A 144,179-nucleotide genomic window follows, 5' to 3' on the forward strand; every position below is an offset into this window, starting at 1 on the left:
ATAATATTCCACCACCAATAATGACTTTTTTTGTAATATAAAACACACAAAATGTACTATCTTGGAAGGTATTCTAAGGGACCAGATATATAAGTAGTTGGATAAACATGGATTGATTAAGGATAGTCTGCATGCCTTCGTGCAAATAGGTCATGTCTAACCAATATTATGAAGTTTTACAAGGAAGTTACCAGGAAAGTCGATGAAGGCAAGGCCGTGGATATTGTCTACATGGACCTTAATAAGGCATGGGAGGCTGGCCAAGAAGATTCAGCCGCTTGGCATTCAGGACAAGGTAGTAAATTGTATTAGACATTGGCTTTGTGGGAGAAACCAGAAAGCGGAAATTGAGGACTGCATCTCTGACAGGAGGCCTGTGACTAGTGGTGTACCGCAGGGATCGGTGTTGGTTCCTTTGTTGTTTGTCATCAATATCAATGATCTGGGTGATAATGTGATTGACTGGATCAGCAAAGTTGTGGATGACATCCAGACTGGGGATGCAATGGACAGTGAGGAAGGTTACCATGGCTGGCAGAGAAATCTGGATCAGCTGGAAAAATTATCTGGAAAATGGCAGATGGAGTTTAATGCAGACAAGCGCGAGGTTTTGCACTTCGGTCGGTCCAACCAGGGTAGGTCTTACACAGTAAATGGTAGGGTACTGAGTGTGGTAGAACAAAGGGAACTGGGAATACAGGTCCATAATTCTTTGAAAGTGGGGTCACAGGTAGATAAGATCGTAAAGAAAGCTTTTGCACATTGGCCTTCATAAAGCAATGTATCGAGTGCAGAACAAGGAATGTTATGTTGAAATTGTTCAAGACGTTGGGGAGGCCTAATTTGGAGTATTGTGTGCAGTTTTGGTCACCTACCTACAGGAAAGATGTAAACAAGATTGAAAGAGTGCAGAGAAAATTGACAAGGATGTTGCTGGGTCTGGAGGACCTGAGTTATAAGGAAAGATTGAATAGGTTAGGACTGTATTCTTTAGAATGTAGAAGATTGAGAGGACTTTTGATAGAGGTATACAAAATTATGAGGGATACAGATAGGGTAAATGCAAATCAAATAAAATAAAATCAAACCAAGTTTAATTATCATTCAAACCATACATAGATACAACTGAACAAGACAATATTCTTCTGGGGCCAAGGTGCAAAACATTCAAAATAGTGAGCAATCATTCAAAAATAGTGAATAACATAATTCAAAATAGCAAGCAAAGAAGCATATTCACTCAAAAAAAAATCATATATAGTCCAAGACTCTGAGCCACAATGTCCAGCAATTGATGGTACAGTCTCCTAGCAGTGTGCAGATGCACACTATCCAGCCTGTCACTGCACCACTCAAACGCAGGCAAGCACAAGGCTTGAGGCCTAGTTCTCCCTACAACTGAGACTACACAGCTCCCATGTTGACTGCCCCTCCACCAGACAAGGGTAACAGGCTAACAGCAACTTACATTGTCGCTGGCCAATAGAGTCTTTCAATCGCAAGTGAAATGTCTGAGACAATCTCCCACGTTTATACTGCACCAACTCCAGTGCTTCCAAGCAGCGAGTATCAACACAGTCTACAGCCAGATCAGCTCCTCCGTATCTAAACCAGCTCCTCCAACATCCCTACGGGCCCCTCCGATAACCCTACCAGCTCTTTCGTCACCTCGGCTGGCTCTGCCGCCGACATCAGCCCAGCTACTCCGATCAACGAGCCACTCACTGATGGAGTAGCCCTGCAGTACCCAATGTTCTTGGAGTAGAATGTCTTTGGGTTGTAAAATTTTACCAAGGAAAAAGGCACCTTTGGTTGGCCCCCAAGAGCAGACTTTTTCCACTGAGGTTAGATGGGACTACAACTAGAGTGTGGAATGAGCTGCCAGCACAAGTCGTGCATACAAGCTCGACTTCAACATTTCAGGAAAGTTTGGATCAGTACATGAATAGTAGGGGTACAGAGGACTATGTTGCCAATGCATGTCGATGTTTTCAGCATGGACTAGATGGACTGAAGGGTTGTTTCTGTGCTGTACTTCTCTATGACTCTATGGATCTGTGTAATGAGACACAAATCTAATGTGGCCCAATCCATTTTATACCCTCTTGGTGCCTTTGTGATGGATAGTCACTGTGCGGGGCCAGGGACCTTTCTATTTTGTCAAGCTCTGCTTTCTAATGTAGTAATTAAACTTCTAAAGATCAAAGGGTTGTTTTTGAGTAAAATAAACATCCAACCAATATTCTTTGTTCAGCATTTTTGTCATAAACAGGTGTCAGTCTTCAGTTCTTAATGTAAATGGCAAGTAATAATCAGTGTGAATTTAAAAGAACAGCTTGCAAACAAACATAAGACCACAAGATATAGGAGTAGAATTAGGCCATTCAGCCCATCGAGACTGCTCTGCCATTTTATCATGGCTGATCCAATTTTCCTCTCAACTCCAATTTCCTACCTTCTCCCTGCATCCCTTCATGACCAATCAAGAATCTATTAGTTTCTGCCTTAAATATAAAGACTTGGTCTCCACAGCTGCCTATGGTAAAGAATTCCACAGATTCACCACTTTCTGGCTCAGGAGATTCCTCCTCATCACCATTCTAAAAGGATATCCCTCTATTCTGAAGCTGTGGGAAGTGAACAACCTTTTGAAGTGTAGGTAGTTACAATATAACCTCCCTTTAGTGAGTGTCCCCATAGCTATCTATATCAGATAGGGGTTAAAGTCTTTGAGTTTAGAAATTGGCAGTCAGCAAACACCTCCTTATAGAGATGCTTAAAGTTTCATTTATGTTAAATCCAAAAGATCACAGATAATCATTGACATCATTATATCAAAAGACCAAGTAAATTCCATTTCATAGGAACACAAAATGCTGGGTTAATAAAAAGGCACTGTACCATTAAGTTCACATGTTCTCATCCTGTTAAAAGGGAGAATGTGTTGAAAATGAAGTTGTTGACAAATGATAGCCATCTATTCCTATCAATTAGTCTACAACTGGCAAAACTAATAAGCAAGGGTGTACCTTGTCAATGACTCAATTAACAAGTTCCATTCTTAACTAATGAGCAAGCATACATCTTCCCACAGTTCAGCTAACAAGATGATACCATCTTATTGCTATTATTTAATTACACAGGACTTTCTTCCTGCAGTTAACTGCTGCTCAACCAACAACATCTCTTGATTCTGCATTCTTGATTCTTAAATCTGCATTTCAGTAAACTAGCCGATTAGGTTACTCAATCATGACCCAATTAAGAACCCCAAAAACTACATTATTAAAGTGTTTGTCAATCAGATGGTTAACTCAGTGAGGCAATCATGAATTAAAGTGGCCAACACTGTAAGGGTTAATTTCAGATCAAACGTTTATTAGATTGCATTTACTGTATTGGATTGAGTGCTCATTTGGTGGAAGACAAACTGGATTGTGTACGTGTTTACAGATCGCTGAGAACTGCTTGTTCTTGCCTTCAACACACATGCACTAGCAACTTACAGGACATGTCACTCAGGGACTTGGACTGTATATATTATTTTTGTGTGATTGTATGTTTACTGCTGTCTTATATGTGCCTGTGCTGTGTGTGACTGCTGGTACTGTGCTTTAAGCCTTGGCCCTGGAGGAACTCTCTTTCATTTGGCTGTATTCATGGGTGTTCATGTATGCTTGAGTGACAATTGAACGAGAACTTGAACTTTAAATTCAGTACAAAACAATCCTGACTAGAAGCATAACTAGTCAGCAATTACTTTTCAAAAGCAAAATATTGCAGATGCTGATGAAAAGACATAAATGCTGCCTGACATGCTGAGTATTTCCAGCACATTATACTTTTATATGTAACTGTTTTTGATTTTATATTAAAACATCATCTGCTTAAATACAACATGTAAGGAGATAAACAATGTGCAGTAATTATTCCAACATTTTCCAAGCATATTCTACAAAAGATGACCCGCTTCTTTTCATTATTTAAATAGAAAAGAGAGAGATAGTTTAGATGTTTTTTATGGTACCTCACAAAAGATCTTGGAATGAGCATTTTTGTTTTTAAGTGCAGTTGTGATGCGATTATTGTAACACCAAGTGCAAGAGTAAGAATTTACCTGCACTACTGCTTCTCTTATCCATATTTGTAGACATTTAAATCTTTATTCATTTTCTGTCCATGCAGCTTGCGTCTCTGACTTCTTTGTTGAAGACCTGCGGTGAAGCATTGACATCATTTAAGAAGCGTCTAGGTCAAGTCCTGGAAGATGGGAGTAATATAAATGAGTACCATTGGTCGGTGTGGGTGTGGAGACGGAATAACCTGTTTCAATTCAGTGTGACTATGTCTCTGTGATTCTGCGCCTCAGAAACAACCTCCTGAAAATTCATCTTGCAATGGCCCTTCATCCCTTTTTGGTTTCAATCAAAATGCCTTTGCTGAATTTACTATGATTCTCTCCTATTTAGAAGTCGATTAAGAATTTCTACCTCAACAAATCTCTAATCACAGACAACCATGATTCCAGTCCAGATCCTATTGTCTGTATTCCTGTAATTGGCGACACTTTGGAAGCCCAGCAAAGGAGCTGCTTCCACACTCCTGGCACAAGTCCATCTATACTGTAAGAGGGCATTTCTTGAAATTACTTGCATAGCAATTTCAGGACTGCAGTTATCTTAAGTGTGTATATTACTCTTTGGTAATTAGCATAGCAAATTAATCTTGCATATGAAAAGATTAAATCTAATGGTTCATAATGATTTATGAACTCTCTGTAGCAGTTTCTTAATGCCTGCTCTTTCGCAAAATCAATAAAAAAAGTTTCATACTTACATTTGTCCGGAGCTGCAGTCAATAGTATGGTCTCAGACAATGCTTGAACTTAATCTAAAATAGAAACAAAGATTATGACACTGCCTTACCACTGTTAATTTTTTCTTAAAGAAGTAATTAGCCACAGACATCCAAATATGGGGACTGGGAAACGGGTGAAGAGCCAACTCCAAAAAAAGGGGAGAGATTAATAAAAAATTGAGGTTTAGAACAGGAGCTAAACCTGGTAATAAAGAATGCATAGATATTATTAAAATACTCATATTAGGTGGCATGGACCATAGCAGTTAATGTAAATCTACTGCAGAGCCAGCCATCACAGGTTCAATTCCCTCTGCGGTCTGCAAGAGGTTCATTATGTTCTTCCTGCGACTGTGTGGGTTTCCTCTGGGTGAATCAGCTCCCTCCCATATTCCAAAGAAGTGCACATTAGATTTAAGGAGTTGTGTCTTTATTGATGCTTTGCTGCACGCTTCAGTGCTTGGTGGTTGGTGTCGATGCTTTTATTTGCTGGTGGGGGAGGGGGGAGCTGGGAGGGGGCTTTGCGGTTCTAACATTTAACTGTCATTCATTCTCTGGGGCACTTCCTCTGTTTTTGTGGATGGTTGCGAAGAAAAAGAATTTCAGGATGTATATTGTATACATTTCTCTGACATTAAATGTACCTTTGAACCTTTGAACCCTTGTAGGTGTGTTATGTTGGAGCCAGAAGTGTAGTGGTACATGTCGGCTGCCCAGCGCAACCCTCACTGATTTGCTGTGACGAAAACAACACATTTCATTGTATGTTTCAGTGTTTTAATGTACATGTTACAAATAAAGCTCATCTTTAAGATTGTTATCTTGACTGAAACTGTATATTATAATTTGTTTTGAGTACCTCAGATCACTTCAAGCTTTTCTCTTTAAAGGTTATCTTTTTGCTTGTACTGGAGCCTTCAGGCAAGAACATGGGATTCAGGAGTAATGCAGGTGCTGTAGTACTTGCAGTATGTGATTGCTGGAGCTGACAAATGCTTTGGCATTATGATATATGGTGTTCAGCAAGCTATTCAATTGTATTGTTACTACAGCAGTGCAAGTAAGAAAGTGTCCTTCCAACACCTTCTCAAGGGCAATTAGGACAGGCAATAAATGGGCTTTCCTTCAGTGCCCATCTCCTGAACAATGAATACAAAGTTTAAAAAAAAGCATTAGAATGCATGTGAAATGATTGGCAATTCTGCTGAGATTAAAACCTGCTCAGGACGATCTGCATGTTCCCATCTTCCTGGCATCCTCCTGCAGCATTGACAATTCTGTCTGCCTCACCCAGCTCGACTTCTTCCATTCCTGTTTATTCTGGTGCCCTACAAACTCCCCACCCCACCCACATCATGCCACACTTCTGTGCTTCCAGTGCTGTTGCTGACATATTCTACAACATTAGGACCCATATGGAGAATTTTGTATTGCTGTCCTAATGTTGTCAATACCCTCACGCATACAAAAGTAGCATCTTTCACAACACAGCAGCTGGTTAGCAGAACCTTGAATGTGATTTTTACTCTATGTTTGAAAACATTGAACAGTACTTATAAAAAATAATAATGTGGATGAATGAAGTCTGTCCATGATGGCTTTCAAAGTTCAAAGTAAATTTGTTATCAAGGTACATATATGTCACCACTTACACATTGAGATTAATTTCTTGCGGACGATCAGTAAATACAAGAAACATGACAGAATCAATGAAAGACCACACCCAGTGTGCAAAACAAAGCAACAAACTGGCAATTACAGAAAGAAAGAGAAAGAAAATAAAGAATTAAGCAATAAAGATCGAGAACATGAAATAAAGAGTTCTTGAAAGTGAGTCCAGTTCAGTAGGAACTGTTCAGTGATGGAGCGAGTGAAGTTAAGCGAAGTTATCCCCTCTGGACTGGATATTATGCTCTTACTTCCTGCAGGGGTTCCCCAGCTGAGATCCACAAACCCTTTGCTTAATGGTATTGGTCCATAGCATAAAAAAGGTTGGGAACCCCTGCAAAGTCATGGAGTCATAGAAAAGTTCAGCACAGAAACAGGGCCTTCGACCCATCAGGTCAGTGCCAAACCATTTAATCTGCCTACTCCCATCAGCCTGCACCGGGAACAAAGCACTCCATATCCCTACTATCCATGTACCTATCCAAACTTCTCTTAAATATTGAAATTGAATTTGCATGCACCACATGTGCTGGCAGCTCGTTCCACACTCTCACGACAGTCTGACTGAAATTCTCCCTCATGTTTCTCTTAAATATTTCACCTTTCACTCTTACCCCATGATCTTTAGTTGTAGTTCCACATAACTTCATTGGAAAAAGCTTACTTGCATTTAACCTATCTATACTCCTCATTTTCTTGTATATCTCTATCAAATCTCCTCTCGGTCTTCTATGTTCTAACGAATACAGTCGTAACCTGATCAATCTTTCCTTATAACTCAGGTCCTCCAGACCCAGCAACATCCTTGTAAAATTTCTCTGTACTCTTTGAACCTCGTTTACAACTTTCCTGCAGGTGGATGAACAAAACTGCATACAGTACTCCAAATTAGGCCTCACAAATGTCTTATACAACTTCAACATAACATTTCATCTCCTGTATTTTGATTTATGAAGGCCAAGGTACTAAAAGCTTTCTTTACAACCCTATCTACTTGTGACGCCATGTTCAATGAACTATGGACCTGTATTCCCAGATCCCTTTGTCCTATCACACTCCTCAGGGCCCTACCACTCACTGTATAAGTTCTACCCTGGCTGGGTCTCCTAAAGTGCAGAACCTCGCACTTGTCTGCATTAAATTCCATCTGTCATTTTTCAGCCCATTTTTCCAGGGTCCGGATCCCTCTGCAAGGCATGATGGTCTTCCTCACTGTCCACTACACCCCCAATCTTGATGTTGGCTGCAAATTTGCTGATGCAGTTAACCATATTATCATCTAGATCATTGATATTGATGACAAACAACAAGGGACCAGCAATGATCCCTATGGTACTCCACTAGTCATAGGCATGCAGTCAGGCAGGCAACCATCTACTACCACTCTCTGACTACTCCCACAAAGCCAATGTTCAATCCAATTTTCTACATCTATGCCAAGTGACTGAACCTCCTGACCAACCTCCCATGTGGAATTTTGTCAAATGTCTTGATAAAGTCCATCTACTGCCCTGCCTTCATCAATTTTCCTGGTAACATCTTCAAAAAGCTTTATAAGGTTGGTTGGACATGACTTGCCATGCACAAAGCCATGCTGACTATCCCTAATCAATCCCTGTCTATCCAAATACTCATATACCTGATTCCTTAGAATACCTTCCAATAACTTTCCCACTATTGATATCAGACTCACTGGCTATAATTTTCTGGTTTATTTTTAGAGCTTTTCTTAAACAACTGAACAACATTAGTTTTCCTCCAATCCTTTAGTGCCTCAATTGTTGCTAGGGATGATTTAAATATTTTTGCTAGGGCCCCTCCAATTTCTGCGCGCCTCCCACAGGGTCAGACAGAATATCTTGTCATGCTCTGGAGACTTATCCACCCTAATTTGCCTCAAGACAGTTAACAATTCCTCCTCTGTAATCTGTGTAGGGTCCATGACCTCACTGCTGTTTTGCCTCACTTCTATAGACTCTGAGTCCATCTCCTGAGTAAATACCAATGCAAAAGTTCCATTTAAGATCTCCCCCATCTCTTTTAGCTCCATGCATAAGTTACTGTTCTGATCTAACAGAGGACCAATTTTGTCCCTTGCAATCCTTTTGCTCTTAACATATCCATAGAATCCCAAAGGAGCCTTCTTCACTTTGTCTGCTAGGTTAACCTTGTGCCTTCTTTTGGACTTCCTGATTTCTTTCTTAAGTGTTCTCTTACATTCTTGTATTCCATAAGCACCTCATTTGTTCCTACCTACCTATAACTGCTATGCAGCTCTTTTTTTTTCCAGAAGGAAGGCCTCAATATCTCCTGAAAACCAAGGTTCCCTTAACCTGTTATCTTTAACTTCTATTCTGACAGGCACATATAAGCTTTGCACTCTCAAAATTCCAGTTTTGAAGGCCTCCCAATTGCCAAGTACAGTACACGCTTGGCAGAAAACAGCCCATCCCAATCCACACTTGCCAGATCCCTTCTGATACCATCAATACTAGCCTTTCTCCAATTCAGAATCTCATTCCAAGGACCATGCCTATCTACTTCCACATGTACTTTGAAACTAATGGCATTATGATCACTAGATGCAAAGTGTCCCCTACACAAACTTCTGTCACCTGCTCTGTCTCACTCCCTAATGGGAGACCAAGTATCACACACTATCTCATTGTGACCTTTATGTACTGATTAAGGAAACTCTCCTGAACACATTGGACAAACTCTATCCTATCTAGTCCTTTTACAGTATGGAAGTCCCAATCAAAATGTGGAAAGTTAAAATCACCTACTATAACAACATTACATTTCTTGTAACAGTCTGCATTCTCTCTACAAATTTGTTCATCTAAATCCTGCGGACTGTTGGTTCTATATAATATAAACCCACTAATGGCATACCCTTCTTATTCTTATTCCTGGGTTCCACCCATAACTGGACAGCCCCAACTCTTACATCAGAAGGCTGTTCATTGACTTCAGTTCGGCATTCAATACTGTGATCCCCTCCAAGCTGATCGCCAATCTTTGCCAGCTTGGTATCAGCTCATCCCTCTGCGATTGGACCTTGGACTTTCTGACTAACAGACCCCAATCAGTTAAGTTAGACAACCTCTCCTCCTCTATTCTCACCCTGAACACCGGCGTACCTGAAGGCTGTGTGCTGAGCCCTCTTCTGTACTCCCTTTTCACCTATGACTGCTGTCCGGTACATGAGTCTAACTCCATAATCAAGTTCGTAGACGACACCACGGTGGTTGGCCTGATCGGAGGGGATGACAAGACGGTCTACAGGGATGAGGTCCAGCACCTGGCCGCGTGGTGTGCCAACAACAACCTGGCCCTTAACATCCAAAAGACCAAGGAGATCATTGTGGACTTCAGGCTTGCTAGGATCCACACTCACGTCCCCAACTACATCAACGGAGCTGTAGTGGAGCGTGTATCAAGCTTCAAATTCCTTGGTGCCCACATTTCTGAGGATCTCACCTGGTCCCTGAACAACTCCATTCTGGTCAAAAAGGCGCAACAGCACCTTTATTTCCTGCGGAGCATCAAGAAAGCTCACCTCTGTCCCAGGATACTGACGGACTTTTACCGCTGTACCATTGAGAGCATACTCACCAACTGCATCTCAGTGTGGTATGGCAATTGTCCTGTATCGGACTGCAATGCACTCCAGCAGGTAGTGAAAACTGCCCAGCGGATTATCGGCACCCAATTGCCCACCATTGAAAACATCTACCGTAAACACTGCCTGGGCAGGGCGAGAAGCATTATCAAAGATGCATCTCACCTTAACCATGGACTTTTTACTCTCCTCCCATCCGGTAGGCGCTACAGGAGCCTCCGCTCCCGCACCAGTAGGCGCAGGAACAGCTTCTTCCCTGAGGCTGTGACCCTGCCGAACCTCACATCACAGCGCTAAGCAGTATTGCACCCATATTGTACTGTCTCAGTACTTTTATATTGTGTGCTGTAGTACTTACTTTTTTTTGCAGTTATTTTGTAAATAACACTATTCTTCGCATTTCTGGTCAGATGTTAACTGCATTTCATTGGCTTTGTATCTGTACTCGGCACAATGACAATAAAGTTGAATCAAACCTAATCTAATCTAATAAAGCCTCCCTAGATGAGCTCTCCAGTCTGTCCTGGCTGAGCTTTGCCATAACATTTTCCATGACTAGTAACACCAGCACTCCCATTTTAATCACTGCTGCTCTGACATGTCTAAAACAACGGAGCCCTGGAGCTGCTGTTCTCTATCTATTTAAGAACTGTTTCTGCCTGTCATTCTATATGCTTTTCCTCTCTGCAAATAGGCTGGTCTGCTGGGTACATCCAAGTATGCCATAAACACGTCAGAAACAAATAACAGCTTCATCTAATTTCACCTGCCATATTCCCTCACCCTATTGTAGAAATTCCCTTTGTTTCACGCACATTTCACTGAAACCTAGATTAATTTATTTTTCTCTTTCCGCAGGTCTGATGAAGGGGCTCTCATCTGAAATGTTAATGGTTTCTCTTTCCAAGAAGCTGCATGACTTGCTTAATTTTTCCAGTACGTTCCACTTTTCTAATATTGTATTTACTCAGTTATTCTAATCTTACTGGGTAAGTCCCACCAACTTACCATTAAGAGCTCCAGACATTACCTGTCCATGAACCTGCCGAGCTGTCTTTCAAATGTTGTAATTGTACCCACATCCACCACTTTCTCTGACAGCTCATCCATATATGCACTGTGGTCTGTGTGAAAAAAAATGCCAGTCTGGTCCCCTTTAAACCTTTTCCTTCTCATCTTAAACCTATGCTCTCCAGCTGTGGAACCCCTATGCTGGGGAAAAGGCTGTGGCCATCCACCTTTACTATGTCCTCTCATGATATAAACCTCTGTATGGTCATCCCACAGCCTCCTTCAGAGTTGCATGCTTTGTCACAAATTTGAGTCATATCACTGAATAATGTAAATGTGGTCCAGGGTTGGTGTCAACTTCATATAGCCTGTGGAGTCAAAGGCAAAGCATTCTCAAAGAAGGGTGCTCAGTGGGAAGAAACTGAATTCCTTGCAGGCATTTAGTGTGGCTTTGGTAATAGATACACCAGCAGAGACACAGGCACAAAATTTGCAGAGTCTCGCAAGAAAGGCTCAGAGTGTCAACAGATTGACACCAGGTTCTACAACATCTGTGGGAAAAGGAAGAACTTCCTGTTGAGAAAAAGCTATTGCATTGAACTTTGAACTTACTTTGAACTTTGAATTTCGTAGTAGCAGCATGGGATGTCGAGCTAACGAGTGCAGTTGCAGGGAGTTTGTTTCCCATAATTGTGATATTAAGGGATATCCGTCATCAATTTCCTTGAAAGCAAAACAAAACCATGAAATCTGATGCAATCAACCAGTATGAAGCTGACTGGGAAGAATTTTGAAGAACTTTGTATACAGTATATGAAAACAGTATAATGACCTGTAAAGATCATGAAGACTGTTTACACTAAGTCAAATTCTAATGAATCTCTCCATTTATTAGTTTAGAAGGAAATCCAGACCAAAAAAAAGTACAATTGTCCTCTCAATGTCTCCAGAAACCATTTCACCCTGGGATCACCCTATCATAGATATTCCTTTTGTCCTTTCCTTGCATGTTGCCACTTTCTCAGCAACTGAAAATTGCGTTTGTTATCTCTCTATTGTAGTTGTGATGAAGGGCCTTTGATCTGAAACATTAACCCTGTTTCTTTGTCCGTAGACCCCAGTGTATACAATATTTTCTGTTTTATACCAGCCTTACAGCATCTTTTTTGTTTCATCTTCCTTTTGTAAATAAGCACATCATGAAATCCTTCAACTGCCTTTTACCATCTAACACTGCTATCTCCACAAGCTCTGTCTCAACTTAAACCATCCATTCCGCTATTTCTGGCCTCCTGTGGATACATTCGCTTTATATTCCACAGGCTTTATTGGAACTTCAGAATTCTTACTGTAGTATTGTACAAATCTATACTTTTGTTCTAGATGGTATGTGACTTCCACAATTTGACAATGAATGATCACGTAAGTATGAACGGGTTGAGAGATTATATTGGCAATTCTGTCACATTAAATGTATTGATTAATGACTGAAGAGCCCTGAGAAAAGTTTTACTATTTTGCCTCTGGATATGGCCATTAATTGAGTTTTTGTTCAATTGAAGGGAGTCCATAGTCACATTGTTCATAGTTCATTTTTGTGCATCACTAGAACACATTTGCTTGTGTTTGTCTCAGTGACTGGTCTTGTTTGCATATTATGCTTAATTTTATCATAGAGTATAAATATAAACAGTTGTGTGATAAGATAAGGTCTTCCTAAGCTCTGATAGACAAACTTACGTTCACGTTTGCTGAACGGTGAAACAACAAACTTGGGTATTCCTAGCAATCCTATTGTATGCAGCTGGATTTCCATAAAAGTTAACCATAAAGAATCAATGCTAATTAACTTAAAAATGCTTTTCAACTTAAATCTTTGGAGAAGGAAGAAGACTCAGGATTAATATATGAACTGATTGTGCAACTTTTTTTTCCAGGAGAGAACTTTGAGATCAAATAGAATAAAATAAATCTTCTGACTTCGACTTCTTGGAGAGAAATCGCAAGTGAAATGGGTTCAATTTTCAGGAGTGAGGAAATGTGCTTGATTCAACTCTTTTTTCAGACTGAAACAGCATACTGTTCGGTTAATGAATTGGGAGAACTAGGACTTGTACAATTCAGAGATGTAAGTACCATTTCATGCAAAACAAAATCTGCTGACAATGCTGTTTTCTTCCTGTTTGCAAAAAATTGACAGTGTAATAAATGTTTTCAAGCTTATCTTTATATCCCTTGAAAACAAAAGGAGCTCTTAGATATTTCGCTACTGAAACCACGTAACAGATGTGACGTTTCCTGTATTCCTTTAGCAAATTTTGAGTAAATGATTAATAATTTCTTTTTTTTGTAATTTATCTTTCATTGAAGTTCATCATCAAACAAATATTGGACACAATACTGTCTATCAATAAGCCTTTCACATTGTTAATAACATCTCATCTGATTCTTCCCTTACGCTTGGAGCTGAATCCAGGGATTGTTGCATTCCAGAGAAAATTTGTGAATGAAGTCAAGCGATGTGAAGAAATGGAAAGAATTCTACGTAGGTTTTCAGAGAAAGATTGTACCCCAGTTGCATAATTACAATTTTACTTATATAATTTATTTAGAAAAATTATCACCATTGTTAAAAACTAATGTGCTTCAAGCTGTGTGTTATTTACTTCCCTTCTGCAGGCTTTTTAGAAAAAGAAATTACAAAAGCTAATATCCCAATCATTGAAAGTGCAGAAAATGATAAAGCCCCTTGCCCCAGAGATGTCATTGAACTGGAGGTAAGCCTTGATTTCTGCAAATACTGATGTTATTGGTTATGCAGGATATTGTTACCTTCTTCTTCTGTGATTCCTTTATAATATGGATAACATTTTAAGAAATATTGAGTCATGTTTAGATTTTTAAAATCCCATAAGTTTAATGTTATAGTATTACATAGTATGATTAGGTTTGCTCTGTGGAAACCTTCCATGATGTAAACAGAATTGTTCTTGGTAAATAAGATTCAAAATTTAATTTAGATTTGATTTAATATTTATCACTTTCTTCTCATATATTTATGAGGAATATGCAAATTAATTACTGTATTGTGCACATTGTTGTCCGCCGGTTGTTATATTTGCCTTGCTGTATTTCCACACACAGATCTCATTTCCCAGTGACTTTCATCTTTCACATTAATGTGCTATTCATTGACTTATGGGAAGACAAGATGACTATTCCTTCAACTCCTTTTTGTTCTGTACCAATTTTCTTGCTAGAAATTGGTGAGCCATATTCAGTTAAGGAGTCAATCAAAAAATATAAAAAATTAATGTATGACCTCTGATTGAGAGTCTAATGATTTAAGAATGGCCAATCACTATTCACCATTATAGATATTTTCTTTTTATTTAGATTCTAACCTCTTCCAACATTACTCCTTTGGTAACTATTTGGGGCATTTTGATTATCATGCATGTGACAATAATCATTCTGGACAATACAACGATCTAGAAATCATAGACCATAAGACATACAGTAGGAGCATAATTAGGCTATTTGGCCCAGCAAGTCTGCTCTCCCAGTCCATCATGGCTGATTTATTATCCTTCTCAACCCCATTCTCCTCTCTTCACCTTTCACACCCTTACTAATCAATCTCTGCTTTAAATATACCCAGTGAATTGGTTCCACAGTCATATGTAGCAATGAATTCCGCAGATTCACCACCCTCTGGCTAAAGAAATTCCTCCTCATTTCTGTTCTAAAAGGGCATCCTTCTATTCTGAGGCTGGTCCTCTGGCCCTAGACTCCCCCACTACAGAAAAAATTCTCTCAACATCCACTCCATCTATGCCTTTCAATTTTCAATAGGTTTCAATGAGGTCCCCTGTCATTCTTCTTAGCTCCAGTGAGTATAGGCCCAGAGCCATCAAACACTCATCACATGTTAATCCTTTCATTCCTATGAACCTCCTCTGGACTCTCTCCAATGCCAGCACATCTTTTCTTAGATAAGGGCCTCAAAATTGCTCACAATACCCTCAGGATTAAATACCACATTTATATTTGCGTGTCCTCGAAATGAATGCTAATTTTGCATTTGGTTTCCTTAACACCAATTCAACCTGCAAGTTAACCTTTAGGGAATTCTGCATGGGGACTCCTAAATCTCTTTGCACCCCCAATTTTGGAATGTTTTCCCCATATAGAAATTAGTCAACACTTTTATTCCTTCTACCAAATTGCATGACCATATAGTTCCCTTCTCTATATTCCATCAGCCTCTTCTTTGCCCATTCTCCTAATCTGTCCTTCTGAAGGCTCCCTGCTTCCTCAATTCTACCTGCCCCTTCACCTATCTTCTTATTGTGTGCAAATTTGGACAAATAATTTGGTCATCCAAATCATTTACTTATCTTCCTGCTGCCTTAACAGGGACGGTCCCCTGCGGAAAACCATGGATTTTATCTTGTTTAGGAGCCTCATGTGCAGTACCTTATCAAAGGTCTTCTAAAAATCCAAGTAAACAATATCCACTGACTCTCTTTTCTCTATCCACCTTTTATTTCCTCAAGCAATTCCAACAGATTTATCAAACAATATTTCCCCTTAAGAAAACTATGCTGACCTTGGGTTATTTTATCATGTGCCTCCAAGTACTCCGAGTTCTGACTCCTCATCTTTTTTCTCCAGTCCTGCTGAAGTGTCTTAGAAGCATCAACTGTACTCTTTTCCATAGATGCTGCCTGGCCTGCTGAGCTCCTCCAGCATTTTGAGGGTCTTTTTACCTCAAGGATTCTACATATTCTGATCCTATCACCTCTTTCTAAGGATTTAATTTCATTTTTTACCTATCGAACCACTCCACCCGACCCCTTCTGCCTACCTGCATGTCCTTTCAATACAAGGTGTATCCCAGAATATTAAGCTCTCAGCTATGATCTTCTTTCAGCCAAGACACAACCATGCCAATAACATCATACCTGCCAATTTCTAACTGCGCTAAAAAGATCATCTACCTTATTCCCTAGACTGTGTGCATTCAAATATAACACCTTCACTCTTGTTTTCATCAGCTTTTTTGATTTTGCCCCAGTCAATTCATCCCACTGACTGCAACTTTGTACTATTATTTGCCTGTCCTTCCTGACACTGCACCTGCTTGTATACCGACTACCCATCCTCAACCATATCATTCTGGTTCCTTTCCCCTGCCAAATTAGTTTAAACCATCCCAGACAGCTCTAGTAAACCCACCCACAAGAATATTGGTTCCCCCTTAATTTCAGGGTAACCCATCCTTTATTGTACAGGTCAGACATTCCCAGTAAGAGATCATAATGATCCAGAAATCTGAAACTATCTGGGCTTCTAGGATAAACTTAAAACAACATTTCTGAAATAATAAATGACTACTAATTTCACTGTTTAATACAATCACAATAGCAGAATCAGTTGGGCATAGATTTTTCATCACTTTTTTTTTCATCAGAGTGCAATAAGATCAACCACAATTTTATTGAAGGGGGAAGATGGCTGTAAGGACATTTTGCCTATTGTTTGTGTGTACCTTACACTTGTACTGGACTTTATAATGCTATTCTCGAAGGACTATGTAGTTCTCCTCTGATTTCTAGAAATTGTTTTTACCAATATTTTCTTCCCCAAATGGTTGTCCTCACATTCTGAGCAATGAGTGCCACAGACCTTAATGAAGTATATGTTCCTATGTTCCACATAACCAAACCTTGTCACAATGGTTCAGAATAATTACAGTTAAAATTAATCCTGGAAACTATTTCCATTGAAATGTAACAAACGTTCTAAGTATTAACTGTATCTTATCTCCATAATTTCTATCTTTAACGAATATTTATACTGATAGATTCATAGCAATCTGTCTGCGATTTAAAGCAACTAAAAGGCAAAGTGCCAAACAATTTATACTTTGCTTATAATTTCAATCAAAAGATATTTTAATCCTTTTTATAAAATGATATTTTATCCATCAACATTTCAATCCATTGTCTTCTCCGTATGTTAATTTTAATTGTGCTTATCTGCTCCCTATAAAGGTTTTTAGCAGAGCAATAAGTAATTGAAATAGTAACATCCTCATGGTTTCTCATTTAGACTGCTTTTGAAAGGCTGGAAAAGGAGCTGAAAGAGATCAACACAAACCAAGAAGCTTTGAAAAATAATTGCCTGGAGCTGACAGAGCTAAAATTTCTTCTTCAGATAACTGAAGACTTCTTTGAAGAGGTATGTCAGTTATTATCACAGAGAGAAGTTATTACAGATGATGTTATAGCAGCGTCATCAAGTAACAAGTGCCATCAAGAGAAATATTAAAGTGTTCTCTACTTAGGATAGTTCTACTAATATGTCTAATTTAGTATTTATTTTGTATTTCATTCTTATAACTGCTTAATAGGTAGTACTGGGATTTAACGATTATTTTGTTTGGAAAAACATTTTTGCCAACTGTGACATTATCCTTCATCTTCCATACTAGTCCCAACACACATATACAAACAAACACATAACCCACATCGAGATAGTAAATAATGCAGATATTGTAAGTCTGAAATAAAAACAGAAAATGCTGGAAATACTTAGCAGGAAAGGCAGCATATGTAGAGAGAGAGACAGAGTTAGTGTTTCAGGTCAGGAACTTTTTATTCCATTGCTTTTATCCATCATTACATTACTCTTCCATACTGTTAGGATTGGAAGACTCTTGGCTGTTAGTCAGGCAGTCATTTTACCCTTGCCCAAATTATTATATAGCTGATAACCAAAACTGTTAAAAGATAACAAAATAAATAAGGCCACTGCACAATTTTTTCCTAGGCTGCTTAGAGAAAAACTCCGAAACATTCCTGGATGGATAACAACCTCCAGGTCACTGTCTCTTTGGTGGAGACTCCTGCTTACTAGAAGTTCAAGAACAAAGCAGAATCTTGCCTGCATTTGGCATAGATGTAGTCCTGATAAATTAATCAGATTCAATGAAAAAGTCAATTCTCAGAAATTAACTGTAGTAGACATAATGGTGGCATCTGTTAGTCTCGCGAGACCATGGATCTGCGCCTGGAAAGTCTTGCTTCAGTCTGTGTTAGTGCAGCATCTGTTGTGGCTGTAGAGTCCCACACGGGAGTGACAGTGTCGGCTGCAGCGACTGCACTTGAAGGCGCTGTCCTCCAGTGTTGTCTTGGTGCTGTTTTTCCGACGAGTGCGCTTTTCTTCAGCAGCAAGCCTCAGCTTCTCTTCTCCTCTTTTTAGACCTCTGCATAGTTCCAGCCTCCAGTGAGAGCGATCGCTTGCGATGTCCTCCCTCCTCCCGACGTTCATGTTCAGTGACTTCATATCTCTCTTGCAGACATCTTTGAAACAAAGATGGGGCCGCCCTTGTGCTCTCTTGCCAGAGGCCAGTTCCCCATACAGCAGGTCTTTTGGGATCCTCCCATCTGACATGAGGTGTACGTGGCCCAGCCAGCGGAGACGGCATTGTTGGAGCCGGGTTAGAGGCTAGGTATCTGGGCGCGAGCCAGGACCTCATTGTTGGTGACTCAGTCGGTCCACGTGATGTCCAGGATGCGTCTCAGGCTGCGAAGGTGGAAGGCGTTGAGACGCAGCTCTTGTCTGGAGTAGAGGCTCCAGGTCTCGCTGCCGTAAAGCAGTGTGCTGAGGACGCAGGCCCTGTAAACTGTGGTGTGCGTTGTCAGCTTTCTGTTCTCCCAGACTCTCTTTGTCAGCCTGGCGAACGTTGAAGCTGCTCATCTGATCCGTCTATTGATCTCGGGGTCTAGGGAGAGACTGTCGGTGGTGGTGGAGCCAAGGTATGCAAACTCGTGAACTACCTCCAGCTCGTAGTTGTTGATGGTAATGGCAGGGGGGTGCTCAATGCCTTGGCCCAACACGTTGGTCTTCTTCAGGCTGATGGTCAAGCTGAAGTCCTGGCAAGCTCTTGAGAAGCTGTCCATGAGGCGTTGCAGTTGCTCTTCAGAGTGTGTTGCCAGTGCCGCATCGTCTGCAAACAACATGTCCCTGATGAGTACTTCGCGAACCTTGGTTTTTGTCCTCAGCCGGGACAGACTGAACAGCCTCCCGTCCGATCTGGTGTGGAGATAGACACCATCAGTTGATGTTCCAAAGGCGTGCTTCAGCATGACTGCGAAGAAGATGTCAAACAGGGTGGGGGCAAGCACACAGCCCTGCTTCACACCGCTGCGGATGTTGAAGGCCCCTGAAGAAGAGCTGTCGAACTGAACGACGCCCTTCATGTCTGTGTGGAATGACTGAACCATCCTGAGGAGCCTCGGGGGGACAACCAATCCTGGTGAGGATTTTGAACAGGCCATTTCTGCTCACAAGGTCGAAGGCCTTCGTAAGGTCAATGAAAGCGACGTAGAGTGGTTGCCTTTGTTCTCTGCATTTCTCTTGTAGCTGTCGAAGGGAGAAGGTCATGTCGATTGTGGAGCGTTCCGACCTGAAACCGCACTGAGACTCGGGATATACCCTTTCGGCTATTTTCTGCAGTCTGTTCAGGACCACGTGGGCGAAGACCTCCCCAAAGATGCTCAGCAAGGAGATTCCCCTGTAGCTGCTACAGTCACTTCTGTCCCCTTTGTTCTTATATATGGTGACAATGTTGCAGTCTCTCATGTCTTGCGGCACTGCTCCCTCTGTCCAGCACTGGCACAGTAGTTCATGCAGGTGGTTTAGCAGGATGTCCTTTGCACATTTGATGGCCTCTGGTGGAATGCCATCCAATCCTGGTGCCTTCCCAGTGGGCAAGCTGTCGATGGCTTTACTCAGCTCTTCAGCAGTCGGCAATGTAGACATAGGTCCTTACAAAAAGGTGGAAATATAGAAGTGGATCTGCATATACAGGAATTTGAAGCAACAAACAATTTGCTGGAGAAACTCAACATTTTGCGTCAAACCCTTGCATCAGGCTTTAGGGTACTACTCATAAAATATTGGGACAGCATGAGGCAAGGCCAGGAGAGCCACCCTGTACTTCTGTACACAATGCAGATGGGAATGTAAAGTAGCCAAAAAATATAGGGATGTGTGTGTATTTTGTTGGAGAGGTTGGACAACCAGAATTTCGAGAACAATGGAACAGATTTGATGCTAACTAATACTACAAATGCATGAACAGTGAGCAAGTTGCATGTACTTGAGCAGGGACTTTATCTCTGATCTGCATTGCCAAGGAGCAGAACCCAGAAATGGGACCCTATAGAATTAAAAACAGACCATTGCAATTAGTTTCTATGCTTCTGGATGTTTTAACATACCGTACCTGTAGTACATATCAATTGTACGCCTCTGGCATTTAGGGCAGCAGTGAAGGTCTTCCATCTCTAGCGGTGTCCAGGGCATCCAAGAGGATCACAACCTTGTTGCATTTGGAGGCTTGCGTGCTTCAATGAGTCAGAGAGTTATGTTGGCTGAAATCAGGGTTTTATGCTTTGGCTCTTGTTAGGGTCACCCATGCCAAACAGGTCAGAAGGTAGAGAACAGACTAAGAGTGGTCCACTGGTCCTCCAGGTTCAAGGGCTCAGCTCAGGACTAACAGCTCTGCCTAGTAAACACAATTGTAACTGGAACAGCAATGAAAAATCCTTCTATATCATCACATCTTCCTTCGGTAAAACAATAAGTTTAGTAATGACCTGTGAAAGAGACAGGAGTGATTTTTCCAACCAACTGTGATGGGTTTCCTATTGACAAAATGTTTCATTATCTTTATTTTGCCTTCTATACAATTATTGTCTTCCCTTGATCAACTGGAAGAATTACAGTGACCATAAGAATTCGCATGCTAATAAAAACTTCACTTATTCCAAGATACCACTTTGAAATTTAAACTAAAAATATGAACTAGAAACTAATGACTATATTGGATGTGTTCCTGAGGCACACATTTTGAAAGTTTTAAATGTATTCAAGGAGAGGAGAGGATGGAATTTTGGTACCTATACCAAAAGAATGCCTGACTCTTCTTCTTTGAGGGTCTTATTCCCTCAACCTCAAAGTTAGTCAGTGAGAATCAAAATTATAGAAAGTATTAAAATTGGCTCTAATGATTCCTATTCAATCATATAATCCAAACTTGATTGTATGTAAATTTTGTCTTTTGATTATTAAATTCTGACTTAGGGGACTAAATATTGGAACATGTCACCTTAAGGAAAAGTTACATCCATTTTTTAAATCCATCTGCCATTCTTGCTGCCTATCCTATGTGGACATTAGATAATACCTAATGTCATAATTAGGCATCATCTAATGTCCACATAATTCTTTTGGGCACCATCAGGCTTTATAACCTTTACATCCCCCTAATGCACAATGTCTCAGTCTTTCCTCCCATCATCTTCAAAACCTCACACTGCCCAATGACCTACCACATCAGGTCTGGGATTTCAGACCAGGGTGTGTCTGGTTTGAGTGATATGACTGATGAGACAGTGGAGAGAGCAAAGCAGTTCTGCAGTAATCATATCCAACTCTGAGCCAATGCTGAATGAGCACAGGAGAATTTTCAGTAGTTCCTGTGAAAGAACAAGGAATAGTTCACAAATGAGCACATACTTTAGACTATTTGATGATAGCGTGAATTCTATTCAGAATAAATATTGTCACCCTCTCATTACTCTGAGTTCCAAATGATGATGTCTATGATTCTATTCCTAAAGCAGAGAAGTTTGTTTACTTACTGTCTCCCCAATGATCAACAGCTTGTCGGGCATCACATGCAAATTTGTTGGTGATTTGAATAGCAGATTGGAAGAAGAAATAACAACGGAACTACAAACAAAAATTGAGAATGTTGTAAACACTCAGCAGGTCTGCCAGCATCTGTAGAAAGAAAAACAGAGCTACTGATTTAAGCAAAGACTTTTTCACTGATCAATACCTTTGTTTCTTATTTACTTTTGAACTTTATTACAAGGAGATTGAGAAAATAAAATAACATACCAGTCATGTTCACTTACTGCCAGATATCTACCTATTTCCATTCTCTAATGGACCTTGATCCTGCCAAAAGCACCTTAGATCCTAACTTAAGTTTAAAATGAAATTGTTTTGTAATACCACAGTCAAGTAATGTCCATTCTAAACAATATTTAAAGTGATTTTAATTACATCCTCCTGAGCAACGTACAATAGCTGCTGTTTCAGAGGAGCATTGTGTGAGAGAAACTTTGCTTTACCAGACTGGTTATGTCATTCCTGCAACATGAAATGAAACTGACAGATGGCAAAGTATTATTTAGAGAAGTCGAATGGATTACAGTCTTGTTCTTTGCAAATGGCACCTTCCAAGCTGTTACAAGAGGTAGCAGCAGAGCCAGCCTGTTTGCTGTTCATACTTACATTACAAAATGATAAATCTCTTGTTTGCTAGACATTCATTCACCAAGGGTTACTGGAACCAGCAACTAGAAATCGGAGTTTCACCAGTCCAGGGCATCACTGTACGAAACTATGGCTTTATTCAGATGATTTAACCTCAGGAAAGTACAGTAATGTCCTATTACTGGATGTTCATCATGGTTTCTACTACTCACAAGGTGCTTTAATATTGCACCAATCCACCAAATACCAAATCCCTACTCCGTGTCCCATGACGGGAAGTATGAGGCTGGCAACTGAAGGACAGGAGGTACCATCAGTATGTCTGTCTTGCAACAAAAAAAGCTGCAATTCTGTTTTTATATTCTGTGTTCAATGTAATTAAAATAGGTGTTACAATATGGTTCTGATAGCCTTGAAAACCCTAAAAAAAACTTCATAAATTACCAAACTATTTCTTGTACCTTCAGCCAAATTACATTACAGAAATGAGAAACCTAGTGTTGTATCAGCAAATCAATTGCATTTCAGCAAACCCTAGAGAATATAAACAGAAAGTGCTGGAAATAATAGGTAAGAACTCCATAGCTACCATTTCAGGCCAATAACCTTTCATCAAAATCTGATAGTTCCCTTATCCACCTTCTTCACATACAACATTGACGATTAAAAGTATCAACCCCCTGAAAGCTAGTACATTTAAAATTACTGCATAGTAAACAAGACTGTAGGAGGCATAACGTACAGTGCCTTGAAAAAGCATTCGGCCTCCACAATTATTTTCACATTTTACTGTCTCATTTTCTAAATTTAAAACATATTGAAGCAGGATATTTTGAGCTATTCTACAAAATATTTTGCATCATGTCAAATTAAAAGAAAAATTCCAAAATTCAAAAACCTATCAACAATTTACTTAAAATTAAAAACCAAAATTGTGAGGCTGGAAAAGTTTCCATCCCTTTTATAATTACTACTCTAATTTCCCTCCGGCGAGATACTATTCCCTTAGCAACTTACCCAATTTGTTGATAAATATGTAGGAAATCAGAGGATCACCTGAATAAATACCCCCTCTTTCTGTAAGGTCCAACAGTATGGTAGATGTTCATCAGACCAAACCAAAATGAAACAAAAAACAGCATTCAAGACAAGTCGGGGAAATGATAATGGAGAATCTCAAATCTGGGGAACAGTACAAGGCCATATCAAAGGCACTGAACACACCTTGGAGCTCAGTGCAGTCCATCATAAAAAAGTGGAAAAGATATGAAACCACAGCCACACTGCCTAGGTCAGGTTTTCCCTCTAAACTTCGTCACTGGAGACGAATGGCACATGTACGAGAGGTTACTGTGATGTCAACAGTCACTTTAAGGGAACTGCAATAGTCAGTGACTGCAACAGGATCCACAATCTCTAAGGCCTTGCATAAAAAGGGTATTTATGGAAGAATGGCAAGGAAGAAGCCCTGGCTAAAAAAAAAAATATCCTTGCCCATAAAGACTTTGCAAGCCATCACTTATAAAATACTATAAAGATGTGGAAAAAGGTCTTGTGGTTAGGCGAGGCTGAAATGGAACATTTTAGCCTTAAGAGTAAGCGGTATGTGTGGTGTAAATCTTATACTATGCATTAGCTAGGTAACACCATTCCCACTGTAAAGTATGGTGGAGGTAGCATCATGCTGTGGGCATGCTTTTTAGCAGCAGGGACTGGAAATATGGTCAGAATTGATGGGAAGATGAATACTGCTAAATACAGAGAGGTCCTGGATAAAAACTTGCCGGAAAGCTTAAAACGGGGAGGAAGTTCATCTTCAGCAGGGCAAAAACCCAGAGCACACTGACAGAACAACCACAGAGTGGCTTAAAATGAAGAAAAGTGATGCCTTTGAGTGTTCCGGTCAGTACCCTGACCTTAACCTGATTGAACATCACTGGCAAGACCTCAAGATTGCTGTCCACCACCGCTCCTCAACCAAAATGTACAGTTTGATCAGTTTTGCTGGAAGAAATGGGCAAATCTTGCTCTATCATGGTGGTCAAAGCAAATAGAGACTTACCTGTATCCAAAAAGACTCTAATAGCTGTGAGAGGTCGTTTAACTAAGTACTGAACAAAGGGGGATGAATACTTTTGAATTGCTGACATTTCAGTTTTTGAATCTTTAGCTTTTCATGCTTTACAATTTTTTTCTGTTTATTTGGGGGCTCTACTGTGATAAAAGAGCATATAGTTCACAGATAAAAATTCTCAGTTGAAGTGATCATAATCCCTGGTTGTAATACCCATTTATGTGAACAAAGGGTTGGGAGATGAATACTTTCAGAAAGCATTGTATCATTCATTATACTTGCTGGGAAATGTGTTTCCTCATTCTCTTCTATCCTGCATGAGAAAGGAATAATTCAAAGTTAAAATTCAACTTATTGTCATTTGCACAAGTACAGGAATGCACAGATACAATGGAAAAAATACTTGTAGCAGCAGCACAGACACATAGCATCAAATACACAACATTCAAAAGAAATAAAAACATAAATTATGTACAACTTTTGCGAGAAAGAACACAATTACAACATAAAGCAAAGTTATTGTACTACAAAATGATCTAAACAGCCATACAGTTGCTGTACTGGGGTAATGATTAAAGCTGCACAGGTTGGTTCAAGAACCAAATGGTTGAAGAGAAACTGTCCTTGAATCTGGTGGTGTGGGACTTTAGGTTTCGGTACCTCCTTACCAATGGAATTTTACACATTTCCCTGTATAGTTATGAAGGAATTAGTGTTAAAATGGAAGCAGACAAGATATTAAATTTCCAGTTGGCGCAAGTTGTATGAAGGTTTATGAGATGTACAAATTGGTGTCAAGAGGCAATATTCCCATTGTTATTCAAATAATAGAGTTAAATAATGATCTTCAAAAAGCCATTTGATTAATTGTTATACGTTCACCATGAAGTGCAAAATTCAAACATCAGCCCAAATACTTTAGTTTAGTTTGCATATGAAATCATACTCAATCAGCATAAGAACTACATTATTTATGTATGATTTCTCAAAAGTCTACAAAGGACTTTCAGCTCAAATATATTAAAGATTAAACAGGATTATGTAAGAAACAGGTTCTGATCAGAATACTTAAACATTAGTGGTCAGATTTGATTTGTTGTCTTCATCTTTTCATCTTGACATATTGCTTAGCTTATGAATAAATGTTTCGCATCACACACAAAATGCTGGAGGAACTCAGCAGGCCAGGCAGCATCTATGGAAAAAAGCACAGCCGACGTTTCGGGCTGAGACTCTTCGGCAAGACTAAACGTTTAGTTTTGGTTTACTAACAAATGTGATACTACTTTTTAAGAGGACAGGATATGTGGTCTGGTGCATTATAGCATGACATGTTTAAAACTTCTGGAGATGATGCAAGTTATTTATGAACACTCTCAATTTGTTAGGAGGGAACAACATTGTAGCAGCTGTAGAACTGCCTCGCCCCTACGCATCTGGATCGGGGTACTGCTTCAAAATCTGTCTTAACTCCTTATTAAACCTCCCAAAATTAAAATATTTTATCCCCATTAGTAATGAAATTTGCAAGGAACATATCCCCAAAGCAAGCCACAATTTCTGGGATCAACACCTTGGAGATGTGGGGGGGGGGGTGGGCAGAGAGAAGAGAAGGAACAGAGGGGGGAAGGCATCAAATATACAGCCCAAATTATCTGGATATACATTGCCAATACTTAATTTACATGATTTCCAGCTGAGCTGACAAACTCTTGACAGGGTCAGTACTGACATCAGCACTGAGCTCATTCAACACCTCAAACAGGATGGGCATCTGTGAGTTTTCAGTCCCTGTTACTGTAAGATAAATTGCTTTTTATCAATTTGTTCTATTCTCATTTGTAGGAATAAATTAGATTCTTTTACAATAGTCCTGCAAATGGGTCTTCTGCATGGGTGTCCTATATTTACATAATTGATAAACAATCTTCACTTCATGGAAAACAAGCTTTTAGTCTGTAGTAATCGAAGAATAAAAGCACTTTGCAGCCGTTAAAGTGCATTGGGCTTTGTCTTCCCCAGGCGGAATCCCAGCTGTCAGGCTCCGAGCTGCCCTCTGAAGAGTCCGTCTACGTAACAGGGTTTTCAAGGAGACATAGCAGTACTAGCGCAGGAGGTCGTCTGAAACTGGGGTAAATATGGTCCTTTAAATGGCAGTCTACAACAGGCTTTACTAGCACAAAATACTCAAAAATACAATTGGCAGAAACAGCTCAAAGGGACGAAACACACAGCACATGAAATATGCAGCTTACATTTCTCTCCTTCCCAAGGGTTGTTGCTCTGACAGACTCTTCCATCCTTTTCCAGATAATTTGTCTTTCTACATTTAAGTTTTATTTTCATTTAGAATTCAGCTAGCTATGGTTGTTACAAGTTAAATTATGCAGTGTGGCTTCCTCTAGAAGTGCTGAAAATGTGTAAAGATAGTCTGCAATACATAACCTGTAGTCCTTGGGTTTGCATTTCTTCACATTTCGGAAATCTTTAATTATAAAAATATAATATTTATGCCTGTGTACTGGCTGCATTGGCTTTTTTTTTCATAATGCTGGAAGGATATCAGCAACAAGGTATACCCTATTAACCAAGTCAATTTGCCTCAGCTGAACAAACAAAAATCAGTTACACTGCCTCGCTCCAGAACGTACAAAATAGCTTGTTAGAGCAGCATATGATTGAGCCCACTAGAAGAAAGGCAATTCTGGATTGGGTGTTGGGTGTTGATTAGGGAGCCCTTGGGAGACAGTGATCAGAATTTAACTACAGTTTGAGAGGGAGAAGATAAAGTCAGATGTATCAGTATTACAGTGGAGTAAAGGGAATAACAAAAGACATGAGAGAGGAGCTGGCCAAATTCGATTGGAAGGGGACACTAGCAGGGGTGATGGCAGATCAACAAAGGCTGAAGTTTTCGGGGGGAATTCAAAGGACACAGGATAGATACATTCCAAAGATAAAGATAGATAGACAAAATAGATACTTTATTGATGTCACGGTAGCATTACAAATGCTCAGATATACAAATATATAAATATTAGAAGAAAAGTAAGAATGAATAAAAAATAGGTTACCTCAACCAGTCTAACAGGAGGGGATCATCACTTTCCTAGCTATAGGTTGGCTGGGGTTAAGAATGATCTTATATATTGCCCTTTGGAGCAGCACAGTTTCAAAATGTTTCAAAGGTTTCACAGGTACTTTTAATGTCAGAGAAATGTATACAAAATACACTGTGAAATTCTTCTACTTCACAACCATCCACGAAAACAGAGGAGTGCCCCAAAGAATGAATGACAGTTAAATGTTAGAACTCCAAAGCCCCCCCAGCTTCCCCTCCCACACGTAAGCAGCAGCAAAGCAACCATCACCCCCCCACCAGCAAAAAAAGCATCGGTACCCCCCCCACTGAGCAGTCAAGTGTGCAGCAAGGCATCAATAAAGACACAGAGTTGCAGTACCCCAAAGACTACTCGTTCACCCAGTAATTCGACATAGCACAGGCTCTCTCGCTCTCCCTAATAAGGGAAAAAGAGCTGTCTCCGTTTCACAGCAAGAGGGGAGACATAACAAACAACTCACTGATTTATGATGTTAAAAGTCTGTTTTTTCACTTTTTCCAAGCTCTGTGCCCAAAGAACTCGGGTCTCTGGGCACACAGCCAGCAGCCAACTTGCTGCTTTCGATCTTCCATCTCCCACGACATACTGATTTCCTGCAGAGGCACCGAACTCGAGTCTGCCTGTCTCCAGAGCCATGAAATCCCAAAACCCTGAAGGCATGCTAGTCTTCTAGGATGCATCCTTGGTATATTGAATAACAATCAGTCGCGAGACCCCGAGAGCGGGTCTCATTTCCATAGTCAGCATGTAACTCCAGGTCAGGGTCTTCAAAAGGACCCTGAAAGGAAAAAATAGAGATACTAAGGATAGAAATAGAGCTGCTTCCAAAGATGCAAGCAAAGGAGTTGCCATTAGGTGCCATCATCCCTAAGCTCCACCTACTGAAGTTGTCTTAGTCTATTCTAAAAGTGCCCCTCTATTCAGAGGGTGAGAAATATTGTCCAGAATTGCCAGGATTTTCTGTAGGGTCCTTTGTTCTACCACAGTCTCCAGTGTGTCCAGTATGACTCCTATAACAGAGCCAGTCTTTCTAATCAGTTTATTGAGCCTCTTGGCATCACCCGTGTTGATGCCATTGCCGCAGCAAACCACCACATAGAAGATTGTACTGGCAACAACAGACTGACAGAAAATGTGAAGGAGAGGCCTGCATACTCTGAAAGACCTCAGTCTCCTCAGGAAGTAGAGGTGACTCTGGCCCTACTTGTACACAGCCTCTGTGTTGGTGCTCCACTCAAGCCTGTCATCCTGGTTGCCTTCAGTGGTTGAGAAGATGTTGGAGTCCATTATTACGAACGATGTTTCAGGGTACTGAGAGGTACATGATAAAATAGGCCATAATCAGCGTGGCTTTCTTAAGGAGGAATCTTGCCTGACAAATCTGTTGAAATTTTTTGAAAAAGTAACAGGCAGGTAGACAAAGGAGATGTTGTTTACTTGGATATTCAGAAAGCCTTTAACATGGCACCATACATGAGGCTGCTTAACAAGATAAATGTTCATGATTTTACAAGAATGATACTAGCATGCATAGAAGATTGGCTTACTGGCAGGAGACAAACAGTGAGAATAAAGGGGGCCCCTTCTGCTTGGCTGCCAGTGGCAAATGGTGTTCCGCAGAGGTTGGTATAGAGTCTCTATTTCACATTGTATCTCAACGATTTGGATGATGGAATTGATGGCTTTGTTGTCAAGTTTGCAGATGATACACAGACACATGGAGGGGCAGGTAGTGCTGAGGAAGCAGGGAGTTTGCAGAAGGGCTTGGACAGATTTGGGAGAACAGGCAAAGAAGAGGCAGATGGAATATAGTGTAGGGATGTTCAAAGTTCAAAGTAAATTTACTATCATAGAAGAAATAGAGTCATAAAATACTTTCTAAACAGGGAGAAAATTCAAAAATCAGAGGTACAAAGGGTCTTGGGAGTCCTTGTGCCAGGTTCCCTAAAGGTGAACATGTACGGTGAGTCAGTGGTAAGGAAAGCAAATGCAAAGGTACCATTCAGTTTGCGAGGACTAGAATATAAGAGCAAGGATGTGTCGCTGAGGGTTTACAAGGCATTGGTCAGGCTGCACTTGGAATATTGGGCCCCTGATCTATGAAAAGATATGCTACCATTGGAGGAGGTCCAGAGGAGATTCACAAGAATGATTCCCAGAATGAAAGGGTTATTGTATGAGGTGTGTTTGATGGCTCTGGGCCCTTTACATACTGGAGTTTAGAAGAATGATGGGGGGATCCCATTGAAACCTATCGAGTATTGAAAGGCCTAGATGGAGTGGATGTGGAGACGATGTATCCTATATTGGGGGGGATCTAGGACCAGAGGGCACAGCCTCAGATTAGAAGGGTGCCCATTTAGAAAAGAGTTGAGAAACAATTTCTTTAGTCAGAACATAATGAAACTGTGGAATTATTTGCCGTGAACAGCTGTAGAGTCAAGTCGTTGAGTATACTTAAAGCGGAGGTTGATAGGTTCTTAGTTTGTTAGGTTGTCAAAGGTTATGGGGAGAATGCAGGAGAATGGGGTTGAGAGGGATAATAAATCAGCCATGATGGAACATTGGAACAGACTCGATAGCCTGACTGGTCTAAATGTGCTCCTAAGCCTTATTGTCTGTGGTCTTATTCAGTATTACGATTTAATTCCTAGGTTGTGCTGATCTATTACTTACATCCTATGGTTTTGAGATCTACTTTGATTAACAAAGATTAGATGGGCAGTTTCTTTTTCATTTGCCTTCTTTACATATTTTACCTTAAAGGACACAAAAGCCACAATTTCATTTCTTGATGTTAAACAAACCAGGAGCTGATAGGATGATCCATAATAATTCCATCACATTGAATGCTTTTTATAACAATAATTAAAGAGAATTGCTGTAACATTGTTTTACTTCAGGGTACTTGAAGAATGAGTAAGGAACATTTGCTGAAGGTAGGAGTGTTTGTGCTCTTACCTCTGTTTAAAATTGCCATTAAGTAATTTACATCAATTGCTTGTACCATAGTTATTTAATCATGATGTTTGGAGAGATCCAAAGAGCATGCTGATATTTTTATTTCTTCTAGCATAAGTTTCTATATCAAATTGCCTGTTGTTCACTCACTCTGAACTTTCTGAGATATAATACACTTATTATTAAGTTTTGGTTTATAAGATGCATACTATTTGCTTCCTATTGCATTAGACTCAACTAGAAAGTATCTTGGGAGACTTCAAATTGACACTGGTTAACAGTTGTCTGTTACCACCTAAAATGTCTATTTTTAAAGCTTATTAATATTAGAATAAACTTATGAACAAACAGCATTACACTTTACCTTATATTTTTCAAGTCTGAGGCTAGGAAGTTCATTTTCCCAGACTACACAAATGTAAGTTATCTAAGTCATCAATTGCATTAAACTCAGCTTCCAGCAGAAATCATCCAATGTTATTGATGTGTCTGATTTTTCAATACCGTGCAGCCCAATGACATTGACCCAGTTGCAGCAGTGCAACATCTGGCCTGGCTGAAACCAATATCCTTATCAGCAGGTGGAAATGATTTCTTGTTTGTATGTCTCAGGACAACATCATACAGTCAAATTATGTACAAAGCTACCAGAGAAATTAAAGATAATCCACTCTCACAGATTTCTTTTTCTCTTTATGCAGTTTTGTCACTGGGGTGATCAAGCGCGAACGATTTCCAGCTTTTGAGAGGTTATTATGGCGGGTGTGTCATGGCAATATTGTCTTACGTCATGTACAAATCAATGTCCCACCGGAGGATCCAGTGGCTGTAAGAAAAACATTTATGCTCACAATATTGGCTAATTCGGGGTGATTTCCCAAACTTGTGATATTCTGGTGGCATTTTACGCAATTTGAGTCACTCCATTGCAGGAAGGATGTATAGGGTTTGGAAAGGGTTCAGAAAGGGTTTATCAGGATGCTGCCTGGATTAGAGGTTATGAGCTAAAATGAGAGGATTCAACAAACTGGAGTTGTATTTTCTAGATCATTGGAGGCGGAGGGGAGACCTGATGGATTTTATAAAATTATGAAGTATTGTAATAAAATATTCCAAGTAATTAAATAGGATGGACACTTAGAATCTTTATCACAGATAGAAATGTCATGTAGTAGAGGACATGAATTTGAGAAGGACAAAGTTTTTTACAGAATGCCGAGTGCCTGGAACAGGCAGCTGGGATAGTGGTGGAAACAAATGAGCTAGTGGCATTTAAGAGGCGTTTAGATGAATACATAAAAATGCAGAGAATGGAGGTTATATGGATCATGTGCAAGCAGAAGAGAATTAGGTTAATTTGGCATCGTGTTTGGCACAGACATCATGAGCTGAAAGGCCTTTTCCTACTGAGTGCTGTATTGATCTGTGTTCTATTGACACCTTGCACTTGGCTGCTCTTTGTTGCTTCGAGTGAGAATTTATGAGGATCCTATAGGTGGGATGGATGCTGAAGGTAGCCGGAACTTTGAAGCAATAATAGTCCAACCTATACCTCTGTGGCCCTAAAGTTTTCTTCTGGATGCCTGCAAGTTTTACTGTGAAGACTGTGCCATGGCCATGTTCCACTCTGTAAAACATCAAGATAACTTTGGGTTTCTATACTTAGATAGGAACTAATCGGCACGTACTTACATTGCACTGAGGTGAGTCAGATGGGCAGCTCAATCAGCCAGGGAAAGACTGATATTAAAGTAAAGCAGAATCTGAAAGCACAGTGAGCGTACTGGTTGTGTTATAATTCTCCTTGAGTATAGGGGAGAGCAATTTGACCTTTTCCTAAGGGGATTGTTGGAGTTCAAAATATTTTATTACAAATGACTCCAAGGAAGATACCGCACATGGAATCACCGAAGTCTGTTGTGCAGAAACAGGCCCTGCAGCTCACCAGATCCACACTGCCCATTGTATTTCTCTACACTAATTCCATTTGCCCGTATTTGGCCTGTAGGCTTCTAAGTCTTGGTAAGTTATGCTTGTCTGGATGTTTCTACCATCTCCTCATGCTACATGTTTCACGGTCCAGCTTCATTCTGTGTGAGAAGTTTCCATAAAACACAGGAGCAGAATTAGTCCACTTGGCCCTTTGAGTCTGCTCCGTTATTAAATCATGGCTAATATATTTTCCCTCTCAACCCCATTCTCTTGTCTTCTTCCCATAACCATTGATGCCCTCAAGAACCTATCAACCTCCACTTTAATTATACCCAATTTCTTGGCCTCAACTGCCATCTGTAGCAATGAATTCCAGGGAATCACAGTCCTCTGGCGAAATAAATGTCTCTTCTCTGTTTTGAGGGGATATTCTTCTATTCTGAAGCTGTGCCTATTCTCATCCTACACTTCCCCTCTATGAAAAGCATTCTCTTCATAGCCACTCTATCTTGGCCTTTCAATATTTAACAGATTTCAATGAGATCCCATCTCATTCTTCTAAACTCCAGTGAGTACAGGCCCAGAGTCATCAAACACTCCTCACATGTTAACGCTGTCTGGAGTTTAGCCATCTGATACTTGGCTCCTGGTAGGGTCACCCATGGTGGTAAGGTCAAAGGGAAGGTTCCAGACAAAGACCTATCCAGCCAATGGATGCCACTGTACCCTGACCCCAATTTATCAATGACCATGTGGTGGCTGCCCATGCATCAGATTCCCACGCTAAGCAAAGTCACACATAGGTGTTCTCCATTAAACAAGATCGCCTAACATCCTATGTGAAGCCTGGATCAGCCACTAAAGCCATCTGAAGACCCACCATAGACAACCACTTAGGAGAACATCATCCTCAAGTTGAGTAATTACACAACTCACACTACTCTTAGACATGGGGCCCGAAACTACTCACAAAATTCTGAATGTATTCTGACCAAATGTGATCTGTCCAGTCCTCTGGAAATGAGGATTAGAATACAAATGCAGATCTAGACATGAAGTTTGCTCCTCAAATTCCCTCTGAGCCTCCTACCTCTTACCTCATACCTCATACCCATGGCCACCCACCCCCACCAAGGAAGAAGGTTATTATCAACTACCCTACCTAGACCCCTCATAATTTTATACACCTCTATCAGGATCACACTTCAGCCTCTTCCGTTCCAAGGAAAAGAAACCCAGCCTAACCAATCAATACTTTTCTTATCCAGACAACGTCCTGCTGAAGTTCCACTGTGCTCTCTCCAGTACACGCCAATTTTCCATAGTGTGGTTACCTGAAGTACACACGGTATCATACAGGTGTGACCTAATGAAGGTCTGAACATTAAGTTGTAACATGGTGTCCCTGCTCTTGTGCTACTGAGAACAAAATTCAAAATTATCCAAAGAAAATCCTGAGAAAAGGAATTATAACAGGCAATTTCATTTAAGAATAGTATTGCACAGAAACAAGAACCTCTGTCTGTAATGTGAATTTAGTGACCACTTCTAGTGAAAACAGAGATAGGAGTTTAGTTTCACAATTCTATTAAACATATTTTCTCTGAGAACAGCATCCACATTAAGCAAGCGATCTGTGATCTTTTGGTGGTGTCGTAGACTGTCATACCCCTGAAGCTTGTGATACATGAACCTGTCAAGTTCACCAATGAACTTGAGCAAAACATTGTTTCTGGTGCACGACCTAAGACTCAGAAATTTCAAGACAATATTGGCAGAACTATTTTTGAAAGATGGTTGAATGTTCATGCTGGGCTCCGAAATAATTACATATCCTTCAGCAATAGCCTTAGGTATTTTTCATGCTTTACTGATTATTCTGTACAGGAAATGAAAACTGGCATTGACTTAGCCTTTATAAGTGCCCTTTTGAATATATTATGTACATACGTAACATGAAATACTAAGAAACGGTGAGGATAACTTTAGAAAATAATCCTCTGTCAGGAAATAAACACAATTGGATTTATGCCCTGAATGATTTTGCCCTTCACTGAAGTTCATGAAGAATAACATTAGTTACTGAGAAATAACTGTGTTTGACTCAGTATTGTTTCCCATAGAACAAATTAGCTTGTAATCAACCACAATGTCATCCAAATATATTCAGATGAATAGTTATATTTTTCCCTTTCTTTATTCACAGGACGATTTCATCGGTAAAGATGTGTTCATAGTCTTCTTCCAAGGCGAACAGTTTAAAAACAAAGTGAAAAAAATATGTGATGGGTGAGCACAGTAATGAGTAAATCTCCTTCACAGAAGAATGATTTAAGGCAGAGTTTAAACTGCTCATTTTCTTTCTTATTATAGGTTCCATGCCACAGTGTATCCTTGCCCGGAAACCCTGCATGAAAGAATGGAAATGAGTGTTGATGTAAATATGCGAATTGAGGACATTAACATGGTATGTTCAAAAACAAATCCAAGAAACACAGGATAAGATGTTAATGTCCCTCATGCCAATGGGTTGTGAGCACTTGCTCGAGACTGCCTTGATGTTGGAAGTGGCACAGGGTTGGCACGCTGGGGTTTTTAAGTGGGCACCCTCCTTCACCGATTAGCCCACTACATCTCCAGAGGGCTCAGTGATAACTTCTGGCATCCCATTGTGTCTTCCCACTCTCTTGATGCTATCTTGGAGCCCAGGAGAGGTCGTTTTGCTTAAACCTAAGCCAGTGGCATATTCTTTCCACTTCCTTCTGATGTGGCTCCTATGGCTTGCCATAGAGTCTGATCATGAATCCCAATTTTCTTCAGGAATTTGATGGCGGATGTGGCTATAAACCCCCTACAACCCACTTCCACAGGACAAACTTTGGTTTTCCAGCCCCGTCGCTGAGCTTCAGCTGCTAGGTCTACATAGTGTAACCTCTAGCACTCATATGCTTCAGCCACTGAATCCTCTCACGGGACTGTGAGTTTCACAATGTAGGTGATCTGTAATGAACTGGACCAGAAGAATGCTGTGTAGAAGTGGACAGGTAGTCAAAGTCAAAGTCAAGTTTATTGTCATCTGCACAAGTACGTGTCTGCTCAGGTGCAATGAAAAAGCTACGAGCACAGTATTATTGAATTTCTCATACAAATGGAGGGTGCAATAGTTCAATCTAACACCAGTGTATTATGCCTAAATAATAGAGACTACAATGGAATGAGGGAGGATTTGGCTAGTGCAGTCTGGGAACACAGGCTATATGGTGGGAAGTTGAGGAACAGTGGAAGACTTTCAAAGAGATTTTTCACGGTGCCCAACAAAAATATATTCCAGTTAAAAGCAAAGACAGTAAGGGCGGGGAGAGCCAGCCTTGGATATCTAAGGAAATAAAAGAAGACATCAAACTAAAAGTTCGTGTATACAAGGTCGCCCAGAGTAGTGGGAAACCGGAAGACTGGGAAATTATATAAAGTGGAAAAGGGTAGCTAAAGTGATTGGGTTTCATCTCCTAAATTACAGAGAAAGGTTGAACAAGTTAGGTCTTTATTCTTTGAAGCGTAGAAGGTTGAGGGGGGACTTGATAGAGGTGATTAAAATTATGAAGGGGTTTGATAGGGTTGACATGGATAGGCTTTTTCCATTGAGAGTGGGGAAGATTCAAACAAGAGGACATGAGTTGAGAGTTAAAGGATAAAAGTTTAGGGGTAACATGAGGGGGAACTTTTTTACTCAGAGAGTGGTAGCTGTGTGGAACGAGCTTCCCGCAGAAGTGGTTGAGGCAGGTTTGATGTTGTCATTTAAAGTTAAATTGGATAGATATATGGACAGGAGAGGAATGGAGGCTTATGGACTGAGTGCAAGTCAGTGGGATTAGGTGAGAGTAAGAGTTCGGCACGGACTAGAAGGGCCGAGATGGCTTGTTTCCGTGCTGTAATTGTTATATGGTTATATGGTTATTGTAGGTCCCTTGGAAGATGAGAAGGGGTAATTGATAATGGGTAATGAGGAAATGGCAGAGGTTTTGAATGACTAACCTGTGTCCTTCATGGTGGAGGACACATCTAACATGCCAAAGAGAGATGTTATTGATGCGATGTGAGGTGAGGACCTCGATACAATAGCTATCACTAAAGAGATAGTGCTGAGCAAACTTGTGGGCCTGAAGATAGATAAGTCCACCCGGTCCTGATGGAATGCATCCTAGGGTACTGAAAGAAATGGCAGATGTTATTGTAGAGGCTTTGGTGATGATTTACTAAAATTTACTGGACTCTGGGCCAGTCCCAGCAGATTGGAAGATGGCAAATGTCACACCACAGTTCAAAAAAGGATGTAGGCAAAAGGCAGGTAACTATAGGCCAGTTAGTTTAACATCCGTAGTGGGGAAAATACTTGAAGCTATCACTAAAGAAGAAATAGTGAGGCATCTGGAAAAAATGGATCCGTCAGGCAGATACGGAATGAATTCAGCAAAGGCAAGTCCTGTTTGACAAACGTACTGGAGTTCTTTGAGGATATAATGAGCACAGTGGAAAGAGAGGAACAAATGATGTTAGTTACTTGGATTTCCAGAAGGTGTTCATTAAGGTGCCACATAAAAAACTTATCCTTAAGATAAGGATGCATAAGGTTGGGGGTGATGTATTAGCATGGATAGAGGATTCGTAAATTAATAGAAAACAGAGAGTTGGGATATATGGTTTTACTCTGGTTGGCAATCAGTGCTGGGCCCGCAACTGTTCACAACATACTTTTATGTTCTGGAAGAGGGGACCCAGTGTAGTGTATCTAAGTTTGCTGATGATACTGAATTGAGTGGAAAAGCAAATTTTGCAGAAGATACGGAGAATCTGCAGAGAGATATAGATAGGTTAAGTGAGTGGGCAAGGGTCTGGCAAATGGAGTACAATGTTGGTAAATGCAAGGTCATCCACTTTGGAAGGAGTAGATTGTTATTTAAATGTAAAAAATTGCAGCATACTGCCAAATGAGGCAGTGGAGGCTACCTGAGGAAATATATTTAAGACAAGGTTGGATAGATGTTTGCATAGTAGGGAATTAAGGGTTTTGGGGAAAAGGCAGATAGGTGGGGATGAGTCCATGGCCAGATCAGCACCCGAAACATCAAACGTTCATAAGAAAAACATAAATTATACACAGTTTTTATCAGAAAAAGCACAATTAGAACAAAAAAAAATCATTGTAGTGCAAAGCGCTAGGGTTTACGCGGGTAGATTCGCTCCTTGGGCCTCCATTATAGGGGCACTACCACAGTATAGTGATTGACATGACACTATTACAGCTCAGGGTTTCAGAGTTTCAAGTTCAGTGGTGGCACCATCTGTAAGGAGTTTGTACGTTATCCCCGTGACTACTCAGGTTTCCTCCAGGTGCTCCAGTTTCCTCACACAGGCCAGAGCAGTAGGTTAATTGGTCAGTGTAAACTGCCCTGTAAATAGGCAGGTTGTCGGGTGCTGCAGCTTGTTGAGCAGTGAAGGGCCTGTTCCACACTGTATCTCTAAATAAAATAAATAAATTACTGAGTTCCACAGGTTTATCTCATTGCATCTGTCATTGGAAAAAATTTTGCAGCTTGCCTGCTTCAAGGCAACTTGAATGTTTCAGACGCATGCCAGAGGCACACACTATGTAACCAGTGAGGTTCAAACTCCAAGCACACATGAGGAAGTTGCCATTGAAGAACAATAGACAAAGACGGAATCAGCACCCACTTCCATCTCCACCATTCCCTGCACGATTCCTCAACAGTCCCAGTCTCACTAAAGATGAGAGTGTGAGAATTGCACTGCATGGCATCGGGCATCATTCATATGATTGTGATTGCCTGTCCATTACTTCACATTTTACGTATCTGCCCACATTAAGTGAATGAAGAGAATACCAATCTGAACAAGGCTATGTCCTGCCCTAAACTCCACCCAGCCACCATGAATTATAGTGACAAATCATGAGAGAATATCTCAACCTATATTTTTGAGTAAACGCCCCCTATGCTTTAGGTATAACCTTATGAGAAAATTTGTAACTTTGTTCTCAATTTCCAGTATACACACAGAGTTTAACTTATTCACCACTTTCCTACTTAGCCACAGCCTTCACATCCTATCTGCACAGATATTTTCCTACCATATGAGTATCTCATACTAAGTTGAGAAAGGCCAACTAAGTTCATTGAAAACACTTGTCACTTTAGTAGATACTGAATATTATCTTGTGTTGCTATCACCTTCTAGGAATCTGCATGTATATCAATGTTGGCTGTAGAGATGTAAGATTACTTCCCACGCAGCTCTTGCTTCCTACACCATAACCATCTTTTACAACAGAAAACACATTAGTGATCTGGCCTGAATTTGGTTCAAATAAATTTGGCTAGCAGTAAGCAAGCTAAAGTTCTAGTTTCGCTGTTTCAACGCCAAGAGTTAAACATTTTCCCTATCAAACCACAGTTGGAATAAAAAATTTTTGATGAAATTTATTAAAAAATGAAAAGTTGTGAAAAGTTGGGTCAATATCACAAATGACCTGACTTGGTCCAACCAAGCAAAGTTCACTACCAAGAAGGCCCACCAGTGCCTTTACTTCCTGAGAAAACGAAAGAAATTTGGCCTGTACCCTAAAACCCTCACTAATTTTATAGATGCACCATAGAAAGCATTCTTCTAGGGTGCATCACAATCTGGTATGGAAGCTGTCCTGTCCAAGACTGAAAGAAGCTGCAGAAAATTGTGAACACGGCGCAGCACATCACACAAACCAATCTTCCATCTGTGGACTCACTTTACACTGCACACTGTCGGAGCAGTGCTGCCAGGATAATCAAGGACACGACCCACCCAGCCAACACACTTTTCGTCCCTCTTCCCTCTGGGAGAAGGCTCAGGAGCTTGAAGGCTCGTACGGCCAGATTTGGGAACAGCTTCTTTCCAACTGTAATAAGACTACTGAACGGATCCTGACCTGGATCTGGGCCGTACCCTCCAAATATCTGGACCTGCCTCTCGGTATTTTTTTGCACTACCTTACTTCCCATTTTTCTATCTTCTATTTACAAACAATATTTACTAATTTTAACTATTTTTAATATTTAATATTTGTAATCCAGGGAGTGTGAAGCGCAGAATCAAATATCGCTGTGATGATTGTACGTTCTAGTACCAATTGTATGGCGATAAAAAAGTATAAAGTGTAAAGTGTAAAGTAATTCATATGAGATCCATTTATCAGATGAAATCTTAAGAAGCTTGACTTTTTTACACCATAGTAGTCTTGTCAGACTATCAGTTCATTCTGGTTCTGAACAGTGCAATCTAATCAATCCCACTTCCTCCTCTTCTTCCTGTGAATATGAAAGAGCTCGTAAGGGTGTAACACTTAGCGTAAAACGAGACATAATTAAGTATTTCAATTGTGGTGAACGAAGTAAGGACAAAGTGAGTTTGGCTTGTGGAAGTTGACGAAGATGATGTTGAAGAGGTTTTGGTTTCCACATGATGTAATTTGACCCTTGCCAAATCTATTTTGTGATTTCAATATACAGGGAAAGGAGCAGAAGTTGCGACACTATTGGTTCTATCTGAGGTATCACAATAGCCCTTTCTTTTTCTTTTTCTTTTAGTTTGGGTAGATTCGTTTTTTTTAGGGGATATATTTTTTTTCTTTTTCATTTTTTTATGATATTTTTGTATTTTATGTATACTCTTTATATATTTTATTGTTAATCTGTGTGATTTTGGGAGGTTTATTAACTAGGTCTTACCTGACTGTATACTTTTATAATAATTATTATTAATTAATACAATCCCAATTGCTCTGTACTTATTTTTTGTAATATGTATGATGTTGAAACTGATAAAAAGATTGAAAAAGAAAGAGGTTTTGGCATCCCATGACCAAGAACTGATAAATGAAGAGCTGATACAATTGGAAGAGGAAAGGATAACAATCAAAACCGAATGCAGTAGCGAACGGACCGAAAGTGAAGTCGTCCAGGAACTGAACGTGAAGCAACTGCGTGAGATTTTCGCTTCAATGATTGCAGAAAAGTATGACTTTAATTTTGAAAGAGTACATCAGTTTAGGGCATATTTGCAAGATGGTTTGAGTGCTTACAAAGAACTGTATGATAGAAAGATGCGCGAGGCTAAGCAGTCAAGCATACTGTCATTTTTCAAGCCTTCCACATCAGCCACAGCAGACAACGAACCTCGACCTTTGACATCGAAGCAGGCAGACATAGAAGAAGATGACCTGCCTACCCTGATGGAAATAGACGACGATGAGATGACACCCCAGTGTCCCACCACCCCAGCGGTCCCAACCTCCAGGCCACAGCCCGATACATTGCCGCGGAGAATGCAGCAGTAGCCGGGACTCACCCAGCACATCTTTAAGAAAAAAGCCCAGCTTTCATGGGGGACAAGGCAAGGCTGTCCATTAAGTCCTTTGTTGTTTAATTTAATATTAGAACCCCTTGCTATTGCTTTTCGTGAGGTTAAAAATATCCATGGGATTTTTGTGAATGAGACCATGCATAAGATCGCTCTTTACGCTGACAATTTATTGGTTTATATATCTAATCCTGACGAATCTATTCCTGCCTTGCTAAAATTATTTAATGAATTTGGAGATTTTTCAGGATATAAAATAAATTTTAGTAAAAGTGAATTGTTTCCTTTAAATGATTCTGTCTCTATATATGATAATACTCCTTTTAAAGTCATGGATTCTTTTAGATATTTAGGTATTATAATTACTAAAAAATATAAGGATCTTTATAAAGCCAACTTTGTTCCTTTAGTAGACTCTATGAAGTATTTATTTAGTAGATGGAGTCCACTTACATTTTCACTTGTTGGTCATATTCATATAGTTAAAATGATGATTTTACCAAAATTTTTATATTTATTTCAGAATATCCCTGTTTTTTTGACTAGGAAGTTTTTTGATCGGAGTGATTCTATTATTTTATTTTTTATTTGAAATAATAAAAGACCAAGAATTAGTAAATGTCACTTATAAAAATTGAAAAAGGATGGAGGTCTTGCTTTGCCGAATCTAAGAATGTATTATTGGGCTGTTAATATGCAATACATGTCTTTTTGGTTATGTTGGGGTGATAAGAGTGATCAGCCAATTTGGGTAGACCTGGAACCGAAAGTTGTAAAACAGTTTTATTTAACCTCGTTATTGGGAGCTGCTTTACCTGTACAATTAGCTAAAATTGTTCGTTTAAACCTATATCCTGTGATTAAGTATTCTTTACAAATTTGGCTCCAGTTCCGCCATTTTTTTAATCTTAAAGAATTTAAACTTTGTAGTTTAATTTATTGAAATTACTTTTTTAAGCCTTCTTTGAGTGATCCAATTCTTTTACTTTGGAAAAATAAAGGTATTAATTCTTTTTTGGATTTATTTAAAGAAGATAGATTGATGTCTTTTGAACAATTAATTGATAAATATTCTCTTTCATACTCACACTTTCTGCAATACCTTCAAGTTAGACATGAGCTGAGCTTCTGTGCATTTCTAACATTTTCTCTTTTTATTTTCGGGTTTCTAGCTTCTACAGATACACACCTTTTGCTTAGGATTTGTACTTTTCCTTTCCTCTAATTAAATCTGCTCAATGTCATTCATATACAGTTTACTCAGAGTTCACAAGTTTTCAATGAGCTTTTGCCAAAAACCTTCATATCCATTGCTGCACTTAATAATTTCTTGAATGATTGATCTGAGCATTAACCAAGAATATTAGTTCCGTGCTTCAATTCCTAACATAACAGTTCACCTCATTTTATTTACTCTGATGAGATTGGATCCAACACTTAATTTAATTTAAATTTAATTTTAAAATGATTTTTTTTTTTTATTTTTCTGACAGATACTTGTCCAGACAGAGAAACACCGTAAGAACTTACTGCTCTCTGCTGCTAAGGATATTTACAAGTGGAATGTTAAAGTAAAGAAGATGAAGGCAATTTATTACACACTAAATCTCTGTAACATCGATATCACCCAGAAGTGTTTGATAGCTGAAATCTGGTGTCCTGCTACAGACCTTAAGAAAGTTCACTGCACATTAATAAAAGAAGCGGTAAGTATTTCAGAAGTGTCAAAAAATAAGGAAACTAAATTTAGTTGTGACTCTATAACTGCCTTGAGAATTGTCAGTTGACCTACAAGCTTTGTTGTAAAACTGTCATTAATTTATATTTATGCTATCATTATTCTCTGTGTGTGTTTTAATCATGCCAATAATCAGCTTTGAGTTTGCAGTTTAAAGGTTGAGCTAATTGTCATTAACCATTCTGGAGTGTATGAGGATTTGTATAATACAGGTATAATATATAGTTATTCTGCAGTTAATGAGGCTTAAAAAAAGAATTAGAACGATTTCTCGCATTCAAAATATCTAAAAGTGCAGAGCAGAGAGGGATTTCTGCACCACTGACAACATGGGATGGAGCCAAAGAATTAGTGATGGAGAAAGGTTTTTAATAGGGGGAAAATAATCATATCCTGGAAGAAGTAAGGGGAATTTCAGAAGCAACACACACACAAAATGCTGGAGGAAATCAGCAGCTCCATTAGCATTTAGGGAGTAGAATGAACACTTGGCGTTTGGGACAGTGACCCTTCATCAGGACCCGAAATGTCAAAAATCTTCATGAAAGATCTCAGCCCAAAACATTTCCTGTTCATTTCTCTCCATAGATGCTGGCTGACATTTTGTGAGTGTGTTGCTCCAGATTTCTAGCCTCCGCAGAATCTGTTGTGTCAGGAGAATTTCAGACGGAGTTTTGAAATCTAAAGAGCTTGTGTTTAAAAGAATGGCTGGAAGACTGATGAGGGAATGAGGAGCAAGAACTGCACATATATTTGGATGAAATAGGCTTTAGTGAGAGCATGGTTTCATATTATGAAGCCGTTGAATACAAAGGCGAGAACTTTAACCCAAAGGGTACATGGATTTAATTAAATGTACCAAACTGAAGAAAATTTGATCCTGTCACATGAAATGTTATGGAGCAAGCAAACGAAATGCTGCAAACCATACATCCACTGCTCTGTAGCAACCTTACAGCACTCAACACTGAGGCTGCAAAATTCAGAGTGGTCTGTTGCATTGCCTTTGTGAAGCCACAGATCCTTCCTCCAGCTGTTCAGTGAGCAGGTGCAGGGCAGGAAAATTGAGCAGGCAACCTATTCTGCCTCTTCTCACCTAGCAAATCAATGAAATGAGTCCAAAAGAAAGCACAAGAAACCACATTCCCAATTCCCATTCACCGAAAGACCCACACTCACCTTATCATTCTCACTGGCAGTTACACGGCTGATTTGACTACAACGTAGAAGTAAATGCCACCACTAAATAAACATTCCCAATTTATAAATTAATTAATGAATGCTTGCTTAAGCAACACTTGTACTGGAATGGTTTAGGCGGCGCACGGCTGAAATGCCTACCCGACTAGGGACAAAGGACAAAGTACTCACCATGAAAGAATGAAATATTTCTTCCTAATTGAGGGCAGATAAAAAGACAAAAAAAGGTGAAAACACTCAGTAAGTCAGACAGCATCTGCACAAAGCAAGGAAAAGCTGAATTAAAGATTAAGGTCTTTGGCTTTTCACCAGTTTTGATATGAAGGATGACAGTCAATCTGTAATGCATGAGAGCTGATTTACAGCATGATAATCACTTTATAATATATGCGGATTGGATTATTCAGTACCATAGAGCATTTGGTGTGTAATCACCGACAACACTTATGCTGCCATACATGTATATGGATTAGTCATATTCATCACGCAGTTCACAGAAGCTGGAATGCTGACCTACAGTAACTTTGCACTGTGTGAGACATGATAGTGATGAATCATCATTCTGCAGTGAATAGGAACTGGATAGGTATTGATCACTTCACAGTGATTTAGTGATTAGGTTATTCTTTAGACTGCATATATGGTCACTCTCATCTGAACATCCTAAGCAGAAACAGAGATTAGCAGAAAGAGCGGTTCATTAAAAAAAATGAAAGGAAGCGATTAAATTAGGAAGAATAGATTATGCTGAATTCTGTGAGAGTCTATCTGAAGTGTTGCACAAAATTTTCAGCCTGACGTGTAGATCTAATATTATCCAGTCAGTTCACTCGCAATGTTTATTCCAGTCACATATGTGAATAGCAGCTCATGAAAAATGGATAACCAATACAGTTAAAAGAAAAAGGCAAATTTGGCCTTTTTGCTTTGGAGTTATTGATCTTTGACAGGGCATGCTGGCAATGTTTTGTGCATAGATAACATAGTCGATGAGCCATTCCTATTGTTCAACATTTTCCTTCTGGGTGCTCTTTCATGTTTTTTCTCTCTCTGTATTGATTGCTGTACCCCTCGTCTGATCGGTTAAACAACTCCCCAGTCAGCCTGCTTTTTTATTTGATTCAAATTTTCCTGCCCTCTCCTCTTTCTTTCCTGCTCCACCATCATTAATTTATCTTTCAAAAGCTGGGAGGATGGGCAAACTAGTCACGATTTCAACATACCCTCCCCCCCCCCCCCGCACTGCAGCTCATTATATCATTGCTGTTCTGGTCCCTTTTTGACTAGTTATTTTCATTTCCTGCTAATGTAAGTCCAGTACTATTCTGTCTCTGAGAGTTTACATCAGACTACACAGTGACACAGTGCATGGATCAGAAGAACATGTTTGATGAACTCAATTCACCAGCCACATTATTGTTAAGCATTGTTCACATTTCAGACTCACAACATAAGCTCTTTAAAACTAATTGTCAAAAGATAGGGCATTTAAAGAGAAAAGTATTCAATTTATTTGCCTGTTACACTCAAGTCTTTACTAAGGTACATTGATGACACAACTGATAAGTTTTTTTTTCTCTAGGTCCGCAACGGTTCCATTATGCCTCCTATTTTGAACAGAATAGAGGCAAAACTAACCCCTCCAACATATAACAAGACAAACACGTTTACTGAGGGCTTTCAAAACATTGTCGATGCATATGGGGTTGGAAACTATCGAGAAGTTAATCCAGGTAAAGTGCTTAATATTTTTAAGTGCTTATATTCAGTTGCTTACGTAAAAAGTGGAGAAGTCATATCGCCACAGGATAAAATTTTCCTTAGGCCACACTTGGAGTAGTGTATACAGTTCCGGTCACAACATTACAGGAAGAATGTGAAGGTTTTGTAGAGGATGCAAAAGAGATTCACCAGGAGGTTGCCTGGCTTAGGAAGTGTTTGACAAATTTGGATTGTTTACTTTGGAGGCTGAGTGGTGACCTGATAAAGGTATATATACTTCTGAGAGGCATTGATAGGATAAATAGTCAGAGTCATTTTCCCAGGGTGGAAATCTCAAATAGCAGAGGGTATAGCTTTAAGCTGAAAGGGCAGAAGTTTTAAGTTTTTACACTGAGAGTGGTAGGTACCAGGGAGATGATGGAAGCAGATACAAAGAAGATAGCAACATTTAAGAGGCATTTAGGAAGCTGTATAAACAGACAGGGACTGGAAGGATATACAGTACTGCAAGCTCAGTGCAGGCAGATGTGCAGTTTACATTGGCATTATGGTCGGCACATGTATAAAAGATCAAAGGGTCTGATCCTCTGCCCTGCTATCACTCAAACTGTGGTGGTTGATGAAATGCATTTAAATGCTTGCTGGTCTTTACAGTTTATTGCAATTTAGTTTTTTTATTTATCCAGTCGCTATCATATTTTTATAAATAGGACTGCACATGATATAAAGCTGTCATCTGCTACAGAGCAAAAAATTATCAGCTTAATCTCCATTCCTGCTGAAAGCTTAATACCACATGTGGAAATTGATCTGATCACCAATAATACAATCAAAACTTATAGCCTTTATCCTCTCAAAAGTACTTCTTTGGATATCAACATGATTGCTTGTCTTTTTGTAATCCTAAATTCATATGATATACTCAGTATAGTTGCAATAGCATTATTGTCAATGAAATAAAGACCAGAGGGTCATTGCTTGATATTGGCTGTACATTAGCGCAAAGTAGATACCAGTAAATTGGTAGCTCATTTTATATCTCTATCAGCTTTTATTTCTATTGACTATAAAATGCAAACAAAACACCCAGGGTTCTCTTCTCAAGTGATTGTACTGAAAACCAAAGAAGTTAAAACAGCCAGTCAGAGGTTTCAGAAAATGACTCGTCTCCTGCCGTCCCAAAGCCTTTCCACCATCTACAAGGCACAATCAGAGGCAAAAATGGAAAAATCTCCACTTGCCTGGGGATTACTCTATTACTATCAATGACAAAGCAGCCCTCTTGATTGGCACCCCATCAATCACAAAAATATCCATTCCCTCCACCACTGACACCCTGTCACAATTGCCTTTATCATGTGCAAAATGCATTGTAGTTAGTTCATTTTTAAATCAGTGATTTGGAAGGAAAGAGGCAGTAGGAACATAGGAACACCAGGTTCTTATTACAGTCATACACTTGGAAATGAATATGGATTCTTTCATTGCCTCTTTGTCCAGATCCTGGAAAACTGTATCCAATACTTTTGACTTTATTGCCCAAATTATATAATAAAGTATAATAAACAGGAGCCACATTAGTGTAATAGATAGCGCAATGCTCTTACAGCTCGGGGGATCAGAGTTCAAAGTTCAATTCCAACACCGACTGTAAGTTTGTACATCCTTCCCATGAGTACATGGGTTTTCTTTGGGCGCTCCGGTTTCCTCCCACAATCCAAAGACATGCCAGTTAGCACATTCATGGATCATTTTAAATTGTTCTGTGATTAGGCTAGGGTTAAATAGACTGGTTGCTGGGTGTGCAGTTCTTTGGGCCAGGAAGGCCAATTTCACACTGCACATATCTCTGAATAAAATATAATAATCTGGTCCAATGCATTCAGAAATAGACTAGTAGCTTAATAATTACTTATTATTAATTATTATACAGGCCCCTGCAGGTTAGAAACTCTCAACTTATAGATATCCCCAACATATAACAGAGCTCCTATCATTCAGTAATTTTGTGCCCTGTTGTATGACGTGGGCGGTTGTCGTCTTTCCATGACCATGATTGTTCTTGGCAAATTTTTCTAATGAAGTGGTTTGCCATTGCCTTCTTCTGGGCAGTGTCTTTACAAGACAGGTCACCACAGCCAATATGAATACTCTTCAGAGGTTGTCTGCTGATGTCAGTGGTTGCACAACCAAGACATGTGTTAGGCACCAGCTGCTCACATAACCATCTACCAGCTGCTCCCATAGCTTCACGCAACCCTGTTCCGGGGGCTAAGCAGGTGCTACACCTTGCCCAACAGTGACTCTCAGGCTAGCAGAGGGAAGGAGCACCTGACACCTCCTTTGGTAGAGATGTATCTCCACCATCCACCTCTATAATAATATTAAATTCCGAAGTCTGATGTATTTTACTCTGTCTCCTGTACTTTTAGTGAGTGTTCTTTTGATGCCACTCATTACTGTGGATGTGTGGTTACCATATCAAGTATGTATTTTGTGACTAACAGACAAAATCGATTGAGGACATCTATAAAAGTAGGAACTTTCATTACCCAGGGATGACCTGACACAGAAAAAACCTCATTTCAAATATGTTTAATAATTGGAATCTTTTATCTATTTACTTTGGAGGATGTGAGCCCAATGCCTATCAGCACTTGAGAAGGTGGAGATGAGTCATCTCTTGAACTGCTGCAGTTCCCCTGGTGAATGTATTCTGCTGGGCACACTGTTCCAGGATTTACAGCTGATGGTGATTCTCAATGTGAGATCTGGAGAGCAAGTGGCTGTCCTTATTGTCTGCAATTCCTGTCCCTTGTCATTCACAGAAGCTCTTAACACCAATAATATTAGATTTTATCAAACTAATATGCATTATTCTAAGCCGTATGGCTGTTTTTGTTTACAGCATAAGTATTCTCATTCCAGCTCACTATTGCTAATCAGCTTTAGTTTCACGCTGCAGTACTTTAGTTTCTTCAATCAACTCCTTTCTTATGAAGTCTTATTTTCAGATATTTAAATGAAATCTCTTCTATTTTATGTTAGCTGTTTATTCATCACATGACACCCGATAAGCTGACTTATATCAAATGTTTCTTAGTTTTTATTCACATTTTCCATGTCCCTAGACTCTCACTATATCTCCCAGTAATGAACAACCGTCCTCAGAATCAGACGTTGTGAAGTTTGTTGTTTTGTAGGACCTTGCAATACATAATAACAGAAACTATAATTACAATAAGAAGTTCATTGTCCATTCAGAAATCTAATGGCAGAGGGGAAGAAGCCATTCCTGAGACACTGAGTTTGTACCCTCAGGCTCCTGTACCTCCTTCCTGATGGTAGCAATGTGAAGAGAGTATGTCCTGGGTGATGGAGGTCCTTAATGACGGATGTCGTCTTTTTGAAGCATCACCTTTAGAAGGTGTTCTGGATGCTGAAGAGGTTGGTGCCCGTGATGGAACTGGCTGTGTTTACAACAACGTCCTTGACACAACCAGTTAAAATATTCTCCAAAGTACTGTAGAAATTTGCAACTGAATTTAGTGACATACCAATTCTCTTCAAATTCCTAGTAAGATATCATCACTGTCCTGCCTTGTTTGTAATTTCATCAATATGTTGAACCCAGGATAGACCCTCAGAGAAGTTGAAACCCAGGAACTTGAAACTGCTCACCTTTTCCACTTCTGATCCCTTGATGAGGACTGGTGTGTGATCCCTCAACTTCCCTTTCCTGAAGTCCATGATCAATTCTTTGGTTTTACTGACATTGAGTGCAAGCTTGTTGCTGTGACACCACTCAACTGGCTGATCTATCTTGCACCTGTACATCTCCTCGTCACCATCTGAAATTCTGCCCACAATATTTGTGTCATCAACAAATTTACAGATAGCATCTGAGTTATGCCTAGCCACACAGTCACGGGTGTAGACGGAGTAGAGCAGTGGGCTAAGCATGCATCCTTGTGGTGCACCAGCATTGATTGTCAACGAGGAGGATATGTTATGGCTGATCCGCACAACCTTCGGTCTTCCAGTGAGGAAGTCAAGGATCCAGTTGCAGAAGGAGGTACAGAGACCCAGGTTTTGGAGCTTATTGATTATAACTGAAGGTACGATTGATTGCACACTGAGCTGTAGTCAAAAACTAAGCAGCCTGATGTAGGTATTACTATTATCCAGGTGATCCAAGACCCAGTGGGAAGTTGGAACACATTCTTTATTTACTTATCGGACCAGGTCAAGCTCTGATGTGGGCAACAATCCCAGAGGAAAGCACCAATGAACTACCATTCAAAGTTCAAGGACCTTTAGTTTCCACATCTGTGCACTAAAACAGAGAAGTCAGAAATACATTGGGTGTCAGATTCCACTGCATCAGACCTTGCTGTCAGCCGTTGTATTAACACTGAGTTTAGCGGGAGCTCCTGAATAGACTGAGCTAAAGGACTGGAAGCACTTTGCATCTAGCCCTTCAGTATTACTGTAGCCAAAGATAGTATACAGGTCACTCCATTCATTTGAATAAGATTACTGGCTTTTATTTAAAAAGGTAAATTGACGTTAAGTAATTCATTTTCTTTCGATTTACATTTCTATCACTCTTACTAGACAACGGGGTGACCCGTTGGGGCACCCTTTGAGAGAAGGGTAGTGCAGTCTGATATGACCAGAATGAACATTAAATTTTCCTGAATGCTATTGGTATCGCTTTGCTTTGGAAACTGAAGTAGAAAACCTCAGTTTATTAAAGAAGAGCGACGCATAGCAAAGCAAATATAGCTCCTCCGCGTTTAATGAAGGACACTTTTGATGGCATCATTTCTGGTTTATCTGCCACCCTTGTGCCTCTCATTGTCATTCTAGAGACGTGCAGTTCTTTCATCCGCTGTCTCTTCATCTCTTCTGCTGTTTGTTCTTTGTCTCTCATCCTGGAGATGTGCATTTCTCAGCTCCTTTGTCTCTTCCTCTCTCCTCCTTCTCTGCCTGTTTTTGTCACTCTGGAGATGTGCAGCCCTTTCATCCCCCATCCCTTCATCTCTTCTGCTGTTTGTTGTTTGTCTCTGATCCTGGAGTCGTGCATGCCTCTCCTCCTCTGTCTCCTCTTCTCTCATCTTTTTTTGTCCTGACTCTTTGATCCTGGAGTCGTGCGGCCCTGGCCTCATCCGATTCTTGTTCTCTCCCTCCCCTTGCCGCTTCCCGACGACATTTGGCATCATCTCTTGACCATAATGTCCCCCTTCCCTTTCCACGCGGCATAATTAGGCTGACCATTTTTTTTACCCCAATGCTGGATAGAAGATACGAAGCACTAACACCAAAGAATGCTGATTATTCTTGATGATGTGGTTGGCGCTCTCCTAAATGGACGTGATATAGTCACCGCTGTCCTTTGACTGCACCAAAGGGCTTTATGGGTGTCTCGAAGTACGTCATTACAATAAGATGTAATTATCTCTTATTGATGGGTGGCAGTTAGATCTGTCCCAATCCTGCACATGCTGATGGTGATTAGCAGAATGTGACCCCTCGAAATAGAGCTGCCCTGCCCTTTTGCTCTGGTAGGTGTCGCTGCTGAGGCTGGCCGTGCGCAATCGCATGCGTTGAGCTGTCGCATCCCAATTTCCATGATGGCTGATCGGGTCTTGGGTGAAAGGGAGCCTGTTAATTTTTGGCAAATGAGCAATTTTATACAAATATGTAACCCTGAACTTTGCCTGCATTCTGTAAGTGAGCGCATTTTAATTCGATTTAGCCAAAAAAAGTGCTGCTGTAATGCACCGTTTGCACTAATTGGAGGTCACAAACAGACAGACAGACAGACAGAACATAAGAGTTTTAGTAGTATATAGATCCTTAATTACTATTTTAATAACATATATCTATTAGAACTGTTCTTAATGAAAAAGTTCTTAAAAATAGAGAGGTTAAGAGCATATTGCCATTTGTGTCGCAAATCAATCAGCAAGTGATGGAACTCCAGAATCGGTACCATATTTCTTCTTCATCTTGAGTTACAGCTGAATTGCATATTAATAGTGATGTATTTCATGAATTTGCCATTCTACTTCCAGGAATATAGGTTTATTTATGCAGTATAAATCCATTATCTAAAACTATTGTTCTGGCTTATTTTATCTAACAAACTGCTGCTTACAATGTTCTGGATTGTAAATTGCTACATCTCAAGGCTCAGTGTCAATTAATGCACTAAGGACAAAAGATTTGGAGAGCAGTGATTAGATATTGATTTGGTTTGAATTCACCTGCATCAGGGTATCAGGTCAAGCTTTTTACCAGAAGCCATTAGAATGTCATGCGCTATCATGGGCTCTCTGACACTTCATTCCCTTTGTACTTTTGATCAGATATTGGTTAATGAGAAGTTCCACAAGTGCCAACAAGTCATATTAAAATGCTAAAGAGTTTTTAGATCATAATAGGCTGCATTTCATGGATGCTGCTTGGGAAATGCCAATTTATCCCAGTGTCTTGATTTTTGCGCACATACAGTACATACACTTACAGACAAACCTTATGCAAGGTCTTGTACAATTCTGAGGTGCCAAACATGATACACATGTGAAACAAGTGTGTGGTCATGACAAGAGAAAGGGAAGGAAGGAGGGACATGTTTTAACTTGAACATATATAGTAGAAGTCAGAAATATGTTGGGAGTTAGAGTCCAATGCATCAGGTCTCGCACTCAGTATTTATCACTGAGTTTAGCAGGAGCTCCTGAAAACATAGAACATAGAACAGTACAGCACAGTACAGGCCCTTTGGCCCACATTGTTGTGCTGACCCTCAAACCCTGCCTCCCATATAACCCCCCACCTTAAATTCCTCCATATACCTGTCTAGTAGTCTCTTAAATTTCACTAGTGTATCTGCCTCCACCACTGACTCAGGCAGTGTATTCCACGCACCAACCACTCTCTGAGTGAAAAACCTTCCTCTAATATCCCCCTTGAACTTCCCACCCCTTACCTTAAAGCCATGTCCCCTTGTATTGAGCAGTGGTGCCCTGGGGAAGAGGCACTGGCTATCCACTCTATCTATCCCTCTTAATATCTTGTATACCTCTATCAAGTCTCCTCTCATCCTCCTTCTCCCCAAAGAGTAAAGCCCTAGCTCCCTTAAGACTGAGCTAAAGGACTGGAGGCACTTTGCATCTAGCTCTTCAGTAGCCAAAGCTGGTATACAAGTCACTCCATTCATTTGAACAAGTATAGTGGCTTTTATTTAAAAAGATAAATTTAGGATAAGTCATTTTCTTTATTTTCTTTGATATTGCATTTTTATTGCTCTTATTTCTAATTACTATTTTATTAACATAAACCTCTTATAATTGTTCTTAATTAAAACATTCTTAAAAATAGAGAGAAGGAAGTGTGATATGAGAAGGCGAATTAGTTATGGGCGTACCATCATCTACAGTAATTCCCCAATCCATCCTTATCTGGCAGCAACTTCTGCCACATAATATGTATATGGTACAGATTCCAGAGTGAGGGGAGAAAGAAAGGAATGTCTCACCATATCTGAAAGTTCAGATCCACCAAGTGGCATTTAGCAGTTTACAGATGTTAAGGGGTGGGTGGGCATAAGGTGAATTATTCCACAGAGATGGCATTTGATAGGCTGAGGGAAAAGGGGATAGACTGTGTATCATTTTCTCAATAGTCAAGATCACACACCACTTCTGCATCACTTGATAACCATGATGGGGCAGCCTTTGAACAAATGTTCATGTAGGTATATGAACTTTGAGAAGATAGGGCATTAACATACTGTCTGAAAGTCTGCCTGACCTGTCCAAGAATAAGAGAAAGTTCAAGTCATTAAATACTTTCAGCTCTACATTCAAGGCAATCCTGTCACAAGTGGATGAATAGATCTTTTGCAGAAGTTAAAAGATTTCTGAAACCACTGACTTTGAAAATATTGGCTTCTGGATGCATTGATCATCGGACAATTAAGCTAGGTGTTTGTCTCCTTGGAGATACTTGGGACATAGTCTTTCTCCTCATTTTTCCCTCTGTCCCATTAAAACACCCTTCCCTTTAACCTCTGTCCTTTTGCTCCTCTTCTTGCTGGAAGCCCAGGAAGCCAGTATCCATACCATGATTGTAAATTCCAGTGCATTTTTAATTGCAACATCTCCATCAAATGATTTCTTTAAATAGCTTAGGTCCAACATTTTTTCCTGTCCTACTCTGTAAACTGGGCGTTTAACAAGTCACTGATCTGTATATGTATATCATATCTCTGATTTAATCACAAAGAAAGATTAACTGACCATTGGCTGGAAATTGCTTCACACCAAGCACTTTGCCTCGGGCACAATGTGGTTAATTTTACCCCTCTATTTAATCACACATTTCATAAAGTAACCTCCCCAATAAAATTGTTAGGCCGACAACTCTTACTCATTATTTAGATTTTCAATTTTATTGACAGCTTCATCAACAAAAACTGACTAAAATGTGGGTGGTGCTGGTAATTAAGATCATGGTACTAATAAAGGAAGATCGGTCAACCCATCATGGATCATCTAACCATAAGGTCCATAAAGGTACCCCATCTCAGTGCCAGTTTCTCCACGCTTCCATTATATACTTTACTGGTCTGAAATTATCTAAGAAACAGAAATTTCCTGTTCCATCCCAATTCAGACAAAACACAATATTTGTCAACTGTTTCAATAACATTCAAATCATTCCCTCTAGTATGTCTAAGGTTTCATTTCAAACTGTTAGTTCAGCATCAGAACAGATAATTAATAACGAGACTTCCATCTTATTTCCACACAACATTTGATAGCACAGCGGCAGCTACCATGAAGACTTCTCATCCTCGGTGTTAATATTATTAATCCCATCACTGAATACACTGACTCTCTAGAAAGTTAAAGATCATGACAATTATGTCCAAGAGCATGATTTTCTTCCAATTTCACTCTGCAATTTCCATTTTCTGCGATATGGCTTTGCCCCACCTCCTGCTTATGGTGTCCTTGAACTACTATCAGAAGCAATGGCTGCTTTGGAATTGGACCTCACGTCCACTTAGTCTTAGCACTTACTATAAAACAAAATGCTCCACAAATCAGTCCAAGTATATAACCAGTGCTGAGATTTGAAGCAATAGATAAGAAAATAAATTTTTAAGAAGCATTAATGTTTCAACCCTAATATAAAGCATACAAAATGTATTTTATTCCTAATAGTTCAAAGTTGCACTTGAAATCTTTCAACCTAATGGACATATTATCCCGCCATTATATTAAACCAACTTTTTTTTAACAAATTTGTTGTGTATTGTAAGTATACGCTGTTATACTGTTAGAGTTGTCCAGAGTTGCTAATTAAAAGCAGCACATGACAAAACACCCCAGGCAGTGTATGGAAGCATCTATTTGTTGATGCCGTAACTGAGGCAACAACTTGCATAAGACAATGCAGTGGAGTGGCCCCAGTGAGTGCAATTACCAACTTGGAGCCAAGTTGCATTTGAGATTGCGCTGGTCTTCAGTCGTAACACTATGGTGGGAGTTTCAGCTGAGACTCATTTGCATAATTACATGAGTATTTGGGGTAACTGAAGAATAGACCCGTTTTCCTGGAGAGGCAGGGAAATTATTTCTGGTAGTGACTAAAAAGGCAGAGAGTGGTCCGTGGAATATGAAAGCAGATGGAATGCGAGGTCAGGAAATACAGTAACTTTCAGTGAACAGTTACTAGTTGAGCAATGGTACTTCTTTATTAATCACAATTGATTCAAACAATGCAAAGATCTGCTACATAGTTCCAAGCAGCTCTTAAGTTAACACTTCATTAACTCTTAAGTTTCACAATTCTTTTAGTTATAGGGATCTGATTTACTGTTGCAACTTCGAAAATCCCCTTCTTATATTCAAACATTACCCACACGATGAACCTGTGCATTCTCCATGAGCCCTTCTCCAAGTGCTTGACTCAGGGTTTTCTTCCGTGTTTGCTCTCAGGAGTTACTGGTCATCTCATATATATACCTTTACATATCATTCAAACACTGCTTTGTTCCTTATTCCCATTTTCACAGCTATAATATCAATCCTTATCCATACAAATAAACATTTCTTTAACTTCTTTCGATCCTGCTGACAAAATTCTACATTTATTCCAATTATTTGGTTCCTTAGTTACCAAAACGTTTGTTTGTGCTTTGTTGCAATTTATCAAATTGTCCATTTCACAAGGCATCATTTCCAAAATAGCCCCATTCATTTGTTCTGCCCTCCAGAAAGCTCACAGTGGAATAGTTTACAATGGGATAGCTCACAGTGCTGTAAAACCGTTTCAGCTAAGTTCTCAGTTACAGTTTGATTAGGTGTTGATTACATGACCTTCCTTAATTGTGCTTATTTGATCTGTGTTTTCCAGCATCTCTTCCTAATCATTAGAGTGTCTTCCCAGAGCCTGATGGGATACTTGATATTGATCTAGTTTCTATACCAGTAACTGTCCACTGATGATTATTCACTGGCCTTGTTTTCCACTTGCCTTCATTATCCATGGACCACTCTGTGCCATTACAGTCACCGTCAGAGAAAAGACACTACCAGAAATAGTTTTTCTTCCTCTCCAGTCTACTCTTCAATCACCCCAATTGCTCCAGTTCATGGAAGAATTTATTTGCGTGATTTTGCAATGAGTTTCAGCAGACACTTCAGCCATAATATTACTTTATATAAATTGTATATAAATTTGCATAGTTGTGGGGAAAAAGCAGGTAGGTGGAGATGAGTCCATGGTCATGATCTTATTGAATGGTGGAGCGGACTCAATGGGCTAGATGACCTACTCCTGCTCCTATTCCTTATGTTCTTATGTAATATGGAAGACCAGGGCAATTTCAAATGCAGCTTAGCCTCTCATTTGTAATTGCTCTCATGGTGGCAACTCTACCACAATACCTTTAGGAAGTTGCTAACTCAGCTACATTATCAACAAACAGGTACTTCCATACAGTACATATGACATATAGATGTCAAGGCATTTCATACATATATCCTCAAACAATGCTTGGTACGAAGCTGCCTCAGAAGGAATCAAGGCAGATGACCAACAGTTTGTTCAAAGAGGTAGATTTGAAGAGGTATCTTAAAGGTGTAGAGCTAGATACAAAGGCAGATACTATCAAGAATGAGGCACTCACATCTACAATGATGAAATGCTTTGAGAGGGTGGTCATGACCAGAATCAACTGCCTCAGCAAGAACCTGGACCCACTGCAATTTGCCTATCACCACAATAGGACTACGGCTCAAACTCAATGGCTTTCACACTGCCTTAGATCACCTGGACAATACAGATGCCTACATCAGGATGCTGTTCGTTGACTATAGCTCAGCATTTAACACTATCATTCCTACAGTCCAGATCGATAAACTACAGAACCTGGGACTCTGTACCTCCCTCTACAATTGGATCCTCAACTTCCTAACCGGAAGGCCACAATCTGAGCAGATTGGTATTAATAACTGTTCCTCACTGACAATCAACACTGGTGCACCTCAGGGATGTGTGCTAAGCCTACTCTCTCTATACCCAGGACTGTGTGGCTAGGTATATCTGAAATGTCATCTATAAATTTGCTGATGATATAACCATTGTTGGCAGAATCGCAGATGGAATTGAGAGGGCATACAGGACTAAGATATAATACCATAAGACAAAGGAGCAGAATTAGGCCATTTGGCCCATCGTGTCTGCTGCACCATTCAATCATGGCAGATCCTTTTTTTCTCCCTCCCCAGCCTCACTCCCTGGCGTCCCCGTAACCTTTGATGCCATGTCCAATCAAGAATCTATCAAGCTCTGCCTTAAATATACCCAATGACCTGGCCTCTACAGCTGCCTGTGGTAATAAATTCCACAAATTCATCAGCTCCTGGCTAAAGAAATTTTTCCACATTTCTGTTTAAATGGATGCCCATCTATCCTGAGGCTGTGCCCTCCTGTTCTAGACTCTCCCACCATGGGAAACATGCTTTCCACATCTATTCTGTCTACGCCTTTCAACATTCAAAAGGTTTCAATGAGATTCCCCCTCATCCATCTAAATTCCAGTGAGTACAGACCCAGAGCCACCAAACGTTCCTTGTATGATAACCCTCTTATTCCCTGAATCATCCTTGTGAACCTCCTCTGAATCCTCTCCACTGTAACCAGATCTTTTCTCAGATAAGGAGCTCAAAACCATTCACAATACTCAAAATGAGGCCTCACCAGTGCCTTATAAAGCCTCAGCATCACATCCTTGCTCTTGTATTCTAGACATCTTGAATTGAATGCTAACATTGCATTTGCCTTCCTCACCACTGACTTAACCTGCAAGTTAATCTTTAGGGTGTCCTGCACAAGGACTCCCAAGTTCCTTTGCATCTCAGATTTCAGATCTTCTCCCCATTTAGAAAATAGTCTGCACATTTATTTCTTCTACCAAAGTGCCTGACAATGCGTTTTGCAACATTGCGTTTCATTTGCCACTTTCTTGCCCATTCTCCTAATCTGTCTAAGTCCTTTTGCAGCCTATCTGTTTCCTCAACACTACCTGCCCTTCCACCAAGCTTCATATCATCTGCAAACCTGGCAATGAAGCCATCTATTCCATCATCTAAATCATTGATATACAGCATAAAAAGAAGTTTTCAAGTTTAACCCAATCATACTGTGATCACTGTCTCCTAAGGGTTCTTATACCCTAAGCTCCCTAATTACCTCCAGTTCATTACATATCTCCCAATCCAGTATAGCTGATCCCCTAGTAAGCTCAATGACAAACTGCTCTAAAAGCCTTCTCGTACAGTTCAACAAACTCACTCTCCAGTGATCCATTTCCAACCTGATTTTTCCAATTGACCAGCATGCTGAAATCTCCCATGACAATCATAACATCACACTTCTGACATACCTTCTCTATTTCCCGTTTAATCTGTGGTCCACATCCCAGCTACTGTTGGGAGGCCTGTATATACTCTCCCCAACAGCTCTAACAAATCTGCCTGTGAGAATATTGGTCCCCCTGGGGTTTAGGTGCAATCTGTCACTTTTGAACAGATCAAAACCTTCCCCAGAAGAGATTCCAATGACTCAAGAACCTGAAGGCTCCCATCCCCTGGACTAGCTTTTCAGTCACACATTAATTTACCAAATCATCCTGTTTCTACCCTCACTGGTGCATGGCACAGGCAGCAATCCAGAAATTACTACCCTGGAGGTCCTGCTTCTCAGTTTTCTATCTAGCTCTCTAAATTCTCTCTTCAGGACCTCTTTGCTTTTCCTTCCTCTGTAATTGGTAGCAATATGTACCAAGACATCTGGCTGCTCTCCCTCCTTCTGTAAAATGCTGTGGGCACGATCCGAGATGTCCCTGACCCTGGCATCTGGGAGGCAATGTACCATCCCAGTATCCCGTTCGTATCCACAGAATCTCCTGACTATTGAGTCCCCTATTACTACCACTCCCCTCTCCTCACTCTTTCCCTTCAGCTTCACAGACCCATGCTCAGTGCCTGTAACCCGATCTCCATGGCATTCCCCTGGGAGGTCATCCCCCACAACAGTATCCAAAACAGTATACTTATTATTGAGAGGAATGGTCACAGGGGTGTTCTGCGCTAACTGCCTATTCACATTTCCATTTCTCCTGACAGTCACCCAGCTACTCGCCTCCTGCAGCTTAGGGATACACCAGCTAGTTGAGTGCTGTGCAGTAACAACTTTGCACTCAGCTTCAGTAAGACCAAGTAGCTGATTGTGGACTTCAGAAATGGTAAGACAAGGGAACACAAACCAATCCTCATAGAGGGATCAGGAGTGGAGAGAGTGAGCAAATTCAAGTTCCTGGGTGTCAAGATCTCTGAGGATCTAACCTGATCCCAACATATCGATGCAGCTATAAAGAGGCAAGACAGCAGCTATATTTCATTAAGAGTTTGAGCAGATTTGGTTTGTCACCTATGACACTCGAAAACTTCTGCAGATGTACCATGGAGAGTATTCTGACAGGCTGCATCACTGTCAGGTATGGGGTGGGTGGGGCGGCTACCGCACAGGACCAAAAGAAGCTACAGAAAGTTACAAAGTTAGTCAGCTCCATCTTGGGTACTAGCCTTCATAGTATCCAAGACATCTTCAAGAAGTAGTGTTTCAGAAAGGCGGTGTCCATTATTAAGGACCCCCATCACTCAGGACATCCCTCTTCTCATTGTACCATCAGAACGGAGGCACAGAAGCCTGAAGGTACACGCTTAGCCATTCAGAAACAGTTTCGTCCCCTCTGCCTTCCAATTCGTAAATGGACATTGAACCCCTGAACAGTACCTCACTTTTATCATTTCTGGTTTTGCACTGTATTAAAATTAACTATTTAATTCCTATATATATATATATATATATATATATTTAAAACTAATTGGTTTATTTATTTATTTTTCCTATATTATCATGTATTGCAATGTACTGCCTCTACTAAGTTAACAGATTTCACGATATATGCCATGGATATTTAACCTGATTCTGATGACTTCCAGAAGGAGGGCTTTGGCTGTCAGTGGTGGAGTGATACGGGTCGGGAGTGATCAATAGGCCAAACAGAAAGGAGTGCAGAGGTCTTGGAGGCTGTGGTGATGGAGTAAGGTGCAAAGACGGGGAGTGGTGAAGCCATGTAGGGATTTGACGAATGTTCCAAGAAATATAGGTTTGAAAGCAATTGAACATTTTTGGATTGTCACTCTAGATCAGGGGTTCCTAACTAAGGCATCTGCTAGATAGTGAAGAAACCTGAAATTGTCCAAAGGAGCTGGCAATGCAGACCTTTAGAAGCAAAAAAGAGGGACTTTTCATACTTAATTAGCACACCACATTGCCATTAATGGACCAGAGTTTAGATAATATAAGAGCAAAGCTTTGCTGATAGGGTGAAAGAGTCGGAGCCAGACAGCTCAGAAACAGGCTCTTCAGACCAATTCAAGCGTGCCAACCAAGATTCCGACATAAGCCATTTCCATTTCCCATTGGCCCATGTCACTCTAACCTTTCCTTGCACCTATCCAAGTTTTTTTTAATGTTATTAATGTACCTGCCTCTCGGGCAGGTAGGGCTCATCAACCTTGGATGACAGCCCGCCTAGGAGAAGGAAAACTCTGATTTTAAACCTCTGCTGCTTTGTGGCCATACCCACCCATGAGAAAGGCTTTGGGAGTAAACCCCAAAGAGGAAATCCAGAGCCGGGGACCCTAAGGCAGTTTGATGTTGTTTACAACTTCACCCTAGCAACCTCTGCGACAACACTGGTGCCAAGTTGTATCAGCACTTGCCCTTCCCTTGGACGACATCAGTGACGTGGAACGGGGGAAGGCTATATGGCAACAGCCGGTTCTTCAAATCTTCCTGCCCAGGCTTGCGCCCTGGAGAGGACACAGTCCCTGGGATCAACGGCTGCCGATGATGATGATGACCTCCCTCAACCAGCTCATTCCATATATGGATTGCCTTCCGGCATAAAATTTGCCCATCAGGTTCCTACTAAATCTCTCCCCTGTCACCTTTAAACAATGCCCTTGAGTTCATGACTCAAGGAAAAAAGTTAGTGCTGTCACCTTATCCATGCCACTCATCATTTTATATAGCTCTATAAGTTCACCCCTAAGTCTCCTACGCTCCAATGAACAAGTACCAACCTGCTCAACCTCTCTCCTTAACTCCATTCACTGTGACCGTCATAGCCTCATTTGTTTTTCCAGAATGCAACTCATTCTTCCTATAGATGCTGCCTGGCCTGCTGCGTTCCACCAGCATTTTGTTAGTGTTTCTTGAATTTCCAGCAGCTGCAGATATCCTCGTGTCCACTCACCATTCCTCAGCCCGCTTACCCAGCTGATCAAGAGCCTGTTATAAGGATTGGCATCATGACTGTCAACACCACCACCAATTTTAGTGTCATCTGCAAACTTATTAACCATACCTTGTACATTCTCAAGCATATGATTGAAATAGATGATAAATAACATGGGCCCTGGAGAATATCAGGCGCCCAGCAAACAACCTTCCACCATTGCCCACTGCTTCCTACCATCAATCCAAGGTTTATCTTATTAACTAGCTCTCTCTGGATCCCATGAAATCTAACTTTCTTCCTGGATCCATGCAGGAAATAAAAATCAAAAATCTTAGGAACACCCAAAAGGTTAAGAAGAATCTTTAGAGAGAAGAGTTAATATTTCAGGCACCTGTTATTTAAGATTAGAGTAATTGTGGTTTCTTAAGGTTGTTATAGCCAGGGTGTTAGTGGGGATAAGCTCCCACTACTTATTAAATGCTCCTAAAGACAGTTGCCTCAAGAAACCTCTGAAAATCAAGTCCAGTTCCTGGCTTTCATGCGTGGCTTAGCTACTAAGCCCAGCAAAACCGTTTCTACTAATAGGAGAAGAGGCATAGGTGGGTTATTCGAGACTTAAAACCAGTCGCTTTGGGCAGACAGGGGCCGTCAGCCGTGGTTGGTAGCTAATCTAGGAGAAGTAAAACTCCAAACCTCAAACCTCTTCTGCCTTGTGACTATACCCACTCATGCAGAAGGCTTCTGGAGTAAACACGCTGGAAAGGAGTTGGAGTTCCTAAGGCCTCCATGTTGAGTTCAACGCTGACTGGCAGCTCCTGCAGCATCGCTGGTGCCAAACTGTATCGGTCTCTGCCGTTCCTTTGGATTCATCAGCTGCAGGGAGAAGGGGAGCCTGCTACATGGGCAACAGCTTGCTCTCCATATCGTACTGCCCAGGCTTGCGTATCTAGACAGCTAGGATGCAATATCCATGGTCAACCACGACCAGCAGAGGGCCTGAAGATCAATTGTTCCTAGATAGAAATTAGTAAAGATGGCAAGTTATCAATGTTCTCATCTGAAATATTAAAGCTTTAGTTTTTTTCTTTTTTTTTTGCATGTCGCACCAGACAGTCAGCCATTCTTGTCTGGCGTGTGGTGTCAGGATTGGTCTCCTTTCGGATTAGCTGGGTCACGATATGAACGTTCCAGACTCGACCCTTTTATTTTACGAGGCCGAGTGGCTAGCTCGACGCTCAACCCGGCACGGATGGAAAGCGTGCTCGGGGGGTGGCCTGACTTGGATTCGAACTCGGGAGCCTTTGCTCCGGAGTCCGGCGCTGATGCCATTGTGCCACCAGCCGGCCAAAAGCTTCAGTGTCATTCCATTAAACAGGCTGCATATAGACTTAGAATAGATGTTTGATTAATAAAGCTGCTTCTTTGCAAAACACAGGTAGAACATGTCAGTACTCCAGATATTGCTGGTGAGTGTAATTATATGACATTTTTGGTTTCAGTAAATTTTCTATCCTGATAGACCCATCGGCATTGATTTCATTTGAAATGATGACTCCTTCCTTTGAGATACTGTTGCGGGCAATGAAGAATGGAAATCTGTTTGTAGTGTCAATGTACACAAATTTATTGCTAACCCTGTCACATTTGTTTGACAGAATGAGAACTTGCAGCTGCTGCCCCATTCTCCAACATCAGCAATCTACACCTTCAAATTATGGCACGACGATAGTGTATAACAACGGCAATGTAAAAGCACTTTAACTGCAGCTCTTTTGGGAATCTTTAGGGTGTTTATGAGCATCAAATCATGCTATTAATAAAAAAAAATCCCCTTAGTTCATAGAACCAAACAAACTTCATTAAAACAGTGAAGGCGTCTGGTGAAATACATTTTTTTAGCCACAGCTAACCGTACTTATGCGCAAAGCAGCATCTTCATTCTTCAGTACTGATGCACTTGGCCTTGCATGAAGCTCTTTCCTAGCAGATCTTGTCAACATGATGATCGCCCTTGCAGCCTCTCCTGCAGCTTATGTCTGCCACGTTAAGCCCTCTTGTTTCACCAAGTGAAATCTAATCCTGCAGGAGGGTACTGCTCTCTTCGACTGAAACACTTCTTCCCGTAATTATCAGAGTGTGCACCCAACTTAACTTTCAAGCATGCCTTATCTGGCTGGAGGTTCCAGAGAATGTAGACACCAATCTAAATCATGAAACTGCTTTAAGACTAAGTATTCAATGTTTATTAGGACATACATCAAATCCTCCATGGAATTTATGTTCCATTCCTAATTTTCCTGATTGAATTCCGTGTAATACACCCTAGAAAACCACTGTGTAAGAGGTAACAAGGCAGTAATGCTACTGATTGACCTAGTCCAGGAGGTGTTCAACCAGTGCTGGTCATTATTCAGCACCATGTCACAGCTCCATCCACCTCTGCTCTCATATTACTCCCCACAACTTGAGGACTGCCTGTCAGCTCCCAAGATCACTAGCAGCCTGAAGATCACGTTCAACTGCAACTAATTTGACTTCTACTTCCACTGCCTGCTCGATGTGCTCAGCAGCTAAAAAATAGTTTGCTTTGTCTGTGTACCACAGTATGTAAAAAAAACATAAAGAATGGAAGCAGCAGGAGCCCAGGAGCCTTCAGACACATCCAGCCATTCAGAAGTATGATAGCAGGTCAGTTAGCTCAAGACCCTTTCGATGCCCAACCACAGAATCCCCCACTTCTGTGGAGTCCCGAAATCAATCAACACAAGTTCTGATGGGCTCTTGCACTTCCATCACTTGCATTTTAGGAGAGGATGAAGATACAAGTCAGTTTTATCACAATCATGTGTCACGCAAGCAGTTTATGAGCACATAAATTACTGGCTCTTGTCAAAGATCAAAGATCATTCCACATGATGCTGCACCTACAATACATTGGAACAGTGTATCCATTACGTGATTCTGAGACATGACTCTCAGGTAGTCAACTCCCTGAGGCATCCTTACACTGGTGACAGTGCAGCAGGAGAGGTCATGCAGGTAACGGTACCTGGCATGGATTGGAACAGTGGTCAACTGGGAGAGGCAGCCCACCTGCTGCCCAACATTGACCTTGAATATTTCAGAGACCTTGGTCTCCCATTTGTATGTTTGATGGGCTTCAGGTGACCAGTGCGGAGCTCAGTGCCAGACAGGTATCCCTAAGGTCAGCATAACCTGTGGAACCAGAGACGGAGAGGGGCTTTAGCATGGATGGGAGATACTCAATGTGGCCATGACCCAGATCTTCAGAACATAAGAAATAGGAGGAGTAGGTCACCTGGCCTGCGGAGCCTGCTCTGCCATTCAAAAAGATCATGGCTGATCTGGCCGTGGACTCATCTCCACCTACCTGCCCTTTCCCCATAACCCTTTCCCCTTGTTTGTGCACCTCATGAATACTCTCAGTCCTTCGATCCAACACAAATAAAGCCTTAATTTTGATTTCCTCTTTTGCTGGACTGCCAACTGAAACTGGGTAGAATATATCCCAGGCTTGGCCGGAAGTTTTCTATGACAATGCCCCTTAAAAGTGTCTACCATCTTGAAAAAACTGTATTGCTGTAGTATGCATTACAGAAATAAGAAAATATGTAGTCTTACTTCAGTCACTACAGAATAACACATCTGTTTTAAGAGAACAGTGAAAAAGTCAACACTTTGTGAGGTGGAGGTTGCTTGTTTCGTTATTTGCATCAGGTTCCTTTCCACATCAGATCTGAACAAAGAGCTTTAAAAATTCCTACCAGCGCCCCATTAATTTAGCTGAAAGGAGAACTTGAATGCTGTGCAGGGGAATCCCAGATGACAGAATGAACTGGTGAACTGGCATGCTGCACTACAGATGGTTGAGCTCACTTTCATATGCCTGAAATTCCCAACAGCATACTGGTACTGCAGTGAAATCGGATAACTACATTGCTTATTGTGTGGGAACAGCTTCTAATTTACTTACTAGTTAAAACAATGTGATACAAGTTAAAACTGGAAACAGTAATCGCTGGAAATAAACTACAAACCTATCAGCAGCTGAAGGAAAAAACAGATTCCTGTATTGCCTGCAGTCTCTTAAGTGAATTACAAATTGGAGAATAATCTGCCCTTCTACATGTATGCTTAAAACTATCAAAGGTAGAAAAACAGAATCATCATCCTTGTACTTCCAGCAGACTTTTGCTGCAGATTTTTAATCATTGAGTCATTCAGCATGGAAACAAGTCTTTCTGCCTAACTGGTTAATGCTAACCATGATTCCTATCTAACCTAGTCCAATTTTCCCTGTTTGGTCCATATCTTTCCAAACATTTCCTATCCAAGTCTCTGTCAGAGATGGGGAGCATCAGACATTATTTGTGGTTTAATATTAAAACATAACAAGGAAGACATAACATAGCAAGGAAGAGTGAGGAGGTCCTGGAGAGTGAGTATAGAGAGCTTGGTAGGAAGTTGAAAAGCAGGACCTCAAGGGTGGTAATCTCAGGATTGCTACCTGTGCTACATGCCAGTGAGGGTAGGAATAGGATGCTCTGGAAGAGGAACAAGTGGCTGAGGAACTGGTGTAGGGGGCAGGGTTTCAGATTTCAGCATCATTGGGACCTCTTCTGGGGCAGGTGGGACCTGTACAAGAGAGACGGGTTACACTTGAACTACAGGGGGACCAATATCCTTTCAGGGAGGTTTGTTGGTGCTATTGGGGAGGCTTTAAACTAGATTTTCAGGGGGATGGGAACCAGAGTGCCAGAGCTGACAGTGTGGCTGGGGTGAAAATAAATGATGTTAAAAGTTCAAGCAAATCCGCTGATAGAAAGGTTGTGAGTGGTGGTAAAAATCGTCTGAGGTGTATATATTTCAATGCTAGGAGTATTGCGGGGAAGGCGGATGAGTTGAGGGCGTGGATTGACACGTAGAATTATGACGTTATAGCAATTAGTGAAACATGGCTACAGGAGGGGCAGGACTGGCAACTTAATATTCCAGGGTTCGGATGTTTCAGATGTGATCGAGGCAGAGGAATGAAAGGTGGGGGAGTAGCATTGCTTGTTAGGGAAAATATTACAGCAGTGCTCAGGCAGGACAGATTAGAGAGACTGAGTCCTTATGGGTGGAGCTGAGAAACAGGAAAGGTATGGCCACATTAGTGGGATTGTATTATAGACCACCCGATAGTCAACGAGACTTGGAAGAGCAAATCTGCAGAGAGATAGCAGGCAACTGCAGGAAACAGAAAGTTGTGGTGGTAGGGGATTTCAATTTTCCATACATTGATTGGGACTCCCATACTGTTAGGGGTCTAGATAGTTTACAGTTTGTAAAATGTGTTCAGGAAAGTTTTCTAAATCAATATATAGAGGGACCAACTAGAGGGGATGCAATATTGGATCTCCTGTTAGGAAACGAGTTAGGACAAGTGACGGAAGTCTGTGTAGGGGAGCACTTTGGTTCCAGTGATCATAAAACCATTAGTTTCAATTTGATCATGGACAGGGATAGATCTGGTCCTAGGGTTGAGGTTCTGAACTGGGAGAAGGCCAAATTTGAAGAAATGAGAAAGGATCTAAAAAGCGTGGATTGGGACAGGTTGTTCTCTGGCAAAGATGTGATTGGTAGGTGGGAAGCCTTCAAAGGGGAAATTTTGAGAGTGCAGAGTTTGTATGTTCCTGTCAGGATTAAAGGCAAATTGAATAGGAATCAGTAACCTTGGTTCTCAAGGGATATTGCAACTCTGATAAAGAAGAAGGGGGAGTTGTATGAAATGTATAGGAAACAGGGAGTAAATCAGGTGCTTGAGGAGTATAAGAAGTGCAAAAAAATACTTAAGAAAGTAATCAGGAGGGCTAAAAGAAGACATGAGATTGCCTTGGCAGTCAAAGTGAAGGATAATCCAAAGAGCTTTTACAGGTATATTAAGAGCAAAAGGATTGTAAGGGATAAAATTGGTCCTCTTGAAGATCAGAGTGGTCGGCTATGTGCGGAACCAAAGGAAATGGGGGAGATCTTAAATAGGTTTTTTGTGTCTGTATTTACTAAGGAAACTGGCATGAAGTCTTTGGAATTGAGGGAATCAAGTAGTGAGATCATGGAAACTGTACAGTTTGAAAAGGAGGAAGTGCTTGCTGTGTTGAGGAAAATTAAAGTGGATAAATCCCCGGGACCTGACAGAGTGTTCCCTTGGACCTTGAAGGAGACTAGTGTTCAAATTGCGGGGGCCCTGACAGAAATATTTAAAATGTCGCTGTCTACAGGTGAGGTGCCGAAGGATTGGAGAGTGGCTCATGTTGTTCCGCTGTTTAAAAAAGGATCGAAAAGTAATCCGGGAAATTATAGGCCGGTGAGTTTAACGTCGGTAGTAGGTAAGTTATTGGAGGGAGTACTAAGAGACAGAATCTACAAGCATTTGGATAGACAGGGACTTATTAGGGAGAGTCAACATGGCTTTGTGCGTGGTAGGTCATGTTTGACCAATCTATTGGAGTTTTTCGAGGAGTTTACCAAGAAAGTGGATGAAGGGAAGGTAGTGGATATTGTCTACATGGATTTCAGTAAGGCCTTTGACAAAGTCCCGCATCGGAGGTTAGTTAGGAAAATTCAGTTGCTAGGTATACATGGAGAGGTGGTAAATTGGATTAGACATTGGCTCGAAGGAAGAAGCCAAAGAGTGGTGGTAGAGAATTGCTTCTCTGAGTGGAGGCCTGTGACTAGTGGTGTGCCACAGGGATCAGTGCTGGGTCCATTGTTATTTGTCATCTATATCAATGATCTGGATGATAATGTGGTAAATTGGATCAGCAAATTTGCTGATGATAAAAAGATTGGAGGTGTAGTAGACAGTGAGGAAGGTTTTCAGAGCCTTCAGAGGGACTTGGATCAGCTGGAAAAAAGGGCTGAAAAATGGCAGATGGAGTTTAATACAGACAAGTGTGAGGTATTGCACGTTGGAAGGACAAACCAAGGTGGAACATACAGGGTTAATGGTAAGGCACTGAGGAGTGCAGTAGAACACAGGGATCTGGGAATACAGATACAAAATTCCCTAAAAGTGGCGTCACAAGTAGATAGGGTCATAAAGAGAGCTTTTGGTACATTGGCCTTTATTAATCAAAGTATTGAGTATAAGAGCTGGAATGTTATGATGAGGTTGTATAAGGCATTGGTGAGGCCGAATCTGGAGTATTGTGTTCAGTTTTGGTCACCAAATTACAGGAAGGATATAAATAGGGTTGAAAGAGTACAGAGAAGGTTTACAAGGATGTCGCTGGGACTTGAGAAATTCAGTTACGGAGAAAGGTTGAATAGGTTAGGACTTTATTCCCTGGAGCGTAGAAGAATGAGGGGAGATTTGATAGAGGTATATAAAATTATGATGGGTATAGATAGAGTGAATGCAAGCAGGCTCTTTCCACTGAGGCAAGGGGAGAAAAAAACCAGAGGACATGGGTTAAGGGTGAGGGGGGAAAAGTTTAAAGGGAACATTGGGGGGGCTTCTTCACACAGAGAGTGGTGGGAGTATGGAATGAGCTGCCAGATGAGGTGGTAAATGCGGGTTCTTTATTAACATTTAAGAATAAATTGGACAGATACATGGATGGGAGGTGTATGGAGGGATATGGTCCGTGTGCAGGTCAGTGGGACTAGGCAGAAAATGGTTCGGCACAGCCAAGAAGGGCCAAAAGGCCTGTTTCTGTGCTGTAGTTTCTATGGTTCTATGGTTCCATAACTGTGTAAAAATTTGGGAGGATCCATTCCTGAATGTCCCCATTTCCTCACGGGGCATTGATTGTGTGAATAGCTAGAGGATTTTTCCCAGGGCTGAAATGGCTAACACAAGGGGGCATAGTGTTAAGGTACTTGGAAATAGGTACTAAGGGGATGTCTGGTATAAGTTTTTCACATAGAGAGTGGTGGGTGGGTGGAATGCTCTGCTGGCAATGGTGATAGAGGTAGATGCAATAGGGTCTTTTAAGAGACTCTTAGATAGATACATGGAGCTTAGAAACGTAGAGGTCTATGCGCTAGGGAAATTCTAGGCAGTCTCTAGAGTAGGTTTCATGGTTGACACAGAATTGTGGGCCAAGGGATTGTAATGTGCCAAAAATTTCTCTGTTCTACGCCATTTTTCTCGGCGGTTGATCGGGACAGGACTGCGCAAGCGCATGCAAGTCAGTCCGTGAGGCAGCGGGAATATTTAAAAGAGAGCAGTTTGCCGGAGTGGGCGACAGAGTAGAGGGAGACAGAGTAGGAAGGCTTTGTCTCGAGAGGCTTCGGCGAGCAGAGGCTGAGGACGAGCTTCACTCCAAGTGAGGTAAGGCCGGGTAAGTTCCTTTAAAAGGAGAACGGTCTGCAGCGGTATTTTATTTGAAGCAAGGAAGGCGGTGAGACTGTAGCGTATTGGGTAGGTCATGACAGCTGAGGTAGGCCCCGAGGTTTGTTCATCCTGCAGCACGTGGGAAATCAGGGATACTTCCAGTGTCCCTGACGACTATGAGTGCAGGAAATGTGTCCATCTGCAGCTTCTGGCAGACCGCATCGAGCGGCTGGAGCTGCGACTGGATTCATACTGGAGCATCCGCGATGCTGAGAAAGTCGTGAATAGCACGTTCAGTGAGTTGGCCACACTGCAGGTTAAGGCTACACAGGCAGAAAGGGAATGGGTGGCCACTAGACAGCGTAGCAGTAGGCAGGTAATGCAGGAGTCCCCTGAGGTCATCTCCCTCCTAAACAGACATACTGTTTTGGATACTGTTGGGGGAGATGTCTCATCAGGAAAGGCAGCAGCAGCCGAGTTCATGGCACCATGGGTGGCTCTGCGTCACAGGAGGGAAGGAAAAGGAGTGGGAGAGCTATAGTGATAGGGGATTCGATTGTAAGGGGAATAGATAGGCACTTCTGCGGCCGCAAATGAGACTCCAGGAGGGTACATTGCCTCCCTGGTGCAAGGGTCAAGGATATCGCTGAGCAGCTGCAGGACATTCTGGAGCAGGAGGGTGAACAGCCAGTGGTCATGGTGCACATAGGTACCAACAACATAGGTAAAAAATGGGATGAGGTTCTACAAGGTGAATTTTGGGAGTTAGGAGATAAACTAAAAAGTAGGACCACAAAGGTAATAATCTCTGGATTACTACCAGTGCCACGTGCTAGTCAGAGTAGAAATAGAAGGATATTTCAGATGAATACATGGCTTGAAAAATGGTGCAAGGGGGAGGGATTCAAATTTCTGGGGCATTGGAACCAGTTCTGGAGGAGGTGGGACCGATACAAACAGGACAGTCTGCACCTGGGCTGGACTGGAACCAATGTCCGAGGGGGAGCATTTGCTACTGTTGTTCAGGAGGATTTAAACTAATGTGGCAGTGGGATGGGAACAAGTGAAGAGAGACACAGGGGTGTAAAATGAGGGTAGAAGCAAAAAGTAGTAAGGTGAAAAGTAAAAGTGGCAGGCTGGCAAATCCAGGGCAAAAATCAAAAATCAACATAATTGTATAAGGGCTAAGAGTGTTGTAAAAGCAAGCCTGAAGGCTTTGTGTGTCAATACAAGGAGCATTCATAACAAGGTGGATGAATTGAATGTGCAGATAGTTATTAATGAATATGATATAGTTGGAATCACAGAGACATGGCTCCAGGGTGACCAAGGATGGGAGCTCAACATTCAGGGATATTCAATATTCAGGAGGGATAGACATGAAAGAAAAGGAGGTGTGGTGGCATTGCTGGTTAGAGAGGAGATTAACGCAATAGAAAGGAAGGACATAAGCCGGGAAGATGTGGAATCGATATGGGTAGAGCTGCATAACACTAAGGGGCAGAAAACGCTGGTGGGAGTTGTGTACATGCCACCTAACAGTAGTAGTGAGGTTGGGGATGGCATTAAACAGGAAATTAGAAATGTGTGCAATGAAGCAGTTATAATGGGTTCAATCTACATATAGATTGGATGAACCAAATTGGTAAGGGTGCTGAGGAAGAGGATTTCTTGGAGTGTATGCAGGATAGTTTTCTGAACCAACATTTCGAGGAACCAGCTAGAGAGCAGGCCATTCTAGACTGGGTATTGAGCAATGAGGGAGGGTTAGTTAGCAATCTTGTCGTGCGAGGCCCCCTTGGGTAAGAGTGGCCATAATATGGTGGAATTCTTCATTAAGATGGAAAGTGACATGGTTAATTCAGAAACAAAGGTTCTGAACTTAAAGAAGGGTAACTTTGAAGGTATGAGACATGAATTAGCTAAGATAGACTAGCAAATGATACTTAAAGGGTTGACGGTGGATATGCAATGGCAAGCATTTAAAGATCGCATGAATGAACTACAACAATCGTTCATCCCAGTTTGGCAAAAGAATAAACCAGGGAAGGTAGTGCACCTGTGGCTGACCAGGGAAATTAGGGATAGTATCAATTCCAAAGAAGAAACATACAGATTAGCCAGAAATAGCGGCACACCTGAGGACTGGGAGAAATTCAGAGTCCAGCGGAGGAGGACAAAGGGCTTAATTAGGAAACGGAAAAAAGATGATGAGAGAAAGCTGGCAGGGAACATGAAAACTGACTGTAAAAGCTTTTATAGATATGTGAAAAGAAAAAGATTGGTTAAGACAAATGTAGGTCCCTTACAGTCAGAAACAGGTGAATTGATCATGGGGAACAAGGACATGGCAGACCAATTGAATAACTACTTTGGTTCTGTCTTCACTAAGGAGGACATAAATAATCTTCCGGAAATAGTAGGGGACTGAGGGTCTAGTGAGATGGAGGAACTGAGGGAAGTGGTGTTAGGTAAATTGAAGGGATTGAAGGCAGATAACTCCCCAGGGCCAGATGGTCTGCATCCCAGAGTGCTTAAGGAAGTAGCCCAAGAAATAATGGATGCATTAGTGATAATTTTTCAAAACTCTTTAGATTCTGGACTAGTTCCTGAGGATTGGAGGGTGGCTAATGTAACCCTGCATTTTAAAAAAGGAGGGAGAGAGAAACCGGGGAAGTATAGACCGGTAAGCCTGACATCGGTGGTGGGGAAAATGCTAGAGTCAGTTATCAAAGATGTGATAACAGCACATTTGGAAAGCAGTGAAATCATCGGACAAAGTCAGCATGGATTTGTGAAAGGAAAATCATGTCTGACGAATTTCATAGAATTTTTTGAGGATGTAACTAGTAGAGTGGATAGGGGAGAACCAGTGGATGTGGTGTATTTGGATTTTCAAAAGGTTTTTGACAAGGTCCCACACAGGAGCTAAGTGTGCAAACTTAAAGCACACGGTATTGGGGGTATGGTATTGATGTGGTTAGAGAATTGGTTGGCAGACAGGAAGCAAAGAGTGGGAATAAACGGGACCTTTTCAGAATTACAGGCAGTGACTAGTGGGGTACCGCAAGGCTCAGTGTTGGGACCCCAGTTGTTTACAATATATATTAATGACTCAGACGAGGGAATTAAATGCAGCATCTCCAAGTTTGCGGATGACACGAAGCTGGGTGGCAGTGTTAGCTGTGAGGAGGATGCTAAGAGGATGCAGGGTGACTTGGATAGGTTAGGTGAGTGGGCAAATTCATAGCAGATGCAATTTAATGTGGATAAATGTGAGGTTATCCACTTTGGTGGCAAAAACAGGAAAACAGATTATTATCTGAATGGTGGCCGATTAGGAAAAGGGGAGGTGCAACGAGACCTGGGTGTCATTGTACACCAGTCATTGAAAGTGGGCATGCAGGTACAGCAGGCGGTGAAAAAGGCGAATGGTATGCTGGCATTCATAGCAAGAGGATTCGAGTACAGGAGCAGGGAGGTACTACGGCAGTTGTACAAGACCTTGGTGAGACCACACCTGGAGTATTGTGTGCAGTTTTGGTCCCCTAATCTGAGGAAAGACATTCTTGCCATAGAGGGGGTACAAAGAAGGTTCACCAGATTGATTCCTAGGATGGCAGGACTTTCATATGATGAAAGACTGGATCGACTAGGCTTATACTCTCTGGAATTTAGAAGATTGAGGGGGGATCTGATTGAAACATATAAAATCCTAAAGGGATTGGACAGGCTAGATGCAGGAAGATTGTTCCCGATGTTGGGGAAGTCCAGAACGAGGGGTCACAGTTTGAAGATAAAGGGGAAGCCTTTTAGGGCCGAGGTGAGGAAAAACTTCTTCACACAGAGAGTGGTGAATCTGTGGAATTCTCTGCCACAGGATACAGTTGAGGCCAGTTCATTGGCTATATTTAAGAGGGAGTTAGATATGGCCCTTGTGGCTAAAGGGATCACGGGGTATGGAAAGAAGGCAGGTATAGGGTTCTGAGTTGGATGATCAGCCATGATCGAACTGAATGGCGGTGCAAGCTCGAAGGGCCGAATGGCCTACTCCTGCACCTATTTTCTATGTTTCTAAGACAGCACACAAACTGTAGGCCCTGAAGGTTATTGGGTCTCAGACATGATTATTCTGGTGTCCGTGCAGCAGGGGGAGCCATGCGGTTAATTGTTCCTGGCATGGATTAGGAAGTGCATTAGTTGTTGATGCAAATGACACATTTCACTGTATGTTTCCATGCAGGTGATAAGTAAATCTGAATCTGAATTTAAATATGAAGATTTCACTTGATAGGAAAAAACAGAAAGGAAGAGTACTGTATAGATGATGAAATATTGGGAAATACTGAAGTTTAAAGAGATCTGGTTGACCTTGCACACCATTCACTAAAAGCAAACACACAAGTGTAGCAAGCAGTTCGGAAATACTAATGGTATGCTTGACCTTCTTTGTAAGAGGTATGAACACAGGAGCAAAGATGTCTTGTTATCGTTACACACAGACTGGGTGAAAGCACACAGAGGTTTGTGTGCAGTTTTGTCTCTTTGCCGAAGAGAGGATACACTTGTCACAAAGTTAATGCATCAAGCTTTCACCAGACTGGTTTGTGGAACAGTACGTCAGTTGTACAGGGAAGGATTGGGTTGACTGGGCTTGTGTTCACCAGAGAGTGAGTGGGAATCTCATTAAAACACACGAAATTCAGATGGGGCTAAAACAGATTGGATTTGAGAAGGATACCTTTCCTAGCTTTAGGTGGTTGGGGAGGCAGAAATTTGGAATGAAGGATCATACTCTCAATGTAGAGGGTATGGTATTTAGGACTTAGCTAAGGAGAAATTTCTTCAGTCGAGGGTGATGAATTTGGAAAACTGTACATCCATCCTCATTCACCCCAACAGTCTCCCAAGCACTTGTTTATACATACGGGATGTCCATAATTTGAGTGTTCATAATTTTGGGAGGGCCTGTACAGCAACAGCAGAATGGCTGGAAGGGCCTACAGCCTATGTTCTGTATTTCTATGTTCTTACATCTAAAAAGCAGCTACCAAGAGGCCTCTGGAGCCAGCTAGCCATGGAAATCAAGGGGCAAGTGATTAGGATGTAGGATATTGGGATGAATTGTTGCGATTGTTCAGGGAATAGAGTGACAATTTCCAACTCAAAGCTGCCCCAGCAATCAGGGGAGCACAGTCAGGTTGACTGGTGACTACAGTGTGCTACGCATTCCCCCTTCTGAGGGTTCTAATGCTTTGTAAAAGGAAGCAACGGGAGCATACGGATTTCCAGGTACAAACTCTTGTGAACAAAATTCTGCCTGATGGATTGCAAGCAGATTCACCACCTGCAGATTAGCATATGCTTGAAATAGTTCTTCCAGATGTTGGTTTGTGTCCCCACTGCCTGGCAGTGCCGAGCAACACTTCCACTTTCTGATCTGAGAATTAAGTCAGGGTCCTCTTGATGTTTCAAGAACAGAACAGCAACAGAACGGAGTATGTCCAGCGACTCCTCTCCATCCAGTGTAGTGATTGATGAACTTGCCCCTAAAGTGAAAAGTTACATGGAATGAGGTTGTGCTGCAACTGTGCTGCAGCAACATATGAACAGCTGGAAGATTCTCCCAAGTTAGTGTCCTGAATTATTGGATTATGTGGATGCAGCAAAAATCAAAGGCTCACCGTATATACACATCCACACTCGCTCTATCAGACCACTTCCCCAAATGCTTGTTTCCCTGCACCTGGAAAATCATGTGACCCAGTTGCAGCCTCAAGAATCTTTGATTTATTTTTATTGTATTTTAATCAGAAAAAATAACTATAGATTGATAATTGTCTAGTTACAGCCCTGTCACAGCTCTTTGTGTGTCAACCTTTTGTATTTGACAAGCATCCACAGAAAAATTACAAACAAAACGGTGTAAATTTCTGAGTATGAGAGCCAAGAAAGGATTTTAAGTCAGCCTTCAGAATCAGCAGCATGGTGGAAAGTGGGAATTAGATCGTTTCAGCTCCTTGTAATATATATCAACATATATTACAACAGTTGTATTTTATAATAGACCATCATAACCAGAACAATTAATCACAAATTGAATAACTGTTGGTGCAATATTGTGAGCAAGAATATGAAATTGTGCTCATTTTTGTTTGTTAAGCTGCAGAGATTAGTTTGCCAGTTGTAAAGCAAAATCTCATTTGTTATAAATCACAGGAAAATACATTTAATTTTAACTAGCTTTTCTGTATGCCTCCAGTCATAAAAGCACACATTAGCCAAATTGTATGTGACTGAATGAAATCAGTCAATTACTAAATTTCTAATTAAGTAATTTACAGGAACAGGTTTGAATTAAATAAGGTAAATAATTAAATAAGCTTCAGTAAATAAGGTGCTCACAGGTTTTAGAATCGGGGAATAGTTGTTCTTATGATATCCAGATATATGCACTACATCGTTCTCTTTCAAAGCTTTTGGGTTATTTTAAAAGGTTTTACTTTTGCAAATATAGCAACTTCAAATAGTTCAATGAAGAAATAATTAACTGCTACAAAAAATGTAAAGACATTAAACCAGCACACGCAATACAGCCAATCTATTCACTGTTGGAGCAGCTGGAGCAGTGTTAGTGTCAAGGGCAGTGTTAGCACCCAGTGTTATCACCAGTACATCTGTCAGTTTCAGAGGCTGTGTCACAGCTCTGATATTTCAGGATTGCCACAGATGGCTAGAGCATCACAAAGACAATACTGAAGAGTAAACAATTAGTCTGAGCCATTGAAAAAAGTGCACCTCCTGCCAAAGTGTTGCTGGTAGCAACCTAATAATTTCCCTCATCCACATTTATATCTGCACCACCTATTTACTTCCCTTCATAGGCTGATGAACATGCTACCAGACGTGATCTATATAAACAGAACAAAGAAAATGAACACAAATAGATGTCATCCATAATGATCCATAGTATAGGAGATGCCCAGTGATCATCAATCTCAATGACTGATCAACACCACAAGCCAGACAGCCGAGGTCACTAATGCAATCTCAATGCATCATCGGCGCAGTTTTGATTGCTTTTTAACTTTTGGAATACGAAATCAATACTTCCCACTTTTGTTGCCTCATTTCCTGCACTGTTTCAAAAGGAAGTGGCAGGCAACATCGCAATGGTGAGGTAAACTTTGTGGGTCTGGCAGAGGGAGACAGCAGAAGGCAATTTGAAATAGCACTGCATACGTAGGCGTCAGACTGAGTGGAAAACTAAGCAGGTGAGGTGTTCCAGGAATTGGTAAAGTCTAAATATGCAATTTATCTATAACTTCCAGCCTTGAATGTGAATATCAAAGCCATCAGGCTGAAACGTGCTACAAAACAGCTGGCATTCAGCCATTTGTTCTTTCGTAAAACTTGAGATAACACAGAACTGTCCAGCACTTGCTGTGTGAAAGTCTACTGTTGGTCTCCATGGGGACTCTGGGAGTGGGGCTTAGTCTTGTTGGACTTCCCCAGTGTATTCAGATCATTTGAATTGAGGTTTTTGCCTGCAGAACGGAGGTTTGGCATTTTAATTGTTTTAATGTTTTTCAATAATTATATGTTTTTGGAAAATGCGTTAAGGAATAATATAATTTGCATCAATTACACTTGCAATAATAGACCAGGAAGAGTCCTACAATGATTTCAAAGTGCACCCCACATTCTGAATTGTATACAAGTAGACATTTTGTATATGTGTGCATTTGTCAGAGTGAAAAATTCCAAGAGTGGCTCAAGAGGGCAGCAAAGAAGCAATGCAGTTTAGTGGGGAGTTCTTATCATGTTGTTCAAATAATACTTTAGACTCCTCACTATCATATTTAAGGGGCCTTACTACCTGGCGTAGTCAGCCACTAGGAACATAAGTGGCTGGCTACACCACTTTTTCAAGAGGGGCTTTGGACCTTGTGCCATAAAATTTGTCCTTTTTCTCCTTGTATTCTAACCAGAAAATTGATGCAAAGTAAAATCTACCTTCTTGGTTACTTAGCAAACAACAGATAACTTTGTTTCTTGTCTTTCTGCAACAGCTATCCTATTAATTCCCCCTCCTCCTCTATTCTCCACTCTGGCCTTTTACCTCTTCTCACCTGCCTATTACTCCCCCCGGGTACCCTCCTCCTTCCCTTTCTCCTCTTATCCACTCTCCTCTGCTATCAGATTCTCTCTTCTCCGGCCCTTGACTTTCCCACCCACTTTGCTTCACCTATCACCTTGTAATTCAGGCATCTACCCCACTTCCCTCTCTATCCAGAAGAAGGGTCTCAGTCCAGAAACATTGATTGTTTACTCATTTCCATAGACTTGGGCCCCTTATCTAAGAAAGGATGTGCTAACACTGGAGAGAGGTCAGAGGAGGTTTACAAGAATGATCCCGGGAATGAAAAGGTTAATGTATGAGGAGTTCAGAAGAATGAAAGGAGATTTCATTGAAACCTGTCAAATGTTGAAAGGCCTAGATAGAGTGGACGTGAAAAGGGTGGTTCCATAGGGGTTGAGTCTAGGACCAGAGGGCACAGCCTCTGAATAGAAGGATGTTCGTTTAGAACAGAGATGAAGAGAAATGCTTTTAGCCAGAGGTGGTGAATCTGTGAATTCATTGTCACAGATGTCTGTGGAAACCCCCAAGTCATTGGGTATATTTAAAATGGAGACTGACAGGTTCTTGATTAGTATGGGTGTGAAATGTTACAGAGTGAAAGCAGGAGAATGGAGTTGAGAGAGATAATAAATCAGCCATGGTGGAATGGCAGAGCAGACAATGTGCCAAATGACTTAATTCTGCTTTTTTATGTTTTATGGTCTTATGGTCTCAGAAATTACTCTTATAATACTTGTGCATTGATACTAATCATGTCTTGCATTTGTTTATTTGCCTCCATAAAGCCCCTTATAGCATCATCACGTTCCCTTTTATTTTCGCCATTATGTTTGGTGACTGTGGGCATGGACTGATCATGGCTATAGCAGCTCTAGGAATGATCTTGTATGAAAAGCACCAGAGAAACAAAAAAATGAAAAATGAAGTAAGTGGCTTGCTTCATTAAGTTACCAACCTAGCCAATGACAGGATAACCATCATCAACCTAATTATGCCACAGTAGGAAATCAAAACCCTAAACCTTTAAAGATATACTTAATTTTAATTTAAGTATTTTAAAATACTTACTGATGAATAATATTTCAATATTAAAATGATTTGTAATTTTTTCTGATACAAATGAGCGACACTTAGAACACAGATTAAAAGAATTTCAATTTTGTTTAGATTTTAAACATCTTGTTTCATGGACGTTACATTCTTCTGCTGATGGGACTCTTCTCGATCTATACTGGCCTCATTTATAATGACTGCTTCTCCAAAGCTTTTAACATCTTTGGATCAGCCTGGAGTGTCAGACCTATGTTCCAGCCAAATGGACACTGGAAGTGAGTATGCCACATGAGAATTCCTCTGAATTCTATAAGGATTCTCGTAAAATAATGTGAAACCCACTCACAGAACACAAATGGGTTTCATTTGCAACACCAGTTATTTCCACTATATTTCCTGCATCTTTATGAGCAAATATCTAACAGATCAATAGGAAACCCCAAAGGGAATTCTTCTGTGAATCAGCAATTGAAATACTACCCATATATGGTTCCTTCTCTCATCAAGGAAGATGTGCAGAGAAGTGTTCTGTCAAGTAAGAGTGGTGTAGGAGTAGAATTAGGAAAAAGCCTCTAGCGTTTGTCAGATAGTAGTTGCATCTTAACTCTATCTATTCCACACAATAGACTATAGTTACATCTTAACTCAAGCTATCCACCTTGGTTTTAGTATTAAATCTGACAAAATCTAATCAATCTCAGCTCTAAAATGTTTGATTAATCTAACCTTCACGGGTTTTGGGGAAGAATTCCAGATTGCCGTAAGATAATGTGTCAAAACATGCTTCCTCTCAACAACCCTGAACAATCCAATGACAATTATGCAGGAATAATGCTTCATTCTGGACCTCATTCTTTCCATTATTTAATTCATTTGACCACATTAGACTCCTCGTTTAGTGCCGTTATCATGCCATAATTTCGACGTTACAAAGGTTTATTTTCCTCAAGCAAGTAAATAAATAAACTACAATTTTCATAGGGGGAAAAAGGCTTATGACAAAGAAGCAAACATATAAAACAGTTTAGGCATAAATTTAATTCCAATCTAATCTATTTCAAGATGGATTTGCATATTTAAACTAACATCCCAACCTGCCAATCTCATAGTTCATTTTAGACTTGGCAGCAAATCTTATTTCATCTCTGTTAAACTCTAACCCAAAAATGAACACCTTAATGTATTGAAGAGGGACACGGGTGGGGGTGACAGCAGAACAGAGGTGGCTGAAGTTTCTGGGAATAGTTCACAAGGTGCAGGATAGAACAGAGGAAGAAGTTCTCAAATAGCAGAGGTAAGCAGCCGTGGCTGACAAAAGAAGTTAAGGACTGCGTGGATCTCAAGAAAAGGGCATATAAGGTAGCAAAAGTGAATGGGAAGTTGGATGATTGGGAAGCTTTTAAAATCCAACAAAAGGCAACTAGAAAAGCTATAAGAAGGGAAAAGATGAAATATGAAGGCAAACTAGCCAATAATAAGCAGGATGCCAAAAGTATTTTTCAGTTATATAAAGAATAAAAGGAAGGTGAGAGTTGATATTGGATCACTGGAAAATGATGCTGGTGAGGTAGTGATGGGGGACAAATAAATGGCAGATGAACTTAATGGCATTTTGCATCAATCTTCACTATGGAAGACGCTAGCAGTGTGCCAGAGGTCTGTGAGTGTCAAAGCACAGGAGTGAGTGCCATTGCTATTACAAAGGAAAAAGCCCCAGGCAAACTGAAAGGTCTTAAGGAGAATAAGTCACCTGGACCAGATGGACTACATCCCAGAGTCCTGAGAAAAATTGCTGAAGAGATACCGGATGCATTTGTCATGATCTTTCAAAAATCACTTGACTCTGGCATGATCCTGGAAGACTGGAAAATTGCAAACATTACTCCACTCTTTAAGAAGTGAGGAAGGCAAAAGAAAGAAAATTATAGGCCAGTTAACCTAACATCAGGGGTTGGGAAACCATACTAAGGATGAGGTTTTGGGGTGCTTGGAGACTACTGATAAAATAAGTCAAAGTCAACATAGTTTCTGTAAAGGGAAATCTTGCCTGACAAATCTGTTAGAGTTCTTCAAGGAAAGGCTGTGGATGTCATTTACATAGACTTTCAGAAGGTATTTGATATAGTGCCTCACATGAGACTGTTTAACATGATGAAATCCTATGGTGTTAAGGAAGTATACTGACATGGATAAAGGAATGGCTGACAGGCAGGAGGCAGCAAGAGGAAATAAAGGGGGACTTTTCTGGTTGACTGCTAGTGACTAGTGGTGTTCCTCAGAGGTCAGTATTGGGACCACTACTTTTCACATTGTTTGTCAATGATTTAGTGGAGTTGGTGGCTTTGTGGCAAAGTTTAAAGATGATACAAAGATAGGTGGAGAGGTAGGTAGTGCTGAGAAAGTAATGTGATTGCAGTGGGACTTAGACAAATTGAAAGAATGAGCAAAAGAGTGACAGATGCAATACGGTGTTGGGAAATGTACGAAAATGCATTTTGGTAAAAGGAACAATAGTGCAGACTAATATTTAGATGGGGAGAAAATTCAACCATTAGAAGTGCAAAGGGACTTAGGAGTCCTCGTGCAAGACTCCCAGAATGTTAATTCACAGTTTGAGTCTATGGTAAAGAAGGCAAATGCAATGTTGGCATTTATTTCAAGAGGAATAGAATGTAACAACAAGGAGATAATGCTGAAATTATATAAGACACTAGTCAGGCCACACTTGGAGTATTGTCAACAGTTTTGGGCCCCTTATCTCAGAAAGGATATATTGTCATTGGAGAGAGTCCAGAGGAGGTTCACGAGGATGATTCCAGGAATGAATGGGTTAACATATGAGGAGCATTTGGCAACCTTAGATCTATACTCACTAGAACTTAGAAGAATGTGCTAGGATCTCATTGCAATGTACTAAATGTTGAAAGAACTCGATAAAGTGGATGTGGAAAGGATGTTTCCTCTGATGTGGGTATCCAGAACTAGAGAACACAGCCTCAAAATTGAGGGGTGACCTTTTAGAACAGAAATGAGAAGGAATTGTTTAGCCAAAGAGTGATGAATCTGTGGAATACTCTGCCACAGACTGCGGTAGAGGCCAAGTTTGTGGGTATATTCAGAGCGGAAGTTGATAGATTCATGATCGGTCGGGGCATCGAAAGATATGGTGAGAGGACAGGTGTATGGGGTTGAATGGGATCCTGGATCATCCATGATGAAATGGCTGAGGGGACTCGATGGGCTGAATGGCCTAATTCTGCTCCTATGTCTAATATCATTGAATTAAAATTCTGCTTAGTTATTACATTTAGAAATCAAATATATATACTTACTCTACCACAGTCAATAGTATTATACAATACATCTGATTTTTATAATTCATATGGCTTGATAGCTCTATTAGTCATTATCATGTTTTAAAAGGTAGAGTTTAGAAACCCTTTTGGAATTTGTGTGTAAGCATAACACTGTAAACGCAATGTTATGTCACATGGAAGTGGCTTAATTAATGTAACTTCAGTAGTTGTAGGGTCAGGAATTGATTTTGATGATTTCCATATCTCTATATTTTTTCAGTAATGAAACATTACAAAAATCAGCTGTACTTCAGTTGAATCCTGCTATGCTAGGAGTGTTTTCAGGAAAACCCTATCCATTTGGCATTGATCCAGTAAGTTGCATTAAACTCTGATTCCATCCTCCTTGTTATATCTCCCCATTGTAACTTTGGTATTCTGTTTTCTGAATTGTTGTGTGTGTTTTACCTAAGTTCATTTTGTTTCCCTTTCTCTTCCTAAAACAATCATCATCTTGAATCACGTTTAATCTTTCAACCTCTGGATATCTTAAAAAATAAGAAGAAGATCTCAAAAGACCCAGCAAGTGGGGAGATTAAACTGATATAGAGAGGGAGTTGTGTCTCAGGGTACATATTAGAGTTATCAGTACTTGCCCCAGTTAACCATAGCATCTTGTAGCCTTCCAATCTTCCTTTCAGCACCATTTAAAAATCAACTTAGTCGTTATCTATACAGTGCTTTTAGTCTGCCCTATTCTCTTAGACTATTTTCTAATCCAGTAGAGTCCTGAAATTTGCACCTAATTTTTAAAATACTGCTCCTGTTGTTTTTGTTTGTATATTCTTGTTGGGTTTTTGTATATTCTTTAATGATAACAATCTAAGATTGCTGTAAGCATGGGTATTACATTTTACCCTTTTTTTCCCCAGATTTGGAACATTGCTGTAAATAAATTAACATTTCTGAACTCCTATAAAATGAAAATGTCAATCATCCTGGGGATTGTTCACATGCTTTTTGGAGTAATTCTAAGTTTATTGAACCACATGTGAGTACAGAGCACTGGCTACAAGATTATAAAAGCACAAAGAAAATGAAAAGTTTGATTAAAAAATATTAGATTATTAGATTAGATTATGAGGACACTCAGTCCTCGTTTATTGTCATTTAGAAATGCATGCATTAAGAAATGATACAATGTTCCTCCAGTATGATATCACAGAAACACAGGACAGACCAAGACTAAAACTGACAAAAACCACATAATTATAACATATAGTTTCAACAGTGCAAAGCAATACTGTAATTTGATAAAGAGCAGACCATGGGCACAGTAAAAAAAAGTCTCAAAGTCCCGATAGCCCATCATCTCACGCAGACTTTAGAAGGGAGAAACTCTCCCTGCCATGAACCTCCAGCACCACAAACTTGCCGATGCAGCATCCTGGAAGCACCCGCCCACAGCCGACTCTTGAGTCCGTCCGAAAACTTCGAGCCCAGCCCAGCCCCTCCGACACCGAGCACTGAGCACCATCTCTGCCGAGTGCTTCGACCCCGCCCCGGCCGCCAAGCAACAAACAAAGCCGAGGACTTGGGGCCTTCCCCTCCCGAGATTTTGGATCACACAGTAGCAGCGGCAGCAAAGCAGGCATTTCAGAAGTTTCACCAGATGTTCCTCCGTGCTCTCACGTCTGTCTCCATCAAAGCAGGATTGTGCACGGCATCCTACCTGACAGATAACAGATATTCATCACCGGAGTGGCCGCTGCGTGCTGCGTCGCGCCTCCATCTTCTCCTCTCCTCTATCATGTATCATGTCACAGTTGTCCATCTGTGTGGCTGTAATCAATAGACATTTAAATTCTGCTTTTTTACACTGTTTTGTGTATCCGATCTCAATCAGAATATAATGTAGTTATTTACTTTGATTGGGATCCCGTTGAATACTTCCTAATCCAAATCCATATAGCAAAGTACAAGCAATTCTACACAGATTATCAAACTTCTATAAAGTTGAAAATGTTCTCCCTGACATTACTGAAAAGTGGCCGTGAGATTACTATGAAGGCATGAAAGTTCAATCAAAAGGGTCCCAACCATGGAATGAAGTCTTGGTGAAAAGCCTAAATAAAAATTCATGAATGATTCTTTCTCCGGGGATCATTTCCACCTTCCACTGAATATCAGCGCTAGGAACAGGAGTACACCCAGAACCAGAACTGTAAATCCAAATGCAACTTCCTTTCCATCTCACTCTCCCCTCATGTATTCACAAGCGTGCACTTGTGTGCACACATATACACACAAACACACACACACACACACACACACACACACACACACACACACACGTCTCTTTTGTCCTGTGCATAATTACTATTCCACCAAATAAATTATAAAGAGCTGAAAATAAAATAAATAAATGCTATTTGGAAAAGTAGTTGGATATACTTCTACTTTTCCAAATAGCTTAGAATCCTTCCTTAGAAGGAAAAGGTAGGCATGATGATCAGTTGGCATATTGAGCATAAAAATAGGCAAATCATAATACAGTTGTAAAGAAAATGTTTGGTTAAGCCACATTTGGAAGATTGTGTGCATTTCTGGTTTCCATAATACTGGAAGGATGTGGAAGCTTTGGGGAGGATGCAGAAAAGATTCATCAAAATGCTGTCTGGATTGGTGTGTATTAGTTAAAGAAAGCTAGGACCAGATGGAGTATATAAAATTATGAGAGACATAGATAAGTTAGATAGTCAGAGTCTTTTCCCCCAGAGTAGAAACATGGTAAGCTAGAGGGCATATTTTTAAGGTGAGAGGGGGTGAGTGCAAATGAAATGTGTGTGGCACTTTCTTTCTACAGACACTGATAGGTGCCTTAAACGTGTGGTAGAAGCAGATGATAGCAAAGTTTAAGAGGCATTTAAACAGGCACATGAACAAGCAAGGAGCAGAGGGATAAGGGCCATGTGCAGGCAAATGGAATTAGTCAGGAAATAGATGGATGCAACCATCTGCCTGCATATGGGTCCATTTCCCTCTGTTCCCTACCTGCTCCTGAGCTTTACTGTTCCATTTTCTGCAGAGCGTGTTCCTGTGTTGTTCTATTTTCAATAATGCCTATAAAATCCCAAAGATTCAAGGTTGTACAATACATTTTGAAGAGACTATGAATTGACTTATCAAAATTAGTTTAACACATAAAGGTCAGTAGGATTCAATAGCAAAAAGCATCTCAATGTTACAGTAAGAAAGAATGCTTTCCTTAGTGTTAAGAGACATAGTACTGGGGTGAAGCACTATGGGATTCGGTTTATACTTAATTAATGAGTGATCTAACTATATAAATGGGAAAAATGCTTTCATTCTCTAGCACTGAATCCTCTACCTTGATCTAAAATGAAATTATTTTTTGAATCTAATGCAGAGTTAAAGCTTGTTTTATACATATGGTGAAAGGTTTCCACCTAGTGTTGAAAAAACATATTTGTCAAAAATTCTTTTAGTTGATCAGCTCTTCCAGTAGGTCAGTTGATTCTGCTTAATCAAGGGTTAAATTGACATTCACATGCTGAGTGTTCCACATTGATAGGACTAACAAAGCAAAAATGTTAGAAAATCCAAAAAGTCTGAATGGTATAATCAAAATTAAAATGTGGTAGATCATGGAGAAAGAGGAAAACTCTGCCTTTAAAGAATTTAAAGAAAATATTTCTAAAATTCATCCCTCTGCAATAGTGCTAAATGAGTTTCACCACAGCAGGTGTACAATCTTTTCTACCGCTGAAATTATCAGTGGAAGCTTATTTAGGAACTGGAATATAATACGTAACTGCAACTGTTTAGAGCTGCCAGTTGAATTAATTTTCACACAATTATCTTTGCTTCAGTGGAGAGGACCTAGAAGTAATGATGCAGCCATTGTACATTGAAGATTGGAGATAGTAAGAACATAATACCAAAAGGAAACACAGATGGAATAATTAGGAATAATTGTCAGGATTGGATGATAGAATCACTGATTAAGAAATCTGTGAGTTAACAGAGGAAAAGGCAAAGTATAACCCACCACCAAAAGTTAATAGCATTTAGAAACCAGAATATCAATTTGGAGACCTGGGAGTAACTCTGGTGAGAACCGTGGGTCATATAAGTCTGGGTTACCTTTAGGCACTAGTTTGTATCACATTGTATAATTCTTGAAACATTCTTGTGCCCAGACACTGCAATTTAAATGAGAGCTTCTGCCTTTTATAAAGGATAGTCTGCTTATAGTCCAATCGCTTTAAACTTGTCTATGCACACAGCAGCACAAAAGAACCTAAAGATACAACAGAGTGGTAATTTGTTTCGAAGTACCTCATTCCATACACGTTCATTGACACAATGGCAGAGGTGGACAAAAAGATCAGCAATTATCACCAGTGGATAGTTATTCAGAGGTACATCCTGCTATTTACAAATTATCAGAATCAGAATCAGCTTTAATACCACCGCCATAAGTCGTGAAATTTGTTAACTTAGTAGCAGCAGTATAATGCAATACATGATAGTAGAGAGAAAAAACTGTGAATTAAAGGATATAATTGATATAAATTGATATATATTAAGTAGTTAAACAAGCAGTGCAAAAAAAAAACAAAGTAGTGAGGTCGTGTTTGTGGGTTCAGTGTCCATTCAGAAATTGGACATTATGGGCTAATCTACAAATATTGTCCTGTGGAATTATTTGAGAATGAGAGCAGAATACATGAACCGAATTCTTTAGAATGTGGTGCTGGCAGCTCCATAGGGTAATGTCCATTTCTGAATTGACCCCACTGGAGTTCTTTGGTTGGTGGAAGGTTCCCTAATTAGCATGAGGCAGACAGATAACATAGCTACAGATTTATTGATTTTATTTATTTGGAGATATAGCATGGTGTAGTCCATTCTAGCCCTTTGAGCCATACTGCCCCAGCAACCCCTAACAACCGGAATTGAACCCCAACCTAATGATGGGACAATTTACAATGACCAATTCAATATCAATAGACTTGTCTTTGAACTGTGGGAGAAAACTGGAGGACCCAAGGAAAACCATAAGATAGGATCATAAGATATAGAAGCAGAGGTAGGCCATTTGGCCTGTCGAGTCTTCTCCACCATTCAGTCATGGGCTGATCCAATTCTTCCAGTCATCCTCACTCCTCTACCTTCTCCCCATAACCTTTGGGATGCCCTGGCTAATCAAGAATCTATCTATCTCTGCCTTAAATGCACCCAATGACTTGGACTCCACAGCCACTCGTGGCATCAAATTCCACAGATTTATCACCCTCTGACTAAAGTAATTTCTCCACATCTCTGTTCTTAAAGGATGTCCTTCAATCCTGAAGTCATGCCCTCTTGTACTAGACTCCCCTACCATGGGAAAAAATTTTGCCATATCTATTCTGTTCAGGCCTTTTAATATTCAAATTGTTTCTATGAGATCCCCCCTCATTCTCCTGAGCTCCAAGGAATACAACCCAGGTGCATGACCATACTCTTTCCAACATTGCATTTCATTTGCCACTTCTTTGCCCATTCCCCTAAACTATCCAAGTCTCTCTGCAGGCTCTCTGTTTCCCCAACACTACCTGCTTCTCCACCTATCCTTGTATTATTGGCAAATTTAGTCAAAAATCCATTAATTCCATAGTCTAAATCATTGACATGCATCATAAAAAGCAGCAGTCCCAACACCGAACCCTATGGAACTCTATTGGTCACTGGCAGCCAGCCAGAATAATATCCCTTTATTCCCACTCTCTGTTTTCTGCTGATCATCCAATGCTCCATCCATGTTAGTAACTTCCCTGTAATTCAATGGGCTGTTATCTTGCTAAGCAGCCTCATGTGCGGCACCTTCTCAAAGGCCTTCTGAAAATCCACACTGCATCTTTTTTGTCTACCCTGCTTGTAATTTCCACAAAAAATTTCAGTAGGTTAGTCAGGCAGGATTTTCCTTTCAGGAAACCATGCTGGCTTTGGCCTATCTTGTCATGTGCCTCCAGATACTCCATAATCTCATCCCTAACAACTGATTCCAACAACTTCCCAACCACTGAGGTCAGACTAACAGGTCTGTCGTGTGCTTTCTTAAGTAGTGGGGAAACAGTTGCAATTTTCCAGTCATCTATCGATTCTTGAAAGGTCATCGTTAATGCCACCGCAATCTCTCCGGCTACTTCCTTCAGAATCTGAGGGTACATTCCATCAGGTCCAGGAGATTTATCCACCTTCAGACCATTAAGCTTCCTGAGCAACTTCTTAGTTGTAATTTTCACTACACAGACTTCACTTCCCTGACACTATGAAGACTGATGCAAAATACACATTCAGTTCCTCTGCCATCTCTCATTACAATATCTCCTGCGTCATTTTCTATTGGTCCTATATCTACCCTCAGTTCTCTTTTACCTTTTATATACTTAAAAAAGCTTTTAGTATCTTCTTTGATATTAGTCACCAGCTTCCTTTCATAATCCATCTTTTCCTTCTCCTTTCCTTCTGGAAGTTTTAAAAAGCTTCCTAATCCTCTAACTTCCCACTAGCTTTGGCTTCCTTGTATGCCCTCTCTTTTACTTTTACCTTGGCTCTGACTTCACTTGTCAGCCACGGTAGTATCCTTCCATTCGAAAATTTCTTCTTATTTGGAATACACCTGTCTTGTATTCCCTTATTTTTCACAGAAACTCCAGCCATTGCTGCTCTGCTGTCCTTCCTGCTAGTGTCCCTTTCCAGTCAACTTTGGCTAGTACCCCTCTCTTGCCATTGTAATTTCCTTTATCCCACTGAAATACTAACACATTGGAATTTAGTTTCTCCTTCTCAAATTTCAAAATGAACTCGATCATATTGTAATCACTGTTCCCTAAGAGTTCCTTAACCATAAGCTCTCTTACCACCTCCAGATCATTGCTACAACACTCAATCCAGCACAGCCAATCACCTAGTGGGCTCAACAACAAGCTGTTCTAAAAAGCCATCCCTTAGACATTCTACAAATTCTCTCTCTTGAGGTCCAGCACTGACCTGGTTTTCCCAATCCACTTTCATGTTAAAATCACCAACGGTGATCATGACATTGCCTTTCTGACACGCCTTTTCTATCTCCTGCTGTAATTGTAATCCACATCCCGGCTGCCGTTTGGAGGCCTGTATACAACAGCCATTAGGGTCCTTCTACCCCTACCATTTCTTAACTCAACCCATAAAGACTCTACACCTTCTGATCCTATGTCATTCCTTTCTAATGATTTAATATTACTGTATTTCTTATACACAGGGCCACACCACCCCCTCTGCCTACTAACCTATCTTTCCGATACACCGTATATCTTTGGACGTTCAGCTCCCAATGGCAGCTATCCTTCAGCCAAGTTGACGTTTAGCCATCCAAAACCCATGCATTCTACAAGGAGGATTTACAGAGACTCATTACAGAGGACACCCGAATTGAACTCTGAACTCCATGCCCCAAGCTGTAATAGCCTTGTGCTAACCTCTATGCTACCATGGTGCCCAAGGGGCAGGCGGGTAGTTCTGTTTCCCGCCTGCTCCTTGTTCAGGGTAACTTTAGCTTTCACCAACTAATTGGGGAAGGAATCTGTGCTGTTTCAGATCATTCATGTTATTGCACATGCCTGGGGGACCTTGACTTTACCAACAGGGCCTTGTTCAGAAAGTTAGGTGGAGTGACAATTATGTAAAACTCTCTTAAAGATGTTAGAAGTCCTCCTCAGACTTTTTTAATTTTTACAGCTGTACCTGAGGGAAAATTGATTTAGCTGTGTTACTTCTTTAAGTTTCATTGAACTTAAACCATAGATAATACAAAAAAACTACATTATTGATTCCCTTGCTTCAACAGATACTGAGTCACTTTGTTTTGTTACAGAAGAAACTAGAGTAGAAATGTCCATTTTCAATATCACTAGATTTAAATGGTTATTAATGCTATAATGTTTCCATTAAAATATTAGATAACTTAACTTAAAGGATTCCTATCAGTACTGTTAATAAAATCTTCAGGCTTATATGTGAATAATTACAAATGTGATGACTACATCATTATAAATAATAGAGGGAACTTATTAATTCCTGATTAAACATCAATTTTACATCATCATTTAACAAGATTGTCAAATGCTTCTTTACAGAAAAAAGAGAAAAATCTGAATATCAGAACATCATTTATTGGTAGAATGTTCTTCAGTTATCTTCAGACTTATGCAGGCCCAACATATGAAAGCTTCCACCACATTTTAGTCAGCCTCGTGATTATTCCGAGACTTTGTTCAGATACTAGAGTGTAGTCTTCACTTTCAGTATCTCAGCAAAGAGCAATGCCCAGATGGAACACAAGGAGGAAGGTGTGATGGTAATAGGGATTATTTTTTTCTCATTGAAATTACTGAATGGAAGAAATATTCAGGAGCTTCTATGAGCAACGTACAATTCACCTGACCATATTTTATTATCTGCACCCTGTTTATGCATTACCCAACACTTAGGTGAAAATCTGACCCTCTATTTAGATATTAAGTATATTTTGTTGTTTTAAAATGGTATGCCTCTTTAGGTGTACATTGACTACAGTGGCAGATAGAAATTATAAAATATTCTTCTCACAAAGTTATAGAATAGCAATTCTTCTATTAAAAATACTAATTCTAACTAGAAAATGTTTGTATTTCTTTTCAGTTACTTTAAGGAGCTTAACAACATTTTCCTGCAGTTTATCCCAGAGATTATTTTCATGACTGCTCTGTTTGGTTACTTGGTTTTCTTGATAATCTTCAAGTGGTGCCAATTTACCGTGGCTGAGTCGGAAATTGCTCCCAGCATCCTCGTCCATTTCATCAACATGCTAATGTTTAACTACAGTGATCCAACAATTACATTCTTCTACTGTAAGCAGGTGGGCACTTGAGAAATCTGAGTTTATCGTTCTGGCTTGTTTAGCAAAATGTAATTGCTAAACTTATTTAAGTCATCTTAAACTTTTTATTAAACTTATATAAATATAATAAATAACACCATTTCAAGAGGGGCACCATTGCTTTTAGTACGACAGGTTAAACACCTCTTATCCAAAATGCTTGAGGCTAAAAGTGTTTCAGATCTCAGAATATTTGCATCTATGTAATGAGATACCTTGGGATGGGACCCAAGTCTAAACATGAAATCCATTTACATTACATATACAGCTCATGTCGAGCTGGTGTGAAGTTCACAGAGTGACAAGTCCACAGACAGAGCAAAGTCTGACATGATGGAACTGGGTCCTCCACAGACTGTCAGATTTGAATGACCGCCCCGAAGCATCTATACAGGGTCCCAGTGCAGCTACTGGCTTCATATCCACCATCGATTTCAAACAGCTGCCTGTTCCACATCAACTATGATGGAGGGGGTTAATTTTATATAATGTTTTAAATCATTTTGCTCATGAAACAATTACCATCAATTTTCAGTTTGTTGTGATATACCTTGGCTTGTTTTATGATCAGCATACCATCAGGTGGCATATGTTCACTCGATGCTGACAAATTTACTCTTTCAATACACAGTTGAGATCTTCATTTTTCATTTTATGCAGTGTTTTTCTATTTTTCATTAAATTCTCTTCATTACCTCTGTGAGGTCGCTTCTCAAAAGTGTCTGCGGTGTGCAGAGACATGCATACTGCCTGGCAACCTTCCCTCTGCCTTGTGGAACTTTCCATTTGTGACTTGATGTCAGTGCTCAGAAAATTTCAGATTTCGGAGGGTTTTAGATTTTGGAATTTGAGATAAGCGGTACTCAACTTGTATTATTAAGATAGGTGCTGTCACAAGTTTTAAAGTAATCCCTGATATTCCATTGTCAGCATAATTATCACTAATGACACTATTGAGCATTCAGTTTACAAAATCATCAGACAAGTTGATCACACTACTACCCGTCATTTATTTTATTATTTGAGAACCGTAAATCTGAATACTGAAATGTAATATTCAAATATTAATATTGGTTACCATAACCATCCATTAACAGCAGTTTAATGGATGTTAAAAACAAGAACATTAGGCTTATAACTCCAAAAGGGAAGTTTAGAGGTTCTCCTGATCTTTGCAATCAATGCATAAACTAAAACTGTGAGGTACATTTCATATCTCTCCCATTAGGAAAACTGCAAGCAAAATTTTGAGTAAAGCAAGTTTAAGCCAGTGTTAATTGTAGATTTCTGTTTCTTATCTAATGGAGAGTTTTAATTAACTCAGTGTGTCACCATTTTGTTCTGCATTAGATATTTCCTGAGGTTCATCATCATTAGTTACTCTGAAGGTTTTCTGAAGCCCTGAGCTTGATTTGGACCTAAGGGGGTGTGACAATAAAACATGATAACATAAGCTTTTAAAAACTTGCAGAGGGAAACTAAGGAAGTCTTTAGGAAGGGAAAGATGAATTATGAAATGAAGCTGGCGACTAATATCAAAGAAGATACTAAAAAACTTTTCAAGTATACAAAGGGTAACAGGGAGTTGAGGGTGGATATAAGACCACTAGAAAATGACACTGGAGATATTGTAATGAGAGACACAAAGATGGCAGAGGAACTGAATGCATATTTTGCATCAATCTTCACAGTGAAAGACATTTGTAGTATACCGGACATTCAAGAATTTCGGGGAAGTGAAGTAGGTGCAGTGAAAATTACAACTGAGAAGGTGCTCAGGAAGCTTAATGGTCTGAGGGTGGATAAATCTCCTGGACATGATAGAATACACACTTGGGTTCTGAAGGAAATAGCTGGAGAGATTGCAGGGGCATTAACAATATTCTTTCAAGAATCGATAGAATCCGGAATTGTACCGGATGACTGGAAAATTGCAGATGTTACTCTGTTACTTAAGAAGGGTGGGAGGCAGCAGAACGGAAACTATAGACCTATTAGCCTGTCATCAGTGGTTGGGAATTTGCTGGAATTGATTGTTAGGGATGAGATTATGGAGTACCTGAAGGCACATGACAAGATAGGCCAAAGTCAGCATGGTTTCCTGAAAGGAAAATTCTGCCTGATGAACCTACTGCAATTTTTTGAGGAAATTACAAGCAGGGTAGACAAATGAGATACAGTAGATGTAGTGTACTTGGATTTTCAGAACGTCTTTGAGAGGGTGCCGCACATAAGGCAAGATAAGGCAGATGGAATTACGGGGAAGTTACTAGCGTGGGTGGAGCATTGGCTGGTCGGCAGAAAACAGAGAGTGGGAATAAAGGGATCCTATTTTAGCTGGCTGCCGGTTACCAGTGGAGTTCCACGGGGGTCGGTGTTGGGACCGCTGCTTTTTACAATATATGTCAATGACTTGGAGAATGGGATTAATGGATTTGTGGCTAAATTTGCCGATGATACAAAGATAGGTGGAAGAGCGGGTAGTGTTGAGGAAACAGAGAGCCTGCAGAGAGACTTAGATAGTTTAGGCGAATGGGCAAAGAAGTGGCAAATGAAATACAACATTGGAAGGTGTATGGTCATGCACTTTGGTGGAAGAAGTAAACGGGCAGACTATTATTTAGATGGGGAGAGAAGTCAAAATGCAGAGATGCAAAGGGACTTGGAAGTCCTTGTGCAGGATACCCTAAAGGTTAACCTTCAGGTTGAGTCAGTGGTGAAGAAGGTGAATGCAATGTTGGCATTCATTTCTAGACGTATAGAATAAGAGAGCGGGGATGTGATGTTGAGGCTTTATAAGGCACTCGTGAGACAACACTTTGAGTATTGTGTGCAGTTTTGGGCTGCTTATTTTAGGAAGGATATACTGACATTGGAGAGGGTTCAGAGAAGATTCATGAGAATGATTCTAGGAATGAAAGGGTTACCATATGAGGAACATCTGGCAGCTCTTGGGCTGTATTCCCTGGAGTTCAGGAGAATGAGGGAGATCTCATAGGAACATACCGAATGTTAAGAGGCCTGAAAAGATGAGATATGTCAAAGTTATTTCCCATGGTAGAGGAGTCTAGGACAAGAGGGCACGACTTCAGGATTGAAGGACATCATTTAGAACAGAGATGCAGAGAAATTATTTTAGTCAGAGGGTGATAAATCTGTGGAATTTGTTGCCACAAATGGCTGTGGAGGCCAAGTCATTGGGTGTATTTAAGGTAGAGATAGATAGGTTCTTGATTAGTCAAGGCATCAAAGGGTAGGGGGAGAAGGCAGGGGAGTGGGGATGACTGGAAGAATTGGATCAGCCCATTATTGAACGGTGGAGCAGACTCGATAGGCCAAATGGCCTCCTTCTGCTCCTATATCTTATGGTCTTATGGTCTCATATGCATTAGGTCTCACAGAGCATGAAAGGAGTTCCATTTCTCTCCTCTATCCTACAGACTACATATGAGCTGGACGGGAATAAACGTAAACTAAAATATAATTTCCTAGGGTTAATGCATGAATGAACAGAATACCATTTTGAACTAAAATTCTTTCTCCGATTCCTCACTTTAAGGAAGTGATTTGATCATGAAAGATTCAAAATATGTACTATCCTTGCCTCCAGGATGAGCCTACAATTGTCAGGATTTTTAACCTTTGTGAGTGTTTTTTTTAATATTAGTCTCAGGAAGTAGACTCCACAGCAGGGGAACATTTATTAGTTTGATCTAGATGTCCTAAGGAAAATGTTGGAGATTCCTTTTAGACCTTCAACACTCCATGTCAGGATGTTGCTTTACAAGTGGTGAATTCCGACTCATTAACAATGAAATGTATTGTATTCATTCATGGACCTGGGAATTTCCAGCCATTACAGAGAAGGCAGTTGTGAGCAGATTTCTTAAAGTGATGTTGGGAATTAATCTTGGCCCAGAGATCATGAAGGAATTACAATATGTGACCAAATCAGGATGGGGATGATTTGGAGGGAAGCTTGCACACTCTCAGTCACTTGCTGTGATTTTTCCTTTTAGACGATAGAGGTTACCAACTTTAAGGTGCTAACAAGACCTTAATGTTTAACAGAGAACATCCTGTAGATGGTGTACATTAATAAAATGGTGGACGGACCGCCATTTAAGTATGATATTTAACATTAATGAAGCTGTGTCTCAACAGTTTTTGGAGCTGCACTCATTCAAGAAAGTGAACAGTACTCCGTGGCATCTCTGAGTTATGCCCTGTAAATGTTTGTAAAAGTTTGGAAAATCTGGATGTGAATCACCTGCCAAAGAATAGTCAGAAGTTATGTAATTTTAGTTATGTAAAATGCTTTCCACTCTCATTTGTGCAATGGCTAGTGAGAGAGAATGAATATTAGGGAATATTGTTAAATGAGAGGATACCCCTTTGATATTCAGCGATCTTTCCATCAAAAACTTCCTTGATTGGTACCACATCAATACCTTTAACTCCTCCATTCTGGTCCACCTTGCAAACAACTTGCAGATTGCTCTGCAGCAATTTGCCAAGACTTCATATCCAAAATCCCTAATCACTACCACTGAGAAGGACAGGAACAGCCTGCATGGGAGTTGCACCACTTTCAAGCTGCCTCTATGTGTCACCAACCTGAGCAGAATTCTGAGTCAATTCTGAGTCAAAATTATGGAACTCCTTACATGTGAGTATTATGGGTACCTTCACCACGCAAGGCTGCTGTAGTTACAGAAGGCAGCTGACCTCTGCTTTCTCAGTTACATTTAAAGACAGGCAATAAATTCTGCCCAAGGCAGCAACACCCACATGCCATGAAAAGTTTAAGAAAATCCCAGTCTTCTTCACACTGGAAAGCTATGTTCATAAAGGAAAATGACACATACAAAGGGAACAAAATGAGTGCTTATCAGAGGTAGAGAAATGGGTAAAATAATGTATATGGCAAGTAGTAAAGTACAAAATTTAACAAAAAGGGAACCATTTTTAAGGATGATAAAACATTGTGCTTCAAAGTCTGTAAGAGAGATTCAGTAAATAAAGGCATGGGGAAGATATAAGGGAGCCAGGGAAGATACCACTAATTCTGATACAATACCTTCTCTGGATGTGTGAGATCTGTTTCTACTTAACATTACGATGAATAATTGAACATTTAGACTGAATTAATAATAAAAATTATGCACAGTGGTATGCAACACTATTAATTCAAACAGCTGCAACAGGAATTTAAGAATGCAGACAATAAGCAGGACCTGCTTCTTGAATGTGAGTTGCAAAAAAAAGTTAATTATAAAGATAGCTATTGTGAAAAGTCAGTGCCCTTTACCTTTCAATCAAAAATGGAGTGGTACTTTCATTGTCCATTCTACATCAGTACATTTTTAAAATAATTTAAAACATGTCTCCACAGAGGAGTGTGCAAACGTTCTTGGTTCTCTTGGCTCTGCTGATGGTTCCATGGATGCTCCTTATAAAGCCCTACCTGCTGTACAATGACCACCAAAGGAAAAAGCTGAAGGTGAGGATATTTGACCTCGTTACTCTTTTGAATGTAGAAGTTACTCTTGGTAACGTTGGTTGAGGAGTGCGTAATGTTTTTAAGTAATCTTCTCTGAATACATTTTTAAGATAAGCATATTCTTATTTCAAACTAGTCTATGCACAGTGCTATTACTGATGATAAAGCAAAAATCCTACTGCTTTTGACATTCAGCATAATAATATACAAAGCATAAAATATTATTGTGTGTTGTGTAACAGTGTTGAATTAATCTGTTCCTTTAATGGCCACAAGCTAAACATAAAAGGTAAATGGATTCCCATGTCTATTGAAGTAAAATTCCTCTTTCTGAGGTCAGTTCAAGAATAATTTATTTTTATTTCCAAAAGTAATAGAATGCAAAGCTTTTTATTGACTTTCATGGGAATTAACCATGCAACGCTTATAAATAATTTATGTATAGTGTTTATTTATTTAAATTGTTATTGACAGATTTTTCCAAGTAAATAAATTAATATTTACTCAAAGGCATGACACACAAAGCTGCTAACCAAGATAAGAGCCCATGGTGTTAGACACAAGGTACTAGCACAGATAGATTCGGTGACTGGCAGAATGCAGAGAGTGGGGATAAAGGTGTCCTTTTCAGGATGGCTGCCAGTGATTAGTGGAACTCTATAGAGGTTAGTGTTGAGACCACAACTTTTCCCTTTATACACTAATTATCTAGATTAATGATCCAGAGCTGATGGCATTGTGGCCAAGTATGCAAACGATACAAAGATAGGTGGAGGGATAGATAGCGTCTCAGTTGCAGAGAGTTGGTCAGGTTGGGAGGGTTAGAATACAGAGTAGGGAAGAGTGGAGTTACACATATTGTTTCAGACTATTTTCTAAATGGGGAAAGAATACGAAAATCATAGATGCAAAGGGATTTGCAAGTCATAGTTCAGAATTCCTTTCTGGTTAACTTTTAGGTTGAGTCGGTAATAAAGAAGTTAAATGCAATGCTGTTACTCATTTCAAGAGGACTAGAATATAAAAGCATGAATGTAATGCTGAGGCTTTATAAGGTGCCCAACCACATTTGCTTCTCGCATATTTGTTCAGACTGCATTTGGAAAATTGTAAGCAATTCTTGGCCCTGTAGCTAAGGAAGGATATGCCAGCCCTTGAGACGATCCAGAGAAGCTTCACATGAATGATCCTGGAATGTAAAGGTTGAATCTATGAAGAGGGTTGGAATGATTTAGCCCTGTTCTCAATGGAGTTCAGAAGGATGAGAAAAGATCTCATTGAAACCTACTGGACAGTGTAAGGCTTAGATAAAGTAGATGTGGAAAGGATATGTCTATTAGTAGGAGACTCCGGGATTCTAGTGCAAAGCCTCAGAATAAAGAGATATCCCTTTAGGACTGAGATGAGGAGGAACTTATTCAGCTTGAGGGAGGTGAATCTGTGGAATTAATTGCTGAAGAGGGCAATGGAGGCCAAATCATTGGGTGTATCTTAGGCAGATCAATAGGTTCTTGTTTGGTAAAGGAGCAGACACAATGGACTGAATAGCCTAATTCTGCACCGACATGTTATGGTTTTTTGGTCTATAATCATATTTGTGCAATGATAATTATTAATAATTATACATAGACAATAATAGTTTTCAATAATAATTACTCATACAATTAAGGACCCGCTTTTCAGGCTTCAAGTTTGAAGCTCAAATAGCCAGCCAAGCTTTGTTAATGCACCACAATCTATGCTAACAGATTGCTTTTGTTACTTTTATTTCACCCTGGCTTTGTAAGAGGTATAGTATCTTTCAAAGTAGATGGATTTTAGATTTAAAAAGAATAACTCGCCAGACCTTCATCCTGTTTGAATTGCCATTCAGTTGAATAGTTATCATATTATGGAGAGTTAATACTTCAGGTTATTGCTTAAAAAATGTTCTCAGAAGAATTACCGATACTGATATGGGTGAGACTGTTAACCACCTGCCCACTATCTCATAGCAGAGCAACTTGCTGAAGTTGATAAAGCCATCTCATGTAACAAAGGAAGTCTGTTTTAGACCTCAGCTGAAATCTTATCAGTTAGAACACATTCAGTTTGTTCCATACCTATGCAATAACCTGTTATCACCTAAAGCCCACTGATAGAATGACTTTTAATTTTGAAAATCCTCCCAATAGAAGCATAAGAGGGAGAAGCTTAAAAGAATTAACTCTTTGTCTACTCTTTCAACACCACCACTCAGGTAATCAATTTCAAAATCAAAATGATCACATATGAACAAACTAAACTCTGAAACTCAGATCCATTAGATACTTGACTATGATTCAGAATCAGAATCAGAATTGTTTATTATCACCAGCATGTGTCGTGAAATTGTTAACAGCAGCAGCAGCTCAATGTAATACATAATATAGAAACAATAAATAAATAGATAAATAAATAAATAAATAAACAAGCAGATAGATAGATGGATACATAAATAGATAGACAGACAGACAGACAGACAGACAGACAGATAGATAGATAAATAGATAGATAGATAAATAAATAAATAAATGTATATGGAATAGATCAAAAATCATGCAAAAAACAGAAGCAATATATATTAAAAAGTGAGGTGGTGTCCAAGGGTTCAATGTCCATTTAGGAATCAGATGGCAGAGGGAAAAAAGCTGTTCCTGAATTGCTGAGTGTGTGAGTTTGTACCTCCTACCTGATGGTAACAGTGAGAAAAGGGCATGCCCTGGGTGCTGGAGATACTTAATAATGGACACTGTCTTTCTGAGACACCTCGAAGATGTCCTGGACACTTTGTAGGCTAGTACCCAAGATGGAGCTGACTAAATTTACAACCCTCTGTAATTTGTTTCGGTCCTGTGTAGTAGCCCCCACCCCCCCACCATACCAAGCAGTGATGCAGCCTGTCAGAATGTTCTCCTCGATACATCTATAGAAGTTTCAGAGTGTATTTGTTGACATTCCAAATCTCTTCAGACTCCTAATGAAGAATAGCCACTGTCTTGCCTTCTTTATGCATCAATATGTTGGGACCAGGTTAGATCCTCAGAGATCTTGACACCCAGGAACTTGAAACTGCTCACACTCTCCACTTCTGATCCCTCTCTGAGGATGGGTATGTGTTCCTTCGTCTTACCCTTCCTGAAGTCCGCAATCAGCTCTTTCGTCTTACTGACGTTGAGTGTCAGGTTGTTGCTGCGACACTATTCCACTAGTTGGCATACCTTACTCCTGTAAACCCTCTCATAGAAACATAGAAAACCTACAGCATAATATAGGCTTTTCGGCCCTCAAAGTTGTGCCGAACATGTCCCTACCTTAGAAATTACTAGGCTTACCCATAACCCTCTATTTTTCTAAGCTCCATGTACCTGTCCAAAAGTCTCTTAAAAGATCCTATCGTATCCGCTTCCACCACTGTTGCCAGCAGCCCATTCCATGCACTCACCACTCTCTGAGTAAAGAACTTACCCCTGACATCTCCTCTGTACCTACTCCCCAGCACCTTAACCCTGTGTCCTCTTGTGGCAACCATTTAAGACCTGGGGAAAAGCCTCTGACTATCCACACGATCAATGCCTCTCATCATCTTATACACCTCTATCAGGTCACCTCTCATCCTCCGTCACTCCAAGGAGAAAAGGCCAAGTTCACTCAACCTGTTTTCATAAGGCATGCTCCCCAATCCAAGCAACATCCTTGTAAATATCCTCTGCACCCTTTCTATGGCTTCCACATCCTTCCTGTAATGAGGTGACCAGAACTGAGCACAGTACTCCAAGTGGGGTCTGACCAGGGTCCTATATAGCTGCAACATTACGTCTCGGCTCCTAAATTCAATTCCATGATTAATGGAGACCAATACACCGTATGCGTTCTTAACCACAGAGTCAACCTGTGCAGCTGTTTTGTGCCTCCTATGGACTCAGACCCCAAGATCCCTCTGATCCTCCACACTGCCAAGAGTCTTACATTAATACTATATTCTGCCATCATATTTGACCTACCAAAATGAACCACTTCACACTTATCAGGGTTGAACTCCATCTGCCACTTCTCAGCCCAGTTTTGCATCCTATCAATATCCCGCTGTAACCTCTGACAGCCCTCCATACTATCCACAACACCTCCAACCTTTGTGTCATCAGCAAACTTACTAACCCATCCCTCCACTTCCTCATCCAGGTCATTTATAAAAATCACGAAGAGTAAGGGTCCCAGAACAGATCCCTGAGGCACACCTTTGGTCACTGATCTCCTTGCAGAATATGACCCTTTTACAACCACGCTTTGCCTTCTGTGGGCAAGCCAGTTCTGGATTCACAAAGCAATGTCCGCTTGGATCCCACACCTCCTTACTTTCTCAATAAACCTTGCATAGGGTACCTTATCAAATGCCTTGCTGAAATCCATATACACTACATCTACTGCTCTTCCCTCATCAATGTGTTTAGTCACATACTCAAAAAAACTCAATTAGGCTCGTGAGGCACAACCTGCCCTTGACAAAGCCATGCTGACTATTCCTAATCATATTATACCTCTCCAAAAGTTCATAATTCCTGCCTCTCAGGATATTCTCCAACAACTTACCAACCACTGAAGTAAAACTCACTGTTCTAAAATTTCCTGGGCTATCTCTACTCTCGTTCTTGAATAAAGGAACAACATCCGCAACCCTCCAATCCTCCAGAACCTCTCCTGTCCCCATTGATGATTCAAAGATCATCGCCAGAGGCTCAGCAATCTCCTTCCTCACCTCCCACAGTAGCCTGGGGTACACCTCATCTGGTCCCGGCGACTTATCCAACTTGATGCTTTCCAAAAGCTCCAGCACATCCTCTTTCTTAATATCTACATGCTCAAGGTTTTCAGTCTGCTGCAAGTCAGCACTACAATCACCAAGATCCTTTTCCATAGTGAACACTGAAGTAAAGTATTCATTAAGTACCTCTGCTATTTCCTCCGGTTCCATACACACTCTCCCACTGTCACACTTGATAGGTCCTATTCTTTCATGTCTTATCCTCTTGCTCTTCACATACTTGAGATTTTCCTTAATCCTGCGCGCCAAGGCCTTCTCATGGCCCCTTCTGGCTCTCCTAATTTCCCTTTTAAGCTCCTTCTTGTTAATCTTATAATCTTCTAGATCTCTAACATTACCTAGCTCTCTGATTCATTACCTAGAATCTCATCACCACCTGAGATTCTACCAACAATGGTTATGTCATCAACAAATTTATAGATGGTATTTGAGCTATGCCTAGCCACACAGTCATGGGTATATAGAGAGTAGAGCAGTGGGCTAAACACACACTGCTGAGGTGCACCAATGTTGATTGTCAGCGAGGAGTAGATGTTATCACCAATCCCTACAGATTGTAGTCTTCCGGTTCGGAAGTCAAGGATCCAATTGCAGAGCGAGATACAGAGGCCCAGGTTTTGCAACTTCTCAATCAGGATTCTGGGAATGATGATATTAAATGCTGAGCTCTAGTTGATGAACAGCATTCTGACATAGGTGTGCGTGTTGTCCAGGTGGCCTAAAGCCGTGTGGAGAGCCATTGAGATTGCATCTGGCATTGACCTATTGTGGCGATAAGCAAATTGCAATGGGTCCAGGTCCTCGCTGAGGCAGGAGTTCAGTCTAGTGAAGACAAACCTCTCAAAGCATTTTATCACTGTGGATGTGAGTGCCACCGGGCGACAGTCATTAAGGCAGCTCACATTATTCATCTTAGACACTGGCATAATTGTAAGCTAATCATGTTAATCATGTAATTCATTAGAAAGGTTCACTAATTCTGCACATAGCCTTCATACTGATTTCACTGTTTCAAACCCAAAGGATAGTAAATAGAATGAATTGAAGCAGTCTTCCTAACATTGAAGCAAGTGTCTACTGAGGACCACAAAACAGTAATTCTATCATCACACTTTAAAGTTATTAACCCCATCTGCTGGACAATTACCCTGCAGCCAATCCTCTTCCGCGTGTATTTCATCATCCTTCCTCAATTATCAACGAAGCTATGTCTCAGTCTATACTCATCTCTGCCATGCATGAGAAATATATAATAGTCATCATTCATACTTAATCATTAAGCTGCATCTAATATTTTAGAGCTAACACCTTAAGCATTGCCGTGGTACTGTAATTGGAAACCTGCCCCTCAGCCAAGCATTATTGCTACATTCCACCAAAATACCCTAACCCCACCCCAACCATCACTATCAACCACGGTTTTGATTCAAGTCCACAAACTCCCCAGATAATTGAAGACACTCGGATTAATTTTTGATAAGAACCACATTGATGCAATGCTCTTTTACTGATTTGTTTAGATGTACCAGTGCCATTGCCTTATTTTGGTCCAAGTTTGCCTTACAAGTAGATATTCTAATTGATAATTTATTTTAAATAATAAATGGCTGAGTGTGACATCTCAAAGGTTTCCATCCTCCAGACGGAATGCAGTGGACCAGAAATTAATGGAGGAAGTAGCAAGAATCATTGGGAAGAAGAAAAGGTAAATTAGCATGGAAAGTAAGGTAAGGTGGTGATGCCGATAAAAAGTAGGCTTATTAGTATTTTCCTGGCATTAATGGATGTTTACATTGTGTTTAACGGGTCAGACTAGCGAGCTATGAGATTATTTCTTTCCACTTCTACTGCAGTGTGTTGACTTTTCTAACTAATCCTTTCCACAACAGCAGATTGGAATCAAAGTCTATTATGCTATAAGTACTTCACTTTTAAAAGCATAGCTTTCTTATTATTTAATTACATGATTAACTTACAGATCAGTCATAAGTCCACATGTTTTCCATATTAACTAATGTGTTAATGCTGCAAACCTCAAGTTACTACAGAATTCATTTTGTTTTATTTAACAGTTCAGCTTTGGTGATACCTTTGTACAGCAAGGGATCCATACAATTGAGTACTGCCTGGGTTGTGTGTCGAACACTGCCTCTTACCTGCGTTTATGGGCTCTGAGCTTGGCTCATGCTGGTGAGTACTGATAGCTTAACCTTTTCATTACCTAGTAGAAATCAGTTAATATCTTGACTGGCAAGTGTTGAGAATTCAAGCAATTTGGTACTCATGAAAGATGCCAGTGCTGAGAAATAAACTATTTTATCCTGTAGAATCATTGCAAGCATGAAGCATATCAAGTCAGGGTAAAAAAATCAAAGAACTATTCCTCACATACAGTCCCTAACTGAAGAGTGAAAGTACAGGAGAAAACATTCCTAAAGAATGACGGTTCTGAAGTTTGGACGTAAATGACATTTACTTCTAACATCTAATCCGCACATTCACTGAAATACAGAAAAAGTTTTGTCTTCACCAATGATCATGCATTCCCTACTGATTTACGGCACTATTGTGAAAATATTGTTGCCTCATTCTCAGTAAGACCTGAAATTCTGCTTTCAAATGCTACCTTCTAATTATTTGTAGATCAATTATTTAAATCTGTGCTATGAAGTAGCAACAGAAAAGATAGAGATAAATACTGAAAAACAAGAAATGGCAGATTCTGAAAAATAGACCTCAAGAAAAGGAGAAAATCCTGGAAATACAACACATACAAATCCCTGCAACGTAAAACAAACGTGTTCTCACTTTGCTAGTTCTGTTGAAAAATCAATGACCTGAAACACTGACTCTGTCTCCCTCTGCCTGCCCTGTCAAGTATCTTCAGCATATTCTATTTTGTATTGGAGATAGAAATGAACTAATTTCATGAAATCAGGTTGATAAGGTCACCCTTAGAAGCCAGTCCTTGCTGAAAATGTCCACACATTTATCCTGCTGAATTTGTGGTGATCAATGCAATAATAGAAAGTAATTGCCACCCAGACTTGTCCTGCTTCAGCCACAGGTCTTGGAAAATTATTTGCTAGTGGTTTAACCCAGAGGTGTTCCTCCCAATGTTTTCACTGAACACTGTCATTAAAATGGAGGCCTCCCTATCCTTACTAGCAAAATGATTATGGAGTCTTTCATAGACATAGAGTATAGAATGTAAAACAGTCTAGCAGATGAACAGGCACCTCGGACCATGATGTTGTGCCAAACTAATTAAACTGGTAAGTAATTAACAACACTAAACTAATTTATTAGTTAACTAACCCTTTCTGACTACTCAATATCTATATCCCTCAATTTTCTGCACACGTATGTGCCTAAGAGCCCCTTGAATGCCCCTATGCTTCTGCCTCCACCACCACCCCAGACATTCAGCACTCTCTGTGTAACAAACTAGCCCTGCATATCTCCTTTAAGCTTATTCCCTCTCACCTTAAGCACGTGCCCTCTAGTATTAAACACCTTGACCCTGGGAAGAAGATACTGATTATTTATGTCTCTCATAATCTTACAAATCTTTATCAGGTCTCTCCTCAGGCTCCACCACTCCGGAGAAAGCAACCCAAGTTTGTCTAACTTCTCATAGCACATGCCTCCTGATCCAGGCAGCATTCTGGTCAACCTCCCCATACCCCTTTCCACAGCCTGCACATCCTTCCTATAATGGGGCGACCAAAACTGAATGCAATCCTCCAGATGCAGTTTTATAAAGCTGCAACATAACTTCCCAACTCTTGAACTCGGTGCTTCAGCTGATAAAGGCAAGCATGCCATACACAATCAACAGAAAATCTGCAGATGCTGGAAATCCGAGCAACACACACAAAATGCTGGAGGAACTCAGCCGGCCAGGCAGCATCAAGGAGAAAAGTACAGTCGACGTTTTGGGCTGAGACACTTTGGCAGGACATATGCCATATGCCTTCTTTACCACCATATCAAACTGCATATCCACTTTCACAGAGCTATGGACTTGGACCCCAATGTCCCTCTGCTCATCAACACTATTAAGAGTCTTGCCGTTGACAGTGTACTCTCCTTTTATATTTGTTCTCCTAAAATGCAACATCCCATATTTGGGCAGACTAAGCTCCATCTGCCATTTCTCCAATCATATCTTCAGCTAATCACTGGAAAATATTACAGGCATGGTTAGAGCATTGGCTGATTGGTAGGAGGCAGTGAGTGGGAATAAGGGTGTCCTTTTCTGGTTCGCTGCCAGTGACTAGTGGTGTTCTGCAGGGTCAGTGTTGGGACCACTTCTTTTTATGCTGTATATCAATGATTTGGAACAGGGGTCCCCAACATTTTCGCACTGCGGACCGGTTTATTATTGACAATATTCTTGCGGACCGGCCGACCAGGGGTGGCAGGGGGGTGGTAGGGTTGCCAAAGGACTAGAGTAGCAGTCAAATACATTGTGTTTACCCCAAGAAAGACTACCATGACCATGAAGCCTTGCACGGGCACCAGTGCGCATGCGTGACTTGCGCATGCATGTACATGCCGATTTTTTTCTACAAATCGTTTTTGGCGATTCTGTTTGGGGGGTGTTAATCACGACCAGAATATAGGTGATAAGTGGCTAATACACTCAATTTTGTTTCTAAAAGGGTTTATCTAACAAATTTAATATTAAACACACAGCGCATATTTTCCTCCCATGAATATAGTGATAAGTCAATTATAAGTCACTTATAGGTCAATAGCATCATAACATTTTAAGTAACGTTTGGATATTAAACACACAGCACATATTTTCCCCATATGAACAAATAAAATCATTGCAACACACCAATATTGCTGAATCGGTGGGAGCCGTGGGCTTGTTTTCCTGCAACAAGACGGTCCTATCGAGGGGTGGTGGGAGACTGCGATACTCGAAGGGGGTTCCTTATGTCCAGTCTATTCCGCAATTTAGTTTTCGTTGCATTCATTGCAGAGATATGTTGGAAATGGAAGCAACGTTTTCAGTGCTTTCGTGGCTATCTCAGGATATTTAGCCTTGACTTTGATCCAGAATGCCAGCAGACACGATATGTCAAACATACTTTTCAGCCTGCCATCATTTGCAAGCTCAAGGAATTGATCTCCTTTCCGCGCTGACATGGATGACGCGGGGGTAATGACCTCGCATGCGTTCCAGCTCAACAGTGGGTGTGACAGGGAATGAGGAAAGGTGCAGCCGACTCATATCGTTTCCTCGCGGCCCAGTAGCACATGCTTTGCGGCCCAGTGGTTGGGGACCACTGATTTAGATGATGGAATAGATGGCTTTGTTGCCATGTTTTCAGATGATATGAAAATTGGTGGAAGGGCAAGTAGTGTTGAGGAAACAGGAAGACTGCAGAAGGACTTAGACAGATTAGGATAATGGGCAAGAAAGTGACAAATGAAATATAACGTTGGAAAATGCATGGTCATGCACTTTGGTAGTAGAAATAAATGTACAGACTATTTTCTAAACAGGGAGAAAACCCAAAAATCTGAGACGCAAAGGGACTTGGGAGTCCTTGTGCAGAACCCCATAAAGGTTAACTTGCAGGTAGAGTCGGTGGTGAGGAAGTCAAATGCCATGTTAGCATTCATTTCAAGAGGTCTAGAATACAAGAGCAAGGATGTGATGCTGAGGCTTTATAAGGCACTGGTGAGGACTCACCTTGAGTATTAACAGTTTTGGGCTCCTCATTTGAGAAAAGATGTGCTGGCATTGGAGGGGGTTCAGAGGAGGTTCACAAGGATGATTCCGGGATTGAAAGAGTTATCATACGAGGAACATTTGATAGCTCTGGGTCTGTACTCGCTGGAATTTAGAAGGATGAGGGCAGAATCTCATTGAAACCTTTCAAATGTTGAAAGGCCTAGACTGAGAAGATGTGGAAAGGATGTTTCCCACATTCGGGGAGTCTAGGACAAGAGGGCACAGACTCAGGATAGAGGGGCGTGTATTTAAAACAGAGATGCGGAGAAATTTCTTTAGCCACACGGAGGTGAATTTGTGGAATTTATTACCACAGGCAGCTGTGGAGGTCAAGTCATTGGGTGTCTTTAAGACAGAGATTGATAGGTTCTTGATTGGCCACGGCATCAAAAGTTACAGGGACAAGGCTGGGAAGTGAGGCTGAAGAGAGTAGAAAAGGATCAGCAGACTCGATGGGCCAAATGGTCTAATTCTGCTCCAATCTCTTATGGTCTTATGGTGTTATGATCTATATCCTTTGACAATCTTCTATGCTCTCCACAACACCGACAATCTTTGTATTGTCTGCTAACATACCAGCCCATCCATCTACATGACCAGTACTTCAGCATGCACCAAGCGACTTCTTGGAAAGCTGCAGGAAAACATCAAGTGGGCGAGAACGAAAATCAAACCCAGCAAGTCATGAAGCATCCCATTGCCAAGGGCATGCTGAAAGACATGAAGTTCTTCATTGGTGATGACCCAATTCCAACAGTGTCTGAATAGCCTGTCCAAAGCCTGGGTAGATGGTACAATGCCAGCTTCATGACAAAGAGCAGCTGCAGCAATTAAAGCAACACATCGCCAACAGCCTGGGTGATATTGACAAGACTGGGCTGCCTGGAAAATTGAAACTCTGGTGCTTACAGTTTGGACTCCTACCCTGGGTGATGTGGCCACTCACTGTCCATGAGGTCCCACCAACAACCATGAAAAAACTCGAGCGAACTATTACATCATTTGCAAAGAATTGGCTTGTTATCCCAAGATGTATCAGTAACATCAGCCTCTATGGTAAAGGAGTCCAGAACTACCTTTCACTAGCCTTAAAGAGGAATTCAAAGTGTTCTAAGTTACGTCTATAGATGACACTCAAAGAATCTGGTGACAAGACCATCAGTAACACTGCTCAGACCTTATCAACTGGGTGTAATGGACCCCAGCTGATGCGGTGCAGCAAGCAACAGCAGCCCTTAGGCATAGAGACATTGCTGGGCAAGTCCAATAGGGCAGGGATGGCTTTGAACTGGCAGCAAGTGGACCCAACTGGCACACGGCCACCATCCCAGAGCAAAGGAAGGTGGTTGTCCAGGAAGTACGGCAGCAAGAAGAGTCAGACAGAAGTGCAAAGCTGTCTCCCTGGCTAAGCAGGGGCAATGGATGTGGTGGAAAAGCATTGAGAGGAGGGAAATCAGCTGGAAGGACGTATGGGAGATGGAAGCAATCAGACTTAGCTTTCTCATCAGAGCTACATATGATGCACTTCCCTCACAAAAAAAACCCAACATCAGTTGCTCAGTAAGGACCCAGCTTGTGCCCTGTGCCTGGTTCCGGCAACCCTCAAGTATATCCTAGCAAGCTGCAAAACCAGCCTCACAGAAGACAGATACACGTGGCATCACAACCAGGCCTTGAAGAGTCTAGCAGCGGCAATCTAGACCAAGAGGATAGCAACCAACTCCTTGCCCCCTGGAGTGACTAACGCTCTGATACCAGCAGCATTCATCCGAGAGGGAAGGAAAAGACCAACTAATCTCCCCCCTAAGCCAGAAACAGGACAGATGAGCATGGCCCGTGACTGGAAAATGCTGATGGATGTCAATCAACAACTCAACTTTCCACCGGAAATTGCTACCAACAACCTTAGGTCAAACTTGGTTCTCTGGTCCAATTCATTACAGATTGTCTACATCGTGGAACTCACAGTTCCGTGGGAGGATTCGGTGGCTGAAGCAGATGAGTGCAAGAACCTACCCTATGTAGATCCAACAGCTGAAGCTCAGTGAGGGGGCTGGAAAACCAGCATTGGTCCTGTGAAAGTGGGTTGTAGGGGACTTATAGCCACATCCACCATCAAATTGCTGAAGGGGCTAGGGATCTCCCTCATCAGATGCTGCTAGTATGTAAGGTACTTCAGCTTTTTCTGCAATAACTGTAATATATCAAACCCTATATAATAAATGTTTTGAATGAATTGTTCTCCTGCCTTCTCCCCATCCCTTTGATGCCCTTACTAATCAAGAACCTATGAATCTCCACTTTAAATATACCCAATGACTTGGCCTCCACTTTCATCTGTGGCAATGAATTCCATGGATTCACCACCCTCTGGCTAAAGAAATTCCTCCTCATTGTTCTGAAGGGACATCACTGAATATTGAAGCTGTGCTCTTTGGACCTAGACTCTCCCACTATAGGAAACATCCTATACAAGTCCACTCTATATTTCAATATTTCATATTGACCTTTAACCAAACACTTTACTAAGATCCATGAAGACAACATGCAAAGCTCTACTTTCAACAATTACTTTTATCACCTCCTTGAGTCAAATCAGCAAGACATGGCTTGCTCTACACAAAGCGACACTGATGCTCCCTAATTAGGCCACAGTTTTCCAAATACTCATCAGTGGGTTCTCTGGATCCCATCCAAGTCCTAACTCAGCATCTTCCCCCATGACTTATGTTGGTTATCCAAAATGACAGCATGGAAGACACAAATATCAATGTAGGACTCATCACACATGGTCCAATCTCCAACTTTATATTTATAGCTTTGTAAGACGGTTGAAAAATTCAAGACTAGAAGGCTGTGCTAGAAATGTTTGTAAAGGCTGGGCATATCCAATTTTGTGGATATTATGGCAGGATCAAGGATTCATCTGGCAAAATTACAAAAATCATTTTTTAGAAGATACTTTATCTGAACACAGGCGTAAAAGGACCCCATCTTAACTCTCAGCATCAACAATTTCAAGATGAGGTGGCTATTGTATGAACTTCACTACTGATCCAATCATTTATATTATTGTACTTGACAGAACAAAAAGAAAGGGTGGATTAAGTGACAAGTCAAGTATAAGTAAAGTTTGAGAATGAAAACGGAAGGCAAAGAGCAAAGAGATGACAAGCTTGTTCAACTTAAGCTTAATTAAAAATTCTTCATTTAACGTTACATTTATTTCAGCTAATTTCATAGTTGTAAATGAACTCAAATTTCCTTGGCCAAATTCATACAGTGATTCTTAGACAACAAATGACAGTCATCATCGAACCATCAGGAGTAACGGCTGAGAATTGATAATAAGTATGATGGCTGGAAGTAAGCACCTGGTCTATAAGTCTTGTACAATTGACCTTCAAACGAATCGAATTGACTTTATTACTTACATCCTTCATATACATGAGGAGTAAGAATTTTTACGTTATGTCTCCGTGTAAGTGTGCAATGTGAAATTTATAGTATTTTATAATAAATATTATGTACAACAGGATAGTCAATAACATAGAAATATAGTTGCGTCAGTATGAATTAACCAGTCTGATGGCCTGGTGGAAGAAGCTGTCCTGGAGCCTATTGGTCCTGGCTTTTATGCTGCGGTATTGTTTCCCGGATGGTAGCAGCTGGAACAGTTTGTGGTTGGGGTGATTCAGGTCCCCAATGATCCTTCAGGCCCTTTTTATACACTTCTCTTTGTAAATGTCCTGAATAGATGCACTGAACTGTCCGCACCACTCTCTGCAGGGTCCGGCGATTGAGGGAAGTACAATTCCCATACCAGGCAGTGATGCAGCCAGTCAGGATGCTCTCAGTTATGCCCCTGGAGAAAGTTCTTAGGATTTGGGGGCCCATAACAAATTTCTTCAGCCATCTGAGGTGAAAGAGGTGCTGTTGTGCCTTTTTCAGCACATTGCTGGTATGTACAGACCACATGAGATCCCCATTGATGTTTAAAGCCAAGGAACTTAAAGCTGTTCACCCTCTCAACCCCAGATCCATTGATGTCTACAGGGGTTAGACTGTCTCCATTCCTCCTGTAGTCCACAACCAGCTCCTTTGTTTTTGCGACATTGAGGGAGAGGTTGTTTTCTTGACACCACTGTGTCAGGGTGATGACTTCTTCTTTGTAGGCTGCCTTATTATTATTTGAGATTAGGCCAATCAGCGTAGTGTCATCAGCAAATTTGATTATCGGATTGGAGCTGTGGGTGGCGACACATTCATGGGTATGGAGGGGGCTTAATACACAGCCCTGAGGGGCACCTGTGTTGAGGGTCAGATGGGCAGAAGTGAGGGAACGCACTCTTAGCGGCTTGAACTAGAAAAAGATTTAAACCACGTTTATGCAAATTCAGTAAATTCAATAAAGGTTCGTGAGAACTGGAAAATCACAAATATAGCCTCTCTATTATCTCAGAAAAGCAGCTAAAAGTAGAAGACCAGCAAGTAAATAGAGATAATATAATGCCATTAACAAATGCAACCCACGTACTGGATCATTGTCATAAATCAAATGTCAGTGCAGTCAAACAGATATGCCCACTTATTGTGAATTGCTATGGAAACAGCTGGAAATCATTGAAATCCCACTGAAGAGACAAGTTAAGTATTAATTCCAAATATAGGCTCATTCTTGTCGCTATATGATTGTGACTGAAATTATAGAAGCAACAATTTTTTGTCAATTAACGGGCTTGAAATTATTCTCCCAGCCCAAGTTAACACTTTCTGTAACAATTCTAATGCAACCTGCACCAGTCAAAAACTGAACAGCAAAATATCTGATGTGCTATATTAAATAATTATGCAGAACTGTCAATGCAATTTTGTCCTTGTATCATCAAAACTCAACTAGCATTGGTAAAGGGGTCTTAACATCGCAAGGTCTCTCCTACTTTTGATTCTACTCTCACATGATACACTTGACCCTTTCAACTATTTATTCCAGAACTTTCTGAAGTGTTGTGGCATATGGTTCTACACAATGGCTTCTCTACAAGTAAAGGCTTAAACGCAATGGGTCTTGCAATCACATTTGCTGCATTTGCTGTTCTCACTGTGGCCATTCTACTGGTTATGGAAGGTCTTTCTGCATTTCTACATGCCTTACGTCTACACTGGTGGGTACATAAGAATATTTAATATTATATTTGACTCCTGTTTATAAATTAAGTAACAATTAAAATGTTTGTGATTATTTCAGGGTATAAATTAACATGTCAGTAATTCGATCCCCAAAAACTGAATGTAAAGAAGAGTTTAGTCACTTTGCCCGATTACTTAAGGGGGTAATTATGACAATTATTTCTGATTAATAGTTGTTTTAAATGTGAACCAGTTGCTTGAGGATTTGACAACTAGGGCAGAACAATTCACTCAAACATTTTGGCTGAGGCCAAAGAAACAGGTAAGAAGGGTAGGTTTTTCCTTTTGTTATTGCTGATTTGGTCTTGGTTGCCCATTGTACAGTGCAGGCAGGATGGCAGATATGGCAGTGGAATGCTCCTCCTGTGGGTGTGGGAATTCATGGCCTCCCTGAGAACTACACCAGCAGGAAGTGCAGCCAACTCCAGCTCCTGAAAGATCACATTAAGGAGCTGGAGGTGGATGAACTAAGGATCATCTGGGAGGCAGGACAATTGACAGATTAGGTAGAGTAGTGGATATAGTGTACATGGATTTCAGTAAGGCATTTGATAAGGTTTCCCACACAAGGCTCCTTCAGAAAGAAAGGAGGCATGGAATCCAAGGAAACCTTCCTTTGTGGATTCAGAATTGGCTTGCCAACAAAAGGTTGTATTTGGTTCGTATTCTGCTTGGAGGTCAGTGAATAGTGGTGTTCCACAGGGATCTGTTCTGGGTCCCCTCCTCTTTGTGATTTTTATAAATGACCTGGATGAAGAAGTGGAAGGATGGGTTAGTAAATTTGCTGATGACGCGAAGTTTGGGGGTGTTGTGAATAGTCTGGAGGGTTGTCAGAGGTTCTAGCGGGACATTGATAGGATGCAGAACTGGGCTGAGAAGTGGCAGATGGACTTCAACCCAGATAAGTGTGAAGTAGTTCATTTTGGTAAGTCTGATTTGAAGACAGAATATAATATTAATGGTAAGACTCTTGGCAGTGTGGAGGATCTGAGAGATCTCAGGTTCCATGTCAATAGGACATTCAAGGCTGCTGCGCAGGTTGACAGTGTTGTTAAGAAGGCGTATGGTGTGTTGGTATTCATCAACCGTGGGATTGAGTTCAAGAGTCATGAGGTAATGTTACAGCTATATAAGACCTTGGTCAGACCCCACTTGGAGTACTGGGGTTCAGTTCCGGTCACCTCGCTAGAGGAAGGATGTGGATACTGTAGAGAGAGAGCAGAGGAGATTTACAAGGTTGTTGCCTGGATTGGAGCGCGTACCTTATGAGAATAGGTTGAGTGAACTTGGCTTTTTCTCCTGAGATCAACGGAGGATGAGAGGTGACCTGACAGAGGTGTATAAGATGATGAAAGGCATTAATCGTGTGGATAGTCAGAGGCTTTATCCTGGGGCATAGTTTTAAGGTGCTTGGAAGTAGGTACAGAGGGGATGTCAGGGGTAAGTTTTTTTACGCAGAGAGTGGTGGGTACGTGGAATGGGCTGCCAGCGATGGTGGTGGAGCCAGATATGATAGGGTTTAGGTAGATACATGGAGCTTAGTAAAATAGAGGGCTATGCGCTAGGGAAATTCTAGACCAGTTTCTAGAGTAAGTTACATGGTCGGCACAACATTGTGGGCCAAAGGGCCTGTAACGCCTATGTTCTATATTCTATTATATAAGGTTTGATATATTACAGTTATTGCAGAAAAAGCTGAAGTACCTTACATATTAGCAACATCTGTTGAGGGAGAAAGAGCATCAATATTTCAGGTCAATGACTCATCTTTGGAATTTTTCATTATATTTGTTCAGATTTCTACCACTTGTATTTTTTCTTTTGGAATGCACAGACATGTTTTTCTAAAAATCATCCTTTCCCATCATGCTTTTGCTGTTATGGCAATTCTAATGCCTTTCTCTCATTAATAAAGCACATTCAGCTCCTAAGGCAGGTGTGCCTGTACATGAACTTCTGGAATTCATCTACCACATACCTTTTAAAGTGAGGCCTTGTTTCCTGTTATTGTCTAAGCTCTCCCTGAAGAGTTCTTTCTGAGGCTTTCATTAATTCTGTCCTTGCCTTGGTCCTAACATAATACAATCTCGTCCGATTATCCACAATTTAATTACAAAAAAATCTGTATTTTATAGAATAACCAGGAATAGACAAGTAAATTGTTTTTAATTTTCCAGAATTCCCAGATTTGGGGAAAGATACCCTTAGATTAGAAAATAGCATCGGAGAGAGTGAGTTGGAAACAATGGGTCAGAAACAACAGTCTTAGGGAAAATATTTGGAGTTTTTGGTAAATATGTTCTTGCAGCATACTTTTAAATGTTCCAGCCTATCAGATAAAGTCAACGGGGTTTTGTGAAAGTCAAGTCAGGTTTGATCATTTATTGGAGTTCTTGGAAAAAGTAACATGTGGTGTGAATAAAGGGAAACTTGTGGATGTTCTATAGTTAGGCATTCAGAAGGTGCTGCACGAAAAGTAATTGCAGAAAATAAAAGCTCATAGTATAGGAAGTAACATATAGGCATGGATAGAAGATATGAAAACAAAGGGTAGGCATAAATGAGTCTTTTTGACACAATATAGCTAATGGTGTTTCACAGGGATCAGTGCTTTTACAATTTATATAAATTACTTTCATGAAGGCACTAAAGCTATGGCTGCTGGATTTGCTGATGACACAAAAATAGACAAGATAGAAAGATATGGAAAGGACATCAGGAGGCTATAATGTTAGGCCTGCACAGGCTTGCACCTCCCAGTCTTCAACCAGCTAACAGGAGTCATTTCAAACACATCACCTGCAACCTATTTAAACCCAGTTTCCATCCACAGTCCTTGTTCACCCATTGAACCAACCATCTGCTCCTAGTCTTCACTTACCTTATTACCTGTGAGTTTAGTATCGGTTCTCTTTCTTATGGCCTCTCGTGGCTTGTCATTTTGCAGTTGATTATTAAAGGTATCACTCACTGCTAAATCATCTCTGCTGCTCTGTTTCTGGGTCAAGTAATCATCTACATCTCCTCACGTACAAAGCATAGGGTTAAATTAAATAAGTGGGCAAAGGTATGGCTAATGGGATATAATATATGAAAATGTAGCAGGAAAGATAATGAAATGCATATTATTTGAATGATGCAATTTTGCAGAGTTTTAAGTTGCAAAGGGATCTGGTTGTCATAGACCACCAGTCACAAAAGGTTATTTGGCAACTCCAGAAAGTTATCAGTAAATGTTATTGTTTGTTGGTGGGAATTGAATACAAAAGGGGGACAATTATGCTTCAATGTATAAGGTATCACAGTGAGTTGAGTGCCCTTCATAGAGTATTGTTCTTCTTAGTTAAGGAAAGACATTAATGCACTGGAAACAGTTCAGAGAAGGTTTACTAGACCAATTTCACAAATGGACTGATTAACTAATAAAGGGAAACTGAATAGTCTGGGCTTGTATCCAATGGAGTTTTGAAAAATGAGAGGGAATGATTGAAACATAAAAGATTTTAAAAGGTCCTGGCAGAGTATATGTGGTGGTGATATTTCCTATTGTAGAAGAATCTAGAACTAGAGTTCATTCTTTCAAAATAAGGGATTGTCAATAGAAGACAAAGAAGAGATCATTATTTCCCCTCAGAGGATCACAAATCTTAGAGCTCTCTTTTTGAAAAGGTGCTAGAATATTGTACAGCAGAAATTGATAGATACTTAGTAAGTGAGGCATGTGAAAGTTTACTGTAGACAGATTAGAATTTTGAGCTGAGCTTACAATCAAATCAGTCACGATTTTATCAGTGAACCAGGCTTAAAAGGCCATGTAGTCTCCTCTTAATTTGTCAGAGCTTTAACTTGTTCAGGAAGTCACTGAACTATTACAATCATGGTTTTACCATCCACTGCTCCATATACTTGAACAGTGAAAATATTTGGTGTTGAACAACTGGCAGTGATGGTTAAATTTAGTAAGCACATCAACTCCAAGCAGCCATGTCTTCATATCTCCCACACTGACACTCTAACACTCACTTCTCGTGATTCTTTCCCTCTGCTCAGAGGTCTTTACAGAAACTTTTCAACCATCGATTCTGTGCTTCACAAAATTTTCATCTCATCCCTTCTATCGCAGAAAAATATTACCTCATTTCTAGCCTCCTTTCCTTCTCTTGTTGTTGCCTTCTGAAATGCCCTCATTCGTCCAGGCTCATATTTGATTCTCTCCAATAAAATTTGCATCCTTCTAGCCATACAAAGCAATGGAAAGCATTGGTGTAACATCAAACACAGTTTATTATTTTCTTTCTTCAACCTATGACGTATCAACCACAGCATCTTTCTCCAATATCTGTTGCTCTGACTAGTGAAATTGCCCAATTTAAATTTATTCACCCTATCTGATCAAAACAAGAATTTCCTCTCTTCCAAACCTCACACCATTGCATCTTAATTCCCCAATGGTCACTAATTTCCTTTTTTCAAGATCTCACTTGATCTTGTCCCAGTTTTGGCAGGGTATTTCTGCAACACCCAAAAATAGATGACCTGCAAATTCATCCATCTAAATTCTGAAACCCTGAAATCACCAGCCCCGCCCCAACTATGTTACCTTACTAAAATTTCCATCTCCTCCCAGACTATAGTCAAATACAAACTAAACAAGATGGACCCTCTGTGACCTTAAGCTGAGATTTTGATTCCACATTCTCTCCACCACAAAGCCCCTTTGTTTTTGCCTCTGCACCATAACACCGTTTTGTCTTTTCCTCAGCTAGTCTGCCACAGAAATTCTCTGCCATGCTTCTTTCACCTCTGCACTTAACTATTCCAATGCTTTTGTTTTGTAAGCTTTCCTTCCATCCATCTTAAACCCCATCTCATCCAAAACTTTGCTGCTCACATTCTGTTATCTTGTAGTCCATAACAAATCCCCAATGGCCTGTCCATGCTGACCTACATTTCTCCTTTCCCTCTGTACCACAATGTTCTCAGCTTTTCATTTAAATCCTTTCATAACTTTATTCTTCTTTGTTTCACTATCTTCTTCCAGCATATGGATCTTTCCAAACTCTATTTATATAGCACTTGTAGCTTCTCTTAACCCAGCTTTGGCACCTGTGCCTTCAGCTATCTAGCCCTACATTTGAGAATTCCTTCCCAAAATACTTCTGCTTCTTCCCCACTTACCATCTACTATCTTAACAAAACATTTGCAACCCTCTTAACAACATTTTTGGCTCAGCAGCTATCATTTTAACCTGAAGCTTCTGCAATCAGCAAAACGTTTTCCTTCAATAAAGGCACTGTATAAAGCTGCAAATGCTAAAATTACTGTGCTGTTGTATAAGAAGTATTGCCAGCTTAGGAGTTATATTCTCGGCTAAAAGAATAAGTCTTCCCAGGGAAGTAGATGTCTCTATAGACATAACCTTGACCTATTTTACATTCATCAGTTCAATGAATTGGACAACTTGGAATATTATTGAAATTGCTTAGAGATTCCATAGCTTCTCCATTTATATTAATTCCATAGCTTCTGCCGCCGATGTGCAATCCTTGCACATTGGCAGCAGAAACTAAACCCAGAAGGTACAGTATATCCTCCCCTTTCAATATAGGTAATCTCAGAAAATGTGTTAAATCAATAAATCTCTGCTCTGAAGCTGCAACTCACAGTTGAACCAAAGGAGGGGAGGGAGTACAAGGGAATAGAGAGAGCTTTTGGCTTCATGCCAAAGACAAACCTCTTAGCTTTCAACAAACAGCAATGTGTGCATTGATTCTGCCTAATCACCAGGTATTTTATCTTCAATTGCAGCAGCAATACTTGTTATAGCAAAGGTGACAGTCTCAATTAATTTCTGCCACAGGCTCTTTCAGGAACCCCAAAGGGAATATGGCAGCATTGCACAAAATTGACAATTTATAATAGTACTGAAGAGATGACAGATGCTCTATCTTTAAAAATAGTGAGATGCCTCTAGTTATCCAAATCACGAAAAACATAAATTGTCTTCAGCAATTGTATTACAACATTGCTGGACTTCTCCCTTTGTACTGCATTAATATTATCAAAACAACATTAAGGTACAATCTTGTCACATGCATCTCTGCTTCATTGTGTAGATCGGCCGCAGTTTCAGACAAAAAAAAACCTGTAATGACTGGAATATTCCCTTGCCTGAACTCAAAATGTTTTAATGTTATATCAGAAAAAAAATGAAAAATAGTTCCCAGTTAAATAATGTTTTAGTCAAATATATAGCAACACCATGTTAACATGTTAATTCATGAGCCATTCTCTGAGATATACCTGAGGCAACTCTGGGACAAAGAAAACGGTCCTCATACACATATTCCCATAACAATGTGTACTGAGTACCAGTTTAAATATGGTGGATCCCAGCAGAAGCATAACAAAAATGTAGAACTAAAATGAGAATATCCCTTAAGTATCTTATAAATGTGTTCACATGAGGGAGCATTTGCAAGAACTTACATTGCACATTTTCTTCTTTTTGACTTTAATATTGAAATTATGAGAACTAATATAGCATCAGCTACTGATAGCAGAAATAACTGCAGCTTGACAAAATTTTCATTTTACAGATCAATGCTGTTCTACAGAAAATATTCTTATCATCTTGTTCCCTTTGCTGGATTTGTATCAAATTGTCTTCTTTTTTTTCTTGTAGGGTGGAATTTCAGAAGAAATTTTACAAAGGATCAGGTTATAAATTTATCCCCTTCTCTTTTACAGACATCTGTAAAAGATAAATTAGCAATGAATGGCTTCATCGTCTATCAGTTATTTCTCACAATGTATGTGACTGAAGCGCTATAATGTATAAGAATATTGTTGTCCTATATTGTAAAATATAGCAAACTATGTATTTTGTAGTGTCAAATGTAAACAGAAGATTCCAGCATAACTGGTACTGTAGATGCAAGTACAGGTTGTATTACTCCTCAAGCTCATCTGCATTCCTCAAGGTCACAACTGATCCTAAACTTCCCAGCCAATTCCCAAAAATGTGATGCCTTAGAGACTAAAATGGGATCAGTCCCAGTGTAAACATGTACAGTTGCTTGATGCTAAGAATTCTGAGAAAATCATGTACTATAAAAAACGCTGTTACTGCATCTCATTGAAAATGCATTGTAGTCAAGTGCTTTGAAATGGAAGTATTCAGAATGATATTAATTGTGATTGTTATAAATGTTTCTGTCCAGTTCAGTACGCAAATGAGTTAATTAAAAATGTCAGCCCTTGTGATCAGTTTAATGAATTGATAACTTCATCTTGTGGACTGTTTTCTTTCCTTCAGGACATTCATAGCAGTCACAAGACCTACTCTGCACCAGGACCTTTATAAACACAATGACAACGAAAGCTTTTATATGCTCCACACTTCTAGCAATTCCGAGTGATTTATGTAAAATTTTAGAATTTTATAAGATGGGAAGTCGTTAAGTTAATTTTTTCTCTGCTTAATCTACATTGAGCTATTTGTTTAGTCCAATTTTCCTGCCATTCTCAACATCATTTACATTTGTGTGCCCGTGGTTACCTACTTCTATTTTATAGATTCAGTTTCCGCCACTCAGGGTATTAGGACATTTTTGTCCAGAATATCGAAAAGGGTGCATCGGGGCATTTCAGGCATTGCTGAATGAGTGCCATATCTTCTTAATCCTGGTTGACAGTCTGCAGGCAATTGGTCTTATTCTGTATTTGGGTGTGGTTTATGAGGATATAAAAATAGAAGCAGGAATGCTGCATTTGCCTCATTGTGCCTGCTGAGCAATTCAATAAAATCATGGTTAATCTCATACCTCAATGCTCCATTCCTGCATCAATCCAGTATCATCTGATTAATTTTATATATAAAAGTCTATCTAGCCTGGCCTTAATAATCTCCATGGCCAGCCAGACTTCCACACTCATCTTGGCAGAGGATTCCAAAGTTTTATCCATTGATAGATTAAGACATTTCTCTTCATCCCTGGCCTGAATGGCTATTCTTTGTTTTGAGGCAGTGATCCATGATAATAGACACCAACCAGGGAGATAGTTGCATTAGCTTTGCATCTACCCTGTTAAGAATTACAAGAAATTTCAATATTTCAATGAGATTGTATTGCTTTAAATGTCAACTAAGTATGAGGCAATTCTGCTTTATCTGTCTTCACACCATAAACCTACTGTTTCATCACTTGAATCAATCCAACAGTAAACACACTGGACCTTTATACAATATTCTATATATGCTTTCTCAACAAAATATATAATTGGATTAAGGCATCTTGGCTGGAGTAATGAAATCCTCTTGCAATAAAAGTCAATATTCTGTTTACCTTCCTAATCACCCACTGTCCATGCAATGCTAACTTCCAATAATTTATGCATAAAGACATGCAAATCTCAATACTGTACCTTTCAATCTCACACCATCTTTTTTTTACCAACAAAGGGGATAATCTCACATTTTTCATATTATATTCCCTATACAGTATCCTTGTCCAATTGATTAACTTGCTTATATCCCTTTGAAGCTTCTTTGTATCTTTCACACATTTCATAGTGCCATCTAGCTTTACTTTATCAGTAGTCACAAATAAATTACAATTGATTTCACTAGCCAAATCATTCATATCCCAGCACAGACCCTCTGGCACCCCACTATTCACATCCTCCAGACTGAAATTGATCTGTTTTTTCTTCCTACTTTCTGTCCTAGATTTGCATCACTAATCTTCAATCCACCACAGTATATTATACCCAAATACTTTAATCTTATACAATTTCAACATAGCATCCCATTTCCTGTACTCAATGCTTTGATTTATAAAGGCCAATGATACAAAGGCTTTCCTTATGATCCTATCTACATGTGACACCATTTTCAATGAATTATAGACTTGTATTCCCAAATCCCTTTGTTCTACCACACACCTCAGTGCACTCCCATTCACTGTGTAAGACCTACCCTGGTTGGTCCGACAAATGTGCAACATCTCGCACTTATCTGCATTAAATTCAATCTGCCATTTCTCAGCCCATTTTTCCAGCTGGTCTAGATCCTGCTACAAGCTCTGGTAGGTTTTCTCGCTGTCCACTACCCCCAGTCTTAGTCTCATCCACAAATTTGCTGATCCATTTAACCATATTATCATTCAGATCGTTGATATAGATGACAAACAGCACCGATCCCTGCAGCGCTCCACTAGTCACAGGCCTCCTGTCAAAGAGACAAGCATCTACTATAGACAGCACGGTGGGTGAACTTTATTCTGTTCATGTAAATGCCAATTTAATTTAGTCAGTACTAATCTTGCCTCTCAGATTCAAGCCTTACGATGGAATTAATCACATAACCAAGACTGAGTCACTGATACTGAAATGAAGTGTCAGAGGAGTCACCTCTCAGACATGCCTGCTCATGTAGGTGTTAAAGATGCATAATACTATCTGAAGAAGAGCAGAACATTCTCTTGATTGGTTCATCAACATTCCGCTTTCAATTAATTCTAAAGGCAAATTAGCTTTTTTACTGATTGAGAGAATTATTTTCTAAGCATAGGCTGACAGCCATTTTTCAGCCACACAGCAACAGTGGCTTAACCTAAGTTTTTCCATTTTTTAAAATCTGCAAACAATGACTAAAAGTTTTTTTTTAATCTGCAAGATGCTTAGTGATGCCCCCTGAGATCTTTCACCACACTCTGCACAAGAAAAATCTGCAAAGTTAATAAGAAACACGAGTTATATGGTACATTTCAATACCAACATGAGGCAATACAACATACACTCAAGCTGGCACTAAATTGAAATTTTAACCTCAAGCGCAATGTTATGAAGAGGGGCTCAGTAAAGATCAGGTACCTTCTCACAAAAAAAGAGGGAGAATCTAGATACTGATTCTTTGGCAAGTTTTACATTTCTTAATTAGTCCCATAGGGATTAGTGAGAGGAAAAGAACCAGATGCTGCCATGCTATTTCAAGAAGTGGTAGCTGGTAGGAAATATAATGTTAATGGTATATTGCTTTCATAAATTCCAGATATTTTTAATGTACAACTCTTCGTGGCTTTTCATCTATTTATGTTAATCATTGACAATAAAGTAACTACAAAGAAGCCTGAAATAATTGTGTACTTATATGAAAAGGATTACATTTGTGTTTACTGTCATTTGAATGCATTGACTATTTAGAACTACAGTAGTTTATGATCCTTGTTCATTTTTAATGATGATATTTTAAAGTATTTATTGTACTACTAAATCTGTTTATTTAATTAGTATTTCAATACAAAGTGTTTATAAAAGCCTAAATGTTCAGCCACAATGAAGTGCCATACTGCTGGAAGAACTCAGTTAGTCAAGCAGCATCTGTGGATGTAAGGACATGGTTAAAGTTTTGGGTTGAGTTACCCTGCATCAGGACTGGGTGTGTAGAGGGAAGGTAGCCAGTATAAAGCAGTGAGAGAAAGGAGTAAGGCAGGGGCTTGCAGTTGAGGAAGGAGGTGACAGATAGATGGAGTGATGTGAGTGAGGAGATCAGATGTGTTTGCCCAGGGAGAAGGAAAACAGTGGATAGGTGTGTAGGTGATGGGCAGATGGAATCAGGCAGGGGAATCAGACTGATCCAGGTAAATGGAAGAGAATGGGAAAAGGTGTAAAGAGAACCTGAGTGGACTGGTAGGAGCTGCAAAGAAACAAAGAAAGTTAAATTGAAAAATTCAATGTTCCTATCAAATCTGATGTTCATCGGTAACTCAAGTGGAATATGAGGTGTTGTTCTTCGCACTTGCATTTGGCCTCATTGTGGCAAATGGATCAGTGAGGGAATGAAGAAAGGGGTTGAGGTGTCATGCAACTTGAAATTCAATATGGTCACTGTGGACAGAGTACAAGTGCACACATGCAGCAGTAACACTAACCAACTTCTTGAGGAAGAATAAGTTCCCATTAAAGTTTTCTTGGTGCCAACTCTCAGGTTTGCAGCAGTGAAACTGATGAGGTGTGGATATTTAGTTGTGATTTCCCACACACAGAAAGCTCCTCACACCACTTTGAGAAGTTGTCAGATACAATATTCACTTGCATAACACTGCTTTTTCTAGAGAATTCATCAGACTCTCCATCTGTTGAATCTTACACCTCACTCATTTCATCAGCGTGTACTGGAGGTCACATGGGTAGCTTTCACATGGTGATGTCACAGCATTAAAGGCAAGCTATCCCAAAACTGTTCTTTCAAGTCCATCGTATGCAATCTCTATAATATATATCAAACATGCTTTTCATTATACATAGATAGTATGTAAATAGTATTTCCATAGGAGAAAAAGGAGAAATATATTTCAGATGAACCCAAATAAAAGGATATTTTACTGTTGAATTTATAAGACACAGGGAATAAAACTAAACTGGTTGTTGAAAACTCCAAAGGCATTTCAGGGATTGGCTCCCAATATAGGCAGGAATACTTTGTGATCTTGACTGAAGAGAGTCTATGATACCAAAAGGTTGATAAAGTTCAAGCTCTACCAGTGAAAGACACAAGATTTGAAATATAGTCACTCAAACTGCAGTTTAGCAGTTAGATTATTTCATTACACAGCTCAACAAAAAAATATTTTCTTTACTTTAAAGAGAATGATGATAGAAATGGAATATTTTAGGTGCAAGAGATTATTTCATAAAACCAATGGCGGAAATGCTGTCATTATTGTACCTTTAGTGCACACATGTTCTTGCAGAGTTAAGACAAACAACATTTTGAGAAAGATTTAATTCCCATCAAGATCGCTACGTGCCAACTCTCAGGTTTGCAGTGATGAGTAGTGGATACCTAGTTGTGATTTCTCACAGGCAGTAAGATCCTCACACCACTTTGTGAAGTTGTCAGATGCAAGCCATGCAGCTTCCACGGGAATCATTAATAAATAGACCAAAAGCCTCATTTCAATGGCTTCTTTCAAGTGTGTTCATCCATCGTCGACATCAATGAGGACCTCAACACCATTATGATGGTGTCGAGACTAGCACGTGATTTGGATTTAAATGAGGGAGAGTTGCGCAGCGACAGCCTCACTCTCTCTTCCCAATTCCCAGCTGGATCCAGTGGCAAGACAAGAGTCGAGACGGCTGGAGATGGGACTAGGTGCAGTGGATGACTAGAACATCTTCTGTGTCTTGTTGTGCTCTACATGTTCCACAACATTTGCAGAAACCGCCTTCTTGATCGTCAGACCGTCCATTGGTCTCGTCCGCTCAATCCACTGGAGGCTGTCTTCACATGCTGGGATAGACAACTCCCTATCTCACCGAGGGGTTGAGACCCGTCGGCTACCCTCACCTGGTTTATTGAAGCCGTTGCCCGGGTTGTGGCTGCTGTCACATGCAAACAGCTACGGGGAGCCACAGGTGAGAGCTGAGTGCCAGGTGGGGACCAAAGGTGGACAAACCGCACTGAAAAGGACGCGACATGTTCCCCCTCCCTGACACCCCATACACCCACTTCTTTCATGTACTCTGTTGATGTGTCTGGTCAAGAAATGGGTAGGTTACTCTCCCCAGGATAACCAGAGGAATAGGGGAGGGTGGAGTTCAGACCGAAGTGACGGTGATTAGTAGTAAAGTGCTGCGGATAGAAAAGGGAAGTTGGGGGTTGCAAGTGGTCTCATAAGAATTATTCACCAACAGCTGCCTTTCCACATTGCACAATATCCTCAGAATCAGAATCAGATTTATTATGCTGTGAAATTTGAGTTTTCATGGCAGCACTACAGTGCAAGACACAAAAAAAAGTATAAGTTACAAGAAAAAGATAGATCGTGTGAAAGTAGAATAGCAAGGTAGCGTTCATAGGTTCATGAACCATTCAGAAATCTGATGACAGAGAGGAAGAAGATGTTCCTTAAATGTTGAGTTTGGGTCTTCAGGTTCCTGTACCTACTCCCTGATGGTAGTAATGATAAGAGGGCATGTCCCAGCTGGTGAGGGTCCTTAATCATGGATGTCACCTTCTTGAGGCACTGCCTTTTGAAGATGTTCTTAGTGGTGGGGAAGGTTGTGCCCATGATGGAGTTGGTCGAGTCTGCATCTGCTTGTGATCCTGCGCCTTGGCACCTCCATTCCAGGTGGTGATGCAAACAGTTAGAACGTTCTCCATGGGACATCTGTAGAAATTTGCTAGAGTCTTTGGTGACATCCCAGATCTCCTCAGACTCCTAATGAAGCATAGCCACTGCTATGCCTTCTTTGTGATTGCATGAGTATGTTGGCCAAGGATAGATCCTCTCAGACATTGACACCCAGGAACGTAAAGCTGCTCACCCTTTCCACTGCTGACCCCACACTGAGGGTTAGCGAAGCTGCTCGCCCTTTCCACTGCTGACCCCACACTGAGGGTTAGCGAAGCTGCTCGCCCTTTCCACTGCTGACCCCACAATGAGGGTTAGCGAAGCTGCTCGCCCTTTCCACTGCTGACCCCACAATGAGGGTTAGCGAAGCTGCTGCCCTTTCCACTGCTGACCCCACAATGAGGGTTAGCGAAGCTGCTCACCCTTTCCACTGCTGACCCCACAATGAGGGTTAGCGTACGTTTCCTCAACTTCCCCTTTCTGAAAACCACAATCAATTCCTTGATCTTGCTAATGAGTGCAAGACTGTTACTGAGACATCCCACTCTTGTATACCCCCACTTGGTAATCTGAGATTCTGCCAACGACACTGGCAAATGGGAGAATGGGAAGAGCAGTCAAAGAGGGGCGAGTAAGAGGATGGGTCCCTTGTAGAAAAGGAAGAGTAAAAAAAGGGGAGAGGATTAAAAAGTGAGTCAAAGGGGATAAAATGGAGGGTGAGTGAGGGCAAAAGTGATTAAGAGGGATCATGAGGCAAAGGGAAAGTGAGTCAAGGAGGGAAAGCTGAGAAGAAGAATTGACAGAAAGGCAAACTAATGAAGGGGTTGGGTCAAGCAGCTTGTCTGCAGCTCCATGTATTAGTGTATGCCCTAAGTCCACACTGGCCTCAAATCTTCTTGAATCTCCTTGATGTTGGAGTAGGACCTTACTCTCCCAAGATCATGTGTGCAACAGTCACGCTTTAAAGCAAAATCATGCCCAGGTATCTACCACCCCTCAGAATTGAAGTCATCACCAACCCTGAGGGATTCTCTAAAACGGAGGATAGTTGGGAGGTGAATGTAATACCAAGTGCCACGAAGTGTCTCTGGGGTTAGCAGCCTTAATAATGAAGCATCTTGCTAGCCACCACAAAATTCTTAATCAAGAAATGTACTCATAAACGTAATTTGAAATTGGATTATAAACCTTTGAATCAACTGCAGAAATCCCATATTATTGTCAATGTAAAGCTATTAGGAAATCTGACAGTGGCTGGCTTCCACTGGCAGCAATATTTACTCTCTGAAGTCAAACCATAATGTGGCCTGGGTGATTTCATTTGGTTACATGACATAGCTTCTAGGATAGCTCCACTAAGCTAGGTTCAATGCCCTCTCCTTTCATTGGAAGGTTATCCCGGGAATGGACACATATAACAGAAGCCGTATATTCATGCAATGTGAATCAAGTGGTACCTATTACATAGGTATTCATCGTGGTCCTCTGGAGTGAGGGCTGAATCAGGTTTATTATCACTGACCCACAGTAGATCATGAAAGTTGTTGTTTTGCGGCAACAATGCAGTGCAGTGCACAAAAATGTCAATGTCAAAGTACATTTATTATTAAAGTATGTAAGCTATGTGCAACATTGAAATTCAACCCCTTACAAGCAGCCACAAAACAAAGGAGCTCAATGGATCCCATTAAAACAATGTCAAACAGGCAATGTGCAGAAAAAAAAACAAATCGTGCAAACAACAAACGCAAACAAACAACTCAAGTTTGTGCAAGTGAGTCCACAGCCACTGCAGCCGATCCAGTAGCTCATTAGTTGTAGGCCACAGCTTCAGCCCAGCCCACAGAGACCTTTTCAATCTGGACCGGTATTTAAATCGTCCAATCCTCCAATCATTCCTCGCTCTCAGATCCGGGCCCGGCCGCTTCGATACACTCTCGGGCCCAGACCCTGCTGCTTCAGTAAGCTCTTGGCCTGGACCCTGCTGCCCAGCACTTAACAATCAAACCTTGGGTCTTACCTTGCTCACAGGCCCAGCCAGGACCTTGCCGCTTCAACTCTGCCTCGCATCAGTTCTGCCACATCAAATCGCTTTCAAGTCTGCTGAGCAATGATCAAACATTGGCTCGTTCTCCACTCTCGGGCCCGAGTCCTGCCTCCTTGATTCAGCCCATACACACCATGGTGCAACTGTCCAGTTCACACGGCAACAAAGCCAGGTCATGCCCGTGGTTCAAAAGCTCAGCTCTGAAAAGGAAGTTACAGGCTGTTGATTGCAGTGGTCCTTTACCAGAAAGAGTGTGATTAATAAAGTAGTTAGTGGGGTTTTTTTGTTTGCTGCAGGACAGTATTCACTGTGTTTCACCAGCACCATCTTAAGCCAGAGAAAAGTTACTGTAAGTTATAATAAGAGTTAAAAGAAAATAAATAAGTATGGCAAAAAAAAAGAGCAAAATACTGAGGAGATTCATGCACCATTCAGAAATCTGATGGTGGAGGCAGAGAAGCTGTTCCTAAAACATTGAGTGTGTGTCTTCAGGCTCCTGTACCTCCTCCCTGAGGGTAGAAATTAGAAGAGGACATGTCCTGGATGGTGAGGATCCTTAATCATAGAACAGTCTTGACACCGATTTTCAGAGCCCTTCCAGGTACACCATCAGGCCTGATGCTTTGCCAGGGTATACCCACTAGAAAGATGTTCTGACATTGGCCTCTGAGACAGAGATCACAGCATCACCAGATGCTGCAGGGATTTGCACAGGTATAGTTTTATTCTCCCTTTCAAAACGTGCACAAAAGATGTTTAGCTCATTGGAGAATGAAGCATCACAGCCACTTATGACGTTAGATTTTGCTTTGTAGGAAGTAATGGCCCATGAACCCTGTCATAGCTGACATGCATCCAGTTCCATCTCTAACTTCACTTGAAAGTGCTTTTTCGCTGTTACTGTAAGATGGCCTTCAGTAGGTCATACCTGGACCTCTTGTAGAATTCTGGATCACTGGCCTTGAATGCCACGGATCTAGCCTAAAAACACTTCAATTTCTTCAACAGACCAATCAGGGTAAGAAGCTGAGAGATAAAAAGCATGAATAAAGTCTGTAGCCAATTTTATTAAATGGTCTCAGTCAGTCCTGATACAGGTTTTCAGCCCAAAAACTTCAACAATTCCTGATCCACAGATACTGCACAACCTGCTTAGTTCCTGCAGTGGATTGTTTGTCACTCAGATTGAACTGGAAAGGTAGAACAGCAAAAGCTATAAGATGCTTGTGTGCAAAGGAAACATGCAGAAAAACAGAATCAAAATCTACTCACACTAACATCTCACAGATGGTGTGATTTCATTGCGGGTTTCTGATGGTGCTCCCATGTGGCTGCTGTTGATTCCTGGAAGGCTGGCTCGAAACCTGCCGCTGAGAGTTGTCTACCCTCTCAAACTGTTCACAATGACATCAGACCATTTGTGACCCAGCTTCAGATCTTCCATTTGGCATGGAGAGCAGGATGAACACAAGAACACAAGAAACTAGAAAAAGGACAGGATAACTGTAAGCAGTTAAGGTGTTTCAATTTAATGTAGTAAAAATACACCTGTATCTGGAAGATCCAACTGCTGGTGAGTCAGAATCTTGGCAAAAACTACACCATGAAGAAAAAAGAACACTCCAAGCAACTCCACAAAAAGGTTATTGAAAAGCACAAGCCAGGAGATAGATAGAAGATGTGACAAAAGAGGGTTATAAAAGTACACATAGACTAAGATGTTAACTGTCCTGTGCTAGCACCAGTGGGATCAACAGTTGATCTGCCACCTGTCTTCAGGAGAGAGAGATAAGTAAGACAATGGAGCAGCATTTGGAAATGTTAATGAAGAGACGAGAGAGTTTAACGGAAGGACACACCGGTCTGAGTATTGTCAAGACCGGCTCCTTTTGAACCCTGAACTGTTTGAAGTGTGATGGACAGGCGATACCCCAGCAGGGGGATAAAAAGGGGCAGGTTCGCTAAGACACACGACACCACGAGGTAACGAGACCCTGGAAGCGGTGCGCCCCCACAAGTCGGTGGGAGTTTTGGAGGTCTGGTCGTGGGACCAGCCATAGACGCACAGGGTGGAAAGATACGGTCAGCGGGAACCTGGTGTGTGTCCGCCCTTGCCTGGGAGCCGGGTTCACCGCTGAAGAACGATCGTGTCTGGAATGGAGGGGTCACAGTCGGTGACCTCAGAAAACATTACAAAGGGCTCACCCGAAAGCTGACTGCGAGGAATATCGAAGGTCTGTTTGGAATCCAATTTGAATATACATTCGTTCTCTCTCCCCTCCGCCCCCAACGGCACAACAGTGATTACTGTGAACTGAACTGAACTCAATTGAACTGAACTTTGCATCACTTGAAACTGGTCATTTACCCCTAGACGGCGATAGAGCTTGATTGATCCTATTATCCTAGTTCTGTGTACATGTGTGTTTATCATTGCTGAACTGTTGCACTTATTATCCTTTTGATTAGAGTACTGTGTTGCTTATTTCTTTAATAAAACTTCCTTAGTTCCAGTAATCCAGACTCCAACTGAGTGATCCATTTCTGCTGGTTTGGCAACCCAGTTACGGGATACGTAACATAAGTGGGGTTCTCGTCCGCGATTTTGAATGGGGTAAATTTGGGACAGGGCAAATTGATTGGGTTAAAATTCCTGAAAGAAAGAAAAGGCAAACAGCAGAAATGGAGATTGAGGAATTTCTAAAGGCGCCAATCTTGGAGGCATTAGAGGATGCCAGGAAAGCAGAATTGGCAGCTGTGGCCAAACGGTTGAATCTTGTTAAGGGAAAGTCGACAATGAGGAGAGAGGAGAGAGGAGATACACAGAGCTATTGTAGAGCACTATGTATCTAAAGGTGTGTTTCCCCAGGGGGAGCTGGAGGTGATATCTATTGGAAAACCTGATGGAGACGCAGTACAGGTGCAGCTTGAAAAACTGAGACTCGAGCACGAGTTCTGGGTACGGCAGCTAGAACACGAAGAGAAACAGTTAGAACGGCAACGAGAAGAGAGAGAGAAACAGAACGGCAAGAGAGAGAGAGGCAGTTGGAGCGAGAAGAGAGGCAGAGGGAAAGGGAATTCAAGCTGGAGAGGTTAAAGATGATGGCAGAGCAGGGGCCCATGTCGAACCAAGGTGGAGGGTTCAGGGTGACCCAGGAGGTTAGGCTGGTTCCCCCATTTGACAATACCGATGTGGATCAGTACTTTCTCCATTTCAAAAAAGTTGCTGCAAGTCAGGATTGGCCGAGGGATAAGTGGGCTGTTTTGCTTCAGAGTGTACTTAAAGGGAAAGCCCAACAAGCTTACTCGGCTTTGTCTGCGGAAGATGCCCAGAGGTATGAGGTGGTGAAAGAGGCCATCCTCAGGATTTATGAGTTGGTCCCGGAGGCATACCGGCAGAGGTTCCGGAATGCGAGGAAGCAGTGGGACTGCACGTATTTAGAGTTTGCCCGTGAGATGCAGACAGATTGTGAGCATTGGTGCGCCTCGAAAGGGGTAGATGGGGAGTATGACAGACTGCTACAGCTGAACCTGATTGAGCAGTTTAAAGGTTGTGTTCCTGACGGTATGAGACCCCACCTAGATGAGAAAGGGGCAGCCACGTTAGCCGCAACTGCTAAGTTAGCGGATGAGTACGCGTTGACGCATAAAATGAAGTTTGCCCCGAGTAAAGGTTACCAGAAGGGTAGTCAGGACGGCGGGGAGAGTCCGCCAGAAAAGTCAGAAAATAAGCTGGGGACTAGTGAGAAGGATAAGGTAGACCAGGAGCAGTCTGGTAGGAAGTCTCCTGGGGTCGTATGTTATAATTGTGGGACAGTTGGACACTTTGCGTCCAGGTGCTTTGCCCCAAAGAAGGAGACGGGGAAAGGAAAAACGGCGATTTCAACTGGCTGTATCGAGCTGGTAAACGAACCGCTAGGAGAGGAAAGGTCTGCCAAAGTTCAGGAAGGGTGCGAGAGGTTTATCTCGGCCGGATTGGTGTCAGTGAAGGAGGGGTTAAACCCAGTTCCAGTACGGATCTGGAGAGACACAGGAGCGTGTCAGTCATTGATATTGAAGAGTGTGTTAGAGTTTAGTTCAGAGACCCAGACTGGGGAGGTCAGGGTCAAAGGTATTGGGGAAGGGACAGAAGCAGTACCCTTGCACCAGATACACCTACAAAGCAACTTGGTCTCTGGACTAGTCACGATCGGGGTGAGGCCCGAATTACCGATGAAAAGCGTGGAAGTCTTGCTTGGTAATGACCTCGCCGGGGGAATTGTGTTCTCGGCAGTGAGATTGACAGGTCAGCCTGCCAGCATTGAGGCCCCGCCCATGGACTCACAGGTTCATCCTGTTTGCGCAGTGACTCGCTGTATGTCCAGAGACACTGCTGAGACGTTTCTACCAGCCTTGTATGAGGAGGGGGTAGAAAGTGAAAAGAAGGAGCGTAATGAAACAGGAGGAAGTGGGGAAATTAAGGTAGATTTATCATTAGAAAAGAAGGACTTTATACAGGCACAGGAGGGAGACGAGGAAACAGCTCTTTGTGAGACAGAATTAGGAAGGGGGCCAGTGAGTTATGGTGTGAAGGGGGAGGTGCTAAGGAAGGAAGGGAGACCAAGTACCGCAGATGAGGAATGGGGGGTGGTGCAAAAGAGTTATGGGGATGAGATTTTTAACCTGGCCCACAAGGTACCCCTCAGTGGACATTTTGAGGTGCTGAAGGAAACAGTCGGCGGAGCCATGAGAGAGTTTTTCTGGCTGCACAGGAGGAAGGATGTTATTGGTTATTACAGACGCGAACTGAGACGGTCACAGGCTTTTGATATGCTAACAAACCTAGTCGGTGTTAGCGCGGAAATCAATGAAGCTAGGGTGCCACCTGATACGGGGAAAACCATTTTGAAAAGATGAGTATGGTACCGACCAGATGGGAGAAGGCTATTGTTTTGGCCAGCTCTGCTGATAAGGTCTCTCCCTTAATCCCCGAACAAAGCAACCCTTTAAGAGAGCTAATTAAACAGCTCGCACACGTGTGTTTGATTGTCCCGAGGCGATGCAAAGAACTGGGATGTTGGGTGGTGTTTGTCACGCTAGGTTAGCCTAGTGAGCAACACCCCTATAGAATGAGTAATTCAGTGACGAAAGGGCTAAAGAACACATAAGTGTATATTGGCGATGTAATACGGCTGTCTGAAGCCAGCTTGATAGTGAACCTTGAAAAAAATGAGTTCGGCCACGTGAAGGTCACTTATCTGGGAATTGTGGTAACACAGGGGCAGCTGGCAGCGATGCAAGCTAAGGTGCGGGCTATCTCTGACATCCCAACCCCGACAGACAAGAGGGCCCTCAGAAGGCTCTTGGAGATGGTGGGGTACTGTAGGAAGTTTTGCAATAACTTTGCGGGTACTACCCCTCCCCCTCCTACTAAGCCCTTGCGAAAGAAAACTAAGTCGGGATGGGACGACCCTTGTTATCGTGGTCCGGGACGAAACCCAATGAGAGGTTACACTGATCACAATTCATCAGTGTTTTCGGCCACTATGAAGTTTGCTAAGTTGGAGCCTGGTTTAGAGGATTATTAAAACAACACATATAAAAGGAACGGAAAGTGTGATTGCTGACTGTCTGTCAAGGTGTTGACAACTTAAAATTCTCTGTATTAGCCAAATAGCTGATGAAGATGTATATTTGTGTGTATCTAATAATGTATTCATGCTTATAATTTTTACCCCGGTAAAAATCCTTAAAGGAGAGGGGTGTGACGAAAGAGGGTTACAAAAGTACACATAGACTAAGATGTTAACTGTCCTGTGCTAGCACCAGTGGGATCAACAGTTGATCTGCCACCTGTCTTCAGGAGAGAGAGATAAGTAAGACAATGGAGCAGCATTTAGAAATGTTAATGAAGAGACGAGAGAGTTTAACGGAAGGACACACCGGTCTGAGTATTGTCAAGACCGGCTCCTTTTGAACCCTGAACTGTTTGAAGTATGATGGACAGGCGATACCCCAGCAGGGGGATAAAAAGGGGCAGGTTCGCTAAGACACACGACACCACGAGGTAACGAGACCCTGGAAGCGGTGTACCCCCACAAGTCGGTGGGAGTTTTGGAGGTCTGGTCGTGGGACCAGCCATAGACGCACAGGGTGGAAAGATACGGTCGGCGGGAACATGGTATGTGTCCGCCCTTGCCTGGGAGCCAGGTTCACCACTGAAGAACGATCGTGTCTGGAATGGAGGGGTCACAGTCGGTGACCTCAGAAGACATTACAAAGGGCTCGCCCGAAAGCTGACTGCGAGGAATATCGAAGGTCTGTTTGGAATCCGATTTGAATATTCATTCGTTCTCTCTCCCCTCCGCCCCCAACGGCACAACAGTGATTACTGTGAACTGAACTGAACTCAATTGAACTGAACTTTGCATCACTTGAAACTGGTCATTTACCCCTAGACGGCGATAGAGCTTGATTGATCCTATTATCCTAGTTCTGTGTACATGTGCGTTTATCATTGCTGAACTGTTGCATTTATTATCCTTTTGATTAGAGTACTGTGTTGCTTATTTCTTTAATAAAACTTTCTTAGTTCCAGTAATCCAGACTCCAACTGAGGGGTCCATTTCTGCTGGTTTGGAAACCCAGTTACGGGGTACGTAACAAAGAAAACTTCCGAGTCACTGGGTAGAGTTAAGTCAGTCATCAAGAAATGGAAATGTACATAGAGCAGGCTATCCACAAAAACTGAGTGACCGTCAAGAAGGGGACTAGTGAGGGAGGCCACCAAGAGACCTATGACAGCTCTGGAGGAGTTACAAGCTTCAGTGGCTGAGATGGGAGAGACTGTGCATATGACAATTGTTGCTTGGGTGCTTCACTAGTTGTAGCTTTAAGGGAGAGTGGCAAAGAGAAAGCCACTGTTGAAAAAAGTCACATGAAATTTCCAGATGGCATGAGGGAGACTCTGAAGTTAGTGGAAAAAAGGTTCTATGGTTTGATGAAACCAAAACTGAGATTTTTGGCATTAGACTAATCATTGTATTTGGTGTAAGCCAAACACCGCACATCAGCAAAACACACCATCCCCACTGTGAAGCTTGGTGGTGTTTGCATAATGCTGTGGGGATGCTTCACTGCAGCAGGACTGGAAGGTTTGTGAAGGTAAAGGGTAAAATAAATGCAGCAAAATATAGGGAAATCCTGGAGGAAAACCTGACGCAATCTACAAGAGAACTGCAACTTGGGAGAAGATTTGTTTTCCAGTAAGACAATGACCACAAACATAAAGCCAAAGCTACAAGGAATGGTTTAAAGACAACAAAGTTAATGTCCTGGAGTGGCCAAGTTAAAGTCCAGACCTCAATCTAAATGAGAATTTGAGTCTGGACTTGAAAAGGGCTGTTCAGTCATGATGCCCACGCAATCTGACAAAGCTTGAGCAATTTTGTAAAGGAGAATGGGGGAAAATTGCAGTGTTCAGACATACAAAGCTGATAGAGACCTATCCACACAGACTCAGGCTATAATTGCTGCCAAAGGTGCTTCTACTAAACACTGTCCTGAAGGGTTTGAATACATATTACATATGCAATCAATTATTGCCATTTATATTTGAAATTAATTTAGATCACTTTGTAGAGATCTGTTTTCACTTTGACATGAAAGATTCTTTTTCTGTTGGTCAATATGAAAAAAAGACAAATCAAATCCACTGTGATTCAGTGTTGTAAAACAATAAAACATGAAAACTTCCAAGGGGGTGAATACTTTTTATTGGCACTATGTACTGTATATATACAGTATATAGCTAGAGCACCTTAGTCTTTTACACCCTACTGTATTTGTCAACATGAAGCTGAGAGCAAATTTGTAAATCTGGTGGGAGCAAACAATGTTAGGAATGGTGAGGGTGGAGTACCGTGGGAGGCATGTGGGACAGGTGGCAGAGAAAGAGTATCAAGGATAGGGAGAGGTGCAGATGCAGATACAGCAAGTCCTGAGGCACCAAGAAAGGTTATTTGATTCCAAACAATCGATTTATTGATCATTACAGAATCTGTCTGGTGCTTCCCATTCTCTCTTTCCAAACCACAATTTCTACCTCTTCACAACCATGTTTCCCCTCTCCCAGCCCCCTTTCCACTCTCAGTCCACAAAAAAGACCCATATCAGAGTCAGGTTTATCATCACTCGCATATGTCTTAAAATTTGTTTTCTGCAGCACCAGCAGCAGTGTGGGAAAATACATACAATTACTACAGTGCAATGAAAATGCCTTAGGCACCCTAGCAATATACAGTATATGTGCCTAAGACTTTTGCATAGAACTGTAAGTTGGTGATGGATGTTTGTTGAAGTAGGCAGAAGTTGCAAAGCAATTTCCCTTGCGCTTGTTGGGGTGCCACTTAAAGATATAAGTGTACTAAGGGCTATTTTTGTTCCTGGCCAATGTGGAAAGATTATGCTCCACTAATTTGTGAGGGCTCCATTAACGGACAGTGGTTGAAAATGAGTTCTTTTGGTACTAGATCAGCTGTTCCAATATATAATGAAATTATAACCAACAGATTTCAGACAAGTACTGCTTCTCCTGGGCTTACCTACCTCAGCAACTATCAGGCCTGGCACTCTCCTTCAAAAATGCCCATCTGCTGTACTGAAGAGGCATGTTTTGTCTGGAGCACTTTATACTAACCCTGGCGATTTTCACCTACAAGAGAGAACCACTGTGAGTGTGATAGAGTAGACATATCATTATTCTGTGGAAATGTGGGTCTGAGCATCTAGGATGTGCTATCGGTGTATCATTGAGTCAGGGTCAGAATGCACTGCTGAGTCAGTGAATTAATGAGTGGGCTGACGGTCCGGGAGAGAAGGAGAAAGAGAGGCAGGGAAGCAGAGAATCAGAAAATGAGAGAAATCAAAACAAGAAGCAGACGTTGAGAGAGGCATGGAAAGCAGCAGGCAAACGGGGAGAGAGAAAGGGAGAGGGCCAGTGCAGGAACATCATAGCAAAGGAGAAAGCAAAAGGAAATGGTGAGACAGGAAAGAAAGGAAGTGTGTGTGTGTGGGTGTGTGTGTGTGTCTGTGTGTTTGTGTGTGTGTGTGTGTGTGTGTGTATAAGGGTGGGAATGCTTTGCAAAAGAGCAGAGCATGAACCGAAAGCAAGTTAGGCTGTAGATGTAATGAAAAACTCTTACATTGTGAGGACTACATAAGAAAGGTGTTTATTGACTATCAATGTCTGATGCAGCAGAGTGGACAATGCTAGTGATATTGCTTGCAAGATTGAAGCGGCATGAACTGAGATTTGTTTAAAGCCTCCTAATCGGTTTTGATTTCCAGCAGCAGCTGTAGTTCCTTCTGAATGGCTGAAATGACAACTACTCAAATATGACTGTTGTTCAAAGAATCTGTATTTGAATTATTATTCATCCAAAAGCACACAGGAGCTCAGGCTATCTCCACCATCTTCAGGCAGTCATTATCATTTTCAAAGGCATGGCAGAGTGTGTAATTCATTTAACCATATTCCATTTACAAATAAATATTTTACTAATGCTGGACATTTGAAATAAAATGGAAAGTGCTGGAAACACCCAACAGTCCATCAGCATCTATGACGTAAAAAAGCAATTAACGTAAAAACAAAAAACAAAAGACCCTTTATTTTATTTCAAAGTTGCTGGTGAACGCAGCAGGCCAGGCAGCATCTATAGGAAGAGGCGCAGTCGACGTTTCAGGCCGAGACCCTTCGTCAGTCCTGAAGGGTCCGAAGGGTCTCGGCCTGAAACGTCGACTGCGCCTCTTCCTATAGATGCTGCCTGGCCTGCTGCGTTCACCAGCAACTTTGATGTGTGTTGCTTGAATTTCCAGCATCTGCAGAATTCCTGTTGTTTTTATTTTATTTCCTTCTTTTAGAGCAATTCCTCTGAGACTCCTATCAATGACCAAAATTAGCACTTCCCTCTAGTTCGTTCTGAGAATTTTGACCTTATGTATTAACCACGTGGTTTTACTCAGTATCTGTGGAAGACATCCTATTGCCTTGGTGAACAGAACAGAATTCATTGTTCACGTTTCGAGAAAGCATGCAATCTTCTCAGGTCACTTCCACTTTATCGATACTAATTGCTAGATGTACTTTATCCTTTTAACTCCAAAGAGTCTGGGGAAGTAACCAGCAAAATGAAAAACGGCAAATGTGACTTCATTGTTCAAGAAGGGAAGGAGACCAAAAAGTGGGTAATTATAGGCTTAAGATTAACATGTATAAACTACAGCTTAGCAATGTTGTTGGCAAGATTCTAGAATTATTAATCAAAAAAGAAATAATCATTTAGAAAAGTTTATGTAATTAAAGGGTTTATGAAAGGAAAATTGTTTTTTACAAATTTGCAGAAGCCCTTTGAGGACGTAACAAGCCGAGTGAATAGAGGGGAAGTTGTAGAAATTATGCACTTGTATATCCAGAAGGCTTTTGACAAGATGCCACTTAGAAGGCTGATACACAAGAGCTCGTGGTATTGTTTTAGCAAAGGCTGAAGACTGGTTATCACATAAGTACTTTGTCAGAATAAATGGGTCTTTTTAAGGCCTGAAGGATGGAACTACTGAAGAACCTCAAGGATCAGTTCTTGGCTCTCATTTTTTCATGAATTGTATAAATGAACTAGAAGATTGTGATGTATCCAAGTTTGGCAATGACACAAAAATGGGTGAGAAGATACATTGCAAGGACCTGCAACAGAGAATAGACAGATTACATTAAATGAATGAAAATTTGGTATACAAAGTCTACTGTGGCAAGTGTGAGGTTATGCACCTCATTAAGAGGGATCTAAAGACAAAATAAATAGAAAAAGACAGCAGATGTACAAAGTACAGAGGGTATCGAGGTGTTCCGGGAATTGCAAACGATTAGCATGCAGGTGCAGCAGGTGGTTAAGAAAGCAAATGGCACAACAGTCTTTATTGCAAGAGCACTGGAGTTCAGAAATAGGGAAGTACTGTTTCAATCCTTCCAGCAGAAGTGGTCAAGGCAGGTTCGATGTCGTCGATGTTGTCGTTTAAAGTTAAACTGGACAGCTATATGGACAGGAAAGGAATGGAGGATTATGGGCTGAGTGCAGGTCAGTGGGACTAGGTGAGAGTAAGAGTTTGGCATGGACTAGAAGGGCTGAGATGGCCTGTTTCCGTGCTGTAATTGTTATATGGTTATATGGTTATAATTGGAGAAGAAATTATTGAGTCACATCAGCAGGGCTGTGCACAGTTTTGATCCCATTTTTAAAGAATGATATAATGGCTTTGAAGACAGTCCAAAAGAAATTCACTAAGTTAATCCCTCAGATGAGAAAGTTGTCTTTAGAGTTTACTAAGTATTAGATCCTAAAGGAACAGAACAGGGTAGGTGTAGGGTTGTAGAGTCTAGATTATTGGGATATTTATAAAGGAAGTAGATTTTTTTTGAAAGATGAGGAAAGTGAGTACTTTTGGGAAGTGGTGTAGAAAGTGGCCTGGGTCACCCATTATTAAGTTCAGGGACAGAGTGGCATACTCCTGTTCCTATTTTCATAACTCATACCGAACGTTGGATCATTTTCTCCTGCATCAAACTCCATGCTGTGAAAGAAAGATGTGATTTATTGCAAAACCAAAAATACACATTTTCTACACTTAGTTAGATCCCAGACTGAAGAAAACAGTGTTGAGGTTGAGCTGCAGATCATTTTGGCACTTAAAAAATCATCAATCACAGCAATACTGGAATGTCCCAGCAAGATTTATCATAACAGATCAACTCGTGCAGATTCCCATGAGGTAAAAATTCATCCATTATACCACTGGTAGAATCAAGTGGCTAGTGGTTTGGAAACCATCTTCAGAAACTGCATATAATTGGTAAATAAAAGTTTTCTCAATTAATTTAACAAAAGTTTTTGCTTCCTTTTATATTTGGGCTATGGAACTGTATTCCCTCTTCCCTTTAGCACTTAGGATATTTCAGATATGCTGCAAGGACTAAGATTTTGTTCTGAGCTTCCATTCCAAAACATAAAAATTGTAATTATTCTCTGTGACACCTTTGACCAAGAGTATCACAATATTTAATAAATATTTATTATTCAAGGTGAACATTTGAATTGCCAATGCACAGAAGTTTATTAATAAATGGGATTTGCATGGAAGGGTAGATGGCAGCCAGCATAGACACGGTGGGTTGAAGGAGATGCTTTTGGTCTGTATAGCTCTATAGCTCCAGTATCACATGCCGTGAGCACAGATTTGTATAGTAATTTAAGCTGATATGGTACTGTAATGCATCTGAGCATTTACCTACTTATCTAAATTGAACCATCAAGTGTACCATCTTCCACAAATACCACTCTGATATGTATTTCCAACATACAGTGATGCAAAAAAGTGGGGAAAGATTTTGATATCAAATTTTTATTGAAAACCCAGTGTAGAATTTTGCATCAAATTGCATGCCTCCCCATGCATACCATATTACTGTTCACAAAATACAAATATCAATTTCATCCATTTTCTTACTGTGTCCTAAGCAGCCTGCAGCCTGCTATAACATCTGATGGCTGAGACTGTTTATATCATAACCTGCGGCTTTACACTAGTGATTACAAATTTGATTTTCAACATCAGCTACATACAGCGCTCTTCTCTAAATTTGGTAAAGTAAAAGAAAGGGTGGGGATAGGCTGGTAGACTCCAGTACCATTGTGGCATTTTTTTTCTTTTGAATTTAGTTTGCAGTAAGTGAAAGAATAAAATGGAGCTTGTATTTCAAAAGCCCAACAACATTAGCAATAAAAACATTACATGAAATTCTGTAACATCAAAATTTCATACATCATTAAGAAGACATTTAAATTTGCAGCAATAAAATATAATTAGCTATGTATGTTTATATGTTAATTACTACATATATTAGAGCAACTTCAAGCTTTTCATCTCTGTGGTGAGGTAAAAAGCAAGAAGATATTTTTGTAGAGGTGATGGCACAGTGTTGAAACTGGTTATCAACTTTTTGCTGCTTATGTTTGACCTTGTAAGCGACCTTTATCTGAATTTGCAAAGGATGATGCAGATTAGTAACGGTCACTGTTATTCTGAGAGCAAAATGAGAGCAAATAAACGAACCTTATATTTCAAAATTAATTTCAAAGTTGATTGCACCTAGAGTACACTGAGGATTTTCTCTCCTCCAAGTGACATTGCCACACCTCAGTTACAATCCTCTTTCAGGACATACGAGCTCCTCTCATCTCTAGACATGGTAGTAACATTTCAAAGTGTAATCAATCTGGCCTGAATATACACTCTTGCCTATCTAGACTGTGAATTAGGTTTCTCAAACCTTTTAGATAGTCAAGCACAATGTTTGGAAACATTATTACTCAACAAACTATTCTATTTTTCACTTTAGATGCTGTACATTAGAATGAGAGGACAATATATTCATATCCTGTGCACCATAGCCTTTCAGGGCACATGTGGATCAAGTTACTGCTGTAGTGATAACATGCTTACACCAATCCAAGGGCACGCTATAAAAGTTAATCAGGGATGAGCATTGGACGTTTCAGTATCCACCGTGCTGATAATTGATATCCTTGATATTCAGTCAAGTATTCTCTGCTGATTAAACTGTAATAGACCAAGGCCATCACTGACCCTTTGCAGAAACTGTGTAGCGTCAGTTAATATTCACAAGCCTTTGCAATCTATTGATCATATAAAACTTTGGCAAAAGTCATATTATAAACAATGTATATCCAAAAATATATTTCTGTGGAAATTGTCATGGGAATACTGTTGTAAACCTGATTACAGTGTTTACATCAACTCTCTGGCAGGCAGTAGTCCTCCCGTACTGCTGACACCAAAAAGGATACCGAAGGCGATGAGGCATGATAAATTCATTAACTCATAAAATAAAGATGCACTAAAATGGGATTTTACAGGGGAGTCACCAGTTTCTTCAGCTGTCAATCAAGCATGATTTTCATTCCTATACTTATAGAAAGACTATGCATATTGATGCACCAATCTCAATCATTTTTCCTTTACTGAATTGTAATGAAAGGTCATTTCAGGAATCTTATGCATTTGCTGACACTCTTATAGCAGCCACGACAGCACAAACAGAGGATGAATATCTCACTTTACAGATGCAGAGCTTAGTGGAAGAGGCAGATATGCAAAGAGAGTTCCTTCACACTGGAGGGCTCAGAAAGCAATGAAGAGCTAAATGAAGATGCAGTCTTACTTTAATGCATCTGTTGAATTTCTTGAATTGCCTGTTTCAAACTTGCGTGATGTGTGCATGGGGAGAAAAGGAGATGATTCTAATCAAAAATTATGAGAAATGTGTTACAATGAGGTTTCTCTTTGTTGCTACTGCTTCAGTATATTTGAAATCACTAAACTATGGGTATTTGCTGCTCATTGATATCAGCACTTGAGGTTACCTTCCCATTGCAGTACTTGTGCTGAGTGAATAATCAGTTTAGTGTAGGGAGATTAAATTCTCCATTTATTGCACTTCATTTGTTGTAACTATGTTACTCTTTGCTGGGTCTAATATGATTATTTCTTGCTCTGAAGCTCATGTTTCAGACAAGGGGTGGTATTTTTTTCTGTATTTAAGTACCTGCTTACTAAATATTAAATTATTTATGAAACGTTATTGTAGATGGATGCTGCTCTCAAGGCCATAGTTCACATGTAGTTTTTCATACGTGCTGTGAGGAACTCTTTCTCTTTCAGCCAAGAGTATCCACTTTATCATCCATAGAACAAAACGAGTTTATAAATCTTGTGGTCAGTGACTATACTGAGAGAAATAAACACAGAATAGTCAGGTTGGTGATCATAATTGGAGTGAAATCAAAGTAACATTTTAGGGTGTTGACCTTTATCAAAATCTCAGTGACTTAGAGATATAATAATTTACTAATCCAAAAATTGTTGTCTTACTTGCAGAGTTTTTCTAGCATTTTCTACTTTGTTTCAGATTACATTATTCTCTGTATTTTCCTTTTGTATAGAACCTACTTCAAAAAAAAAACTACAGCAATGATTAGACATCTGTCTCTACTTGTGGACTTACAGCTTGGTGCTGGGGTATCGTGAGGCAATCCACAGATCATGCCTACAAAGCAAAAGATAATTGTTAGTGAAAGAAATCGATGAGTAAATAATAAATCCATGAGTAGGAATGCATTTCATAGGCTCATTCTTAGTTAACAAGCTGTGTGCCATCCCTGAGGAGATGACCTTAAAGGTTATTTAATTACCTTTCATAAAGGTAGCTCATTATTTATACAGAATTTTAATTTCCTCAGAGACAAGTTGAGACAATTTTTGAACTGTTCTTATAATAATCAAATATGAATTACCTAACACTAAAGAAGTTTTATGATTAGATTCCTTCTCTTCACATATTTATAAACATAAGTATCAAAATTGCTACTGAAAAATGCCATCTAAATTTTGGTAGTTTCATAATGCAATGGTATGGATCTGTCAGTTACCAATCACTGTTAATTAGACTACAAAAGGCCCATAAATAACATGTGGAAATTTCCTCTGGTGAAGAACTTTACAACCCATGGATGCAAAGTCATCTTTCCCTCAAGCATGGTAACTTGAAACATATCATCCAGGAAAGTCGATAACGTAATGAATCAGGATCAGAATCAGGTTGATTGTCACTGAAATTAGTCATGAAATTTGTTGTTTTGTGGAAGCAGTACAGTACAGGCAGCTGATGGTGTAGAGCTGTTAAACTCTGAGATGTAATCAATAAACAACAGGCTGACTGTGGCTGTCCAGATAGAACACAGAACACAGAACACAGAACATAGAAATCTACAGCATATTACAGGCCCTTCGGCTCACAATGTTGTGCTGACCATGTAACCTAATCTAGATACTGCCCAGAATTTCCCTACTGCATAGCCCTCTACATTTCTGAGCTCCATGTACCTATCTAAGAGTCTCTTAAAAGACCCTATTGTATCTGCCTCTACCACCTTTGCTGGCAGTGCATTCCATGCACCTACCATTCTCTGTGTGAAAAACATACCTCTGACATTCCCCTTGTACCTACTTCCAAGCACCTTATAACTATGCCCCCCTCATGTTAGCCATGTCAGCCCTGGGAAAAAGCCTCTGGCTATCCACACAATCAATGCCACTCATCATCCTATACACCTATATCAGGTCACTTCTCATCCTCCGTTGCTCCAAGGAGAAGAGGCCAAGTTCATTCAACCTATTCTCATAAGGCATGCTCCCCAATCCAGGCAACA

The 144,179-nt window shown here is 40.7% G+C and overlaps 1 protein-coding gene across 1 annotated transcript; it reads left to right on the forward strand.

Moving 5' to 3' along the window:
• The first annotated feature begins 13,172 nt into the window (after positions 1–13,172).
• LOC134343758 (V-type proton ATPase 116 kDa subunit a 1-like) lies at positions 13,173–119,435 on the forward strand. The gene is made up of 20 exons (XM_063042498.1): positions 13,173–13,289; positions 13,628–13,706; positions 13,841–13,938; positions 17,279–17,407; positions 26,619–26,728; positions 31,381–31,507; positions 34,818–34,900; positions 34,985–35,078; positions 42,514–42,726; positions 45,541–45,691; positions 78,845–78,984; positions 79,227–79,387; positions 82,689–82,782; positions 83,341–83,459; positions 91,142–91,358; positions 96,775–96,882; positions 103,350–103,427; positions 103,795–103,912; positions 112,471–112,642; positions 119,354–119,435. The coding sequence occupies exons 1-20, from the start codon at positions 13,173–13,175 to the stop codon at positions 119,433–119,435; spliced, it is 2,490 nt and encodes an 829-aa protein (XP_062898568.1).
• Positions 119,436–144,179: the final 24,744 nt, after the last annotated feature.

Source organism: Mobula hypostoma, chromosome 3 (assembly GCF_963921235.1).
Source record: "Mobula hypostoma chromosome 3, sMobHyp1.1, whole genome shotgun sequence".
NCBI classification, from domain to species: domain Eukaryota; kingdom Metazoa; phylum Chordata; class Chondrichthyes; order Myliobatiformes; family Myliobatidae; genus Mobula; species Mobula hypostoma.

Excerpts from the sequence above, each read along its gene's own strand:
- LOC134343758 (XM_063042498.1), top strand. The coding sequence starts at position 13,173 with ATGGGTTCAATTTTCAGGAGTGAGGAAATGTGCTTGATTCAACTCTTT. Across the intron at positions 35,079-42,513 it reads GAATTGAGGACATTAACATG|ATACTTGTCCAGACAGAGAA; the intron begins GTATGTTCAAAA and ends TTTTTCTGACAG. Across the intron at positions 82,783-83,340 it reads ATCCATTTGGCATTGATCCA|ATTTGGAACATTGCTGTAAA; the intron begins GTAAGTTGCATT and ends TTTTTTCCCCAG.